The sequence below is a fragment of the Lagopus leucura genome, unplaced genomic scaffold, assembly GCF_019238085.1.
Source record: "Lagopus leucura isolate 7727_CA_CO unplaced genomic scaffold, USGS_WTPT01 Super-Scaffold_100022, whole genome shotgun sequence".
NCBI lineage: Eukaryota > Metazoa > Chordata > Aves > Galliformes > Phasianidae > Lagopus > Lagopus leucura.
In genome coordinates this window covers 6310859-6455037 of record NW_024962275.1, presented here as the reverse complement: position 1 = coordinate 6455037, position 144179 = coordinate 6310859, and the positions used below count along the sequence as shown (strand labels likewise).

At 44.6% G+C, this 144179-nt stretch overlaps 1 protein-coding gene and 1 long non-coding RNA gene across 2 annotated transcripts; one reads left to right on the top strand and one right to left on the bottom strand.

The window, feature by feature from the left end:
* Positions 1 to 82063: 82063 nt before the first annotated feature.
* BRINP1 (BMP/retinoic acid inducible neural specific 1) lies at positions 82064 to 134992 on the bottom strand. Its single transcript, XM_042879046.1, has 7 exons — positions 134747 to 134992; positions 105109 to 105299; positions 99979 to 100148; positions 98700 to 98805; positions 92640 to 92876; positions 87813 to 88035; positions 82064 to 83239 (listed from the first exon to the last, which is right to left on the bottom strand). Exons 1-7 carry the CDS (start codon positions 134962 to 134964, stop codon positions 82099 to 82101), a joined length of 2286 nt encoding a protein of 761 aa, XP_042734980.1. The 5' UTR covers positions 134965 to 134992; the 3' UTR covers positions 82064 to 82098.
* On the top strand, positions 114826 to 120987 carry LOC122184233. The gene is made up of 3 exons (XR_006180509.1): positions 114826 to 114865; positions 117654 to 117759; positions 120955 to 120987. It is a non-coding gene; the product is annotated as an uncharacterized LOC122184233 (long non-coding RNA).
* Positions 134993 to 144179: the final 9187 nt, after the last annotated feature.

Genomic DNA, 144179 nt, shown 5'->3' with positions numbered 1-144179 from the left:
GAGGTAATACAAGCCAAAAAAAAAAAAGCCACTTGCTAGCCCTCCTCAGGCATCAGCGCGTACTTTTCTATCTTGTATCACTATCCTCAAGGTTCTTAATTGCTTCCAGCCTCAGCCCCCAGCTGGAGCCTATCTGGGAGGTGGCAGGAGGGGACTGGGTAGGAGAAGACTGCAAAGAAGTCATGCATGGGTCTTGCAGGGAGTTGGGTCTGTGTGATTTTAGGGGCTAAAGATGTGAAAAGTGTGTTGCCTATTAAACATGGCAGTATTTACAAATATGAATGTAATGTCAGTGTAGCAGTGCTAGTTCAGATTTTGATACCTAGCATGGCAGTGAAGCTTTAAAATGGAGCACAGACTAAGAAGAGGTGGGATATGGAGGCTTCTCTTCCTTCTCTCTTTCTTTTCCTATCCTGAGGCTCCCTACTAAGTGATGACTTTGTGTAATTAAAATGAACAAAGTAAATGGCAGCAATCCATCTTCACAATCACAGCATTTTCTCCTTCCCTTTGTTGAAGTGCTTTGTTCATCTCAAATTGGTTAGGGAAAAAAAAAAAAAAAAAAAAGAGTAAAAAAAATAAATAATAAAAAACACAGAAATAGAAGTTGAATGGGTGCCTGCAGGGGCTGTATTTTTAGCAGCTCATCAGTTTGCAGAGAAGCTCAGAGGTTGCAAATTCTAATTGCCAACCTGGAACCTGGAAAGCGGGACAACTGAAAGATGTGTTTTGGGGAGAGTGGGGTTCAAAGCAGGGAAGGAAGGGATCGTTGGCACCTTTGCTGCTTATGAACTGCTGCGCAGAGGGGCTGTACTGCTGCTGCTGGTGGCACCAGGGCCTGGTGCAGGACCTTCAGAGCTTAGACTGTCCCACCACCATCTAACACCGATGTGGTTCCCACATTCCCTTCCACAGCCCCAAATGTATTTCTCGTGTTTTGCAGCTCTGGGGCTCGAGATGGGTGTCCTAGAGCTGCTGACAGCTCAGCCGATGGCTTGTGGGCTGCTGGGGCCCATGGGGTTGCAGTACAGGAGAAGGCTGCCGTGCATTTTGCTGGGTTCTGGCAGGTTTTTGGCTTGCTTTCCTGATAGACTATTTTCATCCCTCCTGTCCTACTTCCTTCCACACAGGCCTCGTTTTCCCCCCAGGGACTGTAACTAAACACTCCTGTCTATAATCCCAATTGGTTCATCAGTTCTTTGGAGCCTTTCCAGGCATACAGAAAGAGCTGGCCACGTGGGTAGGCCATCTGATGCTATGTACAGAAAAAGCTATGTGCAGGCTGGGCCATGCTATGGGTGCAGTTCTTGGTGTCTGAACTCTGCTGGCAGCCTTGTTACAGGCGGATAAATAGCACCACAAAATCCATCTTCCTCTGCGTGAAAGGACCAATCCTAACTCAAGGCAAGGGATGTCTGGCAGAAAAGGCAATGCAAGTAACCGCTAATTTGCTGAGGTAATGGGTGATAGGGATAGAAGTAGGACAGATAAATAAATTAAAAATAATAATTAAACAAACAAACAAAAAAGGGCAAAAACATATGTAAGCAATGCTGTAAGGACAGGACTTGAGGGTGAAATGGAGAGAAATGTGGCCATGGCTGATTGCAAATCATATCTGATTTGCAGAGCGAGCTCTGAGTGGAGCTGGTAAGGTCACCCTTCCATATGTATGAACTTGCAAATATCCCCACTGCCTCACTACCCATAGCTGTGTATTCCAGAGCTGACTTCCCCAAACCTACAAAAGGAAGGGCTGGAGGCATCCCCACAGCCCAGCAGTGGGTGTGAGGGAGATGTTCTTGGCCCGGGAGAAGGCAGTGCTGCACCCACTGCTTGCATCCCTTTTTCCCTGTTAAAGCTGGCTGGGCAAGCACAATCCTATACAAGCCTTTGGGATGCTACTGCTGGCAGATTAGTCATGCTGCCACATCCGGCTGCCTGCAGGGCTGTCACTTCCTTCTTCTTCAAGGAAGAGCCAGTGGGCTGAGGAGGCTCCGGTCCCATCTGCCATCACAACCCATAGCAGGGAAAGAGCAGCAGCTAGCAGGGAGGTGCTGGGAGGGGGAGCAGTGGGTTCACGTGGTAATTAGGATGGCTGCATCATCACTTATGCAAATAAAGGAAAGGAGGAGGCCGCCTGCAGCAGGCTGTCTGAATGGAGGAGAGAAGGGAAAGATGAAGCTGTTCTTCACTGAGAGAAAGAAACCTGGCACGTGCAAAGGAAAAGTGATCATTTAGGATACATTTGTTATGTCCAGAAAATGCATGAATGCCCTTCAGGAAAAATGATTCCTGCATAGCGTGGCTATCATCCCATTACACACCACGCAAACCCAGACAAGGATGAAAGCAAATTGACAGGTTGTTCCTCAGCCTCAGGTCTGCCACTCTGTCCCTGTGCAACTCCAGCACTGCAGCACACTCGAGCCCATCCCTCAACTTCCCCATGTGCCTAGAGGGCCTCAAACCCAACAGTGAGGCAGGTGGGAGCAGTACAGAGCCTGCTATGTGCAACAGAACATCCTAGGGTCTGCCAGCCTGAAACGCATGGCAATTCTTCTTCCTCCCACTCTGCTGATCCTTGGGGAACGTTGCTCCGTTGCTCTTAGTGGGAAAAGGGTTGAACAACATTGTTATTGTATAACATCAGCTCCTGTCTGACACCGCCACAGATGTGTTTGTGCTCAGCTTTCCTCTCAGTCAGCTTGGCCAGACATCTGTCTGCCTGGTGCAGAGTTTCTGATGGAAGCTGCTCTGCAGCCAGCTGTGGCTGCCTCTCCCCTGTTCTGCTGGGTTGCCATGTGGGATTGCAGCAGGCACCTTCATATTGCAGATGTACAATTCTTGGCCTCTGTGCCTGGCAGCTAGAACTGATCAGACCTTGAAGCCAGGGACTTGAGAGCAGTAGAAGAGTTCTGGTCCACAAACTGTTCTCTCAGGTAACCAGTGTAACCAGTGCTAGGACAAGAGATGATATCCTCAAGTTGTGCCAGTGGAGGTTCAGGTTGGATATGGGGAAATACTTATTCTCAGAAAGTGTGGTAATGCATTGGCACAGGCTGCCCAGGTAGTGGTGGGGTAACATCCATGGAAGTATTCAAGAAGCGTGGAGATGTGGCACTGAGGGACACAGCCAGAGGGTATGGTGAGATGAAGTGGGGTTGGAGTTGATGATCTTAGTGGTCTTATCCAACTTTAATGATTCTGTGGTTCTGTGGTTCTGTGATTGCTGACATCTTCAGGCCATCCCGAAAGTTCCTTTCCTGACCACCTTAGTAATAGGCTCACACAGACCTTTCTGCTGTAGGTGGGAATTCTGCTAGCCCTGGCTCATTGTTGAAGGAGCAGCCTAATCAAAAAGACATTGTGCTGTTTGCAGGCTTGACAGGTTTTAATGCAGGGCAAAGACAAACAAACGAGCGAGATGAAGGCACAGGGAAATCAGTGCTGCCGACTAACTAACAGGAGATCTTGTCACAACTCGTACATCGCCAGCAATTCCTCATCCTCTGCAGAGCTCTGCCTGCTGAATGAGAGGCCTTCCTTTGGCCCAAGTCAATTAAGCCATGCCCAATCACAGAATTCATTTACTTATTATTCAGTTTGTCTCACACCCCATAACACGGGTAGATGCAGCTACAATCTCGTGTCCCTTTTCTTTCTCTCGCTGTCAAAGAAGGGGCAGCTCTTCCCTTGCTGCTTCCAAAAGTGTAACCTGGACACGAGGGCAGGGAAACTGGGTAACTTTCATATTCTACCAAATGGCTGAACCAAGAAGCCTGGTGCTGGTGCACCTTGGGCTACTTACTCTCATATGGCTATTGGCCATAAAATCAAATTTATGCAAGGCACAGCCTCTCTTGGTGAGATTGCACTGACTTGGTTGCACTGGGTCTGTGTCAGCCAGGGGCTGTTTGGGCTTATCCTAGCTACAGGCAAACTAAAGCTGGTAGTTGTGTGCTTGTGGGAAGTCACGTCTGAGCAGAAAAACGTTCCTTTGGAAACGGGCTCTTAAACATCTCAGCTTAATGTTCCTCCTTTTGTCTCTAGTGTGGTAAAACAAAGGCATATTAAGGCTGGAGAGATTCTGTTGACATCAGAAACTTTTCCTACAAGTGTAGAATGCTCAGGAGGGCTGTGGATGTGACAAATGAGTGTTTGCATGCTGCGTTGTGCCTGCATTCCCCATCAGAGCAGAGGAGGAGCTGGGGATGGCAGACAGGTCCCAGCAGAGCACTCTGAACCACATCTGGGGATGGGAGGCTGGTGGCTGCCTTCACTTCGCAACATGGGAAGGCCTGTTATCCAAAAACACTGTGGAAAAGGTGCATTTATGTAAACATTAAAAAGTGAAGTCTGTGGAGTCCAGGGCCATCCATCTTTTAAATCTTGCTTTTATAGCATTATTATGTGAGACAGTCTCATAAAAAGCTCTCTGTAGATGTTATTACATTGCATTGTGGCTTTGGAGAGTGAACTGAAGAAGCTGTGAGTTTGTGCAACAGCACATGTTAGCATGAGTTATAGCATGTCAGGGGCCCCGTGTTAATGATCAGAGAACCTATTCAGCTCCTTTAAGGTTAATCAACTCGGCATTTGTGTCAGGTGTAATGTCTAATTAAAATGATGGAAGGGGTGTGAATACCTCCTGGCAGAGGAGGGAAATGGCACAAAGAGGCAGCGTCAGTGCCATATTGGTTTGGAAAATCAATAAGAAGAGCTCATTTTATCCCAGTGTATCTCTGCATTTGCCATTCAAGTGGCTCATTTGAAAAGGTGCCAACTGGCTGCCTGGGAGCCTGGAAACTGCATCGTTTGAAAACACTTAAAGATGATGCTGGTGGAGAAAGGAGAGGGCATTGCTGAAGGCCACCTCTTGGGAGGGGAGCCAGCGTGCAAGGATCCTGCAAGGTGAGGACTGGCTGGGCCATGGGAAGCTTGGTGGGGAGAAGTGATGTTGGAGAAGGGAAGGGTGGGGAAAGAGAGAGCAGCATGGAAAGGGAAGGGATGGAAACCCAAAGGCTAGAAAACTAAAGTTGCCTGGGCTCCATAAAGCAGGCTTGCTGAAGAGGAGGCACACAGAATACCAATGTGAAAGCGCAGAGGGAAAAAATCATCTTGGGCACTTCTGAACTCTCACAGCCTCCTGCTAGTGAGTATAGGTGCTGGTAGAATGGAATAAATAACCTGGTCTGGGTTGAAAACAGAAAAAAAATGGATAAGCTCAAATTGGAGTGCTAGTTTTAATTGCTAAATGTTTTTGATGATGAAAGAATGCTTTCAGGCAAATTGAAACATTATGAAGAAAGGCTGGGATTTTGTTTTTCTATATTTTTTTAAGTAAAAACTTGGGAATAAGAGAAAATATCATATATATTGTCTTCAGTTTTGCTTCTCTTAGGAGAATAATTATATAAGATACAGTAAAACTAGTTTAATTTTCCTGAAGAAATATTTCCTAATAAGTTGTACCTAGTTTTCACGACAACTCTTCCTTTACTGGTTGTGCAGCCAGCTGGACAGACATCCATCCAAGTAGCTGCACAAAATGTATTAAAGCTGTGGATAAATCAATAATTTTCCATCTATGCAGTTACACTTCTCTGCAAATATAAACATTTGCTCATTATCACCACATACAGTTTCATCTCCACTGAATTTTTAATGAGCGGGAATGATAATTTATTCACAAGCTTTTTTTTTTTTTTTTTATATAAGAAAAATGATGTCTTTCCTTAATGATTTTACCCCTCCTGGTTTAGTTAGCTTGTGGCTTTCCCCCAGCCTATATCTTCAGAGCAGCATGCAAGAGTTCAGATACTCCGTGCCTACATTTAAACACCTTTAAACCACCTTATTTGTGAAGCGCAGTCAACATCAGGGATGCAGTGAAGAAAGACAGGGTCCTCAAGGTAGCAGTTTAGGTCTTACAAGGTCTGAGCTGTCCTCTTGACAGCCTGCTGGCTCCATTTTGATGGGCAGGTGCAATATTGTGCTCTTAGTTTTGTTGGTTGACAGAGGTGAGAGAAATGCAGCTTTGGGATGGAGGTTTAAGAAGCAGCACTCAAGCAACCTGGTAGCACAGTGTTCACCTTGCCTTTGAGTCCTGAGAGCTCAACTTTTCTCCTTCTCTCCCCTGCCCTAAACAAATGTCTTGTGACATTACTTGGATGATTTATTTTCATATGCAATAAATTCATGCCAATACCCATTTTCTGCAGACCAGAGAAGGACAAGGGAGGGTTGTAGCAGTACATCTGCTGGGCGTCTATCTTGGCAGTATGGTCAATAATTAGCCTCTGGAGTGACAGTAGGATGCATTTGAGCCATCAGGCATTAACAACACTTCAGTTTCATCAGAGACGTGGGTCCAGAGTCTGAGAGTGCTCCTTCTTTCGCAGAGGATTGGATTTGCTGGTCTCACGCTGTTCTGCACTTATTTGTGTGTCCCCAGTACTCAGGCCAATTTGCATTAGTGTCTGGGGGGTGCTGCCAATTAGCTCCTTCTCACATAGTACAAAATATGTCATACCTACATCCTGGTGCAAAGTAGCAATCAGTTCAGTAGGACGTTGTCCCCAGGTGGCTCGGTGCAAAAATGTAGAGATAACAAAAAATTAAATGACATTTGTAGCTCTGAAATCTCAGATTGGGAAGGAAACGTTCTGGGATTATCCTGACTTACGACCTTTAAGTGCTGTACGCAATGACAGAATCACTCCCTGAAAGCTCTTTAAGCAGAAATTAATTTATGCCTGACAGTGATTAAAGGAGAAAGTGAGTGGAGATGGAAATTAGCAAATCTATCTCTATTGCTGAGATCCCATTATGATTATAAGAAGAGGGAAAAATCAGCATTATGGGTGTCAGCTGCAATCTGGTGCATTCATTTAGCAGCCCGTCCTACCTGGGAATTGTCCTTGGATGGATGGATATATCTGTCACACTGGCTTGGCCAGAGATGAATCAATCGTCTAGGTGCTGGAATAGAGATGGAAGCCATTCAGCATGGCATTAGCTCTCATTTTGAGTCTAATAGAAGAACTTGAGGCCAGGCCCATCAAATAAAGTCAAATGGGAAAACTGATCTTGTAAACTTCTTGCAAAGAGGTTTTTTTGGAAGTGACGTGGTCACAGAAATGGAGCTGCGTTGTTGTGGCCAGGTAAGAGGATGCCTATGGGACAATCTCATTTCTGAGATATGGATCAGACCTTGAAGATAGAGCCAGCTCTTTGTTCGGCCACCACGGTAAAATATTTTTCTTGATGTTTCGAGAACAGATTATAGCAGTTAGGATGATAAGTGAATTTGCTGACAAAGAAAAATTGGGCAAAGTTTCAAACGCTTGAAACTTGCAACCCAGTTTGTAGTGCATGTATCTCATCAAAGAAATCTCTAGTCCACTGGAAAAGAAAGTGCTGTTGACCTCGAAGATACGAAAATCTCCACTTCTGTAGAGACCCAAATGTGATCTTGTTCTTTTTTTCTGGGGATAAATGAAATCATCCTGTTGGAAAAAGCTTTTGTTATTCCCTCTGAAAAATACAAGAAGATGCATTGTAAGGAAAGTATTTATAAATATATAGCTTTCACCAGTAGGCATGATTATTGCATGCATCGAGTGCAACTGAGGAGTGAAGAGATTTGATTCTTAGGAGCAAATACCTGAAATGCACCACTGGTGCTAAGGGAGATTCACATGCTTTGATACCAAAACTAACCTGCTAATTTTGAACAATGAACAAATTTCCAAATCTACTGGCAAAAACACACAGCGGTATAAGATGGAAGATTTTGCATTTAGCTGAAGGCTTGTTTGCCTTCAGCAAAACAAACAAACAAGAAAGAATGAGGGAGTGTCCGTTTCTTTTTCTGCTGTTCTTCCACAGCTCACCATCTATTTTAACAACTTTTTTTTTCCCATGCAAAGTTATTGCTTGGGTTGTGAAAGACCTGGAAAGTGCAGTGAAGCCATGAGAGAGTCCACCAGACTCCCTGCTCAGCATCTGCATGCCACTAGCTTGTGGTCACTCATGTGTTGTTGAGGACTTTGATTCCCAGTTGTGAACCAGAGTTTAATTAGAAAAGAACTAATTAACAATACAGTAAAGGTCTCAGACCTCTTCAGCAGCTTCCTACACTTGTAAATATTTCTTCCATCTCCAGAAGGAACCATAAAATGTAAATTTGCTAAAGCAGTGTAATATACTTCAGTGGATAATACTCCAAACATTTGAAGGCCAATTCCTCATTCAGGCACAGGTGCCAAGATGCCTGATTAAAACACTTTCTTCCATCCCCTCTCAAGATCCATGGTTTGGAAAGATGCCTCAGCACATCTCCAGCAGAGATTTATCCTCCTACTCTATTCAAGGAAACAAAGTGACTTCAGCTTCCTTGTTTAAAGAAATAAAATCAGACACAAACCCAACCTGGCAGGATAAAAATATCTGTATGTATAAAGAGCAAGTTTCTTCTGCTTTAGAGCGGGAATATGAAATTATGCTGTAAATTAAATTACAGAAAGGGAGAATAATATGAACTGAAAAAAGATTAGTTCCAAGGCTGAGTTTCAATCATTGGCTTTCCTGGATTTTGCCGGGCCTGCGAGTCAGACTGAGCTGCCCTCAGACAGACACGGGGCCTGGCTAATTAATCTCTCCCTTCTTCTATAATGAATAGGGCCAACAAAGAGGAGCAGCAAAACAGAGTGAGAGCGAGGGAGAAAGAAATCGGCTGGAAACTGAAGCCAGAGAGGGCAAGGGAGCAGCATCAGCAGGCAGGGTTGTGGGAGGGGTGCTAGGAGACTGCCCAGAGACCCACAAAAAGCTGGGATGTAGGGATGGGGATGCTGGGGGCTCAGTGCTGTGCTAGGTAGGAGTAAAGGGAGAATATTAGGCATCCAGACAAGATGATTAACTCAGAGTTGACAGGGAAGGAGCTGATCAAATTAATTGTCTATGTGGAGGAAGATTAGCCAAATGCATTTAGAGAGGAGGAGACTGGCACTGAGGGTACCACATGGAGCAGTCGGCCTTTGTGCCCCTTATGGCATTTGCTGCTGAGATGGAGGGTGCAGGGGTGCCCGAAGAACCCCTGTGTAGGCATGAAAGCATGAACTGATGGATTCTCTGAAGCACTGTCTCATTTCATTGAAAGGCATGTTTGATTCCATTGTACTTGAATCTCCCTGCAGACTATAGGGACTCCTATGAACACTGCTGGGAGAGGAATTTGGAGGTCTAATAGAAATACCTGATTTTCAAGGAAGCCAGATACTTCAGCTGGGCTTTTAGCACCTTGTATGCTTCAGAAACCAGGACAACCTCTGTCCTGGTGGGGCTGCCAGAGTGGAAAGAGGAAGCAATAAGCAGATGACATTTGGCTGCATTCACTGGGGCACGTCCAGCCCCAAGCAGGCTGGCATCCAGCATCAAGGTCAGCTCTCAGGCCACTCACAGGCATTCTCTGAAGGTATCAATGGGTAGAGCCAGGCAAGGACTGAGGCTGTGAAAAGCTGAGGCTCTACCTAGGCTTTTTGCTGTTCCAAAGAAAAAGTATTTCAGTAGGGTTTGGGTCTTGGGTTGTCCTGTGTGGAGCCAGAAGGTGGACTCAATGATCCCTTTGGGTCCTTCCAACTTGAAACTGTGATTCCATTTTACAGCTCAGCTTGGAAACCAGTCTTGGTTCCTTCCATCCCCGTGCTAGTAAACAATCCTTCCCATCACCTTGATCAGAAGTAGAAGAAAAGTTTCCCCTTATCTACTCCTGAGCCTTTACCCCTCATTCTTTCTTCCAGTCCTCAGTTCAGGCTGATGCCTGCCCAAAAGCTGAAGCATCTACCAGGTTCCCTCGGCACTTCCTGGCTGGAGGAAGTCATAGGATGGGCAGGGAGGAACCCAAAGGGTTCCCACAGTGTGACAGCAGCTTCGTCCCCAGGGATGTGTCAGGGAAAGGGGCTGACACTGTAGCTACATCCAGAAGAGCAAAATGAAGGAAATAAATAAAGGAGGCACAGCGCGTCCTACAAACAAGAACATGTGTCTGCATTTATTAACATTTCCAACACGGATTTAATTCTCAGCAAAGTGCTCCTTCCTACACGAAGCCCAGACGTGTTGCAGGAAACCTCTCGTTAAGTTCCATACAAGCCATCTTTTTAGCACATCCTCCAGGGGAATCTTCAAACAGATTCTATAATTTCACTGATAAATGGCTCTTTTGCAAAACACTATTTACATTCCAGCGTCAGAGAGGCTGGCGACTTCTCTTCCCCCACCCTTTCAGCATCTCCTCCCTGTGCCTTTGGGGAGGGCTCTCGCCCACTCTGAGGAGGAAATAAAGCATCCGTAGGCTCCGTAGCAAGGAGGAATGCAGCTGTAGGAGTACAGCAGTGATGTCTTAACTGGGATCTCTCTGGATGCTTCTGGAAAGAGGGAATCATTGGTCCTGGAGACAAATCTGGGCATTAGGATGCAGAGGATGTGTTTGTTTTTTCCCTTGGCATTGCCATGGCTTTTCTGGGTGGCCTCAGGCAAGCCACTTAATCTCTTTGGGGTCCTGTTTCCATCTGTACATGGGATGAAAACTTTATTTCATTTGTTTGTCCTGCCTATTTTGATTACAGATCCCTAGGGACAAGGATTGTCTCTCATTAAAGAAAGCAGCCTGTACGTGGGGATCCCAGCTTTGGTATGGCCTCTAGGCATGCAGAACAGCAAAACAACATCTGACAGCCAGTCTAGACAGTAAAATAATGTGCCAGAGAAGCCCAGTTTGTTCGCTGTTTCCCTGTTTCTTTATTGCTACACTGGAGCTTTTTGTTTTTACTGGTCACTTGCCTTCTCTACTAAGCAACATTTAGGAGGGTCGAAGCTCAGGATTATTATTGTCTTTAGCCACCTGCCTGGAAAAAGGAATAAAAATGGATCCTGACAGTTCTTCCTGCTCTTTCACTTCCCAGCAATAGTTTCAAGGCTGTGAGGGGCAGCCCAGACCCCCTGGTTGCACTGAGCTGTAGCTGAGCCCTCAACAAAAACAGGGCAGGAACGTGTAGACCTCTGTAAGCTAGTTCTTGTGAAGTGCCTCCAAGTTTGTTTGCCAACATTAATTAATTCTTTTTGTGCTTCTGTGACAGCAATGTGCATGATTTACAGGTAGATTCATTCTGCAGCCACCCTTGCTGCTGGCCTGGGTTACTTGCTCACAGCACTACCTCCCTTCTGCTCCTAGGACACACACACCTCAGAAATTCACAATAACCACCACAATTCCTCTTAATTTCGATTTGAAATTTGCATTTAGAGCCACGACTTGAAATGAGTTCCCCTTACCAGCTAATGCTCTGGAAGGGAATCGGTGCTCCGGTAGAAATCTGCTGCATGCGCCTTTTCCACAAGGAAACATAGAATCATAGAGTGGCTTGGGTTGGGAAGGACTCCAAGAATTATTGAGTTCCAACCCCATCGCCACTTGCAGGGCCACCAACCTCCAAATCTGGCACCAGAACAGGCTGCCCAGGGCTCCATCCCACCTGGCCTTGAACACCTTCAGGGATGGGGCATCCGCAGCCTCTCTGGGCAGCCGTTCCAGCACCTCACCATTCTCTCTTCCTTCTGACATCCAATCTAAACCTTCCCTCCTTGAGCTTAAAAGGAAGGAAGGCCAAGTGTCAGCTGATCTCAGTCAGATTTCAGCACCAATTTTTAACAGTTGAACCAACCTAAGATCATCTTAACTATTTCATAGTAGCAGCTCCTCTCTTTTGGATTATTACTGTTTTTAAACCATGTGGGGACAGCACATCTTCTCCATGCTAAAAGGCTGCACTTACGGCAGGAGAAAGCCCTGGACTCCTGAGGATGGCATCACATCCCCAGCAGAAAGTTGGTTTATTTTTAAAACTGGTTCCTAAGGAAACCAAGTTTCCGCACTCATGTTCTCTGTCTCTTCGTTTGTCACTCTTCCTCAACTTTTATACAAATTAGGCAGTTTTACATGGTAGGAAAGGAAAGTTAATGAAATTCCAGCCCAACTTGTCAAGCTGGCAGTGGGAAGAGCCTGAAACCTACACAGCTGCTGACTGATGGGCATTCAGCAGCCACCAGCTCTGCCCAGCTGCCATTAACTGATGCTCCATCAGTGCTGAGAAACAGGGGACTTGGGGGCTGTTTGGGGCCAGTAGTAGGGAATACAGTGTGGATCACAAAAGCATTTGCAATCCTAACCAAGATTTGTGCTCAGATGCAATAGCTTCTGCGTTTTTCCCAAGCACTAGCAGCTCTGCATGTGGGTGAAATCTTTCTCATGTGAAGATCCTATTACACCAAGGTTTCACAGCGTGTGTTGTCCTGAGAAAGTTTCCAGCCAATGGTCTTTGTGAGGGTAGCAAATCACTCCTAGCTGGAGAGAAACAAACTCAAAAAGGGGAATTCAAACCTTTTCTTTCAAAACAAGCACTTTCAGCTCAGTGCCATGTCATGAAATACGGTGGAAATATTTAACTTTAGTTCCAGTGCAAAGAAACACCAGGTGTTTGGTGCCCTGAAAGGAGCTGTGAAATTGCATTCTTGTTCTTTGGATGTCTTTGCTGAGCAGAACGGAGGGAGGAGAGTCAGCAGGACCTGGGTCTGGTGCCAGGGAGAGATGGGAGCTGATGGAAGAAAGATGGGGCTGTGCAGCTACATTGATTGCTATGTTTGTGTTGTGGGTGTGCTATAGGCACGCTATAGGTGTGAACTGGTGTGCTATGGGCAAGCTGTGGGTGTACTGTGGGTATTGCTTGGGCAGCTCCGGAACAGAGAAGTCTCACTTGAGTGTGGAATCAGACCTTGCTCTGGTTGGATTGGCCCTCCACCCTTGCAGCCAGCTCAAGAAACCTTCTGTTTCCTTTCTATTAGTCTCAGGTTGTTGCTTCCTTGGGAGGAACAGTGGAAGGATATGTTAGCCGTGAGTAAGTGTGGGACAGCTGTGCTTTTTCCCTTTCAGGTCAACTGCTTGTCCCCAGAGGGAAAAGAAGCAGGGGGTCATCCTGGCAGGAGCAGGAGCTGATCATTATCTGTTAATGGGGAAGTCAATTAAAAGGCTGCCGTTGCAGAACGTTTTCTGATGAGTTTAATTATCCAATAATTGTATTATCTCATTCAGTGGTGTGACATGGCACAAGATGCACGAAATGATGTGGGTGCCCTGAGCCTTCACCTTGCTGCCCACAGCCTCTGCTGGGCCTGGGGTCAGCCCCAGAGGTCTGAGATAGCATGGGGAGCCCCTGGCATTGAAGGGACGAGCACTGAACAGTGGCTGTTCCTCCCCAGATTCCTTCCTCACAAAACTCTCTGCTTCTTTCCAAAGTCATCAGCATTTATGTGAGCCATAAAGCTGTCTGAACCCTGCCCTTGCTATGAATGTTTTATTCAGTGTCCTTAGGGTCATTCCTCTGTATCAATAGGGACAGGAGCGAGAGACGATTCAAGATCTGCTCTGTTCCCCACTTTGTGTATCCAGTAGAAAAACGATGCCCTTCAGAGCTTCTCTCCTGCCAGTGCTCATACACTGCCATGTCGTTAGCTTGCCCAGCTCCAGCTCCTGCCTGGCCCCAGCAATGCCAAGCTCTCCTCGTGCTAGTGGAGCAGGCAGATCTCTTCCAAGCTTGATAAAAACAGCTTCAGCCATCAGGCCTGCTGCAGATACGATTTACACTTTAACCAAAATTGTGACCAAGGAAGAAATCAGCTTCACCATCTCCTTTCTAGTCGAAGTCCAACAATTGCAGCATCTTCCTGATACACAGAAGTCTGGGTTTGTTTTTTTCTTTTTCCTGTGGGAAGCCAAATTAGTCTTCTTCCCTTCCCAGCATTATCATCCTGCTAAGGAATAACAGCAAGGAGAAGGTTTTCTTGCTTGTTCAGGAAGAGAAAGGTGATGAGTTCACAAGCCTGGCTGGCCAAAAGGTCTCATGGCACTGATTTCACTCAGAGCCATGTACAGCAACAGTATGGCAATAAAAGAAGAGGGACACAGGTTGTTTGCCTGTTGTGACCAGAGCACCAGTGGATCCATTCCTGGTGGTTGTACATGAAGCCTGCACAGTTCATGTAGCATTTCAGGCTGTATGCCTCGCAAAGTCCCTTTGTCACTGCCCAGCCATTAAACCGTGAACAAAGCACGGCTGAAATCTGCCCACAGCAGCAATAATAACAGTCCTAGCAATAACGGCAGTGCCACCACTTTGATCTCCTGTGGCGAAGTTTTGTGGATAATTTCAAAACCTTCAATAAGTATTAAGAAGTTCTTAAGATGCACAGTAGGAAACTGGTGGGGAGGATTGCGCTGCTGCAGGAGAGGCAACAGAAAGAGGCTGAAAGAGAGCAGGGTGCAAGGCAGGAGCTGGGGTGCAGGAGCTGGGGTGCAGGAGCTCTGATTTCCTAGGGATTTGTCCTTTCCCTTGTCATATCTCCAGTCTCTGCTGGCACCTGTGGATTCCCAAGGAATCTTGCTATGCAGATAAGGGGGCTGGTGTTTGGCAGGTCTTCATGGAGAGATTTCGGGAGCTGAGCAGTATCTGGGTGCGGGCCTGAAGCAGCTGAAGCAGCCTGGCCACTGTGCCATGCTATGCCGTATGATGCCATGCCATGCCATGCCATGCTGTGTACCATGTCATGCTACACTGCACCACCTCTCCCCAGCCCACTCCTTCCCAGCCAGCAGTTGCCTTCCAGTGGCCGCCTCAACCCTAACTTTGTATCTGTTAAACTTCAGGTAATTGCTTTTAGATGGGTGTAATTAAGAAGCCATTAGTGTAAAGTTTCATTTCAGTTTATGCTTTGGTCTCCATTTGAGCAGAGAAATATGAAATTAAGGTATTAGCTCCTTTCAGAGAGATGAGTCATGAGCTAATAACTTTCAAGAGCTGTTTCTCAGCTGTAATGATTCTGCTTTTCTCTTTCCAAATCTTCTTCTTCTCCTCCTAAATTCTTGCTTCTGGAGAATTCATTTTAAAAAGATAAAAGGTGGAGGGAGGCTTAGTCAGAGATTGCTAGCAAGCCAGCAGTGGGAGGGATGCCAGCATTCTTCCGTGGAATTTCCACACTGCAGCCAGGGATGTGCATGGTGACAGCATGTGGACAGTGTGTGATGTGGGGGGCACATGGGGGGCATGGAACATGCAGTGCATGGGGCTTTTGGAAAGGAAGGAAGGAAGCAATAGTGGCCAAAGTGTCTTGGGAGAGACCAGGGAAGGTGTCTGAGCTTTCAAAAGCAGAATATAGAAATAGAGAAGAGGGATGTGGGTTTGTCCAGAAAACTGAAGGTCTCTGGGTGTGAGGTCTCCAAGGAGGAGACCAAGCCCTGGCGTGCAGCTGCTCCAAGGAGCGCAGTGTGACTCTAGGGCTGCAAGCTGGTCACTCATGATAGGATGAACACTGACCCAAGCCACGGCTGAGCTATGGAAAGTTCTTCCCATTGCCAGCCTGAGCTGGCAGCCAGTTGCCCTCCTTACCTCTCCTTCCTGCACCCTAAGCCCTTTCAGAGCCTCCCTCTCTTTGCTTTCTGCTTGCTGCCTGTCTCATCCTTGCTCTCCCTCAGAGCACCAGCCGGGCACGTCCATCCAGCTGTGCAGCACTGCCCAGACAGATGTGCCCCACCAAACAGCAGACAGATGTGCCCCAGCAAGCACCGAGAGCTTGCAGCCACAGTGTTTGCACAGCCACGTCAGTGGCTGCCAGAATTGCATCTGCAGCTAATCACAGCTTAATTAAACTGCTCAGACACTGAGAGAAGGGTGCTGCATACAAGGAAGGGAGTAAAAGGCAAGGTGTCCTCAGTTTGAGACTGTGAAATGCTACTGATCATCAATAATGCATTGCAGTAATGTTCCTGTATGAATTGGAAATGCCAGGCAATCAAAGGCCATATGTATTTAGCTTAGATCCACGTGATGCCCATGTATTTTTAATAGTGTAGCATCTTTTGAAGTGTGTTTATGAAGCACAGTGTTTCTTTCTGTAGCTGGGGAGGAAAGAAGCTGTCAGAAGAGCTTGTCCTCCCCTCCTGGTCTGAGAGAGCACCCCTGTGGGTTGTGGGCAGCTAAGCACCAGGCAGGGACATTCCTTCTCACAATAGTGTAGGCTTGGGATAAGCAGATGTCAAATCTAGAGGTGAGCGGGAAACAACTCACCTGATTTCTTAATCTATTCTTTATATAGGACAAGAGGTAATGGGGTCTAGTTGTGCTGAGGGAGGTTCAGGTGCATATTAGGAAACATTTCTTCTCCATAAGAGTGATCAGACATCAGCACAGGCTGCTCAGAGAACGATGGAGTCACCATCCCTGGGAGCGTTCAAGAAATGGGTAAAGGTGGCACTGAGGGACGTGGTCAGTGGGCATGGTGGGTTGGGTTGGGTTGGGTTGGTGGTTGGACTTGGTGATCTTAGCAATCTTTTCAACCTTAACGATTCTATGATCAGATAATCACAGAATGTAATGTATATGATGTCTTGTAGCTGGCAGGGAGATGGGAGGCTGGGGAGCAGAACGGAAGGCTGGAAGCATTCATCTCCAGGTGAGCATTGGGCTGACAAATGAGTTTACCCACACTGAGACTGAGAAGGGGAGGGAGAAAAGGGAAAAAAGAAAAAGCGAGTCACGTGCTTGGTTAGTGGGGCTCTTAAAGCATTAGGACAGCTAACCAGGGAAGTGGTGGGCTGCTGGAGCTTTTAAATCAAGCCTAGAGGCATTTTTAAAAAGATGTATTCTCGTTCAACTGGGAATTTTTGCAGTATTGCCAGCTCATGTCTTTAAAATGAAGAACTAAATGCGATAAGTTTCTGTGAGAGTTGCAAAGTTTGGGGTGAAACTGAAATCCACACAATCCCTGCAGGTGGCTTTTTACTGTGCTTGCTTTACGCTGGCAGTGTTGCATTGTTGCAGACATTGCTGGAGAAAAGCCCACCTTTTGCTAAGTTAACAAAAGCATTTGGTTATTCTGGGAAATCTCAGTGTTCCTGAGAGCATTCCTGCCTGGCTCTAAGGTGCAGAACTGGTATGGATATCAGGGTTTTGGTGCTTCCAGCAGAAAGTTGTGACTTGCCAAAGGGAGAGAAGCTCCTGAAGGCTGCAAATCTCAAATTCCAGCAAGGTCAGAGCACATGGGGACCCAGGACAGCAGCCAGGTGTCCTGCTTCCTCCTCCTCCTCCTCCTCTCCCCTCTCGTCTGAATTGCAAGCTGCTGGCACTGCAGGGAAATTAGCAAGCAGCCTATAAATTTTACATGAGTTCCTGAGACCAGAGAGAAATTAATTTGATGTTGTCTTTTGATAAAGATGTAGCCCCCTTTCTCTGCCTTCAAATTGTTGTCTTCCCACCCCCCTGCTTCACAAACACGTTTTCTTGAAGGTTGCCGTTTGGTTCTTGTGATAATAGAAGTGCATAAATAAATGAATAACTCAGTTCAAATAACCCCCAGCTTGTAAGTAGGAACAGATAGAACACCACCCACGGAAGAACAACAAAATAATAATAATCAAATCGAGTCGAATCGCAGGCCGATTGCCTCTGGTTTGGATTAATGAGGTTTTTTTGTGCGTGAGCATCAGTCACTCGCATGCCAGTGCCCAAAGGACCGGGTTTTCTACGCAGCGTGGAGGGTTTGCAGCCCGAGCTGCAAAAGCAGAAAGCTTGAGGCTGTCACCAGGTGTTCTGTGCACAGAAACGCTACCTGAGGCTTCGGTTCTTTACCAGGAGGCAGTAGGTGGCATTTCAATCTGCGCTGACGTTTTGGAGAATGGGAGGCAGGGTGTGCAGAGGTTGGAAATGGAGACGCGGTGTGAAGCGGCGGCAGCGCTCCGGTGGCAGCTTGTGCAGGAGTTTGTCCCCAAGCTTCCCCCAGTGCCTTTGATCACTTTGTTAATGGTGTCTCAGCTCTTTCATGTCCTGTGCAAACAATGGTTAGAGCCGTGTATTTTTCCAGGAGCTACCAGTGTTTAGAGTTAAAATGTTTCTTTTAAAATTTGGGAGGAAAAAAAAAGCTTAGGAAAAAAAAAAAAAGTGTTACAGGTCAAAGCCCACTTCAAATCGAATAATTTAGGGTTTGAAAATATGTTTGAAAGGAGAATGAAAGGAAAAGCAACAATTTAAAGAGAACTCCAAGCCTGTGTTTTATCTGGAGCGCTGCATTTGCTTAAGAAATGAAGTTCTCTTCTCAGTTATTTAACCTCTTCACCTAGTTTTCCCTTAAGCAGATTTTTAAAATTAAAACATTGCTGTGAAACAAAGAAAAGTTTAGCAGAAAAAAACTTTAAATAAAGCTTTTAACAAAGTTCTGAGACACCTAAAGACTTTCAAAATCCCTTCCACTCCCCTTTGTCTGGTCCAAAATTTCTCATCAAGTTTGACCCCGATTCACAATGAGCCAAAACAAAACGTTTCCATTGAAGTTTCCATCACTTTGTAAAGTGTGCCCAGCCCATGCCAAGGCTTCCTATGGCAGTGACTCGGCAGTCTTCTGCCTCTGCTCTTTTAGCACATGTACTTTACACCAACAGGTTTTCCTTTGTTTATCCTTCTTTCTGCATATGACATATTCCCATATTTTGCCAGATGGAGGATGTCATTTCTCTCCTCATCTGCCTCCTTTATTTTTTCCCATGTTCCTAATCACCTCCTTAGCACCAGAACCAATTCCTTAGATCCCACTTGAGGAAGATGGATGTTGGATGTGGTGATGGACTTTGCTGTCTCATGGTTTCCTCTTAACTTACCTGATGGAGTGGAAGAGGTCCCCAGTCCACAAGTTGAGAATCTCCAGATATTATTCTCTTTATGTATCATTCTTCTAGAGATAGCTACGTAACCGCTGCAAATTAGGTTTCATATATATTTTTGGGAGAATAGTTTAGAGGCCACTTTGGAAGGCAAGAAGAGATAAGAGCGCATAATAGAAACGTGTGACATCTGCCTCTCTCTGGGAGACTTTGCTTTGATTTTTCTTGAATTGTTTTTTGTCTGAATTTTTAATGTAAAGAGTTAGGCAGCTTGTCACTCCCCATGTATGGAAAACATAATGCTCTTTGATGTTCTCAGTTGCTATGTCATGTTTATGTGCTCTGACAGTCTTTGAACTGTGGCTCACTGCAGACAATGGGAAGGGAGCCGCAGAGGTGTGGAAGGGACTTGGAAAGAGCCCCATTTTCTGCTCTGGAAACAGCAGCATTTCCCCACCATCCACACTGGTGGCCTGAGCCTTCAAAGCAAGAGAAGTTTTGACTGAAAAAGCTGCATGAGTAGGCCAAGGGTTGCAGTATCTCTCTGGGCTATGTCAACACTTGATCATTTTATCAAGCATTAGAGATTTTCTGAAACTTCCAGCAATTTGACAGGAAGAAAACTTCTGAAGCTTTGTTGAATTATTATTAGTGTTTTTTAAAATAAAATTCAACAAAAATAAAAATCCGCATTTCACCCAAGTGCTGATCACAATGACAGGAGCTGCTAGTAAAATAAATACATCCTTTCTGTAAGTTCTTCATAGCTATCCAAGAACATAAAGATGACAGGCGGCTGTTGTGAGGAAATCGGGAAGGAACACGCCGGGATCTGTTCCAGCTGAATACTAAAATACTGAATAAACACCTGAGGTCCCTGGTGATGCTGCCCAGAAGAGGCCCTCCTTCCTTCTGATCAGCACTATGAAAATCAGAGCCGTGTTCTGTAGATCACTTAGCACGGCTTAGTGCGTTACTTAATGGGCTTCAGGGCACAATGCAAAGTGTGTTAGTGCACATGGGTCTTTCATTAAAAACTACAGCTAGATCTTTATCTAGTCGTTCTTTCGAAGTTTGTTTTAAAAACTGCCCAGATTCAGCTGCAAAGCGGATGGATCCAAGCACCCACAAAGCTGTTATTACAGGGCCAGCAGCAGGTAGAGGAGTCGCAGTACTGGCACTGTCACACTGGATGCTGGAAACAGTGAGAAGCAAAAGCTTGCTATGTTGTGTGCATGGGGATGCTGGCACAAAGCACATGTGAAATTTGTCTTTTTTTTTCCTCCTCCTAGCATGTTTTTGCCATTCTGTGAATGCACAGAGGCTCTGCCCATTGGTGAGCAGCTCTCAGAGCATCCTGTGGGACTGGGAGTGAAGGGGAGATGTATTTGGTTCTGATTCTGGCATGGCCAACAATGCTGCCTTTCCTCCTATCCCTGAGGCCACCTGCCTTACACAGCACGCGAGAGAATGTTCCCACTCCTCCCCTAAAGACAACTTGGAGACCTGCAGGGGGACCAAGCACTCAATTCCCTTTTCTTCTCCTCCTTCCAAGCATGAAACCTAGCAGACCCCTTCAGTAAAGGCTCCCTGTCACAGGAAAGGGCTCTTTTGTATGCAAGTTGCAGAGTCTATTTTTCAAGATAACCTTTATTTCATGTACCTAGTGTTAGCTTTGCTGAAAGAGAGAAAAGCTGAGATAACTCCTTCACCTGTGGAACATTATTACGCTTACTGGAAAGAAAAAAGAAGAATGAATCGTTCTGGTGCATGATAATGGAGGTGGGACAAATCAGGCAGAAGCAGGTGCCAAATGGCACCTCTCTCTGTTTCTCCCCACCTGGCTGTCTTTGCAACCTCACTCTCTTTTCTCTGTCTTCTCATCTCCAACATGGGCTGACTATTCTCTCTCTCTCTTCTCTCATTACCTATAAATTCTCCATTTTTCTTATGCACAATATATCCTCCTCTGGGGCTCGTCAGCAAAAGCCCTGACCGACGGATCTATTATTTGCATTGTGTGTTGAGGTGGTGGCTGGGGTCCTGCCCTGCTGTGCTCGGTGCTGTACAACCAAAGCACAGAGTATTGCCTTCTGCTGCAAAGAGTTTCCAGCCTAAAAATTTTGTGGCTCGCGTTTGGCTGCAAATTGGTCTGCGGGAACATCTTGCCCCTGGGAAAAGGCTGTTCTTTGGGTAATAGGTAAAATGTGAGTGCTTCATCGGAGTACTCTAATTCCAATGACATTTCAAAGGCAAAATATTGAATCAATTTGAAATCAAAATGGATTTAAAATTTTTTATTATTTTGGCTGCTTTCTGCTCCATTTCCCACTTGTTTTCAGTTCTATATTAGAATCTTAATTTTATTCTGTTGCATATCTATATGTGATCCAGTACTGCAGAACGAAACAGAGCCTCAGTAATATAAAAATGAAGAATTTCAGTAGGTGGTGGCATAACTTCTGAGGAGACATACTTCAAAAGCATATTTTCTGACTTGGTCCTGTCTGAGACATAAACAAATGCTTAGTTGCTAAATTTCTCTGGAGACAGAATGCCTGTTTTCTCATCAAATTTAATGATGAGCCTTAAGAAATCTTGAGTTTGATCAGAAGGAACAAGGCACATTCAAACGCATCTTCTGAATTGGATACTGATATTGCAGTGTGACAGTGATGTATGGGAGAGGATCCCCTGTCCCTCTGTGCTCCATCCTCTCTGTGAACACGTGAGGGATGCCTTCTCCTTTTCCCAGGTTAACGCCTCATTGGAGAAATTATTTCAGTAGAGGAAAGATACTGCTTGCTGCAATTGCAACAGGCAGCAAACCCAACTGGACACCAGCTGTCTCATGTACCCCTGCCACAGTATATCTCCTCGCAAAGCTATCAGCCCAGGGATGCAGGAGGTGGCATGGACCACTGACTACATCTTGAAGGGAGGGAGGACATTCCAACCAGGATTAGGACTTTAAATGAAAACCAGAAATAAAATTAATGACCTGGGAAGAGCATCTTAGCGGTTACTTATCCCATCATCACAGAGCACAACCGCTGAGGGCTGTGGGTTTATGCTCTAATCAGGGCAATGTGTTTGCAGAGCTGGCAATTTCACATCGACTGGATCCTACTGGCAGGGGAGAAGTTCTGCAGCACATGCCTGGGTGAGCTCTGTGCACATGGAATAGCTCCCAAAGTTGCTACGCAGAGTCCATGCTGCACCATAAATTACAGGGTAGTTATTTCTTAGTTATTTAGCAGTTACAGTGTAATTAGTTCCACTTAATGTCAACTTTTGTCAATACGTCTTCCATTAGCCAGAAAATTATAGCTGGGTTTTAAAGCAATGGCGATACATGAGCTGGGAGTCAGAGAGGGGAGGAGGAGAGGTGCTGTGGGGAGGGGATGGGGCTGCTGGGTCAGCACTGCGTGGCCCCTTCGCATCTGCACTCCTGCAGCTCACACATCCTCGCATCCCCATGTGCACAAAGCGCACGTCTTTTCTCCTAGATCAATACTGCAGCCCAGACTGCAGAGAGGAATCAAACAGGTCCCTGGAGAAGTTTGCTTTGGCTGCTCAGAAGCAAACAAACAAGCAAGCAAGCAAGCAAATAAAACCCAATATCTGCCTTTAAATAGCATATGCTGCCTGTATTTTATGGAAGAGCTAATTAAGAAGTATGCTTTAGGTTTTGGGGATCCAAGCTTTTGTTCAAAGAGGGCTTCGTTTCCAGTTTGTGGCTGCTTTATTCTTGGTCATCACAGGAAGTCCCTCTGTTCCCACCCCCAGAAATTTTGAATAAAAAAAGATTCCTGACTGCTTTTTTCTTTTCCTTATGAAACTGTAGCCATCATAAAGGGATGGATATTTCTGGATGTCAGTCCGTACTCCAAAAAGCCCAGGGTACCAAGCTTTAAAAGCTCCAAGGTATAGTCTCCCATGTTGCAGTGCTCTGCGCAGTGAAGGATGAGGCAGGTTGCCCTTAAGGGTGCTATCCTTCCTTCTGAAACACCTTCCACTTTAGGGCATCAGAATTTGGGAGCAGTTTTAGTATAGAAGAGTCCCTTACCTGTTTCAAACTTCAAAACGACATGGAAGCCGACTGCACAATCTGATTATTGACTGAAGTGATAATGATGGAACGATTAGGAAATAGCAAAACAAATTCTGTTAAGATTACTTTGTAATGAAGCAGATCCATATAATTCTCCCTTTGTTTGTGGCACTAAACCAGGTCTCCTGTTATATGCCTAGAAGTAGAAAAGAGTCAGCATGTATTGTTTTTTTTTCTCTAATGACTTTCATAATTCCAGCCTCCAATAGTCCCCTCCATGTAATTTTCCTCTATGAGTGCGCTGTGTTGATTTCACACAGGGCCTGCATATGCTAAGTTTGGTCCTTGAAGAAGAATTAAGTATTCAGTTCAGGGAAAAAAAAAGTCAGACAGAAGGTAATGTTGGTATTAATGCATCCTCCAAACATATAATGAAGTTCCTTCGGTTGCCTTGCACCCCTCTGTGTCCACCAGGAGGCCAGGGACAATGGGGCTCCTCCTGCTATTATAAAATAAACAATAATAACAACAACAGCAATAAACATTTGCGCCACAGAATTTTTCCTGACAAATATGAATTTCAAAATTAATGTGCACAGCTATACAGCGGTGATTGCAACTTCCTACAAATACGGATAATAAGACCAGGGGCATATGACTCAACTGGCTCATTGCAAATGAAGCCCTGAGACCAACTACAAACTCTCAGAGACTTTATGCATACATAGACCAAAATCTCCAACTACGCTTGAGTAATGAAGTACTGTAAGAAAAAATAACGATCTGAAGAATTCCGTAAGCAAAAATAAAAGACAAATACCTCTGATAAATAATGCACTGAAAAATACTCACTCATCTGAGTCCACTTTGCACAGGTTTACATCCATATGGAGTATTTGTTCTCTCTGTGGGCAACCTCATCCCAAACACGTGGAATGAATACGTGCAGAGATTTGTGGCTGTTTCTCTTGAATATTTCAGACCATGGTAGATAATTCTGCCCCACAAAAATTACTTGCTTTAGCAATCCAGGAGAAAAGCAATTAGCTGTGTTAATAATTGGGTTCGTAAAATACTGTATAATCATCAGGAGTGGAACCTGTGGTGTTTTGACCACAGTTATCTGTTGGAAAACTGCACGGAGGTTACCTGAGTCTGCACATGGGGATAAAAATGTCAGGAGTACAGAAACGAAGCAAAGGGACTTTGCTGGGGCTGTAGGAAGGTGACAGGCCCAGAGCTCACCTGTAGAAGTCCTGCACCTCAAAACCACCTGGGTAAGCACATTTATTGCCCAGTGGGGGGATTGTTATGGGATACCACCGTTTCCTGCACAGAAGAACCTGATGCTTTCTCTCAACGCCTGTTATTTTTGCAGAGATGAGGCCTGACTGCCTGCCTGTCAGCGCTGCCCACTCCATCCGAAGCACATACAGACCTTCATTGGGTGAGAGAGGAGGAGAATTCGGGGAGCGAGGGAGCTAAGACAAGAACTCTGACAGGTGTTAACATGGGAAGGAAAAACCAGAAGGAACACCAGTGGCCCCAGGATAATTTCTGCTTCAGGGCAGGAGCTGGAAGGTCTTCAATGACGTCAGGAGAGCTTCTATTGGCATCAAGTATTTGTCATCTCATTTTGCCTCTCCTACACTTGTCCACGTCTACCAACATTGAACCTACGTCCAAGCTTTGCTGTTCCAAATCTGGAAGGTGTTGGCTGAGCAAGGGGAGGATGTACTGAGTCAGGAGCCCCATGCTGCATCCGTAACTTCTGGGGCTCTATGATGGAAATGAAAAACAGCTACCACCCACAAAAGCCATGTGGCAGATGCTGTGGAGTCGCAGCCCAGGCCCATCTGTGAGGCTGGTGGGTGTGGGATGCTCCTGGTCCCTGGAACTGCAGCTTGTCCATGAGGGGTCGGATGTGAATAGAGTGGCAATGAACTGGTTGTTGGTAAGGAGCTCTCTGGCTCCTCGCCGTTATCAGAAACACATTATGCTGTGTCCCCATACAAAACCCAACAAATTCAAGCCCTGCTGTTCTGCCAATCACGTAGTTGAGTTTTGCAAGGTGGCCGAACAAGAAATCTCTGGTAGCTGCAAATCTCTACTGTGGCCATAATTTGAGACTTTGTGAAAAGCAGAAAAGACCTTCCACCTCTGAATATATAAGAAGTTAGAAGAAAGAGAAAGAGAGAAACAGGAGAGAGTGAGATGCAATAGAGATCAGCAAGAATTGGGAGCAGAGACTGTGTGTTCTTAAAGAATCAACTATACGCATAGAAAAGGGAATTACCCAGGGGAGAGAAGTGTGTGTGCGGAGCTGTGAGAAATGTTATGGAAGAAAGATATTAAGGCGAAGCTACTGATATTTGAAATGTTATTTGAAGGGAAGTTTTAATCTGATAGGGCGCAGACAGAGAATTAATGGATTTTCAATGAGTTGCGTATCGCTTTGGGACAGTGTCAGGAACAAAGCGAAGTTCTGCTGCTGGAGGTCAATGCCACGTCCCCGGCACAGAGCATGCCGTCAGAGAAGAAATCAAAAAAGCAATTGAGAAATAAAGTCTGCTAAATTCCTTGGAGATGAGCAAGGGAGTCAAAAACAAAAACAAAGCCCGTAACTCCTATATCAGCTCTCCTTTTAATTACCCAGGAGTTCAGATTGGATAGCTAGAATCCAGAGTGGGGATGTAAGCCAAGGAAAACAGGTAACTGGGAGGCTTCTTACAACTCCTTCAGAGTAAGAATGGGTAACATTCACTATCCATTATCCTCTCAGCTGGGCCAGGCAGAGACCTGCATTTGTGCACCAGTAGGTGTGTGGGAGGCTACAGAGGAACAGGTTGGGCTGACAGCAGGAAGAACATGTTCTGGGGAGAACTTGTCATGATGTGAAGCCCAATTGGAACCAGTGATCTTGAACCTCTGAATCTCCCTTTTGTCGCCAGTGCCCTGCATGGCTTGGTTGTTGCTCTGGAGAGTAGAAGCCGTCATTTAGAAGATGCTGCTATTGAAGAGCAAGTGAGGAGCTGAGGAAAGAAAGAAGAAATGGAGCTAAAAAAGAGAAGGGGAACAATTGTGTTCTTAGAGTGGGTAACTCAGATGGCAGAGCAGGAAGATCCTTGTTTCGATAAACACCACTGTCTTAGGAATGAATTAAATTCCCTGAGCATTCTAGAAATCTTATCAGTTCTATAGCCCTTCTTTTTTTTTTTTTTCCTCTCATCTGTTTTAGTCAATCTTGATTTCTCCTTGTTTCTTCATCTCTATTTCTTACTCTGATCTTTTTATATGATCAGAAGCTGTAGATCTCTTGTGGTGTTTCCCAGAATCCCAGTTAAGGTCTCGTTGGCATCTAGCAGGCAGAAAGTGGTAGGGGTCATGAAGGCAATGAAGCATCAAGTTTAATCCCTCCTATCACTTAAGTTTTTCTGCAAAATGCACAGCATTTGGGTTGGATTTCTGTTTTTAGCCCCAGCATTTCCTTTCTCCAAGGGAAATAGGGCTTAGGTCAAAATCCCCAAGAGAAAATTATCACAGTTTGCTTCATTATGCTGGAGCCAGGCAGATGGACCGAACTGGGAGATTCTATGTAGGTACTTCTGAAAAGAAAAACTGCAGCAAGTCCAAGAATTTCAGAGAAAAAAGTCCACAGAAAAAGAGCTATTTTAGAAAAGCCCCATCAACCATGTATTCAACTGGCATTTGCAGTCAGCTATGAGACACTAATGCAGTCAGGCCTCCTTATTTCTTAATTCTTGTTTCATATATTGATGCCATCAGTAATATTATGCATAACCAATTAACAAGAAAAATGTCTCTCAGCAGCGAGTTGAATTCTTCATTTCATCTGATTCAATACCAAAGTATCCCAAGAATTCTTCTGAGGCTGAATTTCTTTCAGTGTATTATGGAAATACAGCACACCTTTTAATCACAGCAGACATCTCTATTAGGTGGCAGAGTGGAAAATGTCTTCTGTTCAAAGTGATGTGTTCTTACCTGACTGAAACCTGAGATAAAACTCCAGCTGTTATCATGGTTTCAGGAATCAGCAGATAATGTGTGCTTCTAAACCTTGAAACTGAGTCATGCATTATTCTTTGCATTTTGATTTTTTTACTCATTTCCCTGTAACTGAACTTCTCCACCCCCCAATTAACAATAGAAACCAATTACATCTAGAGAAGGATAGCATTATGACTAAAGCAATCTACTGGGACACTCCACTGGGGATTTTCTGTTGGTTTTGTAGAGGGTATTGACAGCCTTTGTGTCTGGGTCTAGGATAGGAAGGCATTATGCGTAGAGACTCAATGAAAGGTCCTGATGGCTTTCAGAGTAGCAAGTCAGTGTCTTGTCCTTAGAAGCTGAAATGTCAAGAGGTGGACTACAACAGCCTCTTGCCATCAATGTGCCCAAAAGAGACTATACCTTTTTCTTTTCTTCAGGATTGCCATTCATACCTCTGAATTAGATGCCTAAAGTGATGGGAAATGGGCAGGGGGCTTTATCCAATGACTCAACCACCAGCGTGCAGAACAGTCACCTAAGATTCCTGTGTCCTTTTACAGCCAGTGAAAAGACTAGCCAATTGGAAGCCAAATATAGCATCATTACTGAAATTAAGATACAGTATGAGCATTAATTATAATGTGTCACTGCTCCGTGGTTCCTCATATCATAGGATCGTAGAATGAGTGGCTTGGGTTGGAAGGGACCTCAAGAATTATCAAGCGGAAAACAATATTCCTGTTTTATTACCGTTTCTAATCAGAGTATACAGCCTTTCAAGGCAGGAATCTCATCTTTCATTTTGCCAACATGTAGCATCTTAACAGATTTGGGCCCAAAAGACACTCTCTCAGTATAAATGACCAATGAGCTCTTATCATATTACAGTAATACAAAGGAAAAGATGAAGCTTACGCTTAGATACAAATCCCAGTACTGCCCAAACAACTGCCTAGATTTAATGATGCAGAGTGTGGAACAGTTATATGTACACCATCCTATCTGCTCCTCTGCTGCCTGTTCCCATTTCAGTATGGAGATTGAATTTAAGTCATGGAGAAAGGTGGAACTGTTCTGCAGTGCAAAGAATGTATAAAGGCCCAAATCAGGTAATAATAGTAACTCCCATTCCGGAAACTTTTCAGAAAAACCCATTTACAAGTAGCTTTTTTTGAGCAATAAATATTTTCTGCTTTTTCTTTTATTTATTTATTTATTTATTTATTTTTAACTACAGTGAAATCTTTAACAAATAATCATTTTACACCGTACAGTTCATCAATAAAAGCAATAACATCAGGTCACGTAACAAATTAAATATGATTTGCAGTTGAAAGTAATCGTGCTTTCAGGCACCAGCTTCTTGTGACATTAAGGGCTCTGGCAAACAGTTTTAATATTTGTGGAACGAACAGAATTATTGACAAGCAGAGAGAGAACTAGACAGCAAGTGAACATCATATTAATTTTTCAGAGGCCGATATTGTTTTTCCTGCTGACATCGCAACAAACTTTCAGAGCTGGCTTTAACTGTGGATGGTTTGGGAGTGGTAGTGGATTTTTTCTTGATCTCTTTTTCTGCCATGTTTGTGTCTATTTGGAAGGGAGAAGGAAGGAGGGAAAAAAAACAGTGATGGCTCTCAGAAAGCAAGGGGAAAGGAAGGATAAGGGGAGGGGAAGAAAGAGAGGAGTAGAGAGAGGAGAGGAGGGAAGGGGAGGGGAGGGAAAGGGAAAAGGAAAGGGAAAGGGAAAGGAAAAGGGAAAGGGAAAGGGAAAGGGAAAGGGAAAGGGAAAGGGAAAGGGAAAGGAAATAGTGTGACTGGCCACTCTAGGCATGTGTTTTGTCTAAGGCAGAGGTAAAAATAGCTCCCTGACATTTTTCTTGTCTCAGATTTGAACTCAAAGCACCACACCCTTTCTCTGTATGTCTCATGCAATTTGTCAACCCAGAAAGATGAAAAAAGGGTGTTAAATAAAATAACCAGAGTGCCTTTCTGATGATGGGATATGGAGAGGTAGAAGAGAAAGTTTCTGTGCTGTAATAGTCAGTGACTGCTCAGATCAGAGGCATCTGATAGAAACTGTCACAGGAGATCCTCACAAAGAGCATCTGTCTAGAGAAGTCTGCATCCCTACCAGAAGAGCTGCCCAGAGCATTTCTGCACGTATTGTGGGCAGGATGGATTTGTGCTTGTCATCAGCATTTCTAAGGCAGTGGGTGAGATACCCAATCTTGCATGAATGTGAACAAACAAATCGTTGCAGGAAGCAACTCAGGAATATTCTGCCTCTTCCATCCCAGGGGGGGTTTCTCTTTACTTTTGAACCTTCTTCACAGTCCCAAAAACATGGGCAAAAGAAAAATGTGTAGCAGGTGAGTGAAAGAGACAGCACTGGGCAGGTCAGGGATACCTTCTTTGGTTCTTTTCTTTCTCTCTGCTCTCTCATAACTGTCCAAGCTCTGCAGGCACTAATTCTGCTGGCAAGGCAGGCAGTGCTGCAGTGAGCTTTGAAGCTTGGCAGCAGTGCTGTTTGGTGGGCCAGAAAACCATTCTTCTACAAGGGAGAATGTTTTGTTGGCCCCATCAAATAACACTCAGGTTGAGTTATTTCTTGAAGTGAGTCTTCATTGGCTGATTTTGGCATATGTCTCCTAATTTTCCTCGATGACAGTGGGTCTCTGTGAAAACCTGGTAAGTGAAGATGGCCCTGGCCATAGCATGCATTCAACCATGAAATGTGTCAGCTGCCTCATTCCAAAATACTCCAGAATGACCCAATTTCTCCAAATAAATGTCAGAGTGCAGAATAGTCAAAAGAGGAGTGGGTAGAGAGAGGAGCTGTTCATCTCAATCAGAATCAGACCCAGCTGCCCCATCTACTCTAACAAATGAAATCAAATCATAAGAGCAAGATTCTCCTTTTCCATGAAAGTTGATGGAAAATTTGGTCGTTGGTTCTCATCTCCTATCCTGGAGAGCTGATAAACTGATGAGTGTTGGCAACATTCAGATTTGGCTGTGTGATGTTCCTTACTGCTGTCCTGGGATATGGTATAAGCAGGACTGGACAGATCTCTGGGCAAAGCAAATCCAGTTGAAAATTAGAGTGGAACGGCCTCAAGGACAATAAATACAAGACCTCTTTTGAGATCTTGCTTACGAGGAAACTCTTCTGTTTCATCCATGTGGAAAAGGATTTGAAAGTGAGAGGTGTTAAAGCATCACAAAGGTATCAACAAATATCTGGAGCTCTGGGACAAAAGTGTGAGAAAGAGTCAAAGCTACACAGAACCACCAGCACAGGAGCACACTTTTCGTAATGAGCTGTTTTACAAAATGTGGAAAATGTTAGAATTTCAAGCATCAGCTGCAAGTCCTAATGGTGTATTAACAACCTAATATACCTTGGAAAATGTTGTTAGAGGCAAGTAGCAGAATAAATACAGGAGAAGCATGAAGTTGCTGTTACCTGAGGCAGAACCTATCTGCAAAGAGCTAGAGGGCTGAAAGAGGGACCCAGGTGAGGATTAATCATAGAATCATTTGAGTTGGAAGAAACCTTTAGAGATCATCTAGTCCAACTCCCCTCCTATGAACACCCACAGCTCTGTCAGGTCCTCATATCTCCAACAGCCTGACCTTGGCTGTCTGCAGGGATGGGGCACGCACCACCTCTCTGAACAACCTGTGCCAGTGCTTCAGTACAATTACTGTAAAAAACATTTTCCATTTACCCAATCTTCATCTCCCCTCTTTTAGTTTGAGACCATTTCCCCTTTTGCTATCACAACAGACCCTGTTAGAGAGTCTCTCCCCTTCTTTCTTACTGCCCCCCTTGATAGGGAAAGGCTGCTCTCAGCTCTCCCTGGAACGTTCTCTACTCCAGGCTGAACAGCCCCAGCTCTCACATCCTACATTGGATGTAGTGACCTTCTGGGGCTATCGTGACAGAACAAAGGCTTCAGAAGAGCTAGGCATTATTTAGAAAGCAGTTGAAAAGCTCAAAATATTAGCTGCGAGGAGAATCTTTACTATCTAGTCTCAAATGTTAATTGAGAGGACGGCAAATACCATCTTTGGATTACTTTGGATGGGCACTATATCCAAGAGGCCCCCATCTCCCTCTTTGCAACGAGTGTCTGTTGGACAAAGTCAAAAGGCTGGATTGTCACAGGTGAAAAGTGGAGAGAAAACTTAGTTGTGTGGTTTTATTTCTTATTGTTATTTTCTGTCACCAGACTTTTTCAAAGATGGTGATGACACTAGCCCTTAAAGCTTCTGTGATTCCTAGCAATACCTCGTCTAAGCATGTCTTTTTTTCCCCATGGGATCCACGTGGTACAGATGAGGACCTATGATGCAGAGGGAAAAGTACAAGCCAGGAAAATATGTGTTTTGCTGTCAGGTTCTGAAGTACATCTGAGAATCCCGCTAACTAGCTAGCTACCCATAAAGAGCTGAAGCCATCTGAGAAGTCAGTGGAAGATCAAGAACAGGAACTGATGGCATTGGGCATCTTCTTAATCTGAGATGCATTTTCTCTAACTGGCGAATGGAAAGGAGCTACAGTTTTCTTTTACAGAGTTTAGAATTAGAAACGGATTTGTTAAAGCTAAACAAAACAAAGCTCAATCCTTTGTGTTAAATCTTGCACAAGAAGTACTTCTGGGTTTCTTCCAGATTTAGATATATTGTTGTTAAAATAAATTAATATTTATTCTTATCTTCACACTTTGCCTTTTCATTTTAACCAAGTTGCTATTTTTGAGTTGAAAGCACACAAAAAAATGCAAATCCCAAATTTCAAAGGCACCTTCCACTTGGAGTTGGATCTATTTTCGTCCCTGTGACTATCTTGTGCAGCTCTAATTGTCATGCCCCACTCAAATCCACTGTGTGCTCCTCTCGCCAGCTTATTTTTGGATTATTGCTCATTGTGATCAGCCTTTTGTGTTCTTTTTGAAATGGACCAAATTCTGACATGAGATCCTGAGTCATGCATAAGGTGGATCTTATTTGTGTCTCAAAGAAATCTTCTTTGTTCCATTCCCATATACCTGGGCCAACACCTGGCAGAGTTTCCCCCATTTCCCAGGCAGACAAGAGAAAAAGAATCGAAAACCCAGCAAAGCATGGAGCAGCTCAAAACAATTCATTTTATTATTATTATAAATTGTCATTGGGAGTGCCAACTTTGTATTGTAGCTTCTGTGCTTATGCTTTTGGTCAAAAAACTACACACTGAAACTGTGTCCTGAAGAAAGAATTCTTTTGAAACCAGGGACTCAGGGGTGAAATATTTAATTTCTGCACAGCAGAAATACAGTCGAACATGAGTGGGGATTCAGTGAACAAAATGACTAGGTGATTGATTTTCTAAAGGTAAATTACATACTTTAAGCACTTTTAGGGAGTGATGGGGAGGGGGACGGGCACTTGATGGGGCAGAAAATCCAAATAATCCCATCTGCTGTAGAACTCAGTGTTTTCTGTATTGCTTCTGCACGTTTTTCCTTCTATTTTTGCTTTTTACCTGCTGCATTATCAATGGACATGAGCACCATTTGATATAATATCAAAAGGAGGAACGCATTTTTGCCAGATAATGCAGAAAAAAAGGTTGCAGACAGAACTTGCATCAGTCTCTGCATTAAATGTTGTGTGCCCTGCCTTTCTTTGAATAGGTCTTGATGAGTGTCTTTTTCCTCCAGACCTCGAGGTGCTGAACACAACGTGCCTGCTGTCAGTGCTGCTGCTTTGAGCTCCAACTCCCTAACAGAAAATTCTCCTGACTTTCATGCATAGATTTGCATAGGCAGGTGAACCAAGCAGGGGTTCCTGCATACCCACGTTTTATCCCACAAGACCAGCTGCCCAGTGAATCCACACGGAAGCATCTCCAGTGCATTTGTGTTTGCTGCCTGTGTTGGCCAACTGCTTCACAAACAGTTGAGCTATTTTAGTCTTGTGGCTGTAATCATTTGGCTCCCTTGGTACTATCCATCACCTGCAGATGAAAATGAAATGATTTTTAAGTCAGGCGACAATAATCCAGCCGTTGTCCAGGAATGTGCATGCATGTGGGAGTGCAGAGCGAAGAATGCCGCTGTAAATAAATCGTTAAGCACCCTAGAAATGTTGTGGTTGACCCTGGAGAGAGGGAGCATGCTTATAAGGGAAGTGGAGAAACACAGCAAAGTGTTCTTCAATTTTTCTACATCTAGAGACTGCATCCCTTTTAAGGATGAAATTTCCATGGCTCAAGGCACACTGATTCTGTCCCAGTTGCATACCCCATGGCATCACACGTGATGAATGTTTGGACTAAAGAGAAGCAATAGGACAGCAGCTCTCAGCCTGGTTGTTCAGGTTGTGCAAGATGAGGTTGTTATTCTAGATATGGGAATTTGTAATCCCAGAGGAAATCCTTAAGCCATGGTAAGGGACTAATTAATGAAGATACGCCCAGTGAGGTCACACCGGCCTGTGCTGCTGGTCCCAGGCACTGAGCATTATCAGAGGTCTGTGGTTGTGTGCTCCTAGGACAGCAGCTGTTGTCTAATGGTGAAAACCTGGAGCATTTCCCTGCTCCCAAAGCTGTCTGCCACCCGTGAAGGTTATTTTTGCCATCTTTCCACAACTCCACTTTTCTGCCGTGAAAGGAAAGAAATGAACAGGCTGTGCAGAAGATGGATGTGAGCACCTTGGGCTAAAGAAAGGGGTCACAAAGATTCAGTGTGCCTCTGCTGGAGCTGTGCTTGTTGTCCATCAGCACACATGGGAGGAGAAGCAGGGACCACAGTGGGATATCTGTTCAGGGGCACGTGGCTGGGGGTCAGTCCCCATATTTCCATCCTGAGAGCAAAGTAATATATGGCTGTCTCACTGACCAGCCTAAGCAGAGCTAACTGTGATTTATACTGAGAAGGAGAGGGGAGAATTGAGCACAACAAGCTGAATCCTAGAATAAAAAAAGGCCACTGGAGAGGGAGTCAGAGTGCATGGAGGAAAAGCTAACGCCATGGCCTCTGTGATTCTGTCTTTGCAGGTCCCTCAGGCAACATAACCATAAACAGCCTCTTCAAAAAAGTGTGAATATTATGCTCCTTTCTGACAGGTTTTTTCCCAATTTCCTTCTGTCTTTACAAGTAGCTGAAGAAAATAAATATTTAATGATCTATTTCAATATTTTAATGTAGGTTTCTTGGTTAAAACACCACAAATCTCTCCACGAAAGGAAGACAATAGAATTACTAAAGTAATGAGCATTGCAGCAAGTGGAAAGCGAGCTGGAAGGGAGAGGGGAAGGGAAAGAAGTAAGGCAAGGCTACAGAGCTCATAGGCATATCTTCATCAGGTAGGAGTCACCACTGCCCAGTGACTGCAGCACTGCCTCATTTCAAGTGCTCCTTCCCAGAGCTTACTGGGGAGCAAAGTCTCAACCAGTTTGCAGTTCCATCATTCACCAATTCTTTGTATATAAGCACAACAGAGCTTTCCTCCTCTTTGACTTCCCAGGGCCAGCTTTCTTTGGATAATATTTGTTCATTTGCACATTAAATCCTTTATGTGGTACTTTCATGAAGGCCATGTTTTCACTCATCTGCATTTGAGGTGGTTTTCTTGCACAGGACAGTGGTGCAGAGCACTCAGTGTAGTATCTTGATGGCACCCCTAGGAATCGTAGTGTCACCGGCTATCCTGAGTTGGAAAGGACCCATAAGGACCACCAAGCCCAACTCCCAGCCCCACACAGCACCACCCAAACTTGAATCCTACAGTTGCCCTTCTGCTCCCTGTAGGGAGCTGCAGGCTGCCGTGATGAGTTGCAGGATGCCATGATGAGCTTCAGGCCTCCCCTCATCCTCCTCACCTCTGGCCAGAACAAACCATGGGGCCTCAGACACTCCTCACACACTTTGCCCTCTAGACCCTTTGCCATCTTCATACCCTTCCTTTGTATGCAATATAATCATGTTATAGGCTCTGTGCAGAAACAAGCTGGGGCTGGAATCTTGGCCTGGTAGCTGCAGCAAATATTTTATCCTCCTTTCTCTGTCCTTACACCATGTGAGCTCAGCGGCAGTCTCTAGCCAACATAATTCTTTGTGAGTTACTTTCGTTAGCAAAACCTTTCACCCTATGAAGATGTTCTACTTAATTAGTAAAAGTTCAATTTTTTTTGTCACCGACAGAGCCCCATGCATCACCATGTCTGGAGAGTCATTAGCAGTAAAATTAATCAGGGAGGATAGCGGATGAATAGAGTCAGAGCCCTTTGTGTTCCTTCCCACATCTCTGCCTCCAACGTGAGAACCTTTTTAAGAAGGGGAATCCTAAAAGCATCTCCAGATATCCAGGAGAACAGTTTCTAGGGTGGCACTGAAATGGGGGATGTTCCTGAGCCTGGAGAGGAGGGGGGGACCTGAAAAACCAGGGGACGGCACAGCAGGAATCTGGCTAACATCACCCACCTCTGTCTGACCCATGGAACACTGCAGCTGGGGAACTCAGCTACATTGCTGGGTGGTTGGGATTTTCCTATCACTCACCTTTGGGCAGCCACTCCTCTTCTTCACTTTTTCACCGGCAAATTTTGTGTAAGTTGCAATGCAAAGGAAATGGGGCCAGGTTTAACACAAGGTTTAACCACATGCCCCAGCTTGAGGACTGTGTTCTACAAGAGGGTGTCTAAGGAAATCCAGGAGTGCAGGAGAAAGCAGAGGACTGAGTATAAAAGCCTGTGCTGCACCAAAGAAACCATGACACAGTGCTCAGCCCCAAGTGTTCCTGGCAGCATGCTCCCCCCTTGGGCATGTAGCTTGCTTCTGCAGAGCCAGAATGCCTTGAGAGCAGCCTGGTGACTGGGATGTAGAGGTGAAAGCCTTTCCTCCCATGCATTGCACTGTGTTTATATATAGCAGTGGGACTGTCAGGGGTTTTTCTGCAGCCCATTGTAGCTCAGTGTTGGATTTTGTCCCAGGTTTGTGCTTACTGCTGCTCAGGAGCAGCAATTTCCCCTAAGTTCACTTATTTCCAAGCGGGTCAGTAGACACCAGAAGACCAGATGACATGCTTGGGTTCACAGCATGGCCCTGCATGGGTTTGCAGGTCAGCTTCGTCCTGGCTGTTCTTTATCCTTACACCAGTTTGCTGCCTGGGTACAGAGTCTCAGTTTTCTGCTGGCAGATGGAGCCCATCTGTGACTACAAGCAGGTGGGGAGCGTTGCAAGAAGTTGTGCTGGGGATGTCAAATGCTTTGCAGGAATTTTTGAGCAGGTACATTAGCTTAAGAGGTTTTTTATAAAAAGAAACCAAATCTTGTGTCATTCCTGTGTCCTCAGCACAGGATACTGCACATATGTCTGTGTCACATTATTTCTTCCTGTTCTAGCACTTCTTAATTTTAGCAGGGAAGTGCTGGTTGCAAGTTGTGATGGAGATCACTCATATCATTGTTTATTGTTGTTGTTGTTGTTATTACTATTCCTGTTATCACAGGAGGCCTTACTGTAGCAAAGGGAAATTGTTACAGATAACGCAAACAAATGCAAGTAAATTATTAGCACCTACAATTTTGCATAGCTGCTTATGGGATATCCTTGAAAGCAAATTCCTTCATCTTGTGGTACTCTTCATTTTAATACAGAATGAGATCAGACAGGGGGAGTAAGCAAATATTTTGCCTGTGTAGAAATACGTCTTCCCACTTGGCAATCTTCCTCTTCGGAACGCATCTGAGAGTAGACATCCTGGGAGGGACTTGCCTGGTCTGCTGTGCTCTCTCCAGCTCTTGCCACTTCTTTGCTGCTGATGCTCCGAACACTGAAGCATTTTGGAGTCTTCTCTGACTAACAAGTGGCTCAAGGCCTCCAGCTCTGTCCTCACACTCCTGTCGAGTGTAGTTAAGTAAGTGTCTTCACAAATGGAAAGTGATTTCTCTGCCACAGCCCCTCTGGGTACGAGTCCCACCCAACCAGAATCACGAACGCCAGGGCCTTGTCCCTAGGAATGAAGCATGTGCATCTCAGTAAACAATTCTGTCCTTGGCATCTGATTGATTTATAAAGCTCATTTTCAGTGTGCTTGTGAAGGGGTAAAGTAGAAAAAATCGGAGCTTCCTGCTTTAAAACGCAGTCTGATCCCTTGCAGTAGAATATCCTTTAGGCACAACATGTCTACAAGGCTGCCATTTTTCTACCTTCTTCCCTGGGCAGAGCGAAGGGGTAAAACAAATGTTAGGATTCATGCAAACCAATATGGATTGTGCATTTTTTCCCCTTTGCCTTTCTTAGGGAAAATAAAAGGGAAAGAGAATTTCTCTTACGCTGAATGGAAAAGTTTTGTTTTCTGCCAAGCATAAAAATTCTTTTCATCGTCAGAAATCTTTAGGCTTTGGACAAATAAGTACAATTTGGATAACAGAAAACACTGTTTTCTTTTGAAAGGATTCTTCATTTCTAAAATGCCAGAGTGGGATATTATCTTTCTTATTTGCTCTTGTTTTCACATTAGCTATTTGAGGGAGTCAAAATAAATTGGTGCACTGAAATTACTTTTTCAGTGAACAAAAAATTGACCAGTAACACTATACTCAGCTGTAGTCATCAAGCTCTGTTCCAGGCTTTTCCTAAGCATCTTTTCCTCTTATTCCTTTTTTTTTATCAGGGACTGAAACCCCACCTTGTAGCCTATGTGGATTTTAGGCCACGGAATGGCTTGACAATGTCCATAGTGTACCAGACCCTGCTGGGTCCCATCTTTAACATACATAACAGGGGAACCATTAGCACTTGAAATGGTAGCACAGATCCTTTCTGCTGATTTAGATGGGAGAATAAAACGATACTGATTCAGGATTATGGCCAGGTGAAGACACCATCACACTATTTGCTTTTTACTTGATGTCCAGTACATCAGAACTGATTTATAAATGGGATTGGCGTAATTTACAGAAGAGATTTTGGGAATAGAATGGTCATGAACTGAATACTGGATTGGGACTTTGAGAAAGAAAAGGAGGGCATAGGTAATCAAAGTGAAAGGAAAGATGTAAGTTGGTTTGAATTCCACTGCAGCCAGAAAAAGAAGACTTCTCTTAAGAGTTGTCTTAGCTAGATTTATGTTGCGTTGCCCTTAATTTTTGTCAGCATAAATATCCAACCTTATGCTGCCAAGCTGAGTCCAGATGAACAGAAAGAAGGCTCAGGTCCTGAGCTTCCCCAGTGCTCTCACAATTTAGCCCCAGGGCTCAGTGTGCGTGTTTCACTGATCTAGAACACAACCCATAGCAGCTCTCTCCCTGGGTACCTGGGAGGATGGGAGCAGTGCATCTGGGCAAGTCACGAATTGTCTTCCCTAAGAGCAAAACTTAGCAATTTGTTTGATATTTACTTGGGGAGATGATGAGAACATTTTGACAGCGTGTATATCTCAGTAGAAAAAGTGAGGTTCATATATAGATATACATAAACCACAGTATTTGCTGTCTCTTCCTTACTCTCATCTTTTTGTTGCCAGTTCTGCTTTCTGGCAGAGGAAACCCACAGTACATTGCTAGGAGCAGACCTTGACAGCCTAAAAAAGCAGTGAAGTGACCACTGGGCTCTTAAAAACCAGCCAGTGCACCAGAGATTCATTTTGGCCCATTTAGCCTTTCCTTTCCCACCTCACCTTCTTTCTGCTGACACTATAAGCGTGTTAGGACAAGGTTTATCTTTTTGGTCATGAATCCACCATGCTCAGAGCAAAGCAGCCTAATATTGCAGACATAAGGGTACTCATGTAATATCAGTAAGGAGAGCAAAGGTGTTTCCTTTGCCCTCCTCCTGTCTGAAGCTGTGACAGGAGTAACAGGTGCTTTTGCAGACCAATTCATGCTGGTGTATTTTAAATGCTTGCCCTAAGAAATAAGCAGGCAAATACAAGAATCTGCTTGGCTAGTTAAGATCCAAGATGGGAAGCAAAATGTGTGCTAGTGAAACTTCCCCAGAAAAGCTAGAATAACTCAGCCAGTTACTCTAAACTCAGTTAAGAAAAGTCAGCAAAGGAAAATGTCTAAAGAAAAAGTCTCCCTTCACTCCATCTTCCAGCCCAGCATCATGCAGATCGAACAGAATGGGAGAGGCTTTTCCCAGTGTTTTCTAGCTTCATTGCAGCACCTGCCCCAGGCACAGGGTACTCAGGCGATTAGGTCCAATTTGTTATCAAGATGCATCAGACTTCCCCGTGGTCTCTTTAGTCTCCTAAATTCCAGGATGAAAAAACCTCTAAGTGCAATACTAGAACTGAAATGGCTCCAAGGCACTCAGGTTAGGATGTATGTGCTTTAAAAGCATCTGTTAAACTCTTTTCAGCAATAAAGCTTACTTCACACACTGTCTGCAATCCCCAGTTTCAGGGCTTTGGTACTTTGGTGTATGAAAAGAAGGAAGCCTGGAACATGCAGAAGGGAAGGTACTGCATACCACTGTGCATACCCTGAAACTTTTTGCATCTGATGGTCTTTCCACTCTTCTCCCTATACACTGATGTCTATGCAATACTCTGGGTCTGTGGCTCTCAAAGCAGCTCCATCCACTGCCTGCCCACAAAATACAGACCAGGCTTCCTGGGAGGATTTGTCGCTGCTGTGTTGATGCAGATGTTTTACCAAAGGCACACAGTGTCCTTTCTTGTCTGATGGACTGTTTGTCCATCCCACCTTTCCTTTTCCAGCTGCCTCTGTCCTCTTTGCAGCATCTGAGGACTTCAGAGCTGGGGAGAGCAGCTGACCACCAGCTCCTCATCTGAGTGCCATGAACAGGTCAGTGGGGCGATGGAATGTTACTGATGGTGTGGAGCACAGTCAGCCCAAAGGGAGATGTAAGGAACCCAAAAAACCTGTATCTTTGAATATTCTGGAGCTGAGCTCTCTTGGAAAGCTTTTCCTTCCACAAGCACTCATCTCATTGGGTATCACTTTCCAAGGCTCTCTGGGGATTTACCCTTCTCTGTTCCAAATATTTTCAATTGTCATGTTGAATTGTTTGTTCCCCCCCAAACAAACAAACCCACTCAAAATGGCTTATCTCATCTCATAATCTTTCTTTACAATTGTCACAATTCTCCCTGTTCTCCCTCATAATGCAAAAACTAAAGCAAACAAATAAATCTCATCTTAATTATACACAAGCGTAGGAACAGCACAAAGGACCCATTAACATAAGCAGCAAAAAGCACTGATCCCAACAAGTTTTCCCATGGTGTGTGATGCGGAGCATCTGCAGGGCTGCCTTGATGTGTCCCCCTCCCTATCCTCCTCTATTCCTTGCATCTCCTGACTGTCCCTACCCTTGGTTGTTCCTTGCATCTCAGTGGGGCCCCAGCTCTCAAGGCCACACTCAGCTCTCACCCTTCCCTCCTGAGCATCCCGTCCTGCAGTGTGCTTGGGATGCAGCGGACATCAGTTGGCTGCTGGGGAGCTGAATGCCAGTGGAGACGCTTCCAGGTGGAGGCTATGAGGGCTAATTCTGGGCTTTTTGATTTGAGACAGGATCTGAATTATTTCCAATTAGGAGATTGCAATGACAGCTACTCTGAACAAGGCCTTTTCTCACAGCTAGGAAACCTGCCTGCACTTTTAGCTGGATCTGGATACCTGCATTTCCACAGTGGGACTCTCAGCAGTGGTTTCTAATAACCTCTTTTTCTTTCACCCCTTGCTAAGCAATTCTTCCTCTCTCTCACACAACACTGCCTCTCACGGGGAATTTGGTGATAGAATCCTCATCTCTCCCCTACCAAAATCTGTTCATTTTCACTTTTCTCTGCGCAGGGTTTCATTTTCCTGCTGTGCTGCCCAGCTTCTCCATCACTCCTGCCTGCCCTGTGATGTATGGGCCTTCTCAGACAGCTTTGGTCTGACCCAGCCAGCCAAAATCAGAGGAAAATCTGGTTTTATATTGCCTGGGGAGAATTCATCACAGAAGGTATCTCATTTAGGGAAATTAAGAATGAAGGAGAGGGAGAACTAGAAATTTATTCTGGTTTAGTTTTAAAAATACATCTATCTACTGCTGTGTTAATGACCTGTGGTTTCTGTCTATTTTTCTTTTCCTGTCTAACCATATCACATATCTCAGAGGCAGATTTCAAGTGAAAGGAACATAGGGCTCACTGCTGGCTTGGAAATGCTGCTGTGGTAGAGGAGTGCATAGGACAAGGAAGAGGAGGCCAGGTCATGCTTTAATACATGGTGCTGTGCACAGACCTCTACTGTACCAGCACAAGGAGGCACACAGCTTAAAGTGTGCTGATGCTAAATCCACTGAAATCAACAAGCATTTTGCCAACCATTTTGGCCCATAGTGTTTTTTGCATGACCAAGGCTCTCATTGTGCTTTCCAAGAGAGAAAATCGTGGCTCAGGAGATTGTTCAGTGGGATGCAGAGTACTGGAATAATGCCATCTTTGGCTAACAGCATTGTGTTTGTATGGAGCACTTAGATACTCCAATAGATAAGTGCCTTGTAAATACAGATAAATAGATTAGATTAGACCTTGACAGTAGTTCATGCAAAAGGCATTTTTATGTGCAAAAATAGTAATATTGTAGAGAAATAGCTATTATTTGGGACCTTGGGCTAGAGCTTCCATAATTGATATTGTTGAAGGAAGGAGGAAGCTAATGGAGAAGAGCTGCTGTGACTGCCCTTTTGTCATTGACTGATTCTTCCAGCAACCAAAGCCACATTACCCAGCTCCCATTTAGGCCTCAATGTGAGTGGCTGCATTTTTCAAGAGAGCACAGCTTGATGGGCACAGAATCCTTCAGAAACTCTCCTTGCCTGTACTGCAGTGGCATAGACAAGGGAAAGAGAATGCTTTGAGAAATTTGCCCTCTCCTTTACATCTTGTCTTCTTGGAAATACAGAATGTTGCACAGCTCAGCAAGAGAACTGCCTCCAGCCAAGGGTCTGCACGGGGACACAGCCACAGTGGGGATGCCCCAGTGCCTGGGAGGCTCCTCCAGGGATGTAGATTTATGTCTTCCCGTGCTACCTAGGTCTGCTGTGCTGCAAATGAAGGAAGCGCTACGCCTTAATTAATCCATGCAAAAATAGAAGGTAGAAAAGCAGAAAATAAACATCTGAGTGATTTTGGAAAGCCCGAAACAAGCAGCAGTTTTGTTTCTCAAACAGATTACAATGAAGTAACAGCACTGGTCCCTCAGCACCACCTGTCCCCATTGCATTAGGTACTAAACCCAAGCGCTTAAAAGCCAGGAGATTAATAATTAAGAGCTTCATACATCTTTTATTGCTTATACAAAACATATAAAGGGTGAAATCCTGACCCACCCGAAGACGACGTCAAAGTTCTCCTTAACTTTAGATTAACTCAGATTTTACCTATTTTTACCCATTATCTGTTTTGACAAATACAATGAAACGTGTGTTGTAAGACACCTCAATAACCTCAACCGTAACCCAAGTGAGACACTTTTCTATCAGTATTTCTAGAATTCTATCAGCATTTCTAGAAATTCTGGAACAGAAAACAGCCTTTTGAAAAATCTGGAGCACACATACAAAATTAATGTTGATTAGCAAATGAACAGCGTTATTTTTTCCTCCCATAAAAATTTGCACGTAATTTGCTTATTACAAAGGCAGCATTAGCCCATAGTAGTGGCACTTGGAATTACTTGAACTGGCTAATCTTATTTTCCACTTATGAATATTCCTTAAAGAAAATGTTTGTACATCCAATTCAATGCAATAAAAATACCACATGAAGATGGAGGAAAGAGAGAGAAAACAATTCGCAGGTCGAGCAAAGGGCTGTTTGGCTGAAACAAAAAGTGCACTTTTTTGTACTCAGCTTAAAAATATATATTTATTATGTGGGCAGTATAGAGTTTCAGGAGTCCTTAATCATTCATTTTCTTGCTTTTAAGTGTGAGGGTTTTGCAAATGATGTGGTAAGTAAGTACATTGTTGTCACTTAGCAACCTTAACTCATTTCTGAAGTGAGTTGTTTGTTTCTATAATAAATGAGACGCTCAGATACCATGGTGATGTGCATGGGAGACCTTGTATGCTTAGACAGAGTGCTATCTTGATAAATATTATATTTGTTGGAAGTATAGGGCCCTCACAGCAGAGGAGTAGCTCTCTCATCCATAGCATGAAAACATCATCACTGGTGTTTGTGCTGCCTCATGAGGAGCACCTGGAAGCTGTCCTGAAGCAAGGCAGACAGAAAAGCTGGAATTTGGGCTTAAAAACATAGATGAAGGTCACCTCTACAATGTGCAAGGTCCAAACTGGCCAAGCATGGCCTTAGTGAGTTTGCAGTCAGCTCCCAGATGCGTTCATCACTGTCACAGGGCACAGCTCTGAGCTTTGCATCCAGCTCTGTGCTCTGAAAGGTCTCTTCCCCTCTTCTACCAGAATGTCCTGCTAGAGCTGTGCTGGGCCTTTCGTTGGCCCTTAGCCCCTCATCACACCAGGCCTGTATCAGGGGAAAGGAGGAGAAAGACAAACTTGCGTGGCGGAGAGAGAACTTACCCAGATCCATCTATCTGGATCACCAGCTCGGGAGTACATTGAAGCACAAGGGCTAACAACAGAAGTAAAAATATGTTTCAGGTAATTCGTTTGCATTCTAAGACTATCTTTACTATGTAAGGCTACAGCAAATCCCTGCACATCCCAAACTGCCCAGAGAGGTTATGATGCCCCATCCCTGGGGGTGTTCAAGGTCAGGTTGGATGGGTCCACGGGCAGCCTGGTCTAGTATCAGACATGGAGGTTGGTGGCCCTGCATGTGGCAGGGGGGCTGGAACTTGATGATCCTTGATGGTCGCTTCCAACTCAAGCCATTCTATGACTCTATGAATGTATGATTCTGTGACATAACCTATCCTACTTGAGTTCACCTGATTTTTCCTGTTTCTCTCTTCCCTTGCTATCTACTCCTTCCTCTTTGTATTTCCTGATCTTACACAAAATATATTTGTGTTGCTGCTAATGCTCCTTGAGTTTAAATTAATCTTTTAAAGAAAGATAAACCACATGAACTTCCTTTTGTTTTTAGAAATCCCATCCATATTCATAATCCACTAATCATGTTTGATAAATCAGAATTCATTGTGAAACATACTAACCCTTCATGTTGCTTCAGTTTTTAATCTTGTAGGAAAAGCAATCATTTGTGCAGTGCATTTGAAGGGGCTGGGCTGGGCTGTCTTCGGTGTCTCATTGAGTCAGCTTCCCTGTTTTACAACACTGCTTGTGCTGCTGAATCTAAGCTATCATCTGAAAACATAATTAAGTCTTCAGTACTTCAGTAGCAAGAGGAATCTTCGCAGTGGGGATCAAACACCCTCTTCTCAGTGATGCTGGCTTGAGAGTAGCAGAGCAGCTCTGGGCTTTCCCCTCATTGTTGTGGTACAACCACATTGAAACCTCAAGGTCGTATTCTTGCAAATCAGCAATGGTAAACATCTCACTTAGAGAAGGCGGAATCTTCACTTGAGCCTGGACCCCCTCTCATCCTTACCATCTGCTTCCCCCACTGCCTACTGCAAGACTGCACCATTTCCCCACTTCTGGGTTCCTTTAGGGCTGGGACAAGAGGCAAGGAGGCCTGGGGCAGGGCATGGATGAAGCACAGAACCTTGCACCTGGACCACCTCCTGGGGTGGTGTGAGGGGGCTGGGACCAGAGCTGCTCTGCTCCACACACAGTCTTGAGGTTCGGACTCCTGTGCTCCCCCAGAGAAATATAGCTGTTATTTGCTGGAACAGATTCTAAGCCTGCCACACTTAATAATTCAGCAGTGAACTTTAGAGCTGAACGCAGGTTGAAAAATAGCTTGCTTTAGTAAGTACAAAATCTCCATTTCTGCTGCCTTTGCTTCTCCCTCTGTCTCCCAGCCCTGGTCCTGCTGTTCCAGCCCTCCCCATTCCTATGCGGTGGAGCAAAAAGGAAAGGTGGGCAGGGAAGGAATTCATTTCCCTGCTGTGGAATGTTTATTGTTTCTTGCTCTCTGCTGTCCAAGGTCTCTGTCATTCTACATGATGTTTTATAACAGAAATGGTTCTTGTTGGCACCGGTGAGTTCATCTGCAGATACGGATTTACATTTCTTCCTCACTGACACAGCTGTAATTGGAGCTCCTGGGGGAGGAAACCCTGACAGTGACCTAAATAAACCCTTCTGGACCCCTTCAAAGCAGCAGGAACCTCAGAGGGTTTGCTGTGATCAGCCATTCCTGCAGTAACCAAGGGCAGCACAGCTGATGGCCCAATGCCTGATTCGACCTATAAGGCTGATGGGATCCTTTAAACGTAGAGAGGTTTTATTAGAAAGAATTAGTCATAGTATCGAGGGACTCTGTCATTCCTTGCTTGTTTAACTGTACTCAGAGTGTTTATCACTTCGTCATTAGCAGCTTACATTCCTGGATCTAGCCCTGTTGACAGCTCTTCGCTCAGGGGGGTTTTATTGCAATGAAGACCTCATTCTGGCTCTGGATCACAGAGTCACAGAGTGGCTTGGTTTGGAAGAGATGTTCAAAATCATCTAATTCCAGCCCTGCATGGCTCCCAAAAACCCCTGTGAGGGTTCTGAGCAGCTTGAGCTGCCCCAGCAGCACAGATCTGCTGCTATGCGATGCTCTCTCTGCAACATCTCTCCAGCTCATGCATTCCCAACATGCAGAGATCTCCCAGTGCTCCCATCCTCATGCCCCAGGTAATCACTGTGCTGGTGGTAAAATCTGCAGTCACAGAACAGGACTTCTGTGTGTTTTCCTCAGCTCACAATCAGCAGATGATTTAATTGCATGAGAAAATGTTCCCTTTAATCTCTTAGAATTAGTCATCTCTTCCTCACTCATCTCTCTATATTTTTGGTTAGAGAGACTGAAAATCTTAATATATCAGTGACATTTATAACACATGTTAATATTATAAAACGTCAGCGCTCTATTTGCAGAAATGAATACTGATGTGATGGGAGTGTTTTATTATGTCAATGACTTTTATTATAAATATGATAAAACTGTGTCATCCTTTTTTTTCTCCCTAAATAAAAAATAAAACCACGTTATCATTTATCTCAAGGTTACTGCTCTGCTACCTTTTTAATATGTTCAATGGTGCTGTTAAAAAAAAATACACCCTGCAATGGATTTTCACATTGTGTGGTCATTTGATGGATGTTATCATTTACCTGCATGTTTATTTAGGATTGGGGTGTGATAATGAGCATAGAAATCAGGCTAACATAGTGGCTTCCTACGGACACAAAGCCAGGAGATGAAACCTAGTTTTAAGTGAGTAATTAATTATTAGCAGGGAGTGAAAGGTGGCTTGGTATGATGTCCACATTGCTCTCTCCAGGGTTGCTGGTTGCTGACAGTACCGTGCTTCAATCCATCCCATCAGCTCTGTGTGAAGATGATGATGACCCCATCCTGCTGGTCCCTTGAAGACCTGACCCTCAGCTTCGTTGCCAGACCCACAGAGATCTAAAGGATCCCAAGCATCCCATTATTTGGGTCATTACACCATCCCGCCAATTAGTCCTCATTACCACAGCTAGTGTTTACTGTTGTGAAGAAGCTCAACTGCTCACAATTGGTAGATGCACTTCCAACCCCAATAATCAGGTGGCAGATTCATAAAAATCAAGATCTCATTGTAAGGATAATGATATTTCATGGAAAAAGATCAGAAATGAATGGGTGTTTGTATGCATTTCTGCTTTGTCTCTTTGGCTGTTTAGATTTCCTTACTAATATTTTTTTTCAAATTGCAGACCTATAATAATCATGTTTGCAAGAAATGAAGTAATATATGTGAAAGAGAAAGGGGGAATTGATTTGATCCATACAAAATATTGTGACTGCAAGGGCTGGAGTTTTTCAGAATCCCAAGAAATACCATGGAAGTCCCTCCCAAGTCAGAAGCAGCTGCCATAACAATTTGCCACATTTTTGGTCCCTGAGTTAACACACAGCTCAGCAAGGGACCTGCTCCCCTGGGGAGGAAGCAAAGGGAGGACAGAGATTGCTATGGTTCACAGTGTGAAAGTCTTGAGGATTTCATTTTTTTTCCCACATTTTTCTCCCCCTCACTTCTGTCTACATGCTTGTGCTTCTGCAAAGGGAAGCCCAGGATTGCAGTCCTTAACAGTAAGACATCTGTTTTGGTTATCGACTTGAAGGAGGTCAGAAATGGGCTGGGATGATGACTGTCACAAAACATCACACAGCAGATAATAAACCCAATGAGTGGGTGTTTTTCCATGGCAAGCATCTCAGGTCTGCAGAGAAACGCCCAGCCTGATTTTGCAAGAGATCATTCTGCTGCTGAGAGCTGGAAGAGCCATTGCACACAGTGGGGGGTCTGTGTGGGGTCACAAAGGGGAGCATGGAGAGGCTGCAGGGAATGAATGGGAGCCAGCAGCTGGAGCTCCTCAGGTGCCATTGAACCACGCGGCAGCACAGGGCAGGGAAGCTCCCTCGGCTGCTGCTCAAGTGCAAAATAGCTGCAAGCTGCCTGTGCTTGAGTGCTCGATAATTTGGTGCTTTGGGACAAGAGAAATAACTTGCTGCTGGTGTCCAGTGTGGAGATTTCCCCAGGGTGAAAAGCAGTGCCATCCCTGGGGCTGCATCCTATCCATGCCATGCCATCCCCACCCCCATCCCAGGCAACAGCAGGACTGCCAAAAGGCTGCTGGGGGCCATCAGGCTGTCACAGCAGCGTGTTTATGGTGGTTCCCCAGGGACTCCAGTCTGAAGTAGCAGAATCGTGCAGCCAGAGGAGGCTTCTGCCTCCCAGAAGTGAGCTACAACAGCACTTTAGCTGGAGACGGAACAGCTCTTTAAAAAGAAAATGCCGCGACTCCTCTTTTAAATGTTCCACTGGGCTCTCAAGGAGCTTTGCAGCCATCCATAAGGCTCTGGGCGCTGAAGGAGGCATAAATGAGCCCTGCTAAGTCACAGCAGTGCCCAGCTGGTCTTGTACCAGCAGCAGGAGAGGGCAAGGTGTTCTGTTGTTGCAAGTAGGACACGGTAATCAGCTCCTTTTGCAGTTTTCTTTGCTGTGTCTTTACTTTCTTCACTGTTTTCTTTACTTTCTTTCTCTGTTCTCCATCCTTAAGGGCAAAAGGGGACACCTCCCTCCCTGGGATACCAGTGGCTATGGGGGAACTTGTGATAAGGAAATCATGGCAGTGATTTACCCCTTGAGGAAATTCTCTATTGGAGAAATATAAATCAGAGTTTAATCAGGAGATTTCCTAATAAACTCTACAGGAAAGCCTGATCTCCTCCCATTTACACTTCTCTCAAACAAGCTGCTCCTGATTGTATTTTGCACCAATGAATTGTTCTCTCTGTGGACTTTTATAGGGGTCTTATTTGTGGTATTCAATGTATTTCGAATGAGCAAGGTCAATAGAAACATCCTTCTGTTTAGCATCTTGTTGCACACAGGGGTTTAAAGATCCGCAGGAAATAAGCATGGAAAGAAATCTGTATAGGTGGATTTTTAAGCTCTCAGAGTCTGCTGTCACTTGGGCTGCTGAGATGTTGTTCCAGATCTGCTGCAGATCCACAGCCATTCCCACCCCCCGATGAAAAAATGGTGTTGATGGAAATGAGGGAGGAAGGAATAGAATCTATATTTTTATTTATCTGCATGAATTGATAATTATAGATATCCATAGCTAGCTGCCTACCCACCTATCAGTGTGCTTTGCTGTCTTCCCAGGGACTTACAGCCATTGGGTGAGTGCCAGTTGTGCCCTGACCTTGGCTGGGTTTTTCTTGCATTTCTCCTGCAAGTGAGTTTTTATAGCTTCCATCTCCTCTAATCTCATGCTTCAGGAGCTGAGCACTGGAAGAAAGCTTGTGTGATGGAAGAAACTCCCTTCTGTGTGTGCTAGGACTGCAGAACACAGCCTGGATGGTGCTCAGGAGAGCAGAGCTGGTCACCCAGGGGATGCTTTAGTGAGCTCCAGAGGGAAAAGCCAGTGTGATGGTGCATGTAATGTCAGCACAGCAGTGGGCCCTGAGGCAGAAGTGTCTATGCTGGTATTTCTGTGGTGTATAGACAAGTCTGAGATTGAATGGCTAAAAGGGGAAAGCTAGGGTTAGGGGTGTGGGCTAAAAGTGAAGGTGAGATGTCAATGGAGTCCAAGAGTTGGACTCACTGATATTTATGGGTCCCTTCCAACTTGAGTTATTCTATGATTCTGTGATAATGGAGAAAAAACTGTTGCAATGAAGAAAAGAGTGTCAGGGGATTAAATGAGCAATTGGAGCTTCTGAGGGGCATGGAAGTAAAGGCAAAAGTGCCAATTTTGATTGACAAAATTGACAGGTAGGGAATATCTGGGGACTGAGAGGAGTGGCACTGAGGATTGCAAAGTAAGGAATGCTGCACAGAGAGGCTGAAGAGAGGCAGCAGCATCAGCCTGAGCAGAAGGTGGATGTAGGAGCAGAGCACTGGGATGTGGAATTGATTCATAGAGGAGGAGAGGCTGGGAGAGGTGGACAACCAGAGGCAAACACTGGCAAGGAGAATTCGCATGTGGAGGAGCAGCACCATGGGCACTGACTTGGTGATCTCTTCCTTTGAGCTTTTCAGTTTGCTCTGATTTTACCTCCATCTATTCCTTCCTCATCTACATTTCTGCGTTTCTTAAGAATGACTCATATAAAGAAAAAACAAAACAAAACAAAACAAAAGCAACAGATGCCTATTTCTGATCTGAAATGAATGTGCAAGCTGGATTTTCTGTTTGGGCTGGAAAATGCCTTTCTGAGCTCAGATGGCATGTAATTTGCTTATTCTTTCTCAGGACTCTTGCCTGTTTCTCTCTCCTCCTGTTTTTCATGATTGCTCCTAAGTGGAAGGCAAAGCCAATAATGACCAGGTTGGAGATGAACTTTCAAACCCACAACATTGGAGCAGGTTCAGAAGGAAACAAATGGAGGCAGCTCAGGTATAATTTAGGAAATGGCTGGAGACAGATGGGCGTTTGGAGCTGAAACAAGAATAGGAGAATTACAAACTTTGGGGTAGCAGGAGGTTGCAAAGAAGCTGGCTGTGCTGTCTGGGTGCCTTCAGCAGCCCAGTTGGGAGCTGGAGCACAGGTGGAACCCCTCCTGCTGCTCCCAGAGACATGACCTCAGCACTGTGGTGGCAGGAGGTGGCAATTAGTGGTGACAGCTTGATGAGCAGACCTCTGTGCCATGGTGATGAGGCTTAGCTCCTGAACAGCTCCAAATGAGCCTTTTAGAGACTATTAAACCAGCTGTGCAGTGTTTGCTGTTTCACAGGACCAGGAATGGCAAGCTCTGTGCCAGTTTTCAGTGCGAGGATGCGCATGTGGGCATGTATGTGTGTGTGCCAGGACTGGAAGAACTGCATGAACTAAAGCATTAGGATATTAAATGGAGACTGCTAAGGAGCTGAGAGGGCAGTGGAGGGCTGGGGCTGTCTTCTAACATCTGTCACACCACTGGAGGTGCTCAGCTTGTTTCATCTCAGGGCAATTCAGAAGAAAGGCAAGCATACATACCGTTACAATTTCCAGATGGATGCTGAAGAACATAGACAATAAATAAGATGCTGGTGACTTCTATCCCCTTGTATATACATATGTAGTGATTTGAGCCTGCCCTCATGTCCAGTGCTTTCACTCACATTGGAGAATTTACCTGATGAAGTATAGCTAAAGGACATCGACCTTCAACACTAAAGCAGATCACTCAGAGATGGAAAATAAAAATATCTTATTTCACCTGGATAAATTTTACTCAAGAAAGAATATATCTGGAGAAATCAAAGGCATGGAGTCAGTGTTTGACTCCTGGGGGCACTTCACCAGCCTGTAGTCTCTGCTATCCCATCCATCTATCTGCACCCCGGGGTGAGTTTGGGGAGCCACCCATCACTCAGCCAAGCTAAGCAAATCCAGACTGTCCCTGCTGGAAAAGGCTCATTCCTCTGTCTTGTCCTTGCCTCGCCTCTCCTGCCTGCTGGCACCAATATCTGCAGAGCAGCCAGGCCTCCAGCATCTCTTTCTTTTCGGGTTTGCACAGCCTTTTCCCTGGAATCCAGGGGACTTGTTTGTATTAACGTAATTGGCAAACACTTTGTTCAAATATTAGCAGTGGCAGCAAAACCACTGTGTGGGAGTAGTCAGGGGAAAGTGGTCCCTTCCCTCACAACAGTTAAAACTCGATGCTGCTGCCAGGCCCGCTGGGTGCTGAACATGGTCCAGAAAAGCCGTCTAGCTCTGGAGCTGGCTGAGCCACTCCAATCTTAGGCATTATTAATTTGACTGGGGATGAAATGACACAGAAAGCCACTTGAAGCATAGGGGGGTTCTGTAGGGCTGGAGGAAGGTTTGGTTCGGCAGCTTCAAAACCACAGGAAAATGTCCTGTCGGCTTTGCCACTCCGCTGTTGTTCTGAAAGATAGGAAGAAGGAGGTTTTCCACATGCTTGTTGAACAAGACTTCATGGGAAATGTTTGTAAGGGCAAAATTCCACAACACCTCTGAAATCAATGACATTTTGTCCAGGTACAAAGTGGATCAGTATTTTTATAATGATGACCTTCGCTGATATACTCTTTGTCTTAAAAAAAAAAAAAAAAAAAGGAAAGAAAATTGATCATAAAGCTGAGTTTACGCTTAAACTTATGGAGACATGAATAATTCAGTTCCTATATGACAATAAAAAGGATGGGAGGAAGGTCTTTTAAACTCTTTATTGATGAATTTAATGTAGTGGGACAATACTGAATCACTGACGTGATGGAGGGGCTGGGGCTGCCAGGTCTGATTTGGGCCTGGCCTATGGCTGACAGAAGTGAGAATTTCAGTCATTAAATATTCATCCCCCTGCTGAGACTGAGGAAAAGTGCCAATAGGATTGTGGAGATCTCCAACTTATTCTCCTGGTGTAAAATAGAGTGCCCAGGAGGATGCTGAGGAGAGCATCTGCAATACAAAGGATTAATAGGATGGAACTTGCATATCATTGCTCCCTATTCAAAATCCCGTGAATCCTTCACCCTCCTATCCAGTGTTATCAGCTTTGTTTGGTTTTTCAGGTAAATCTTCATTTCTTGGAAACATGAACTAACGGAGAGTCACATTTTTGTGTAAGAAAACATGCCATGTTTTCCTTCTGCAGATGCAGCTGGAAAAAAAAAAAATACCTCAGCATAGCCTGAAGATGTAAAAGAGAGAAGACACATAAACAAGAATTCAAAATGTATTTATAAAAACCTCATGCATTTTTTCAGCTACTCTCACACTGTTTGAACACGTAAAGCTGGGCACACTCAGGCTGCAGTCTGTATTTCCTATGATAGCTCTGCTGGAGCTGAGACGAGCTACATCAGCACACAATTTGGCCCATAATTTTCCCTCAAGATCGGCAATTTAAAAAATAATCTCTGAAGGCAATGGGTGTTTGAGCATCGTTAGCTCAGCTCACACTGCTGCTCTCCTGTGGTGCTCCATCCTGACCCAGGGCATGTGCTGCTTGCAGCCCTGACAGTATCACGGCCTGGAGCTGGGGGCCCCACTGGAGCACCCTGACTGTGTTTCCACTCAGCCCTGTCCTCTCATCTTCCCAAATTGCCACGAAGCATAAAAACCATTTGATGTTAATTCTATTTCAACAGCAACGCCTCATCCTCCCTTCTGCTGGAGGGAAACTGAGGCACAGAAGGGAAATGTATTTTGGCAAATGCACGGTAGTGGAAATGCTAATTCAGTGTCTTAGCAGGATTGAGCACCTGGTGGGAAGGCAGGGCCAGCCCAGGGGAGCTCAGGTGTATGCAATGCACCTGAGTGACTGGAAGGGCTGGAGTCAGGATCCACCCCTTCCCAGAGTACATTTAAGGGTTGGCAGTGGAGGTGAAGGCATTTTGCTGAAGGTACCTGTGTACCTGAGGTTTTTTGAAGGTGAATGGTTTCTTTCCTTTGTTTCTGCATCCACAACTGTTGTGCTTGAACAAATCCTTGTCTACTGGGGCCTTGCTGCTTTGCCGTTGTTGCTGTGCTTTCCATTCTCTTACAGAAAGTAAAAAGGGATGTCCAATAGCACTAGAGGTTTGAACCTCGAATGGTATATTGTAGTCAAGTAATTTTTCCTTAACACCAATGTTGTGCTTCCACCAAAAGTCTGTCCTTAAGTGAGAAGAGAGCAAACTCTCAGTTTTCTCAGGAAGCTGTTTCTTTTTAAGTAGAAGAACCCTGGAGCTTTTGGCATATTACTGCAAACGTTTTAAAACTGCTGATATTAATGGGGAGCTATGAGAAAACAAAAATCGTTAAAGGAAGCTTTTCTCTTTTAACATGCATAAACTCAGAGATTGATGTACTGGTATTTCTTCTATGGCACCATTTTGTTAATGAAATATTTGTTTGTTTACCTTTGCATATACCCAAGGACAGCTTCACAGCAGGGTTTCTGTTATTCCCCAGCAAGTAGAAAGTTTGTGGTTTTAAGGAAGTGCTTCTATTTAACATTTATAGCAGAATACAGATGTGATTCATAGGCAGAATTTTGCTCCAGTATGATATTTCAATGTATCAATAGGATTGATAGGATAGAAAGTTAAATATAAACTCAATTTTGTTGCAAAGTAGTTGAAGGATAGTGTGAAAATGCTAGAAATTTTAAGTTAAAATCCTCCGGATATGTCAATTTGTTTCAAGATAACGCTATTTTGGGGCATTACTCTCTCCCATGGGCTTCAGAGTCTTGTTCAAAAGAAAATTTGAAGTAATTTCTGCCACATTGATATTTTACAGCTGTTTTTTTTTTGTTTGTTTGTTTGGTTTGGTTTTTTTTTGTAGAAACCAAATATTTCCTTGTGAATGCTTTGATGATAAATTTCTAACCATCTCCCACAGTTCAATGAGTTGGATGTAATTCCTTGAATGGGCAAAGTTCCGTGGAAAGCCATGTCCCCATTGACACTTGGGAGGGCTTCTGAAGAGCAGTGGATTAACTTTCCTGAATGGAAATTAATTAGCCAGCCAAATTTGGCACCCATCACAGCCACATCTGTCTTGTCTGAATGTCACAGAGGTGTCTGTCTGTCTTACTGCTGAGTGCACAGCCAAGGAGGCAAAGCTAGGGAGAGGCATTTGGCAGCCCTTACCATGGCTTGGTGGTTGCCACCAGCCCTTTTAATCACATCTTTGCCCAAGGGCAATCTGTTCTCATTTTCTAATGCTTTTTTTTAAATGACTGGTACTTCCTTGCTTGTGTCCATATGTTGCATATGGTATCTGCAGTTCCCACAGGTGGCTGATAGTGGTATAAGTCTCACTTGGGCTGTTCCCCACTTGTGTTCTGGCTGATGAAGTAGGTAGTAGAGGTAGTAGCAACTCTTGTAGGTGGTATCCTGGAGGGGTGCAGGGAGGTGGGATGTGAGGAGCATCAGTTCCTGCCGTGTTTGGTCCATTTGGCCTGAAAATGGCATTGGCCTTCCCTTCCCCATCCTCAGACAACTAGTGAGAGCAGTGACACACATCACCAGCAGCTTGCCACTTACCTCTCGGTCTGTAAATACTGATCTGCTTGGGACAAACATAGGAACAGGAGATCTTCAGATGCAGCTGCAGAGATTGGACTGTTAGAGATGTTTCCAACAAATTCCTCCTAATATCCCTACAACCTCTCTTCTTTGCTTCCAGCCAACCGTGAAATAGCTGATTCAGCCACAAGGAACTGAACACATCTTACTTCCTCTTCTTTTTTTCCTTCCTGTAGTTGTATTTCATATGGAGTTTTGATGAGCTTTAGGTATATCTGTGCATTTATGATCCAAAGGTTATAAAAAACAATGGGATACCAATGGTACTACCAATAGGATAATACGTGGTGAGAAGGTATGAAGGAGAAAAGGAAGCAAGAGATAAAGAAAAGGGAATAATAAGAAAAGAAGGATGGAACTGAAAGGGAAATTAAAGGAAGGAAATGTAAAATCAAAAGGAAAGGAAAAGATCAAAGGAAAAAGGGCAGATGGAAGAGAGAAAAAAGAGAAGATGAATGGGTGGGATGGAGGAAGGCAAAAGAAGGGAAAAGCTGAGTAAGGAATGATGAAAGAACTCTAGTGATGGGTTTTGCAGGTGCATCTCAGCAGGTTGCCTCTGATCGGCTCTCTCAGGGACACAGCATGTTACCTGGACTAATTTATAAAGGAAATGAAAAGGAAATGGACTTGTTATAATGAACGCCATTAATTCACCTCTTCAGACTTCACTGTTTGAACAGAGAGTATCAGACTACTCAATTGTCATTTGTCTATTCCATGCTTCACTGTTGCCTGTTGGAAGTGACTGGTGAGCACATACGCCCCCGAATGGCTGCACAGCCACTAATTAGCATATATATTGTTTGTCCTGGTACAAATTTATAGCAAACAGCAATATTTTACACTCCAGTAAAGTTAATAAATGAGGCTTTAGGCTATAAAAATTTCATGTTCTTTTGTGCAAAGGTCAATTATAAATAGTTAAGCACATATTCATCCAAAACTCTGGGCTCCAGCACAGGAAGAATAAAATATATATTGGTCAATCCACGTGCCAGCTGGATCAATGCCTCTTGTGTAGCTGCTGAGACACCTCTCTCCAAATGGCCATTCAGCTGTAGAATGCTTTTGGCCATGAGATGAAGGAGGTCCTGCTGTAGCTTAGAGAAGGAAGCTGCTCTGCAGTGCTGGAGGTGTGCTAGGATCACACCGAGCCAGGCTAGGGGAGAATTTAGTGATCAAAGTTATCTTCTGTGAGAAGAAGTTCTGGTGTTAGGAAGTCAGATGCTTACACTTAGCAGCGCCTCTGATGATACAAAAAAACAGGATGAAGCTCAAACTAAGGGATGCAAAAGCCCACCAGACAGAAGGAAACCTGGGTTTAAAATTCTTTTATTTGCATTATGGAAACACAGAGCCACATTGAGCTCAACCTTATAAATATTCAGAAGAGAAGTGGCCTGTATCTTAAAGGGCATCATCTGCATATGAGTGATGAAAAGAGAGGTTCTGTGGTTATGTGAGTTGTTACTAATATTATTCCTTTATATTACAGTTTCAAAATTAAGCCTGCATATGTGAACATAGATTAAGACAGACGTGTCTCCTCAGGACTGAGAACTTCTAAGGCAAGGAATCAGTGATGTGTGGATATGTCTTATTCCATTACAGGTGGAGAGGAAACACATGGCCATTTCCTGCAACAGTCTTCTTGAGCTTGGAGGTATTAAATCACAAATTTTCTTGAGGGATCATGCCAAAACTGGTCTGTGACAGTGCGACAAGGAAATTCAATCAGAGGACACCTGAGATTAGAAAAAAGCGAGGGTAGAATGCAAGAGTTTGGCTGCTGGAGAGAGACATTGAAAAGCAGCATCTGAAGACTTGACACTGCAGGAGGTTAGGAATGAAGAGGGCTGTAGCCCAGATCACAGAGGAAGCAGTGTTAAACAAACTGTCATCTAGCATTTGTCATCAGTGTTAACCTGGTAACCAGGCAACTGAGAGAGATGTAAGAAGCTCACTGCATCATCCAGAGTGAAGGGATGCATTTGGCGGTGATGAGAGAGCTTAAGAGCTCTGTGATTCATGGGATCAGCAACTCATCACCAGGGCTTGTTGGACTGGCAACTCAGGACACACACACACAGAGACTTCAGAGGATATGAATGGTGAAGTAGGAAAAGATGGAAATGAAGAGGAGAAGTCAGCACAAATGGGAGCAGTAACAAAGATCTGAAACTTCAATTATTGCTATAACTCTCTCTGAGCAACTCCTGCAGTTGTACCAAATGCAGTATTTGCTTTGGTTTAATGCCTTCCCCTCAAGGGCTGTGCGTCCCATGTATTTCCATGAAGATTTATTTTCATCTACAGGGCATGTTCCTGCCAAGATATCACTCCTCCTCCACCCAGAGACCACATCAGGCACCATCAGCTTTAATGGGGGAAGGAGAGCCACAGGACAGCAGTGAACTTCCAAACAGGGGCAGCTGGGGATGGAGGAATAAAGCTGCTGAGGACAGTTGACAGCAAGAGGCTTGCTTGTTTCTATAAAGAAGGCACCTCCTGGTTGAACTGGTTTCCTTCAGGGAATGGTTTGAAAGCCTTGTACAAGAAAGGTGAAGTTTGCCAGGGAACAGAAAACCATGTAGAGAAGAGATGAAATCAGGAATACTTGATATGTGGAGAGACATAAAGGGGGAGATGCACACACCCTGTGAATTCATTCCCCTGCATTTTTTCTGGTAAATATTACGGGAGCTCTGCTGCAGCAGGCAATCCAGTGGAGAGTGGTAACAAGATTGGAAAGGTAAAGCAGCCACTCAAGGTCAGCAGAAGCCTTTGACTGCCAGCACCAGGATGGCTCAGCAAAGGTCACCACAAATGGACAGAGATGTCTTTTTTGCAAAAGGCTGTTTAGCATGTGAAACAGGTGGGCCTGAGTCGTCAGGAGAGATCCAAGGATGCACCTGGCACCCAGTGAGACAAGGAATGCTGATGTCTGCATTTGGTCAGAAGGAGACAAAGCTCAGCAAAGACAGTGCAGCTGTGACTGTCCTGTTGGCTTTGCTTCATTTACAGCGCCTGTTCATTACACCAGGTTTGCTTTGGGAACAGCCCTGCTTCTGTCCTGCTTCTGCATATGCTGGTTTGGCTGTGTTTTCCTCCAGACCTCAGTCCCAGGATTGAGAGGAACCTATTAACTGACTTCTTGCCTCAGAGGGGACCTAAGTCAGGTCCTAGGAGCTGGTTGCTGGTCCTGATCTTTCCACTATTTTCATCTTCATGTATCCAGTGGCCAGTTCTCATTCTCCTTCTTGTTGTGTAACACCTTTACTTTAAATCGAGCTTTGAAACAACTTCACTTTGTCTCAATTCATACAGGAAAGGAGGAAAAAGTCATTTCAGATATAGCTGCTAGAAACCTACATCCTCCATACTGCATATAGTTCAGGATTTGCCTTTCAAAGTTTTGGAATTACTAGTGCCAGAGGGAAAACAATTCAGAAGTTTGAGACACAGACCTTTGGTTACTCCCTCTAACTCAAGAGAGGTTCAATTTGTTAGACAGCAGTGTGCTAGTTACAGGCTCACTCAGAAAATGTCTACACAGCTGTTTTCAGACTCCTGGGATTTTAAAACATTTAAATAAAGTTTGCTGAAGGCTTTGAGTACAGCCTGGATTTTGCTGTATGAGAGCAAATGCTGCATTTCCCCACCTGAGAACAGAATGCAGTCTGGAGGTGCTGTGCTTGAGCAAAACTGGCAAACACTGTAACAGTACATCTTCACCTGGAAGTTAGCAGAAGTCCTGTCAGCCTGCAATCCAAGCAAAATGAGTGGAAATCTGATTGAAGAAACCCAGGGTAAATGGGTGTGGTTACATCTTGTTCTGGATGAGGGTGAATACTGATGGGGAAGAAAACCATGGGAGCATCCTTTAGTGAGACAAAGCCACGTGAGTGGTTTCTGATGTTAAAGGATGTGTCTTTAGACATGCTGCTGGTGCTGGGGATGAAACCCCTCTCCTGCTCGCAATGCTGAGCACTAGGTACAGAGGGGCAGCAAGCCTGGCACCCTGCCCCTATGCCCCCACCAGTTCATACCCGGCTCTGCTGCTGCCTTTCCCCCTCAGAATTGGGACTGTAGGCTCACAGAGGGCCTGGAAGGAGCCTGAGGTGTAAGAGAGGGATGTCCTGTGGCCTGCAGCAACTCCCATAGCTCTGACATGATGTCTGACCGGTTGGTAGATGTAGGTTGGCTGTCCACTCTCTCACCTGGCTATATTAATCCCTCAGGAGTTCAAAATCTCATATAGATTCACAAATTTGGAAGCTCAGTCTGGTCTCATCAAAGCTTTCAATGTTATTATCTCTGCTACTCAGAGGCAGATTCCAAACACCCTCAGGAATTCACCTTTAATAAACAGTGGTGGGGTGAGGGGGTGGGGAGCCCCTGTTATTATGTTTTCCCCTTGTTCCGTGCAGCTCTCATTTAAATACCAGAACCACAGGGGGCTGCTGGTGGTGATGGGGATCTTACTACAGTTCATTTCTCCTCCAAATTAAAATCAGCGCATTGAGTTCACCTTGCTGCGCTCACTTAAGTCCTTTTGCTGGAGCAGAGGATGGGCAGAGGTCCTCAGCAGTGACAAATATGGGAGGTGGGCACTGCTTGAGGAGATGAAGGATGAAATGTGCTAGTCCTAAGGCAGCTGGCAATAGGTACAGCCAACACAGCTCAGATGGAACACTGGTCAAACCCCTTCTGTAGTGGCAGCAGGCTGATGCAAGCTGGGTGTGCTCCTCTGCTGGGCTCCCACCATACTGTATGAGCAGCAGCAATGGTGTCCAAGTGTCTGCCCAGCCACATGGATGACAGCAGCAGCTGAAGGCAGTTTGCTTGTTGCAGCAGGATCCGGCCTCTCCAGGCAATGAGAGGAGATCGTGGGAGGAAGCCAGGCAGCAAAGCCCTGATCTGAGTCATCTGAGTGACTTGCAAAATTCATTTGACTAAGATTTGACTAAGCAGCTGAAGGGGCTTGGATGGCTGTTTTGTGGCTGTGGTTTCTTTCTTTCTTTTTTTTTCTTCTCTTTTTTCTTTTTCCTCCCAGCTCTGTAACGAACATTCGCCATGTTTCACTAGCCCAGCTTTTCAAACTGCACGTGCACCAATGCACACACACACAGATTGATGTTTTCCCCATCTTCACCCTTTCTCCTTCCACTCTCAATACATGAGTACATTTATCTTGCCTGTGTCCTTGAGCACACTAATGATCTGTGCTTATTCCCAAGTTCTTGTCACTGGCAGTGGCTGAGGAGCACAGCCCCAGTCTCTTCAGTAGTGGGGCTCTTCGCTTCTGTTCAGAAATCTGAATTACAGATGCTTCCCTTTGAAATCTCCTTTCACCTGTGAGTAGAGTCATGGGCTCCAGGGTTTGTTTTATATTTTACTATCTTATTCACATCCTATCTTTTTTGTCTTCAAAAGGTGCTTCTCACAATGCAGGGGGAGGATCTGTATCTTAGTGTAAGATGGAAGAAAGTGAATGTGGAACAATAGTTGACAAAATAAGCCTATAAGGGAAAATCTTCCTGCAGTTCTGTGTTTTATTGCAAGTTATTATGTACACCCCCTGCTCTGACATTATTTTATAATCTGATACACTGCCACTCAGTAGAAAACTGATGGACACCTCAGGTAGGTTCTCCACAAGGTCTAAGCAGTTGGTGACCCTGATGACTTGTATAGCTGCCCTTGTCTCCTGCCTGTATCTATACACTGCAGCACCTATTTACTTGGCCATGAGCAGGAGATCCCAGCTGAGAGGGAATTCAAGTGTGCGAAGCTATTTCTTGTCATCTCTACACAACCTCTTACATCAATTTAATTTCATGTTTTTATTGATCCATTTCGCGCTTCTGAAGTCAATTTTCAAAGCCAGTTAGGGGCAGGTGTGCTTCTGTGTTTTTGCTAAATGTCCATGCCCCATGGTGCTCCCAGAGAACACAACTGAGCAGCATCATCTTAGGTGCAGGGCTTCAGCTCCCAGCATCAGCTGCTGCACATCTCATCCCCAGAACCAAGAGAGGCAGGGAGGAAGAGGAAGGATTGGGACAGATCCAAGATAAAGGAAGAAAATAAGAGAGTAGCAAGAAAATGTGATCTGTCTTGATGAATCAGGATGAAAGGAAAAAAAAAAAGTAAGGTTGAAGAACAGGAGAGTAAGGATGGAGATAACATAAAGAGGGAGTGACGGAGATGGAAGTGCAAACATTTGTGGAAAGAAGTGAGAGCTGAGAAGAGAGCTGAAAACCACCTGAAGCATGGCAAACAGCAAATCCTTCCTGCTTTGCTTGGAATTGCTGGCTCCCCCTACCTCCTCCAAGCTCCCTGCTATCAGAAGCCTCCTTGGATTTCCAGTTTAACTCCTCCAGGGAGTATGTGCCTGGATGGCAGGACCATAAGCTTGCTAAATGAAACTCTTAATCACTGTCATTTTAGTCCTAAGAAAAAAGCAGGCAAAACAGTGGTATGCTTTTTGCAGACAAATGGAAGTCCAGAAGTGAACTCTTCCTTCATCTGATCACATCCCTCCTGAGAAATCTTGCTTGTCGAGATGTTAAGACTTTTTCATATTCAGCAAAGTGAAAATATTAGGAAAATGTTAGTCAAAAATATTTTAGTCTGTACGCAGAGTAAAAAATACTGGACGTTCCAGGATTTGAAACCTCCTTGGCTAAATATGTGACCCGTGGTATGCCCAAAATGACCCATGCCCAGGACACAGCTTGACAGGCAGAGCTGTCACCCACTGTCAATAAGGACTAGGACAAAGAGGGCTTCTGCCTGTCACCAGAGCTGGGTGTAGGTTAAGACCAGACTCCAGTTTCCATTTCAGTACTGATGCAGCCACACTCATGCTGGCATCAGTCAGGTGCCCCTATTATGGTCATCCAATTTACATGGTCAAAATAATGTTTGATGTATAAAGAAAATTGTGTGTGTCATCAGCAGACCTCACCCAATGTGAAGTATCATAGATGAACTTTAATGGTTATCACCTGATTTATTCTGCATGTGATAATGCCATAACACACTCAGGGTCCAGAGGGCAGAAGTAACCCATCTTGCTGCTCACTGTGAAGTTCTCAGCATTTAATGATCTTCAAGCTTGGCCCAGTGATCCTATGCTCTCCCAAGTGAACTATCTGCAGTTTTATTGTTATTCATCTGAGGTTTTGGACACACCATTTATAAAGATGTTTTCTTCTTGCTGCTAATTGTCCTGGGGTATTGCACTATGCAGAAAAAAAACCTTTCCTGGGAGAAAATGATCTTTGAAGAAACATCCAAAGTGAAATGGTGGAAAGCTCAGCAGCCACAGTGACGTTACTGGCATGCCGTGCCTAAAGAGAAGGTGAAAGAAAGCTGATGCCCACCTTTCATCCATGCAGGGGGCCTCCAAAGGTTTTCCCAGATTTGTGAAATAAAAGAAATGCAAAGAAGTGCCTTCATCCTGTGCTTCCCCCCCAAGCTGGTTTAAAATTGTGCATTCAGAAAGCAAGCCGAAATGTGTTCTGTTTAATAAATTCTCTTTGAAAGCTGGAAAGAGTTTGCAGCCAGCAGAGGAGGGAAGCTCCAGAACAGCCTTCCAGCAGGAGGAGTGGGTGGCAAGCAGCAGCCTGACTGGTTTTATGATGAAGCTAGATCAGTTTATGAGTGGGATTGTGTGGTGCCATTGCCTGAGATAGCAAGGGACTGGATGTAACGACCAAAATCTCTTCCCGTCATGTGTTCTTCAACTGCAGTGAAGTCACAGAATGGAATAGGCATGGTTCCTATTTTTCTGTTTTAGATACTTCAGCTCACGTCAGCTGAGAATCTGCCTGAAGCCAGGGCCAGCAACCTTTAATCCTTGCAATGTGTGATAGCCCTGCCCACACCTGGCTCCCTGGTAATACCAACGATGTCTTTATTCTGCAATGCCTTTTTCTATTGCAGAGATGTTAGCAACGGCCCATGTGGTGGTCACGTCCAAATATCTATTTTTCCCTTTGTCTGGGCAATAAAAGATGCCTTGAAAGAGCAAGGATGGTGGTGAGAGTGTCAGGTGGGGTCATGAGGCACAGGCTTTCCACAAAAGGGAGTCGAATAACAATGAGCAAATACCTCAAAATGCTTTCCAAAAATAACAGCCTAATTAATACAGCTGTTGTTTGTTCTGCTTTTGCACCTCCTTTTCCCACGCTCGGGAATGACTGCTGGGGAATACGACAGGGAACTCAACTTTGTTTCTAAGCTTCAGCCCTAACAACTGGCTTTGATAGGGAAATGTGTATGAGATCAGGGGGATGGACACACGGCATGTGAACTCTGGGCTGTGTCAGAGCCACTGCAATATGAGCACGGGATACAAAGTACTGACAATGCACTGCCTATTATGTATACATATCTGACAGAGGGACAGTGTGCCCCCAGTCAAAGTGCTAGATGGGCTGCAAACAGAACAGAAAAGACAACCTGCAGAAGCTTACAATTCAAGTAAGTTAAGACACAGAAAAATAATTCTAGGGGAAAAAGAAAAAAAAAAATTGGCAAATAAATCCAAAGGATTAATGATCTCAGTTGTAGGAGGATAATTCACAGAAAGGCAAAATGAGTCTAATAAATTAGAAAGAAGCAAAATTAGCCTAATAAACCTTTGGCTAGAAGTTAATCACTGCATTGCACAGGTACAATGTAACTTCCCTCTGGGTGATCCTGAGCATGGAGAGCGGCTCAGTGTGAGTGCACACATGCAGACGTGTCAGAGTTGGGGGGAAAGTGGGAATTAAGGGTCTGTTTCACTCCTTCACTTTTGCAACACATTGCTCATCAGCTAACAGATGTCTCACTGTGTGCCCAGCCCATTCCTGCTAGAAGACAGATATTGGGTTTGTACATCTCGCTATCAAGCCTGGTATGATTTCTGGCTTAGCAGGGCTTATGTCTCAGTTTCTGTGGACAGACAAAGTGGCATTTGTTCTGCTGCTGTTCCTCTAGAGGTCTTTGGAGATCCCCTGTGCATGCACTGCTGGTCTACATGGGCAGTGCTGGACCCAACCCTATGCACCTGAGGATATCAGAAGTAGGATCTCATTTATATCACCCCATAAATTAGATCTGTCCAAGCTGAACAGGAAAGCAAGCCCAGGTGCACATTTTATAGCTCAATTGTTGCGATGCGCAGCAGCTCAAGGGTACAAAAGGTCATGGTTTCTCTTATTGCTGTACATCCCTAAGGAGCTCCTTTACGTCTGACATGGGAATGGCACCAAAGTGTCCCTCCATCTGTCCCTGTGAAGGTACAGGTTAGGGTAGGGAACAAGCAAGTCAGCAGCAGGGCTCTGCAGCAGCAAAGCAGAGCGCTGGAGAAGGGAATGATGTCCCCAGAAGGCATTCTGCTCTTGCCAGCACTCATGGTAGCATGTTGTCTGTGCATCCCTGCTGCACAGAGGGAAGACTTGAAGCGCTGTCTAAACCTCCTCTTTTCCTAAACCTCAGCAGCTGCCCAAGGACACGAGTTCACTTAATTGCTGTATCAGTACATTCAGAGATACTCGCTATCTCACTATCAGCCCTAGTGAAACATGTATTATCCATTTGTCCTTGAGAGCAGCCATCCTCTTGCAAAGTGATTAAAGTAGTCTCGTGCTGGATGAACCATGCACTTTTTTTTCTTTCTGCCTTCTCCGAAAGATATCATCCTCCTCCACCTTCATCCCAGTCACGACAGAGCTTCCTCTTTGCAGTTTGTTGTGTTTGCACTCGCTTGTTTTCCTTCAGACAGTCTTTGAGACGTTGCATCCAGTGACCTCTGGCAAAGGAGTGGGAACAGCACACACTTTTATCCTGGCACTGGGGAGTAGCAGTGACAGATTGGTTAACTATTCTGCCTGTTACCAGGGGCTGAGAGTAGGGACAAGAGGTTTTATTACCCCAAAGTTACTTATGCATCTGAAAAGCACTTTGTAATCTCTTCTCTCTGGTGTTATTTAAAATATATATTTGGGTTTATTACTGTCTAGGAATGCAGAAAGTTTTGCCCAAATGGATGGAATGTTCTGGTGGGAAATAAACTTGCTATCATGACATGCTGGGATTTATATATTTTTTTAACAGCTAAATATACATGTTCCGTTGTGTATGGATGTATTCAGCTATGCCAGAAACGGGAACAGCAGACACATGCACAACCACACTTCCCAGCACGAAAATATCGAGCCATCCACCAGTGAAAAGAGATTGGGAGGTGTGGTGTTCACAGCCACCAGCACTTCTCACAGCCTTTGGGAGCGTTTTGGAAAGAAAGTACTTTATCCACTTGGATAAAGTCTTGGAGTGCCAAGACTGGAGTCTTGCAAGAGTGGAAGTAGCCCAGTAGGTGGAGGACTCTGGGTGATACTGGAAAGCACAAAGAGCAAATAGTGACAACTTTGGCTTCTGGACTGATTGTTTTGTTAACACCCCTCCTGTCCCACCACGGCACATCCACTTTTGTGGGGATGCCTGGCAGAATGGCATAGGAACAACACCAGGAGTGTTTAATGTGCGCAGAACCCAACACTGACTTCCTTGGCAAAGCCTTTGAGGTCTCCTGAGGAAAAGTACTCTTAGCAGCCAGGTGTTGCTTCCCATTGATTGAAAAAATCTAAGGAATAGTTATAACACTTGAGGATTTTTCTGTAAGTCTGCATAACTATTCCTAAAGGAACACCTTTATACTCAACCATCCATCTTCCATTCTCACTGTGCTAGCTGCTGTTGTTGTGAGGACGATCCATGCACAATTATGTCCCTCTTAGTTTGGTGCACTGTCAGACAACGTTTTCCCTGTTTCCATGTTGCTGCCACGTCCCGACCTCAAAGAAGCGATCTCAGTGTGTCCTCTTCATAAAACTACAGTTGTGTTCCCTCCTCTGCTTTCTTTTATTTTTTTTTATGGCTGATGTTATCTTCTATTATTTTAATTACATGCTTTAAGGATGCCTGCTGCACAGATCATTGATGGAGTTTGATGTTTGTTAATATCACGTTGCGTTATGGAAATCTGGTACATTAAGACCTTGGTGTCTTTCCAAATTATTCTGAAGATATAAAAAACTTAATAAGCAACCCACTTTAACTAATGCAGACTAATAGGTTGAGAAGAGAGGAGGTGAGCCTGAGAGCTTGATTGTTTGTGGGACTGTAAGTAAAATGATTCAAAGAGCCCTTGATTGAAATTTGTTCTTTAAGGTCACAATTTGGCATCAGAATTAGGGGTAGGACTGGTGGGGATAGTAGAAACCAGTTTGTGGTCAAATCAAGTCAACCTTCGTGCTTGCATTTAATTTTTCCCCAACCAGCAATTTGTCATTAAAAGCCAACACTTAGCTAAATCAGGTGCAGATGGTTGTTTTTATCAAATGAATGATGTTTTATCACTTTAAAAGCTTTTGTTTTTAGTCAAGTGAAGGAAGTGGGCAGCACTCCCTTGTTTTTGAAAGAAGAAGAGCATATGCTTTTTAATTTGAAATGTAGCACTAATAGCATTATCCACAGGGGATAGGCTGTGCTATTGTGGGTTGTGGATAATGCATTTATGCTCAAATATCCTTTATTCCCTTCTGAGTGAAAGAATTTAACAGCATATTGTATTACCGTGCCATAGAGAGTATAGTTTACTCTTAGAATGAATTTTTTGACAGTCTTAACTCTGTTTTTGTTTCTGTTTTGTTAATTATGAGGGAATTTCTTGATGAATTTGCAATGTTCTTTTAACACCGCACAGAAAAATGCATTCAACCTACCATGAACGATGAAAAAATACTGTAGAGGGGAGATCTGGAGATAATGCAGTCAAGAGCCAGAGACAGTTTCAAAAATAGCTTTTCTGACACATCCCTTTTTTGCATTTCTCGGTCTCTGCTCTCTTCTCAACACAAGTTGGTGCTCATGCTCACAATGGTGCCAAGCTGAGGATGCTGCGAAACGCAGAGAAGAAAGCTTGAGATGAGGAAACTCGGTCCATTAGTGACTTTCTGTAGCAAACTCATTTTCCCCGGGGCTGTAAGACAAATGGTTTAATAACCCAGAATGCTGTGCTCTTTGCTTCTGCAAAGTCGACTCTCTGCATTCAGCTATATACCCACAGGTATCTCCAACAACCTTCTGGGAAAATGCTGAACAAACGGAGATCGCGACTTGGAAGCCCGGGGCTGGCCTTGCATTGTTTGCTTTTTATTGTAAGGCTTATCTCACTGTGTCATATGGCTAAAAACTGGAGCCTTGCCTTCAAGATAGCAATGGGAAGGCAAGAAAGCTTGTGAGCATTTGTCTTCAGGTCAGTTTTATAAATGAATATACTGATGCAGACCTCAACAGAATGCAAGGGAGAAACTCTGAGCATGAAAAAGCAAGTACAAGTCCTGACTTCTTTTCTGTCACGTGGCTTTCTGGAAATGGAAAATGTGAACACTGCTCTCACGCGCTGTCATCAGAGAATTGGCTGTGCTCCAGGAATATTGTCAAGTGATGGACTGGTGCTTCCAGGCTGACACAGCAGGGATGGGCACAGCCAGCCCAGCTGCAGGCACATCTGGGAAATGCTGCTGAGTGCTGATCTCAGTTCCCATCTGCTCACAAGATCTTGGGATGTAGTGTCAGAGACACCAAGCCAAACTTGCTGGAGATGCTGGAATAGAGTTAGCTTACTCAGGATGGAAAGAAGGCATCACCGCCCATGTGCATGGTGTCCAGGTGGAATGGTGGAGAAGAGCAGGGAATGGGTTTTTGAAGACACTCTTGGCTCTGAGGGCTCTGAGGGCTCTATGCCCTACAGCACTGTAACAGAAATGCTAAGTCAGAGCCTGAAGCAGTGACTGAGCACCTGGTGGGAAGGCAGGGCCAACCAGGGGAGCTCAGCTGCATGCAGTGCACCTGAGTGACTGGAGGGGCTGGAGCCAGGATCCATCCCTTCCCAGACCTCATTTAAGGGTTGGCAGGGGAGGCAAGATTTTCTTGCTGGAGATCCTTGCCTACCTGTGGCCTTCCAAAGGTAAGAAATTTTTTTCCTTTGTTTTTGTGTCCATGGCTGCTGTGTTTGCACTTGTTCTCATTTGCTGCAGCCTAGGAGTTTGCCACCCTGCTCTTATTGCTGTACTTTCTATTATGTTATAACATTACAAGCAGGAAACAGAAAGTAGGGCTGCTGTCTCTTAGGAGAGTTCAGCTGAAAATGAAGCCTGAATGTGGGCTGACCTGCTGCTGGGTAGCAAGACCTTCACCTGCCTCAAGCATCCTACAAATGGAACAACAGTGGTGTGGTATCCATCCTAGTGCTGTTCTAGAAAGCATGCTAATATCTGTGTCTTCTTCAGGAAAGATCACTTGTACCTAGTTTTAGCCATTTAAAAGTTGAGGTGTTTAAGCTGGTGAGCCAGGTTTCATCTACAGGCTGTGGAGAGAAAGGGTGAGTCACCTCTACCAATGTGTCTAAAGTGGGTGGCATGATTCATCCTTCGAAAGCAACAGCCTCTCTTTCTATGGCTTAAATGAGTAGCTTCAGCTAAAAACCTAACTTTCTGGCAGAAAAAAAAAACCAGTTTCACTATTACCCAAATTTGCCCTGAGCTACTTTCAAAATTCAGAGCTACATATGTAAGAAAGTTTACCTCTTGGCCCTTTCAAAGGACTGTTCTGTTCTTCCTCCTGGGATCGGCAGATCTTTGTCCTTCAAAATGGTGCTGAGATGGTTTTCTCAAGTTTCATAGAGTCAGAGAAACTAAAGCCTATTGGGAGGATAAGTAGAAGTCACTTAGCCCATCCCCAAACCCCAGGCAGAAAGCTGCAGCTAAGTTTTGTTATCCTTAGTGCTTCGTCCTTTCAACAATATCTTCCAGAAGTCAGTGAGAAAATTCCAGTTGTCTTCAATGGGCTTTCATCCGAGCCTGCAGAGAGAGCAATAGAGAAAATTCAGTTGCAGAGACAAATCAACAGAGGGGAAAGGTAATAGCACAAGAGAACTAAGGGATGTAAACATGAGAGGGGGAGAGGGAAACCAGGAGAGCTGCTTTAAAGGCCTAGCAATGGAGGAACACAGAGGCAAGGCTCACTGGAGAGGAGATGTGGGCAGGGCGAGAGGGACAAGCTTGTACCCTTGAAAGAAGCCTCTCTCCAGTGCTGCAGTGTCACATCCATTTGAAAATGCCTAACTGCTCTTCAGTTTAATCATAGCTGCACTTTTGGGTATAAGATGAATAATTAAGCCTGGGAGTAGAATACAGCAAGTGTTAATAGAGCTAAAGGTACTGCAAAGCCCTTATAAAAAGCTGTGCTTGCAGTGCCGAGTGGCTGCTGTTCTCTGCGTCCCCAATCACAAAGTGAGGAGCATGAAAGTACTAAATTAAATGAAGTGCATCTGTATCTATTCTGCTTGATGTTTTTCCCTTCTGTGTTTTGTACTATTGCATGCTAAATAATACCCTGTCTTCCACAAAGGTTGAATGGTCTAATTCTACATCTTCCTCCCAAATCAAACAAGGTCAGACAACCTGCACATTGTAGAATTATAGATTTGGAAGGGACTCTTAAAGGCTGTCTTGTCCAACTCATGCAGTGAGCAGGGACACCCAGAGCTCCACCAGGCTGTCCAGAGCTGGATCCTTCATGCCTGCCCACAGGTACATTCTCTTACATTTTCATTTTAGACATTAACTTACATATGAGGGCTTAAAGAGATAAATGAGTATGAAGTGGTGGTGCTAGGGACTCATTTTTTTTCAGTGCCTTCAAGGTTGCTTCTATTGCTGTCCCAATTCAATCCATAAGCGGTGGTAATCAAGCAGTGTCTGAAAAGACACTGTCCCAGCTACATTGGCAGCACCTGGCTCTTGCAGAGGACAGTGTGCAAGGAGCTGGGTTCAATCCTGTGAGGAAGGATGAGATGGAGTGCCATGTTAAATAGCAAACACAAAGATCCTCTCGTAGGTCCTCGTTTTCCATATGCACCCAGTTAAACTAATGTGAACTAATCAAATTAGGATGGGAAGGAAGAGAAGTGGTTATTTTTAAGTACTTGAGAGATGCTTGGGAATGGGAGGTCACTCAGGTGAAGAGAGAGGTCAATAAATAGAAAGAAGGAAATTATTTTTACCCATAGCAGATAAGGTATTTTTAGAGCAATCACCTGAAAGATCCCTGAACTACGCAGAATGATGAGCACTGCTCACACAGCAGCAGTAATGGGAGCTACAACTGGCACGGATCCATGGTCCCCAGCTTATTTCAAGTGAGATTTCAGTGTAATGATATTTTTTTTTCCCTTTTTGCCCCTCTCCTGTGCTTTCTGCCATCGCTGGGGTTACCTCAATGATCTGACTCTCGTATGGGCATTTGTGGAATTTTTCCATTCTTGCTATGTGGATATTTCTTCTCTTCTTTGGCCTGTGTTTCATCCATTTATCTTGACTGCTCTGCTCTCACTTGTGTGAAATGGAAGAGACAAAAAGCTGAACCTCCACAGGCAGGTGGGAAAAGGGCTCCCTCCTGCAGGACTTGTGTGTGTTGGTGGTGGGAGGGAGAGATGTCACTGGGTTTTATTTTCACTTTTGGCCTTTTTGCACACTACCCCACGTGGTTTCACCAATTTTCAACATCACACTTTGTCAGCAAGAAGACAGGACCAGCGCCTTCATTTCTTGTAGTCAAATTTAGGGGAAGGCAAATGTCTTTAGATGAGGATAAACTTAGAACTTGCCTCCCACAAACATTCCTCAGGGATGTCATAGACAGGACCATGGGATGCACCAGCCTGAGTATGCAAAGAACAATATTTGATCTCCAGCCTTCTTAGAAGGGGCCAAATCCTTCAAGTGAGGAAGGTGTCTCAGTGTATCCCTCAACCTGAATTGGTATTTTTTTCCTCCCAGACGCCGGGCTTTTGAGTAATTCAGTACATTGATGTATTTCTGCTGTTTGGGGGAAGCAGCTGCTTGAGAGGCATTTTCCTATCTTGCATTATCTGCAACCTTGAGCTGGATGTCTTGCTGCATCCTCCCTGGCCACTCCATTGAAGATGGTGCTGCTTTGCCTTTGTGGTTTTCCCAAGTGAGGGCAGTGAAAGGGCATTTTTTCTTTCAAGGATCAGAGCAAAACACGGAAGATGCCAAATGATAAATATTTGACTTTTGAAGATGAAAAAAGGAAGAGCAGCATCAAGGGAATCAATCTCTTGGGATGTCCTGTGGTCTGAATGTACATTTTGTATCGCTGAGATAGGAGCTGGGGATGCAGAGTGTAAAAATGTGAGTTTTACAAGGAAAAAGAATCATCCAGGAGACCTCTGGGAAATCACAGGATGTGTGTACACCTTATGGTTTGTATAAAATTAAATGTTTTTTTCCTCTCAGAGATATTGATCCTTGTTCTTTTATTATCATGATTATGTTTTTTTTTCCACTTGCTTCGTTTTCCATATCCCTGTCTTTCAGATCCCTTGTTTGAGTTGGTCCTATTTATCTGAACCAGGTTGGTAATCCTCATTTCTTTTCTCTTTTGCTCTCAATAATTATAGGTCTCCTAGGAAAGCTGGCCTTTAGTAGAAATTTTGTTGAGGTTTTGAAAGATTTTATTAGAAAAGATTTGGATCCTGCACAATTATCAGTTCTGAAAGGTGCTTTGCCCACCTCCTCCAGTGGAAGTGCTATTGATCATCTCACAAAAGGATGGCATGCACTTACAGAGAGAAAAGTTGAGGTCTGGTTGTCTTTTCAACATCAATGATAAAACTGCATCTAATGTTCACCTCATTCACCTTAGCTCCACTGGTCTGCACTAATTAAGGTGGAGCAAGCCGTGCCAGTTAATAAAGAACACTGTAATTCAGCTTGTGCTAGTCCATGATTGCAACAAGAGGAAAAACCCAATAAATGATTGCAAAGATGGGCTTTGATTAATAGAGATAGCTGGGGCTTTTGTTCCCTGATTGTATGGCATAGACTGCAAAACCCTGCCACTATCAATGGCTTAGATGTAACACTCGAAATATCATCTCTCCCTTTAAAGCTGGGCTCTATCTTGTAAAATCCTGCTGTAAAATATTGCAGACGATTGTCATAATTCTTTTTTTTTTTTCCTCCAAAAGCACTGTTCTGCTTGGCCGGATGAGCTGCTGTTCTGCTCCAAGGCCTTGCACCCAGGGAAGTCGCATCCCATGAGAGAGATGACTTTTTGGAGCATCACCTCATTTCCTGTAAGCTAAACACCAGAGGAGTTTACAGAATATTTTGCTCATAGGTCTATTGTAGATGCCCAAAGGTGTATTAACTTTGGTTCCTTCTATCCAGGATAGCTCTTAATCACTATCAGAACAGACTTTACATACATCACAACCACAAATCCTGCTACATGTTCCCATCTCCTCTGTGCTGTGCCACCTATGGACCACAATCCTGGGAAATCATAGGAAGTATGTACACCTTATGGTTTGTATAAAACTAAACAATTTTTTTTCTCTTGCATACATTGATCCTTGATCTTTCACTTTTTTTTTTTTTTGTTTGCTATCTCTGACACCAGGTGCTGTGTGATGCCTTCAGCCTCAGCTATGGGGAATGTGATGCACACCAGTGCTGGCAGACTGGCTGGAAGACTGAGGTGTGGGACAAACACTTGGTGCAAACCCATGAGCTTCACACAGCCCAGCCTGATCTGAACCAGCACGTGTGGTGAGACACTGGAACAGGTTGCCCTGTGAGGTTGTGGATGCTCCCTACCTGGGAGCACTCAGGGCTAGGCTGGATGGGGCTGTGAGCAACCTGGTCTATGAAAGGTGTCCCTGCCTATAACAGGGGGATTGGAACTAGATGAGCGTAAATGTCCCTTCCAACCCAAACCACTCTATGATTATAGCTGTGTAGACAGGAGACAGAGCAATCATGGATCAATCCTTCCTCCCAGCAGCTCCCAGGCTCTCTCAGGAGCACTAAGAGTGGTCTGCGTGTACTCAGCAAGGCCAACTTTTCACACCCCATTAGCCCAGATGTGATGAACCTCACTTTCCACAGCCAATTCTGCTGATGGAGCTGACCAAGATTTTCTTATTCCCAGCTGAACAGTCTTCTCTTAAAGAAAAGCAAATTCAGCAAAATATATTTTTTGTTGACATTTTTTTTACAGGAAATTATTGAAACACTTCCATTTTAGCATTTGGCCAATTCTGTCTCATCTGGCATGAAGTAATCAAAATCCAGCAGAGAAGCCCTCACTGGAATTACCTCTTTCAATCATTTAAGTTCCCCTTCAAGAAGGCTGTCCTGAGATTCCCAAGCTGAAATAGAATGGGATGGGATGTTGCCTCTTACCCTACACTTTGACAGTGCTTTTCATTTAGCTTCGGGGCTTTCCTCCACAGCACACAAATATTGCTCCAGAAAGCTGCATTTCTAAGGAGGAAGGTTGTCTTGTACCAACTGAATCATAGACAGGATGGTTTGACTCAAGGCATGTAGGAATTAACAGTTGCCACAGCAGAGCTCCTCATGCAGCCAAGGCAATGCAGAGAGGAGTTGACGAAAGGAGACCTGTCTGGTTTTATAGTGACAGATTTCTTTGCATAATGCATTTTGGGTGAAGTTTCGGGTTTATTTTGTACTTATCTGATGTCAGAAGAGTACATATTAAGTCTTCAAGGAAAAAAAAAAAGGTTTTCTTGTAATCAGCTTATTGCAGCCTTCCATGTATAATAACACAGTTATATGGCAGTAAACCTGGAATCCTACTGGAGTTTGTTGTAAAGTGACAGATTCAGGTCAAAGCTGTTAATGAGCAGCCAGGCTGATGTGTTATGCATAATGAAGAAGAAAATGACATTATTGTTTTACAGGTGAGCTCGGAAAGTTAGGATATGCCAGGTCCATTAGAGCAACTGTGTATCTTGAAGTTTAATACCTTGCCTCTGGCCAGTACTTGATAGTTCAGAAAAACTTGGGCTATTTTATTGCTGATGACTAAAGGCACGCTGTAGATATGTGGTTTTTGGCTACTTGGCTTCCTCCTCCCTGGCAACAAGCCCTAGATGTCCCAGATGACTCTTCTGTAGGTGCAGACTTTGAAGGGTGCTGATATGGGGTGGGTGTGACCACTCAGACCCATATTTTCTTTTTTGCTCTGCCACAATGAGACCCAATGCAGCTGTTTCAATGTCTGTTCTGTCTTTCTTATCTGAAATGAATGCTTTTTGGGGAATGTGTTTCTCATGCCCCTCTTGTCTAGTTGGCTTTTTGTTCCCTAATGTTTCTTTGTACTTATTTTCATTAACTGGAGCCTATAATGAATGCACAAGTAATACTGGCCTGAAAAAAACAAACAAACAACAGAACATTGCTCATCCCATGAGGAATATCAAAGTAGTAAAAAAGCACTTTGGAAATGGGAAGAGATGCAAAAAGACAAAAGCAATCATTTCTGCTTCAGCATTTCCTGGGAAGAAAGGGCAGCAAGCAAATACCCTAACAAACGGATGACAGGCAGGTCCTCCTCCGTGAGAGTGACCCTTGAAAAATGATTGGGAACTTCAGCTGTTGTCGCATGCGTTCTCTTCTTAATTGGTGCTCTCCTGAGATGCTTCTTGAAACGAGGTCTCCTTTCTGCTAAGTCTCTAAAATGCCATCCGCTCTGGTGTCTTGGTGCATGACTGAGGTCCCCCAGTGCCACATCTGAGATATTCTCATTAAGAAGTAATGCAATTTGTGTCCATTTGGATACTTGCTGTGCTTTTCATCGACTGTTCTGGGTGTGGTGTAAGAGTTCATATCTGTCTAATGCCCACTGCCTGGGATGACTGAACCCAACCCAGGCACTGAAATTAATTCAGTAATTCAGGCTAGAAAGTTGCTTTGGGATCTCAGCACTCTGAGGCCTTTTTGTCCCTGAGAAGTGGGACTCCCATAGAACTCAACACCCACTACCAGTTATTGACATCTAGGGATCTGAGCCAGAAAAATATGTTGTCATGACCTTAACTCATGGTTTTGAATGGTCCTTTTGGCTTTCACATATATGCGTGCTCAGTATTGCAACCCTCAGTGCTCAGCACTATGCAGGACTGAGCCCCTCACTAATCCTTCTGAACCCAAGTCTATTGACTTTCAAAGCAAACCGCAAGGGCTTCTTATCTACATTTCCTGAGCAAGCTGCTTGCTTAGGCTGAGCCTTTTGCATTAGTCTTCACCAGAGTTGATTTTGAGCAGCGAACATGATTAGATTTTCATATCAAGAGAGACTGAAAGTATGGAGATGGTTGCCAAATATCCAGGAGTAAGTCAGGAGCGAACTCCCTTCTTTCTGTAGTTTGTGAAAGCACAGCAAGATCAGAATTAGTGCCTAATCCCAACCCAGACAATATCCAGGTTTTGTTTTCTCACTCTGGAATGAAACTTAACAGAACCCCGAGTCTGAGTGTCTTAAGAAGCATGAAAACCAGATCTCAGTTGTTAGCTGCATGACATTTGTATAATCTGATCCTGTCATCACATTGCAGAACAAGATTCAGCCCTAAATTACACCACAACCCAACTCAGACAAGCTGCATGTTGTCAAGAAGCCTGTCCCAGAAAACAGGCTGAAATAAGGATTGTTTTGCCTCTAGAATATTTCTGTTGCTGGCTTCTCTTTGCACCAAAATCAGGCAAAGGCAGTGCTTTCAGGCTTGACCTGAGCGTTTGGGGTGTTTTAAGATTAACACTAAATCCATGCCATGGTAGCACATTGTTGTGTATCTTTGTCGAGGTCACTATGAGTGCCTGTGAGAGTGGGGGCAGCAAAGCTGTCAGGGAAAATAAAAGCATATCTAGAATAGCACCTCCTGTCCTGATGTCTCTCCTGTTGATATAATGGTCTGATGGCTGACACTAAAAAATGATGAAATATTTCTATACACATGAATATACACATGCTTTTTTGTGTTTCCTGCTTCATGATATCAGGTCTCTTGACTTCCTTGAATTTAGCAGCAGCTCTTTGCTCTGCTCCTGACAGAATCTTTGAGCTCTCATGACTTCAGATCCCCTTGGCACACCCTGTCCTAAGAGACTGAGCACTCTGCAAAGCCATCAAAGCTGAACTCCTTTTTCCCGTTTAGACAAGTCTATGTTCTAGATGAGATGAATGACAGGTATTCAAAAGCAGGTGTGGCTCAGATAACTGAAAAGTGACGTTTACTTTCAGCTCCTATTTCCATCAGAAATACTGAATTTAAAATTATCTTTTTTTTTTTTTTTTTAGGCTACTTTTAGAATTTCAGCCAAAATAATTCAGTTGGCCATTTTCTACTGCAGGCTGTGGTGCCGGCAACTCCCAACACAGCTCACAGCAATGTATCACTGGCAAAATCTTTCTAACATAAGGTGTCTTGGTGATTTTCCTTTTTCATTTTGTTTCTTTGTTCAGCTAAATTTGTTTGCGTTTTTCCATGGCATTAAAATACTATTTTGAGCTGTACTTACATGGTGTGTTTTACATACGGAGATAATGGACTGGTATTGTTCATTATTGAGCCAAAACTGTGAAGAGGGAAGGGTCAGTGACAGGATTGGTTTGGGGAGTACGACAGTCCTCCTTGTGCAGTGAGGTCAGTAATCCAATTTCTTTTGCCCTACTGTTTCTCCTCAGGGTCATCTAACCAGATCCTTCTCCTCCGCAGGCTCTGCTGCAGTGATAATTTTTTTCTAGCAATAATATCTTTCGGAGTTCTCTAGGGGAGGGACCCATGGCCTGTTTTTTCTAGGTCTCTCCACGAGGTCAGATTTCTTTCCTGCCTGTGTTGTGAGGAAAGAAAGCACTGGAGGGCAATGGGAACCACCCAGTAGTTGCACTGCTCTGCTGCACACCACTAACAGTGAGGGCACAGAGTGGTGTGGCTGGATCCGTGAGCTTCGTGGAGATGCATCTAATGGCACGGAGTTGTTCCTGGTGGTCAGGATTGCTATTGGCAGTTTTGAACGTGAGGTTTGTTTTGTGCATCCTGAGAGCGCAGATTGCACTGAGTTGTTTTTTTCTTGTTACAAAAAAGGAAAATCATCTTGGCTTGAAGAGTGGACTTGTATCAAGCACCCATCTCATGCCAGGAAAAGTCACAAGTTGGAAATTCAAGATGGGGAGCTGAAATTTCTAACAAGTTCTCTTATAGAGCTTTTAGTCCTCGCTGTTTTTCAGGTTTATTTGATTTATAGAAAATTAATAATTCTGCTGACAATTCTGATGACACTCAGAGAAGTTAGTTTGTGCTTAGAAAAAAAGAAAGATTACTGGAAGAAGGTGCAGAGAAGATGGGAGGGACTTAGTTGATATGTGGTTTTGAGAAAGGATCTTGAACAAGGACCATGACTTGCCTGGGTCCAGCAGCTCCATTTCAAACCACTCAGGCTGGAAGGAATGTGGAAATGTCTTGTTTGTGACCTCCTTATGCCCTGTCTTATCTCCCTCATGCCTCTCCCCAGACACCTAACTGCTATCGCCTCCTGTGTCTCTGCTTTCAGACAAGAACCTGCAGCACCTGAGCCTTGTGATGCTTTCCCTTCAGCAAGGTTCATCGAGGAAAATGCTTTAGCTGGAGACAGGAGAGCACAGTCTGGGTTGCCGCTCAGCACTGACAGCTGAGCAGTCGGACTGGGGATCTTGCAGTGTGCTCTGGTGCAGGAGATGCCATCTGCCAAACGGCCTCCCGAGTGGTGTTTTAGCAAGTGGGCTAAAAAGAACATCCTGTGCACGGCAGCTGAAGTCCGTCACAGCTGTCACGGGAACTTGCATGCACAGCCTGGGCTGGAGGTGGATCTGGCTCTGCGGGGAGGCTGGGCATGTGGCCAAGAAACCTCCCTTCTTTGCCTATGTTTCCTTTAGGGGAAGGGAAATGCTGGCTTAGCACTGCCAGAAATTGCTCAGAGAAGCAGGATAGCACTGAAAAGCATTGGCATTCTTGGGTGCAGCTCACCCAGGCAGACACTGACACCTCTAACTGAGCTTGTCAGAGCCTCGTGGCCAGCCCTACCTTTTTTGAGGTCACAGTCATGAGTACCATTGTCCCCCAAAGCAGCACATGTTCTTGTCTGCAACAGCAAACAGGCTTTCTGAGAAGACAAAAATAAGAGCGGGAACAACATCCCTCCTTTGTTTATCCCTATCATCACCTCCACCTTAGTTCTTGTGCACCTATCTCAGATGCTTGCAGGATATGCCTGCTCCAGGACATGGCTGTTGGAGCTACACAGGGGAGCCTGGGGGTCAGTAGGGCCATGCCCTTAGCTTCTGAGGAGGGCAAAGCTGCCATGGTCCAGACTCTTCCTGATGATTTCATGTGAGAGCTAATTAATGGCCTCCCCACGTCTCCATAGCAACTCCATGCTGTGCTCTTCGCCCTGATCCAAATGGGCATTCTGTACACTTCTGAAGCCGTAGCATCAGCATATTAATAAGATTTGCTGACGTCCTTTGCTTTCTGCCACATTGGCTGAGAACTCTAAATTTGAATAACTTTTAAAAAGCACTTTTCTTAATCAGCTCCTCGTCCATTCTCTCATGTGACTTGAAGCAACGGATCCCAATCAAGTCTTCTGGATCTCGGGGCTAAAAGTAGGTGGAGTCTGCTCTACCTGCTGGTCTTTGCCATTCTCAGCCTTTAGGATATCCGCTGTCTGGCTTTTCTTTCTGTCTTTCTCTGTGTTTTTGTTTGTTTTTTTTTTTTTTTTTGGAAGCTCCAGCTTCCACAGAGTCCCTAACTGCAGCAGGTGACAAACATCTGCCACGAGTCAGTAGGACCACCCCAGTACTATCTGGGATGGAGCAACTCAGGGATTGCTCCTTATCTTCCGCTTGTATGGGAGAAGGGAGTTAAGCTCCATTCTCATCACCAGTCAGATGATGATTACCCACATCTAAAAGTCTGAGGATCCCTTTCTAATGCTGTACCAACATTTACCAGCCGTGCTGCTTAGTGATCCTAATGTAACAGGTGAAAATACTCTCTCAGTGCAATCCTCCTCTATTAATTACCCTCCAATCTTACATTGTCTTGTAAAATCTTTTTCTGGCTGGATGGAGGACTTGGACATGACTACCTCAAAAGACCATTAATACCACTGCAGCCCTGGTGTGCCCTCTCTGGTATCTCTTATCCCAGCCAGAAATATAGGAGATGACTGCATTGCTTGCAGATCAAATACCCAAAAACAAATTTGTGTAATTCTGGTTCTGCACCTGGTAGTCACAGGTCCTTCTTACCAGGTAAGGTTTGATGGGACTGAGCAGTGAAAGCAGACTGTGTGCTCTGAGGTGCTACGAACATTTCACATTTGAAAGGTAGGGCATGCAAATTTTCTCACTATGTAACCTGGACCCAGACATCTGTTTCTGTCATCAAAAGGAGAGGACAGTGTGGTCCAAGGCACAGTTGATCACATTATTTGGTTTTGCTTTTCCTTTTTGTCTCTGACACACATTTTGAGCTCAAAACATTGTCTCATTGCACAGTAGCTACATTTTCCTCTACCCTGAAGGACAAGAGAATTGATCCATGACATCTCATCTTCATTCCACCTCCAAATGTCATCCAGCCTTGCTGCAACAGCTTTACTGCACAGAAGCTCTACATCAGTGTTGTGATGTGCCATTATGCTTTGATGGCATGTCACCAGATCAGGAACTCATGAGGAACTTCCTATGCTGACGGTCTATCTGTGCTAAATTTCCTTCATATTCCTAGTCTGATTTTCAACACTCCAGCTTCATTATCCCAGCCACGGTGGAAATGCTTGTCTATGTCAGGTAACCCATCTCCAACCCCTCTGCTGCCTACCATGGCTTTGGTCATGTCTGGACAGCAGTGACTTAAAGTTCTGTTGGTTCCCAATGTCTTGTTTAAAGTTTCTGGTGTTGCTCTCCTTGCCAAAGCACAGTATGATCGGGGTTGATCATGCCCAGGCATCATTAGAAATACATGAGAGCAATCAATTTGATCTCTAACAGTCCCACGAACACCAGGCAAGATTTAGCTCATGTGTTGTTAGCTACCCACGAGATCTGAGATTTGATTGCAACTTCTCCGGCTGCTAGTCACTAGAGCTGGATACTTATCTCATAGGAAAGCAATTTATCAAATTAATTTCACTTTCACATTCACTATTCCCAGCCACGAACAGATCCCATCATTGAATGCAGACTGCATCTCTGGCTATAGGTTGCTCATAAGCAGTAGTCAGTATTTTTAGAGTAATAACTATAGTTCTTTTTCAGTGTCAGCTCCTCAGGTCATACATGTAAATTAAAGAGTATATTTGTATTCCCTGCTTGGATGGATGAAACTGCCAGGAACATTATTTTCACTCATAATTACTAATTTGACATTCATTTCCCATGAATACTCTTCACTATTTGCTTAAAACTATCTTCCATGCATACCATTGCCAATGAATTTTCCCTCATTGGAAAACTGACATGGAAATGTCACAGCTATAAAGAAACGTTATGTGCTGGGGAAAACACAAAGCCACAGGTTACTACCAGCTGAAATGGATGCATGTCCCTAGAAATGTGTTTGTTGAATTCACTCAGATCTTCCTCAGGCTCATGCAGATCCCCCATTTGGTGGACACACAAGGACTGATGTGTTCGTTTATGACTAGGATTCTGTTTTTTGTTTTCTCACTAACTAGACAGTTTCTTGTATGCCCTCAATCATTAGTTCCGCAGGAGAGTTCAGTGAATGTTTATTTTCCTTAAGGTATCCAACTCCTTCTCAGCTTTGATTTGCATCAACCAAAATCTCTCAAATTGAACAAAACCTGAAGCCAGACTTAATTGCCTAAGTCCCTGGAGTCGTATGAGTAACACCACAATGCATTTAGCTCTTTCCAGAAGAACTGATGTTATTCTAAGATTCCACAAATAAGATCAAAACCTGCACAATTTGGAACGTGGCTGAACCACCATGTTAAGTCGTGAGCCAGATCTGAATCTTGGGTGTTGGGCCAAGGCCTCCTGCTCAGCCCTGCTCTTCCACAGGATGCTCCTCCAGCTCTACAAGTCTGAAGGATGAGAGTTTTGTTTATTCCTTCTGAAAGGGCAGAACTCTCACTAGCAGTTTTGACAAAGAATTTTAACTAAGAATAGTGAAATTAAGAGAAATAACCCACTACTCTCCTCCCATTGTGTTCAGGTTTTATCACCAGCTCAGCTGATCCTACATTCATTCACTCTACCCTGTATTTAAAAAAAATATATCCAAACACACATGAACACACACTGCAAAACTTTACACAGCTTTTGGTTATTTCAGGTTTTTTGTCTGTCTGATAACTCAACCCTTTTAAATCTGTCTTTATCTTTGTAAACTGAGAGCAGATTTTTGTGAGTTCTGGAGATACTGTAATAAAATTTTTCTCATCTGCTTTCTGTTTGGTTTCGTATGTTTCTTTGTTTGTTTGTTTGGTGGACAAAGAATGTGAATGAAGGATATTCTTCATAGGTACAGAATCATAAGAAAATATAAGGGATTTTTCCTTCCCCAAAGAACTAAAATCACCCATGTACCCCTCAGCATCTCCAGATTTCCTTGGAAATACGTTTTCTTTACCTATGCTTTGGGTTTTTTTGCGGTGATGGCGGTTTCCCAGTGTTATCAGACATACCAGAACATAGGCTAAAAACCAAACTCAGATTTGCCATTAACTCCAGGTTTTCCAGTGTGAAATATAGTTTTGCCTTTCTCAATTTTATGGTATTCATACACCTTAAAGAGCAGTGACTCGGGAAGTTTTACAGAGGTTGAGCTCTGGCTTCACTGAAGGCAACAGCAGCCTGCTGGCAGGCATGGAGTGAAACGAAAGGAGACCTGACCCATCCTTCTCTTCAGCAAGAGCTGACACTACCTCTGGTGAGAAGTCTTCCAAAGTGAAAATGCCAAAGTGATGCCACCTCAGATCTGCATCCACCCTTCCACCTGCTGTGTCTTCTCCCCGATGAGGCCCTTGCTTTAATCTCAAAGGACTGCCATCACCTTCCGTCCTTCAGCAAAGCTCAGCATGGGCTGGGTGAATAACTCAACATAAAGCTGGCATAAATCTCAACAGGAGAAATATCTTTTATCTTTAACCATTTACTCCCACTAGGAATAATGGCAGTTCTTTTACATTTACATATAACTCTTTTTTGTTTGTTTGCTTTGAATTTTTTTTGTCTCTTTGTCTTGGCACCTGCATAGCAGAAATCTTTACAGTTCATTACAGAAATTTGCCCCTCTCTCTGCTCCTCCCTTTATTTATTTACCCTGCTGCCCCTGAGGACTAGCAAGCAACACCTCCAAGGTCAAGAGAGAGTAAGGTGTTACTCTTTTATGACGGATTATAGAAATAACAAACATGCCTGACAGTTTTATACAGCTGCTAGAACGGGTTTAGTTTTCAACAAATGAAGAATTTCCTCTTTTTTTTTCTCTTTTGTATATTAATTACATTTTACAAATTTTGTTTTTCCCCCTTCTTTGCCTTTTTCCCCCTTTTCTTTCTTTCTTTTTTTACTTGTTTTTTTTTTTCCCTTTTTTTTTTTTTTTTCCTCTTTTATTTTTTTACAGCAAAAGGATCAGTCACCAACGTGTCCCACTGAAAAGTCCGGGTTAGCAGAGTTTGGCTGTCATCTGGTCCGACTGTTTGAGGATCTCGGTGTTGTACAGGTCTAGAGCGTGGTTCACACGGATGATTTCACTGTTGGTGAGCTTCAGGCGGTGCTTGAGCATACAAGAGAACAGATCCAGCTGGGGCTTCCCCGGGGCCACAGGAGGTGCCAGTCTATTGATTCGGTCCCGAATATCCAGCAGCAAGAGCATGACGGAGGAGGAAGAATAGAACTGCCCACCTTGCGTGTACGACTGGTTGACCTGCTGCACGGCGCTGCGCAGAAGGTCAGCGTTGAAGCGCAGGCTGTAGCCGTACACCTGCACGTCCGAGATCTTGATGTAGAACTGGCGCTTGCTGGGGTCAGAAAGGTCCACGGGCCCTTGGCCCGTCTCGTTTCGCAGCAGGGAGGGCAGCCGTGTCCGGCTGCGTAGGTAGATGTGGACAGTCTCGAAAAAGGTTTTCCACCGGTTTCCCAGTAGCAGGGTCCAGTTGTAGCACTGGCTGTTTTGGAGGCGGATTTTCTCCCAGCGTGGGTAGCCGTACTCCCCAAAGGGCATGTTCCAGCCCTCGGAGTGACTCCCGCTGAACGGATTGACATAGACAAAGAACATAGGGTCCAGGCTGCTGTTGCGCATCTGGCAGATGCGCATGGAGATCCCAATCACCATGTGGATGAAGTCCATCCTGTTCTTGTTGCTCTTCAAGGTGAGGGACATGCGTTTGCGCCACCTGGGGTCAAAGAAGGTGTCCAGGCGGATCTCGTTGCTGATGAAGGTGGTATGCACGTACAAGCGAGAGTCCATTTTCTGCAGCAGGTACTTCAGTTCTAGGTCCTGGAAGTCCAAGTCCGTCTCGAAGCTGATGAATTGCTCACTCCGCTCTGAGTCTACGTTCTGAGGCTCGCAACGGCCCCGATAAAGCTTATAGCCCTTGTTGCACGAGCCACAGAGAGAGATATTGGCAAGGCTGCACATGGCACAGCTGTTGTTGCCCCCAATGATGCAAGGGATGGGACGCTGACACAAGCTGGTGCCACCGTGGCAAACACAGCTCCGCTGGCTTTCCAAAAAAGTGCCCCAAAACCCATTCTCATTGCAGTAGAGTAGGGACTGGACCCGGGTAAGCCATTCCTGTATTGTCCTGCAGGTAGGAAGAAGAGAGAATTAGCATCATAGAGCCTCACAGAATCTTTGGTGTTGGCATCTTTCTATGGTCATAGTGCTTTTAGGGATATAACTGGAGCAGAGCTTTCAGGGCATTGATATCCTACTACAACATTTGGGAACTATTCCAAGTTACTTCTAGGCTAAATCTTACATCTGGTGTTTATTCCTCCCACAGAGAACAAAAGCCCTCTAAGAAATAGCCATAAGTTAGCACTGATCATCTAAGGGCTCTCTCTTCATGCTGCTCTAAGAGCTGAGACTGGCTCAGCCTTCTGACAATGCTCCCATCAGCGTAGTGCTGAGAAAGTTCAACCATGGGAACAGAGCTGATAAAGCACTGCCAGAGGCTGAAGTGTTATCAGGTATTGCAGCATAACTCCTAGACTGGCGGGAGGCAGCCGCCCATCTCCATATCACAGGCAATTCCCTCCACTCCCCAAAAACAGATTCTGTAATGGGATGACACAAAGCCAATAGTAACCTCTGCTCGTGGTGCAGAGTGCAAAACCCAGCAGAAGAGTATGCAAGTCAGGGTGCACAGAGACCAAGCTGCTTGAATGGATTCTCCTTTAAAAAATCTGCTGCTAATTCATGTCCTCTTACAGCTTCTCATCCAGCCACACTTACCCATTCCCAGGTCCCACCACTCCCATCACTGCTCCATGAGCACCCTCATCTCTGCATCCCACAGCCCTGCATTGGCTCCTAATGAATGACACCATAACCCACGTTTGCTTTTCATATGACCGCCCTGCAAAGCTGCCTCGCTGCCCCTTCTCCCCCCTCTCTGGGAAATCTCAGCACAGCAGCTCCTTTCTCTGCAGCCTCCAGCAGAACGCCTCGTTCAGCCTCGTCCAGCTCCCTCCTCCCCCATCCCGCCTTCCCCTCAGCTAATGAATACTTCATTGTCTCTTCTGGGCAAAAAGTTCTTGGTAGCACTGCAGTGAGAGGACTGGCTAATGACAAATTAGGATTCAGTCCCTGTAGAACAGAAGGAGTGATTATGGACAGAGGCTCTCAGAGCTGGATTAGTGAAATTCATGGCACCTGCATCGCCTGACCTCCGAATAATCATTAAGCTGTAGGCTGTATCAAAGAAGGCATTAAATGATACAGCAGCAAAGAACAGCAAGATGATTAGGGGGAGGGAGTGAGAGGAGGGATGAGAGTGTAAAACAGAGGACAGCACTGGAAGGAAAGAAATAATCGAGGAGCAGAACTAGAAAGGGAAAAGGAGAGGAAAATGTGCAGGTAACAGGAAAAATAGGTAAGAAATGCAGAAGGCTTAGGGATGCTGAAAGGAGCAATAACTGAAAGACAGAGAAACTGCAGGAAAGAAAAGAAGCACAAAGAAAACTGAGAAAAACACAGTGAAGGGGAAAAAAATGAAGTGAATCATCACAAAAACTCAGAAACCTTGAGTACGGGAAGGGGCAATTTTCACATTCCTCCTGTGGTACAGGGCTGTCAGGGTTGCCTGCCTATGTTCAGAGCTAGCAGGAGCTCTCCTGCCAGTGGAAAAGCCTGGTCCCTAGAAAAAGGGCCCAGGACATTGCCTGGCTTCTAGGACGGTTCTGCTTGGAGCACTGCAAGTTTGAAGCTTTATGGTACAGATTTCATATGTTGATAATGACAGAGTTCTTGAGATGTGAGCTGTGCAGAAGGGATGCTATAAAAATTGGAGTAAGATGACCCCATCCTATCCAGCTGGTGTGTTCTGTCCTAGGGAAGAATAAAAAGGAAAAAAAGAGAGAAAAAAAAAAGAGCTCTCCTTCCTTCCTTATCTTTTACCAACTGTTGGTGGAGCAAAACAACAAAGGAGTTTTGGCTGATATTTTGCAATTGAAACTAGTAATTTTCCTGTTCCTCAGATCAACTTAGTGGAAGAAAGATGGAAGGAGATCTGCAGGAATTGTTCTGTGTGCACATCTTAGCGCTCAGCAAAGACACAAGTAGGACACAAGCGAAGAAAAGAACTACCCACCATCTGCTGATGGCAGCAATAAAGGATGTAATTAAATGAAAATGCAGAATCCAGGGCAGAGCTGGGCACGGACTACAAGCATGACAATGGGAAGCATGATAGAGAGAGAGAGAGGAAAAGCAGTAAAATTACCCCATTTTATCCTCCAGCTTGGTCAGGGTAAGCATATACACAGAATCAGTCAGAGCCCTTGGGCTGACAGGAGGCAACTCCTTGAAATACTGCCCTTGATGGCTCAGCTCATGTGAATGTAACCAAGACAAGACAGAAGGCAGCTGAAAAGAGCCACTGTTTGAGAGCTGAGAGTCAGCAGCAGAGTTGCCATTGACTTTTATTTTTATTATTTTCCCTTTCATTAAGCTGTCATCAATTTCTCTTTCTCTCCCTTAATAAGATTGCAAGAGTTATTTTGCTTAATGTTTGCTACCTCTGCTAATTTAAATATGAAGCACTAGAGTATTTGAAATCAATAAAAAACAAAACAGTCTACAAAGGTAACTGGAAGCAATTTCACATTCAACTTTAATATCCGATGCTCCAAACTTAAATGAAAATAATGACATCCAGGCAGAACTGCAAGCACTAAGTTGCAATGGTTCCTTGCAGTTGCGCACAGGAGTCATGCAGCCTGGCAATGCTGGGGACTAGGAGCCAGGTGGTTGTGTTTCACCATTTAAAACCTATTGCACAAGAACAACAAAACCAAACCACCATCCAGCAGAACAGATTCTTCTTTCTTTTTCCTTCTTCTTTTTTTTGTTTTCTCAATTGCAAAAACAAAGGTAAGAATTTAAGAAGTTCTCCTTTACAAGCTCAGCTTTCACTGTTCGCAGCAGCACTAGCTGCTGTGCAGATACCTTTGGGCTTTCTGTACACAGCAGTGAAACAGACATTGCTGTTTTCATTCTCAGCAGCTGGGAGGAGTATTTTAACTAATGACAATATGGCTGGAGCCCAGAACATGTATCAACCCCCTCCTTTGGTGTTATTTATGTTTTACATCCAGAATTTTAAAATAAAATATGACTGTAGGTGCCCATTCAATATTGAAGCTTTAACAACTGGGGAGTGGTTTCTTTTTTAAACCAACAAACTTGGCATCAAAGAGGTGCTTTAAGTAAAATATAAGCAAATATAGATATTTATATTTCTTTTTTTAGCTGTTACAAAAGGTTATGGAAAAGTTATCCTAATTGCAAAAATCCCTAATCTTCCTTTCTGTTGGAAACACCACCTCTTCCTTTCCCTGAGGGCAATGGACAGCAGTCCTATTTCTTTTTTTATGTTGCTTTTGAATATATAATGTGTATAAAAGAAGGAGAGAGGCTTGCTCTTAATAGAACCTTTCCATCCTTTCAAAGCCACGGGCATGCTCAATAAGCGTCTGTTGTTCTGTACGGTAACAATTAGGAAATTAGAGTATTTCCAAGCTGTGTGAAAAGAGCAATGACATGCATACCTCTTCCACCACAGAGCTGTCTACCGAGCCCCTCCCCTGCCTAGCTACAAATGCAGAATGACAAATAAGAAAAGAAATGATAATATGCCTGGTGGTGTTGACTTAAACAAATCAAGCACATCAGTCAGTTAAAAAAACCCAGCTGCCATCATCCATTTTGTCCTCCTTTCCCCAGATTCTATAATACAAGTTGGAGGCTCCCTTTCTGCCTGGCTGACTTTTTAAAATAGAAGAGAAATGCTAAAGACATATTTAGCTGAATGCTTGGAGCAGCGTGGATCTTTGCTCACTGCTGTTGTGGCACAACTCAAAATAAAGCCTGGACTTGCTTGTGACTCCTCCACCCATCGGCTGGTTTGTAGCAATGGGGCGAATTGACAGGAATGGGCCAACTCCAGGAAGTTCTCCAAAGTCTTCTTTTCATAAACACTTAATAGATATTTCTCCTCATCCTGGGTAACACCATCTAGTCTTTGTCCAGTGACATGAAAATTTTGGATAATTAAAGAGACCTGAAACCTTAGAAGAGTTTCCTCAGCTGCACCACAGTGGAAGGAAAACTTAGCATGCATAGCAGCCAGTGGGCAGGATGATAATAGGACACAAAAATCAGCTCATTTTCTCTTGAGTTTGAATATATATGCAATAAAGGAGCTAAAACCCAGTTCTACAAATGTTAACCTGGCCTGACTACTTCCAGAGATGCGTGGAAGAAAAGGGCACTTGGATTCTTTTTTTTTTTCCCCAAGATTTTCAGTGTTATTTCATTCCAGAAAATGTGGAAATAAACAGCAAGCAATATCTAATAAAAATGTACAGATACAATTCTGCAGAAGCGTTGAGAAGCAAACAAGCTTAGCCATAGGGCAGTGCTGAGAAGAGCCAGCGGGAGGTGACTATTGGACATCAATAGTTATTGTTGGCGTAATGGAAAATCTGCCCTCTGCACGTGTAACAACATCACAGGGCTTTTGGTCAGCACCCGTTTCAAAGTTTTCCACCAAACCTTTGTACCAGCACACCCGCAATCAATTCACTTTGGCTGCAGGTCCCCAAGCCCAGCCCTACCCCACCGCTCCCATCCCCACGAAGGCTGAAGGTTACCTTTCTCTAGGCAGCTGGTGGTTGGGGTTGTGCCGACATCGGACACTGAGGCCGAAGAGTTTGCGGGCAGTGCGCTGGATCTTCTGGCGCTGGGCTTCCAAGGAGCTCTGCAGCAGTTTGTAGCGGTTCTGCAGGTCCCAGTCGTTCCCCCAGTGCTGGTGGATGCTTGCAATGGTCAGGAAGTGGTTGCTAGGTAGCCTTTTCATGAAGGATTTGAACTCATCTGGAACGCACAGGGAAGTTGAGAAATAGAACTAGAGGACTATCATGAAGTTGCAAGGAGTTTCATGTGCAGGATGGAGAAGCAGCAATGATGTATGGGGTGCTAAGTGCTCTGCTAAGGGGAGCTGATGGCTGTTAACCCACTGGGATGCTATTGTGCCCCAGGAAACCCACCACTTCCATTGCTGCTATGGTATGGGAAGTGAAATCCACAAAATAATACAGTTAATGTGCACAAGGTGAAGAAAGACAAGACCACGTTCCCTGCAGCATGGGGGTATAGTCTGGGGACTGTGAAAAAAAGCAGGGAGCTGTAATCACCCTCAGCTAGAGTGCTCATTTCAGTTGTTTTTCAGATGCTCCTAAAATGCCATTTGTTGCTGGAAGTCAAATCACTTTGGCTGTATCATTAGGAAAAAAGGGGGAAGAAAGCTTCGGAAAATCCCCAATGGAATGGTTTGAATTGTTCTAAAATGTCCCGCTCTCTCTCTTTTTTTTTTTTTTTTTTTAAAGACACTTCTTTTTCTTCATTTCAAGTTAAATGAGTCACTCTATGCAACAATGTGAACAAAACAAAATATTTTGCAGGGCTAAAGTCAGAAAAAAAATGCACCAGTTTTAGCCAAAGGAAAAAATCTAACCAATCTAAAAATATGCTCTTAAATGTTATTTTGTGATCGTTTTATTTCTGTTTGATTTTGCTTGATAATAATAATAATAAAAAAACTTTATGTTAGATCTGGGTGTTGTTTTGTTTTTTTTCTCCCATCACAGAACAGAAAATCTGATCCTTTTTGTTTTTATGACCATTCCTGTTTATGATCCTTTTTTTCCAAACCAAGTAGGATAGTTTGCTTAGACTCTGATTGCCAGGCTGGGACATCCTCATGTGGATGAGACAGATGGTTCCAACATCCTCAGTAGAAAATAGCCCATTTTTTGATACTAGAAAACTGTTTGGCACACTGGGACCTTGAGAAACTTGAGGAGTGGGCCAACACAAACCTCGTAAAGTGCAATAAAGAAAAGCAGAAAGCTCTGCGCCAGGGCAGAACAGCCCCAACATCAGCACAAGCTTGAAAACAGCCAACAGCAGCTGGAATGGTCCCAGCTTTGTGGTGAGCACTGTGCTGAAGGTGGGTCAACAACATGTTCCCTCTGCCCTTGTAGCAAACTGCATACGGGGCTAAATCCAGTAGATAAGGGGAAGTAAATATTCCCTATTTCTTAGAACTGCTGAGGCTGCACATCCAGTTTTAGGGACATCCAATTAAAACTGGGTGTTGAGAAACTGGGGAGGACACAGCTGAGAGCTACAGAGGTGGTCAGGGGCCTCAGCACAGGTCCTGCCAGGTCAGGTGCAGGGATCTGCACTTCTTTAATCTGGTGAAGCAGAAGGCAAGGGGCAATCTAATGACACTTCTCAGAAGACAGTTACAAACATGAAGGAGAGAAAGTCTTCTTATTAGAGGTAGATGACATAACAAGGACACAATCTGCAGCTTGAGAAGTTCAAGCGACTTGTTGGAAAACTTCACTTAAAGGTAATGCAATGCTGGAATGGGCTGCCCAGAAATGACGAAGAATCTCCTGTTTTAGACCAGTGGACAAAACCACAGCTGAACTGATTATTGCCGGTGATGGTCACTGCTTCTAGCCACAAGTTGGATCAAACCCCCACCCCAACCCACAATGCATTCAGTGAAAAGACACAGCCCTCCTTTCCAGTAATGTTATCAATGCTATCTTTCTTCCTTTCATCATTATTTAAAAAATTTTATCTTCATCTCACTTTCAGAAGGAAAAGAGAAGGAAAAAAAAAAGCAAAAAAAGAAAGCTTGAAAAGGCAGACATCTAAAAAGAAGAAATAATCCATAGTGTTACATAGAATTATCAAAGCAGATAATTTAGAGCCTATTGTACAAAGCTCATATATGTGAATTCATAAGACTATATATATTTGCATAACAGTTTTCCTATTATTTAACAATCTGCAATTCATTCTTAACTGCTTAACAAAGAATATCTCTGCATTAGTTGGTGGGATCATTATATAGATGGTAAATGGATGATCATGTCTTACTTGTCACACAGTGAAACTGAGCACCTAATAAAAATAATTATCACCATTGTGCTATCATGATCCACGGGATATCTGCTTGTCTTCTTCCCCAAAAGATAACTGGGAGATGCTTTTTTAATCATCCCTCAGCTTTTCACTCCATCAGTAATGCTGCTTTCAGTGCCCTTCTCCTCCCCAAAAATGATTCTCTCCCGTGCAGTGGTCCTCTGAAACTATCATCATGTATAATTGCTTCTGTTGACCATGCTGATTACTTCTCATACCTTTCAGCAGTAAAAGCCTTGCATTTGCTTCCCGCCCCTTATAAATCAATTTCCTCAAAAGCCTGTTTGTGCAGAAGACCAAGCTTTTTTCCCTCCGATGATGAATGTGCTACATTTTTCATAGAGACGGGCAAGGGAGAAATTTCAGTGCAGTGTGCACATTTTGATACTGCAGTGCAACGTTGGGGGAAAAACAAATGAGCACAGAAATCTGGCAAACTAACAGCTGAACGGTGTTGTAAAAAGGGGGAAAAAACAAAGAAAAAGAAAAGACTATCCAGAAAGTAATTCTTCATTATTTATTTATATTATAGCCATCTCCAGAGGCCCCCCAGCCAAGCTTGTGCTAAGCCTTGTACTTTTCTGTATAAGAATAGTTCATTCTTAACCCAGAAGATGCCAATTCACCGATCAGGTTGTTTTCCTTTTCTCGCTGCTGTATTTCTTGTGGCAGAGGATATTGCTGACGATAGGGCTGGGACTACATCTCCCAGAATGCCCCACCTTCCTGCTGAGTCACCGCACCGCTGGCCATGACTCATCACTGCAGGCAGTGCAGGTCTGCAGTCCCACCTCTGGAGGAGCTGCTCTCCCAAATCACACCATCCATTTATTTCTCCCTGCATGATTTTTGCTTTTATTTTCTATTTTTTTTTTTTTTTTTTAATATTTGAATTGATGTAGGAATCCAACACAGATCAGAAACAGAATATAGATCTTTTAGGCTATCAGCATCTTCCTGCACAAATGTTATTTGCTTTCATGTGCCTTTCACCCCACTTTATTGAGAAAGCCTTCAGATGTCATTAGAGATTTTTCTTCTGCTGTTCATTATAAAGAAAATCCTCCAGTTATTGGGAATTTTTATTAAAACAAAGAAGCCAAACACTAATACTGTAGTCTTTTGTGACAGCAACTTTCATCTCAAAGAATGAGTTCATGCATGATGCAACAAAATGATGAACGAGATGCAGCAGCTTTAAACATAGAGATAATCACTCCATCTAGTCCTGAAAAGTCTCCAGTACTGGGTGGAATATGGCCACAGCGCAGCAGAGAATTGCACTGCAATGTGTCACTTTAACATGGCAAATGAAAAACATCCTTTCCTGTTGAAATCTCAAGGCATGGGAGACTGAATATAATTATCTACTGCAGTCTTTGCTTAGATCAATTGCAACAAGTGCCCAGTGCAATAGTAAAACAGTCACTGGGGGACTGTAATTCTTTGCTCTCCATAGGGCAAACCGTCAGTGTGTCTGGGTTAGAACCCCTGGAAAAGGATTTGATGAGTGGTGGCCAATGTATGGCTCTTGAGCAGTTTGTGTGGAATTCCCATACCAGAGGTAGCAACAAGTAACATGGGTTTTGTACAGTACTGAGCAAGCAGAGCTCAGTCTCTGCTTTACCCTGCTGTTCCCACTCCATCCATAAATCTGCAGAAATAACCTGAAAACCACTGAGCCCTTCAGCTAGTAGGCTGCTTCTGGAACTGCCCCGGACTGTGGATCCCCATAGTATGTGCCCTGCAGCAGCCATCTATCAGCCTTGGGCCACTGGCTGCTGCTCTGACTGTTCTCCCAAGCACAAGGCTGTTTTGTCTCGTGTTGCATGAGAAATGTAGCAGGCTTCATTATGGGTTTTGCCAGCATCACAGAATCAAAGAACACCTTGGGTTGGAAGGGATCTTAAAGATGGTCCAGTTCCAACCTCCTCAGCATCAATGCACTGACACTGACAGCACTGGGAGAAAGCAGAGGAGGAAGAGAAATGCTCACACCAACAGACATCAGTGCTGTAGGAAAGAGAAGTCATTTTCCCTTCTCTTTGTCTCAAATGAGGTGTCATCTGGCCTGTGCTCTCCCCGTGAATTGCCTTTCACCAAAGCAGAATAAATCATTCATGCAAATCTGAAAAGCAATTTCTGCATCATTCATATTGTGGAAGTTTCTCTGTAGGGCTATTAAAGAGAGGTTCTGAGCTGGTTTGGATTGAAAAATCAGATTTTTAATTTAAAAAAACCAAAAATCTTCCATGGAAAATATCTCTTACACATATTATTATGTGCAGTGTATGTGGTCTTACATGTACACACATAGAGTAAAAACAAGAATCCCTCACTATCAAGATCATACTTTGGGGCTCGAGATCATCTATTTTTTATACAAACCGTAACACTATACTGGAGAAGAAAATGATTCTCAACTAGTATAGTTTGTTTGAAAGAAATCAATTGGAGAACGTGTTTTGCTTGGTTACCTGAATTCTCCAGATCTTTATAGGCTTCTGTCCAGGTCTTGGCCATGTTGGCTAGAGTGTACTCCATGATCTGGATGTCGGTGATGGGGCAGTTGCACTGTGGGAACTCCTCTGCACATTGGCAGCCACACTGGCTGTTCCTACAGATGTACTCGCCCTCCCCATTGCACATGATGTAGCTCAAGGCAGACTGGACAAACTTCTCTTGTAGGTACTGGGGGAAGATGATCTGGAGACCTGGAAATGAAGCATGAATGCAGGGGGGTGGGGGGGGAAAGAGAAAAAAAAGGTCATTTCAGGCATCTGCTCTGCTTTCAAAACCTGTTTCATTAACAGCATGGGGAAGTGATACTGAGGAATTAAAAACTGTTGGGAGATTTCTCTCAGCGCTGTCATGGGTAAGGAAGATGGTTAGAAAATATACGCCTTGGGTGCAAGCAGTAGATGAGCTGAGATCAATTCCCCTCTTCCTCCCAGTCCTGGGTCCCACTATGTTGTGAAGCAGCAGAGAGCAAAGCATCCCTTACCCCATGTATTGGTTGTTGTGCTTTGCAGCCAAGCACTAGCTCAGAAGTGATGAGCATCATGCTGTTCTGGGAGAGACTAAATAGGTTTGGTACCACAGAAACAAAAACTATGCACCAAAAAAAAAGAAAAAGGAAAAAAAAAAAAAAAAAAAAAAAAAAGAAGAGAAGAGAAAGGAAAACAGAAGAATGGAAAATAATACGGGGAGGGATTTCTAAAAGGGCCTTGCAGAGTTAAGTGCCCAGCTCCCACAGCATAAATACAGGAGCCGGGTACCTGACTCTTTCCAGCTCACTCCCTGCTAGGAGGGCTACTTGCCAAATCCTATAAAAGTGCAAATGGATTTAGTGCCAGGGATTTCAGTGGTGCTCGGAAGGTTTACATTAGCTGAGAGATCAATCCCCAGCTCTCTTTCTCTGCAGCGAGTGTTTGTGCATCCATCCATCTGTGCAGGCACACGTGTGGGCGGATGCCTGCTTGGGTACCCGAGGACGTGATGGCAGTTTCCCTGCGTGCCCTGTGTACAACACATACGCCTTTGCAGCCTCTCCTCCTCCAGCCGCCATCTCTGGGCTCCCTGCAGACAGCCCTGGGGCTTTTGAGGACTCACAGCTGTTTCTCTGCGCCGGGGCTGTCAGCATCACTCAGGGTGCGTGAGGCAGGGCGGAGGCCCGCGGGCTCATCCCTTGTAAATGGCCCAGGGATGGCAGAGTGGCAGAGAGGAGTTTATGGCTCGAACAGCAGCGCTGAACTCCAGCGCAACGAAGGCGCGCGGGTCAATTACCCATCTGTTTGTGTTTCTGCAGCGCTGAATTACCGTATCCGTTGCTGACAGCTCATTGGAGTGGAATGAAAATAAGGCAATAATTCAGAGGGTGAGAGCGTGCAGGAAGGGCAGGAAGGGCCACGCTGCCGTCCAGGAGTTCAGGCTCACCTCTGTGCTGGGTCTTGTTCACCTCAGGCCCCTGAGCACCACACAGCCCACTGCCCTCTGGTTCCACACAGACGCCTCAGCCTTGGCAGGGTCCCCCAGGCCCAGCAGCATCAGGGGGCAAGGGGAACCACGGGGACATCCCTTCTCCCCCTGCTGCTCACCATGCCCGGTGGCAGCCCTGTCTGACCCGATTTGCAGCTGGGCTCAGAGCGGTGGCAGCTGCCAGGCGGGATGAGCATGGGGCACAGCTCAGCTTGTGACATGAGGCAGGGCTTCGGGCTGGACCTTAGGAGGGGAGGGAACATGCACGAGGCTGGGCAGATTACAGCATCTCTGTAAACATCATAGAGCTAGTCTGGGGAGGATCAGGGCAACAGCAGCATTTTGAGGTTTCTTTGCTCTTTCCTGAGATGTATCTGAATTAAAAACGTAGCTTTCCTCCTCTTGACTGCAAGAAGGGCTGACGTTCAGACTCTTTTAGGGATTTATCTGAAGCAGCCACCACAGAAGGATGATCTCTTTTCAAACCATCACACTGACATTAGGGATGGTTCGTTCTGCCAGGCTCCAACACCGAGGAATGGAAAGAAAGCACTGAGCTGCTGGAGAACTGAGACCTACAGAAGAAGGTTGGAGAGCCCGAAGGCTGCTGCACTCCCTGAGCTCTCACGCTCACCGAAGATGGGGCCAGGCTCCTCGCTGTGCACTGACCCTGTTTATGCATGGTCCAAGTCCTGTGAATAAATCTTTCCACTTTCTGCTTCACGGAGGAGCAACCTGCCCTGGCCTCAACCTTTGAATATGAAGCCCAAAAGCCCACAGGCTCTTCAGCTCACTGTGTTTTCTGTTTGAATTTTAAGTCAGCTAACAGCACCAACATGCTGTCTGGTTCCAGCTACGAATGGCACAGGCTTTGCAGACTTTTTCTGGAGTGGAAAGGTGTGAAAACAAGCCAGTAAAGATGCAGGGAAACCACTTTCCATTGGAAAAGACATATGCAGTGTGTCCCAGCACGTGCAGAAACATGAATAACTTGTAATCTTCAAAATAAAACTCATGGTCACATCCCACACTGCAAGTATTTGATTTTTGTTTGTGAAATCTGTAGTCTCTGAAAAATGTTTCCAAGATAACCTTCTTTTATAAGAAATAATTTCATATTCCCACAGCAGTGTAAATGACCCTTTGCTTAAGTGAGAGTCAGACTCAGCAAAGCACCTGTATAAATACTTCAGTGGGGCAAGGAGTTCTGCTGAAATCTGTGTAGATAATTGTAGCACTTAAGAAGAAGCACATAATTACGTGTTTAGGCCTGGAACACGTGTAACACACAAATCCAACCACCCACTGAATCATGCATGTACCTACTCCAAACTCAGCACTCAAGGAAATGCACGACAGAAATTACATGTTATTCAGAGATCTTCAAGACAAAAGTTTCCTTGCAGAAAAACCCTCTGCCAGCCCCAGCCCTAACAAAACAACTCACGGTGCTGTATCATTCCCTAGGTATTATCTTTGACTCCTACAAACATGCAAATAAGTTGCTATTTATTCCCTCATTGTCATCTACTGATTAATCCTGTCTCAGCAGCCAAGCAGGGAGTTGGCCTTAAAGACTGGGATCATGAACCAATATCATGAGGTGAACACCTCAGTGCAAGCCAGGTGCACAAGGAATTGGCTCTTTCCTTCATGGCAGCCTTGGGAGCTGACAGTGCAGGAAGAAGGCACGTCTGCTGGTGACTACTGATAGGGAAAATGTCTTGGTTTTGAAGATACCATTGGTCAGAAGGGGGAATTCTGAAGTGTAAAGTTCCTCTTTAAAAATAAAGAGGAGCACAGATTTGGTATAGGTTTGGCTTTGAAGACTGCAGGCAGAATATGAAGTGTCTGACAAGGGAACATGTCCTTAATTCACCTAGAAAATCTATTAGAGAGAGATGTTTGGCTTTGGACTGCATACAAAAGGCTTCCTGCATTAAAAGAGGTAAATTTCCCCTGCTCTAAATTAGAGCTATTTGAAACATTTTCCATAGAAGAGTTCTCTGTTGAAAATGCAGTTTCACTGAAGCATTTTGTGAGAACATGTTGACTCAAAAAGCACTTTTGACAGGGAAAGGTCTAAGTGTGTTTTTCATACTTCCTTCATTTTGTTTCACTGAAAAGCTGAAATGTTTTCGTTGTCATTACAGCTCTGCCCATCTTGGTGAAGACTTTAATATTAATTGTGACGTGAATTTTAATATTCCATTACCATATTTGATGTAACAAACTACCCAGTGTGCAATATCTCCTGATTTATGTTGCAATGTTTAAAACAGCACAGGGATTTTATCTTGTTGAAACAGTGCCATGTTGCAATATAGACAGAGATGGTCAGACCGCCCAAGAAGCCGCCTCTGGAATTTTAATTCTGCACTTTTCTGACTGTTGCTTTTTTGCACTCTGATTTTCCAGTTTCAGCCCATCAGTGTTTGGCAGGAAGCAGAAATTCCCGTTTTCCCACTCATTGCTGTAGAGGTCCATGTTACCACAGGTGTTGGGCCTCGCACTATGTGTGCTGTCCAGTCCTTCCCTACACCTCCAGGCTGGCTGACCTCCCCAAACCCTGCACAAACAGGTCTGGAGGTAGCAGTGGGCCCAGCCACCGAGCCCAAATTGCACATCTTTGAACACACGACTCTTACATATGGCTGCAACGAGGGACAGAGATGTTCCCTGTCATGAAGATGCTGCTCTTTTATTGAGCCAACCTCAGAGCCAGAGCAAAGGTAGTGACATGGATTTCTGTCAGCAGCTCTTGCTTGGCCGCTAATCAGATCGGAGGAGACTCGGTCATGATCCCTTACCCACAGTCCTGTGACTAATTCCTAATGAGGCCTCTCAGAGCAGAGGAAGGATCCTGGGTAATTACCCCAAGAGCCGCTCTCCAGATTAGAAAGAAAACATTCAGGTGTAGCTTTAAAGATCGCTCTGTCCTATTAAGAACAGCTTTCACCTTCCCTCCTTCCATCACTGTCTCCCTTGGGATTGGATCTGACCCCTGGTTTTGCTGTGATTTGGTTTGCTTGTTCCATGAAACCCAATTCTTGTTGACCATGAGCTCCTGCTGCCACATCCCTCTGTCTGCTGCCTTGTCCTCCTTACCTGCCCTCTCTCTTCTAAAATTCCCCATTTCTTCCCTCTCCTTCTCCCTTCCAGCTATCTTGCTTTTTCTCTTTCTTTTAGGATCAGACAGCAACAGATATCTGCTGATTTACTTACTTACCCACTGTCTGCCCATGAACCAAGCTGTCAGTCTATTTAGCTCTTTACTTACTTAGCTGATGTGTCATTCTTCGGTTTTCATTACCAACAATCATCACCACAGTATACAAAAAGCCTCAAATTGCTTATTGTTAATTAGGTTAAGTATCAAAATTCAGTGATTTCAAGAATTGCAAGAAAAGTGAAAGCAACCTGCCTATTATTTTTAAGGGCAAATAATAACAACAATAATAATATGACTCAGTAAATTAAACCCAGTTTCTTTGAAACCAAGATTAAAATAGCACTTGCCAAATTACACTTAAAGCTGATGTAATGTAGCCCATTCATCTGAAAAATTAGAGTTTGTGCAAGTACAAAGATTCCAGAAATAAAAACATCTGGGCAAATGAGCAATTAAATCCCACATTTCCTTAGTTTATAAAAAAATGGAAATAAACTTGGGAAATTATGCACCCATTGAATTTTCTCCTTCTACCAAAGTTGACTTCTTGATAACCAGCATGTTTTATTTTATTTATTAATTTATTAATTCAGTTGTGACTTCTGACTGTAGACTTCTGAGCTAGCTCCCCAGCTGGGACTGAAGCCACGGCTTCCAGCCTTCAAATAAAACATCTGTGATTTTTCCCCAAGATTATGTTCTTTAGAAAGTCCCAAAAATTGATCTGCACTGCTTTTCTGCAAATAATCAGTTTGGGAGGGTGTGTGGGAACTGCTGAATCACAGCCTGAACCTCTGATTGATCACCTGAGGCGAGCAATGCGTCAGCCATGGGAGCACAGGTGAAGGCAATTCTCCTGTGCTGCTGGAAGGGGTGAAGCCTGGCTGCACCTCTCCTGGACCTATTTAAGAGCTGCCAGTGGGGAAGGATCTCTTTCTGGATATCCCTCCTTTGGAGTTTTACAGTGAGCCCAGGACACAGGTAAGTCATTCTATCTGTTCTCTTTTGGTGTAATAACCTGCTTAGCCAAACTCTCTGGTATATTTCACAATTGTAACATCTGTACATTTATTGATTATACAGAGGGACAAAGTGAGATGTGGGCAGTATGTCCCAACAATATTAATGGAAAAAGGTGACATTTATTTGTATTGCTGTATGCATAATCCACAGAAATCTGTCAAAATTTAGTATAGGAGGGACACCCAGTTTCTTTGCTCAGGCCCAATCTGCAGCTTCTTCTACCTTTAGCTTAGCCCTAATCCTGTATGGAACTTGAACTGCAGAAGGCGATCACAGCAAACAGGGAAAATAAAAGGTCAGCCTGTTCTCATTGCATCCCCACTCCGTGCCCTGATTGCCCCTCTCCCTTCTTCCTGTGTCCTACCTTGCAGGTGGAGTTTGCTTTCAGTGCTTTGCAGAAGGACAGAACTCACAGAGTCCAGATTGTCGTAGCTGTTACAGCCCAGGGGGCCAGTCCGAGTTTCTGTTACCTGCAGAGGATGTAGAAAAGAGAGAACAGAGTGTTGCCTTTGGTTCCAGCACCACGTCTTCTCCAGGCAGGTTCAGACTTTGTGATACATTGACCCATTGCCACCAGCTGATGCAATCCAAAATCCATCTTATGTGATTGAGAAAATATGTTCCTCACTGGACAGACGTGGCTAATGCTTGAGGCACCCATGAGCTGGAAAGAACAGAGTGACTTGTGCCTGCTTTCTTTATGGAACAGCATGTTATCCTGGGCTTGGAAGGAGGAGGATCTCCAGTGGAGAACACCAGAAGCCAGTAGAGAAATTATTCCCTGGCATCTCTTAATGGACAACAAGATGCAAGATGGATTGCCAGCCTGCAATGTCACCTAGTGCTCCCACAGCATATGCGCACACCATCCTCGTTCTAAGGATAGAAAGGAGGCACAGATGACCTGCAGTGCTGCTTCTGTGGCTGTTGCTGTTGGTTTCCAGCCATTGAGGAGAGCTGCCCTTCCTGAATTCACATAGGGTGATTATCTGCTGTCACTGTTTCAATATCTCAATCCGATTTCCCATCCAGGAGGGAACAGACTCAGCCATGAGACACCACAGAACAATAATAAGAGCTGAAACCTTTCAGAAATGGCTAACAATGACAACTCCATCCACATTCACCTTCCCTGGAGTGAACTCCGCAACAATAAAATCCCTCCCCGCTATAGGATGATTGCTTTCAGAGAAGGCAGCCTTTGTCTGCAGAGCCATTTTCCCTATTTTGTATGCTCTGAGCAGCTCTCCCTCCTTCCTGCTCCAACCCCCAAGCTGTCTCTCAGTCCATTTCATTCCAGATGCCTCAGTAATGCCACACCTTTTCTTGCAGTGAGTTCATCAGAGAGATGTTTATCAGTCCTCTAGCCACCAGGGGAAAATATTCTTGGGTTGCATGGGTGTCCACTCCACAGACCTGCCTTTCCTTTCCCATCTTCATTGCTAATCTGGGTTATCTCTTCCCTCTCTTCCTTCCAGGAGTCACTGCCATGCATAGTGGAAATCTCATAGCCTATGTAACCATCACACTGAATTCCCACCTCTTTCCAGACATTACTTGTCTCAGGAGTTCACGTTCAGAATTTCTGCTTCCTGCCAAACCCCTGCATTAGTGGTTTGGGAATATGTAGCTGGACACAGTACCTTGATTGCTCCCGTAGAGATCTGGATCTCATGGAGTCTCCTCATGGTGCCATCACGGTCTACAAAGTAGGAGGAAGCGAGCTGGTGCAAAGCTTCCACGCTCTGAGTAGCGTTTCCTGACTTCCTGTCGAGCCGACTTTTGTCCATGTACATGGTTAGGGCCTCTTCTCCTGCAGTGAGAAGAAAAAGAGCTTCCAGTGGGGCCAGGAGGCTGCCAGGTAGGGCAGACAAGATATTCCAGGTCCTGGTGTAGAATATCCTTATAGGTCCCTTCCAACTTGGGATGTTCTATGATCTATGATATTCTGTTTTACACCTCTAGGAAGAATATCTTAACACATAAAACACTTATTAGATGGATCCACCTTTCCTCATTAGTATTAAGGAGCTAGAATCTCCTTCTCTATTCAACCAATGCATCCACTATACTCATAGATCAGCTCTGCTTAGTTCAGTAGGTGATGCTTTGAATGTCTATCAGTCAGCAGAGCTTCAGCACAACTGCTGGAAAGGATTCAGACCACTCGGCCAATGTGAGGAACGCTTTTCTCTGTAGGATTGCATCTAGAATGATGCACACCTGGCAGGAGCAGAGGCTATTTTATGCAATTCTCTACACTGGTTTCTAGTAGAAATAAACGATTTAAGTTGCATATAGGTGGGTACAGAAGACAAACTAATACTGCATGTACCTGTTTAGCTTCCAGTGGCCAAGAAAATGGGTAAGGACAGAGAGGGAGTGAAGGGGAGCAATCAGAGGGAAGATCAAATGAGAAAGTTAAGCTAAGCCAAGTCTCCTTTCTGCTTTGCCTCCTGTCCTGTTGTCTCTTTTGGTGAATTTAAGTAGAGATAGAGATAACGTGGGGTAAGGGATAGCAGGTGACTTTGAGTCAGTAAGCGCAGGCAGTTTGGTAGCGAGGCAGTTAGATCTGATAGCACCAGGCATCCTGAATGTTAGCAGAAACATGAATCTAAAAGAAACATGAAAAGGACACAAAGCCGAGAAGTTATATTTACTTCAAAGTTCAATTTGTGCTTCATGAGCTAAATGAAAATCCATCAGAAGCATAGAATACCATCCTTGTCTCCTCGATGTGTGAAGCTCTGATTTTAATAAATGAAAAGAATAGATGCTGAAGGTAGGAATGTGCATTTCTACATAGCTCTCTTATGGAGGTTTGATAAATGAGCCACTGATGAATTCATTGCCCCTGGAAATGATGGCCTGGTCAAAAGAAAAAAAACCACATTGCTACTTCTTAGGCCAAGAAATATTTTGCTCTCCAGAAGTTCTGCAGGTTTTTCTTAGTCTACAAGTGCTTACTTTCCTTAAAAGCGGTGACTAGCTGAAATAGTTTGATTTGCCCCAAAAAATTTGTTTTAATTACATAAAAAAAATAAAAAACCAAAATAACAAAAACCACAAAACCTTGTAATCCCTCTCCTTTCCCTGGACATGTTCCAGACCTCATCTGGAAACCAAATGTCTGAATTAAAAAAGATTCTGGCTGGAAATCAAACTTTTTTATTGGATTTTTTTTTTTTTTTTTTCCTAGCAACTGATACATCAAGGATTGAGATTTTGGCTTTGAGGTGAAATGTGGCAATTTCTGATGGAACGAAGATACTTGCCATCAAAATAATGGATTGGTTGCAATTGGCTTCATGAGAACGAAGTGGAGAAGTTTGGCATGTAACGCTCACTCTTTCATACTCTTACATGTTATCTTCTGACCACACTTGTGGCAGAAACAGCACCATCATTATTGACTCCCAAGAAAATATCTTCCCTGGAAAATGACCAGGCTCTGATTTCCCTTCTCACTTTAAACATCATCACGCATTGAGCAACGCGTGGAGCCCTTGGCAGGGATCAAGGCTCTGTCGCATCCATGCAAACAGCAGAAAGTTCCTGTCCTGGAGGACTTAAATCCAAGTATCCAATGAAACACAACAGGTGCATATAGCAAACACTCAGGAAAGCACACAGCGATGAGGTGACAGTGATTAGTGTGAGAAGCAGCAGTCACAGAGTGCCAGGTGCCTCCTTGCTGTCAGCGCATTTCCAGGTCTCATTGTCAAGGCGGATTTTCACAGGGGGGTTGAAGGAAGGTCAGGCTTTGTGAATTTTCATCAGGCAGCTTGTTTGCCACTGGAAGGACAGCCTCATGGGAGAGGTTTGGGGGAGCAAAGTGGTGTGCTTTGGGGCAGAAGTATTTCTCAGCTATTTAGCTGTGTGGAGATGCTGCAGACATTAATAGGGCTTCACCTCCACTGCACATGGCTGCAAATGGAAAGGGAAGACCTGGAGTGATGCTCCTCAGCTGCAGCTCTCTGAGGAACCTGCGGGATTCAGGCAGCACCAACACTGGGGTTTCACCAGGAAGTGGAAAAAGCAGCTGTTTGTGGAGAAAAAACTCTGATTCCTCCTTCTGATAGCTGAAGCACAACACTCAGGAGCTAAGATATATTAGCTAGAGAAACGCTGCGACTGGAGATGCATTGGACAGAGAGCAAACTGGCTTGAACTACTCAGGCACTGACACCAATTTCAGAGTCAGAATCAGCCTTGGACCCCCCAGACAGCATGGAGTAGGCAACGAGCCACTGCAACAGCTCCTAGACATCAGAAAGGAGAACCCAATGCTTTGAGATGCTGCAGATGAAAGGTTTTACTGCAGAAGTAATCTCTTTTGCTCCCTGAGTTGTCTGAGTTCCTCCATTGGGAGGAAGAAAGAAGGTGAGGAAAGTAAAGCCCTTGAGATTTGATGCTTTTCCTGAAGGACAAATTCAGTCCCTAGGAGGGAAAGGTGCTGAGCAGAGATAACACAGCTGGAAACCTATTCTTTGCACATGTGTGCAGACCAGGAAAAGCGCAGCATCCCCATGGAGAGTGCACGTGAACAAGCAACCCTTAGATCAAGAGAGGTTAATAGACTTTTGCTGCATTATTAAGTCTTAATTTCTCGTTTATTAAGTGGATGCTATGTTCAAAGTTGTCTTTCCTTCAGGGCTTTCCCTGCAAATTGGCTCTCAGCTCTGTGTGCTCCATCCTGGAGCATGGATGCCCTCGAAACGACCCTTCACCAGTTCCTTTGTCAGAACTAAACTAGAGTACAGCTGGATTTTAGACTCTACAAGGATCTGGATGCTCCATGAAAGGCATGGAGCCTGTTCCTTCTGTGGCCAGGTGTGAAACTCTCTGTGTTTGCCCTGGGCTGGCCTGATCCATCACCCAGCCTCCTGGGGTCAGTGCAACAGATAGCACTGAAAAGCAACAAAATTTCTTTTGCATTTGTCATTCATTTGCAACATAAGACATCAGGCCATGTTGCAAACCCCTGCAATCCAAAGCAGGAGTCCTGGAACTTATTTATTTTAGGACATCTCCCGGAGGTTTTAGGAGGGTCAGTGCATGTCTGGTTTTATGCCCCAGAGGTCTTGTTTATCCCACAGACTGTGCTAAGAGTGTGCCCTCCCTGCATAATGTGTGCTCAGCCTCATCTGTATCTTCTGTAGGGTTGCCACTGCCAACATAAATTCTTTTTTTCCCCCAATGTTGCTCACTGTGCTCTGGGCTGATAGAGCAGTTTGCTCTCCTCTCCAATACCAGTTCTCGTTGCAAGTCTCTGCATATTTAAAATTGTTGTGTTGTAAAATCAGGAGAAGAAACAAGCCACTGTGAATAATTCACAACCTCACCCAGGCAAAATTAAAAATATATTTCAACATCAAAGGTCTTTCTTATTTCAGATTTCCAGGGATGTGAACAGGGAGACAAGAAAAAAAAGGCATGTCAATGGAAAGGAAAGTGAGCCCCAGTAGAAAACTCTCAACACCTTTCTAGTTTCCTACTTGGCTGCTTTGGGCTCAATAAAACACAGTCCTAAAAATTATTTCCTCAATGAAGAGGTTTTTATCCTTACAGCAAGTTCTTCAGGGCCTGATGCAGGCACCGCTCATGCACTTCAGTGCATGGAGACCTTCTCCCTCACATTTCTTGCTGATGGAGCAGCCAGTTTGAGCGGCTGGGCAGAAGGAGCAGCCTGAGGTTCTTTGAAGGATGCACGCTGCACAAGAGGTCATTTGCCTTCAGTGGAACTGTGCCAATTTACTTACCACCTCATTTGTGCATGAATCACATGCACACATCTAATCTCATCTACATCTCATCTGAGCATCTGCAGAATGCTTTGGGAATAGGCAGACGGCCAAAAATTCCTCAAAGTTCACTACAAACTTCACAGTGTGGCAAGGGTGGAGGTCAAGAGCAACAGCAACAAACTCTACTGAAATTAAAACCATTTACCAGTGCAGCAACCTTATGGATACATGTTCTCAGAGGAAAGGAATTTAAATGCATGCCCTAAAACAGTAAAGAATGATAAAAATGGTATAATGAAAAAAGAAATCATCATGAATTTTTAAGAGGAGATGCTGATTTTCACCCCTCATATTCTCAGTACTCAAAATGTTAATGCAGCAGCAACAGCAGTGCACTCACATGGTTAGTGGCCATACAGTTCTCTGCCTTCTGTCACCACTAGACAAATTCTGCCTGCACATGCAAACCTCTCTGCAGTCCTTGTCCACTTTACATTTTAGTCGTGATTTTCCAGCAGTCGAGTCCACGTTGCTGCTTTCCCTTCTGCATTCAGCCCAGACCTCCCTGGCCGCCTCTTCCTCTGCTGCATCCACTCCCCGCCCAACTCCTTCTCCTGGAGCTCATTACAATTCCTCCAGTTCCAGCTAGAAGGCATGTCTTCCCTCTGCATTTTGTTTCATACTGCAAAAATAGGAATCAGCCCACTCTATTGCCAAATTAAGGACAGGGGCAGAGGAGCGGCAGACAGACTCCTGCTAAATGAAGCATGTTTATCTTGCTGCACACCAGCACGCACTCTGTTGTCAGAGGAGCGCAGGTGCACACGTATCACAGATGCTGAACGTACACGCCTTGCTCTGTGAATTCATTTGCAAAGGTTTTGGGGGATTTTTAATCCTAATGATGAGACAGTCTTGGGCTGGGGGTCTCCACGTGGCATGGCCAATGGCCTATGGGTGTTGCCCAGAGCCTTTCCAACCCATACCGACACCGCTGCAAGAGAAGAGCCCGGACTGTCCACCTACCTCCCAGGGTGGCAGAGATGAGGATGTGGGTGCCGTACTTTTTGATGATGGTATCGATGAACTGCTGCGTGGTGGGTCTCCGGCCCAGGAGGCGGATGCTCCTCTGGAACTCAGGCATCAGGGGCAGTGGGTTGTGGAGCAGGTCCCTTCGCTCAATGGCTGTGTTCCTCACCTTCCAACGGGCAAACTCCCTACGTGACAAGACAGGAACACAAGAGGAGTGAGGCGCTGAGTCCGGAGGGGCAAGCAGAACCCCTGAGGGCAGGGAAGGAGGATGGTGAAGGAGATGATGATCCCACTGGACAGCCCCGCATGGATACACACACAGGGCTACAGGGCTAGACAGAAAGGGAGGGGAGGAGAAGACAAATGAGACATTACTGCAGGGCAACAACACACTTCGGGGATTGAGGTCTGGGCTGGTGAAGAGATGGCCTTGGAATCTCCAGAGGTGTCCTGCAGCGTGCTGCATTTCCCTACAAAGAGAGCAGGCTGGCCCTTACACCCCCACATACTTTGGGGTATTACATCTCTCCCTAAAGCAGCAAATTCTGGTCTCTGTCACCAAATCATAGAATCACAGAATGGCTTAGCTTAAAAATCATCCAGTTCCAACCTCTGTTGAGAGTTAATTGGCCCCCACCAGCTCAGACTGCGTAGGGCTCCATCCATGGACATGGGATGGGGCACCCACTGCTCTGGGCAGCAGTGCCAGCACCTCACTGCCTCTGAGTGAAAAAGAACAGGTCAGTTCGATATACTTGAGACCAACCATTTCTACATCCTCCTGTCCTCACATTCACAACCCATCCTGGTATTTAGAGCTACTGCTCTTACAAAACAGATGGAAGGAAATGCATTGTCTTCATCTGAAGGAAATGCATTGTCTCCAAACATCTTTCAGTAACAGGAAGTACAGCAAAAGAACAGCTCGAAAAACAGCATATTTACTAAACCATCTAAAAGGATCAATTCAAATGTAAGCAGGAGGACTGGATGAAAATGAAAGTTTTGTTCATTTTTCTGTTTTTTTTTTTTTTAAGTAGGAATTGATTTTCAAATCCCATCTTTTAAACCGATAGCAAATGGTAAAAAAAAATAAAGTTAAATGTTTGCAGGAGCATCTCTTCATTGCAAGTATCCACTTTGAAATAACACAAAGGCAAGTGTCTTGAGAAAACCTTACACACCTGTGAACTAAAAACCAGGCCTCTGAAATACATCACCAGCTGAGCACCTGCAAGATGAGAAACCTGATAATGCCCTTTGAAAAATATTGAGCAAGGCCTTCTTAAAAAGGAAAGAATATTATTTATAACCACTCTCCTACAATGCACCTGCGCTATCTTAACCCATCTCCCAGATAATCAAGTCACAGACTTCTCTGTCCCTTTTCATTCAATTATTCCTGTAAATGGGATTTAAGACAAAGATGCATTTAAATAATAGGAATGACAATACCTGGCACTGGCACGGCACTTTCTATCATTGTTTGTCAACCAGCACCTGCAGTCCCACTCTGCTGGAGGAGAACCTGACACGCAGGCAGATCTGGAGGTACCATCAGCGAGCTGCAAAGCCAGCACAGCTTTCTGCTCAGAGGTTGACTCTACACCCAGCCAATTTTATGTGTATTAGGTTCTTTCACTTAACGCAATTATGCATGTATTTATTTTGATTGCATACCATCACAACACCCCAGGCTGCCTAACAGCAGTTGCATTCATTAAAATAGCAAAGTGGTGGCTTTTTACTTCAAAATGTCTCCTTCCATCTGAGCTAATGCCCCCTCTGTAGCTCCTAGGCTTTCACAAGCCAAGTAAATAGCCCAAAGCAGAACACCCCTCTGATAACATTCTAGAACTCAGTAATGTCAAAACTTGAAATCTGCAGAAGTGCAGGTTTTTCCCAGAAAAATATCTGCCAAAAGGCCAAAAAAAGAGGGGGAAAAAAGGAAGGGAAAGGGGCAGGGACAGAGCAAACCTGTACCTAACATCATGAGTGGAGAAAACACAGAATATTGGCTCAAAAACTGTCTATAGAAACAAGTACGTTAGCCATGAAGTTATTGCATGGAGCATCGCATTCTTCTACTTTATAAAAAGCTCCAGTACTTGGTTTCTGTGGAAGAGACACATCTGGGGGTCCCACAATTGCTTTCAGTGATAAGTAGAACCTTAAAAGTAAAGAGAGCTTCTGTCTGACACTGCAGGGTGAGGGTGCTCTCATCATTCATGATCCCAAACCTGGCTCTAGAAAGAAACCCCCTCTGCACGAAGTAGGAACGGTCCCTTCAGGACAGAGCAATTCTCACTGATGGAGCAGTTACATTGCATGGGAAGATGCAGATCTGGATGCTAAAAGACAGGCAAAGCTTTATAATAAATAGAAATTCCCATGTTCCTACCATAAAGACTGTAAGTGTAGGAAAAATGCCATCTGTGCTTCCTCTCCAAAGAGACCATTTTTAGACCCTGTAAAATCAAATGTACTTTTGCTCTCAGATTGCTGCTTCCTGGAAGTGCTATCAGTAAAGTCAGGAGATACTTAAACCCTCCATGGCTAGGATGTTTTCAGAAAGGGAAGTGAGAATACTTCATGTAGCCACAAAAAAATGACAGAAATTTTGCTTTTCACACTCTCAAAATATCTATTTCAAAGCAAAAAAAACAATGCAGCTGAAGCATACAGCTGTTCAAGTAGGGACTTACTGATATATCAACACCCAAACCCAAGGATAGCCCCTAAGAAGCCCAAGGAAAGTGGATGGAGATGGACTGGGCAAACAGCTACAGTTAAGTTCGTGTAATAGAATGCAGTAGGCAGTACAGATGGAAGAAGACAGGAGAAGAAAAAGACAATTTGGTAAGCAATGTTTTCAGGGGAAAAGAAGAGTTCTTGTGTTGTTTTTTCTTTTTTTTAATATCAGACCCCACGTAATCTCTTGACAGCAGTGGCAGGAGGCAGAAGGGGGAGAAATCGCTGCCATATCAACAACCCTGCCTGCTACCAAGGGACAATTCCAGCCCCCGTTCAAAGAGCAGAGAAGTCCTGAGCAGCACCCACATCCACACTGCAGCATCATACTGAAGGGGAGGTTTTCTACCTCGTTCTTTCACATGCAGACCCTTTCCAGCACTCCCTGCTCTCAGGGCATACCATGGAGGTGAAAGCCCAGTTCTGTTATCCTCTCCTGTTGCCTAGATGTGTGGCTTTCATAGCTGATGAGAAAAGCTGAGCAAATATGTTATGATGAATAATTTATGCAACTCAACTAACTTAGATGTTTATCTTCAGCACATGGAATATCTAACAGCCAGCTGCAATTCCCTCTAATTTATGCATTATTTGGATTTACTTAGTGACATTCTTTAAGCTGCATTTTTTAGGCTACAGCATAGTATTTGTATTTTCTCCTTGTGTATTGTTGCTTGGTTGGGACTGGTCAGTCAAATGATGCAGTATTGTCTAGCTTCCCCATTAGTAACCACAAATACCTTTCCACGTTTTAAACTTGGCTTTCTCAGTACCAGAATATTTTATATACAAAGCAATACTCTGAATACTAGCAATCTTCCATATAAACCATAGAACTCCATGCTGTAGGATGCACTTGAGGACAAGATTATGGTACAATTTTGGAAAACAGACTTGACATTAATGAATATGGCCGGTGAGATGAGTGAGAATTATTGAAGTGACTGAAAAAAAAGGTTTACAGGGAGCGATTTACTTCCAGCCTTGGGGGATAATCCAACCAGTGACTCCTGAAATCTGTGAAGAAACACCTCCAAGAACAGGTTTTCTATTAACTTTCAATGTCAGACTTAATTGCATTTTCTACAGAAGCAGCTGCTGTTGGCCAAAGCAGAATCCATGCTACCTGGCCAGGCAAACAAGCTCTCGTCTGATTATCATCACAGAATCCTTGAGTCTCTGAATCCTTGGAGGACTCATCAAGGCCTCAGCTTTATGGATGCTGTGTGCAGAGAGGCACTGAAATTCTTCCTTCCAGAAATCCTTCTCAGATGCCATTTCACTGATCATTGCTTCTCAGCAGCATCAGTGCCACTGCCCGGAAAGCGCAGGTGAGGTTCCATGGGTCTCGAGGCATTTTATGAAAGAGAAAAATCGTTCTGTTGTTTGCTAGCTTTCCAAGTGAAGAAGTTGCAAAGAGTTGGCCAGTATTGTGATGGTACCTCCTGATGATGGTTGGGATTAATACAGTCTTGTGACCCTCGGGGGAAATCCCTGGCCAGGACCTGAACTTCTGCCAGTGGGAAAGCTTTTATAGGCTTCAGAAAGGAGATAAACCTCTTAACAAGGAGGAGAAAGGATCTGTATCCCTGATGTAGAGACGGGATAAGGAGGAACTATGAGCTAACGTCTGAGTAGTGGAGGAGAGGCACTTGTTTATGTTCTAACGTCTCGCCAGTGTAGACAGCCCTTGCTAATGGGGAGAGTACGCAGGAAAATGCCTACCAGGTCAGTGGAGAGCAGTCTGCTCCCTTAATATCTGGTGAAAGCACTGAAGAGTCTACTCTTAATGGCTGGAAGGGGTAGTGTCTCACTGCTAGTACCTAAAGGAGGGGAGAGGAAAGCAAGGGATGAAGTACATGCAGTAGCCTCAGGGAGGAAGATGTGCATATTTCAGCCCTTCCCCTTTGTCAAGTAAGGGGATGCATTTGATTTGTATATGGCTGTATCTGGGAAAATACTTTCCTCCCCCCCCTCCCCCCCTTCCTACAGTCTGTGTTAATGAGCTAGCCATCAAGGCCATGCATGTCAGACAGACAGAGTCACTGGAGAGGCCCTGGCGCTCATTAGCACTATGACCCCTCCAGGGAAACACACACAAAAAAGGGGGGAAAATGCTGAAGAGACAAGTCAAAAGCCTAGAATGGGAACAACACCCAGACCCCCACTGCAGCAGCAGAGAGGATAGTAGAATCCAAGGGCAGGAACAGGGAGAGAAGGCTGAAAAGAGAGGCCGTCGGAGCAAATTAAATTCCCCGTCTTCAAACAGCCAAGGCAACCAAAGGACGTAAGTGAAGAAATAAGTTCAGTACAGACCTCAGGGATCGTTGCTTGAAACCAAAAAGAAATTAAATGCATTAAACAATGAACGAGACAGAGTCTGTTCAAAAAAAAAAAAAAAAAAAAAAAAACAGAATAGAGGAAACTGAACAAAGTCCGTAACTATCACAATATCATCCCAATGCCTTCTGTTCCTGTGATGCTGCATATGTCAGTGGGAATTGGGCAGAGAAAGGGCACCATCTCCCTCCTGCTCAGTGGTTCTTTATCTGTGTTGTAGAACATAGCTCAAAAGCTCCAATGGTCATAGAATCACAGAATCATATAATCATGAAGGTTGGAAAGACTTATCAAGCTCAACCACCAGCCCATTCTCTCCATACCCACTAATAAAATAGTTATTTTGTGTGCAATCTACCCACTTCTTGAACACCACCACTTCCTGGGCATCCTGTTCCAATACCTCAAGCCTTTTCTTTGATGATATTTTTCCTAATTTCCAACCTGAACCTTTGCTGGCATAACTTAAAACCATTACCTCTCACCTCTCTGGTGAGCAGACAGAGCCTTTCCAAATGAGGCAGCACTCTCTTCAGTAATAGCAAGTAGTAAACATTGCTTAATGCCCTCCACCTGCCCTGCTACACATACATTGATGTCAGTAGGATGCCAGGTAAGAGATAGAGAGCTCCCAGAGCCTTCTTGTCCTCCTGGGTTTTGGTGTATGCACATCTCCCTAGGCTCATGTTTACCCCTTGCTATCACCCAAGTACCTCACAATCATTCAGGCTGACGTTTTGGGGCAACCCTATGTTGCAGAGAAGTGTTATTAGCTGTTTGCAGCCAGAACACAGGCAGTATTCAGACTTTGTCCAGGTAAAACAGAAGCTTTTTGATAGCATCAGGAACTGAGCCCAGTGTCCTCTAAAAATCCTCCTGGATGCTCCTACAACAGAGCTGGGATTTCTGTTTGTTTGCTCTGTTTGTTTTTCCTTTTCTCAATCTAATTGTCCCAGCCAGGGGCTGCACAAAGTACCAGTTATCTCCAGTCCCCAGGGCGATTGCTCGTCCAGGCTGCTGTGAGCCCGACTGCAAACAATGCCATGGAGGCAGGGCAGAGCAGGACTGCAGCACTGTAATGCTTATCTTTTACCACCAGATCTGGCTTAATGCAAGCCTGTGCTGGCTATCTGTGGTCATGGTGGGCATGGTGATGTTTTATTTCCAGTCTATGCCCTCAAAACGCCAGACAGCCCCAGGCTGAGCATTGCAATATTCCTTCAGCAGTTCCCTCTGCAGTCTGGCCCCTTCTCTATCTAGGCCAGCATGAAGAAGTCATCCTTCAAAGCTGAGCTTTTCAAAGGCCCTACAAGAATTAGTTTCCTGTGAGGGCTTGGCACTCATCCCCCCTAATCTGTTTAAGAAAACTCTAGTCCATAGATTCAAACCAGTTCCAAATTAGACAGAGGATGAAGACTTGCCATAAAAGAAAGAGGGGAAAAAAAAATCTAAGGAAGTATGAAAAAGGAATAATTTAAGCTGAAAATCTTGTGCATAACATTGTGCATAATAACCAGGCCAGCAGACAGGCTGCCATATGACAGCCAGCAGGTGAATAAGATAAAGAAATTTGATATTGATCTATTGATTAATGCCGTGCTGTCCATGCCAGTTTTATTTCTTTAGGAGTGTACAACTGCACAGGACTGAACCCAAGGCAAAGTCCATCAGTGCCGGGCTGACTCCAGATACCCATCTAGAAGAAATAGAGTGCTTTGAATGACTGACACCTTCATGTTCCTCAGGACAGTGCAAGAACCTTCTGCTGTTTTTCCTTGGTCTATACTTTGGCCATATGATCTGGGCTGAGGTGTCTGAGACCTCAGTATCTCCCTCTGTTCTAGGCAATCACTTCAGCCTGCTCCAAACAGAGTTTTGTCTTTTGTCTCTCTGTTATTTTTCTAAAATTAAAAAAAAAAATAAAATTCTTCAGGGGCTGAAAATATTGCTTTTCTTTTCTTTTCTTTTCTTTTTTGTTAGAAGGAGAGAGAGATGAATAATAAGTCCAGAATGACATGAAGTTTGCAAGAAACAATAAGAAAGAAAATTACTTCAAAGTTAGGTGGATTTCGTGTGACCTTGAAAGTATCTGGGTAAACAGATTGTTCCAGCAGTGAATTAAAATCCAATCAGACAAACATGACTCTGAGCCTTGTGTTCCCTGTCAGGATGTGACTATACCTGGATCTCTCAGGAGACAGCAAGTAATTGTTGGGTGCTGGAAAGATCGATTTATTTAAAAGAAGGTGAAACAGGAATAAATGTATTACTAGAGACTCAAAGCAGAGTGATTCAGCATAGGTGAGTATGAGTTTAAAGACGGGTCATTCATTTTGCTCATTAAGTTGGCTCAGTATTAAATTTCAGCATATCCAAGATGTGGCCGTGATTCCAGTTTCAATATCCAAACAGCTACCATGGCAGACAAGCATAAGCAAGGACAGTAGTACTATCCCATCCACTGAATGAGGTCACTCCCAAGTTAGATATTTCTGCACTCTCAGCTAGCATATAGCAACTTCCAAACTGCTTCAGCACAGAGTAAACTCACCAGTCACTCTCGTCTGTTATCTATTGATCCATTCTCATATTCCACATGAGTCAGCTGGTCCAATTCCCTTCCATCACACCCATCAGGTTACAGTGCAACTGCCTGTGGGACATTTGTTCCACTCAACTTTCACCATAATGCACTTTGTGCAGAATTCATTGCAAGCAGCACAAACCTCAGGCATTAGAGATGCCCTTTCCAACACCAGCCTACTTAAGCTTCCTCCACCCTGGAGACTTGCTTGTAAGTAGTTCCCATTACTGTTAACACCATTTCAGCTGTTTTCAGCATTGTGCTGACGGCACTTCTTTTGAGCCACTACAATTTACATAGCAGTTGATACTGGCTGCTAGAAGCTGGAGTGACATCTCTATGAGAGCTTCCAGCGTTGTTAGCACCGCTGCAGCTTAACAAACATTAGCAACAATAGGAAGAGGTCTGTTCTGTTGCTGTTCTCTTCCTAAAAGCCTGCCTGAACCAGACGTGGTTTGTTAAGCTACCGAAGAAGCTGTTCTAATGGGCTGCCAGGTCCTGTGCTCCAAGCACTGAAACAGACAATACAGAGACACCCATTCCTTCACTGTGAATTACGATAACAATCACAGGAGATGAAGCCAGAGCTACTCTCCATTAAAATATCTGTGGTCGCCTAGAGAAGCTTGTCTACCAACCAGGCACACTGAATTCTGCTGTTAAGACTACGATGACTCTGAGTTTGTTTTTTTCACAGTGTGTTCTCCTGGGTTTATGTTTCTGTCCTAAGACCCAGAAATCAAGAGAAAGCAGATGCTGCGAAGTCAAGGAGCTGCCACAAACACACTGTTTTGACCAGCAGTGTGAAGCAACAGATGGAAACATCTGAGTCACCAGTGGAGTTCTGAATGGTCTTGAGGAAACTTGGGATAATTAATGCAAAATTAGCTTCTCTTTCTTCCAATTCTCTTCTTCTTCCTGTATGTTCCTTTCCTCAGCATATTATAAAGGGCTGAAAGAAAGGTAAAGCATAGGATGGTGAGAGACCTCACTAAGTTTGAACATGGGAGAAAAATGAAAATTAGTCAGCCTGGTAAGAAACAACAATAATAATGAGATAACTTCATGTTGAAGTGTTTGTTTGGGCTCCAGTAGGACAGAGGTTTAAAATCCACAGGAAACCCTCCTTCTATGGCTAAATAGTACTTGAAAACATTTAACTCCACTATTTCTTAAAGCAAGTTTCAAATGGAAGAAAGGCAGACATTCTCATTTATAGAGCAGACAGAAAATCCCCCCGGGAAGGACTGCTCTGTGCCGTGCCCTGGTGAGCTCTCCCTGTCCCACGTATCCTCTCACCAGGCCAGGTCTGCCCCGCCACAAAACTCACCATTGCTCACCAGTATTCTGATGAGCACAGCGGTATGAATCAAAGACTGCAACAAGAACACAGTTTGGAACAAGTTGTTTCATTAAATTGCACTTGCTTCATTTCCTGAAGATACCGATGTTTGGACTTCTGGTGATATTTTCCCCTAATTTTAGCTACAGAAAGCTGATAACCTCAGCTTGCAACACCACAGCCCCAAGCTTCGCTCTCTACTTATCGTGATTCACAGTAAACTCAGATGAAAAAAAAGCGTGATAAATGTGTTCTTGAACTTTAATTTCTCATGTTACAGGCACGGGTACCTGACTACTGCACTACTGGCAACCGAAGCACGGCATTTGTCAATACTGGGAAAGCAAGCACCAGAAATTTAGCCTTGATTGCCCTTTTTCTCAAAAAGCACAGAATTTTCTCCAACGCAGCGTGAAACCATGTTTCAGAATTTGAACTGTTGTTAGAAAATGGAGCCATCACCCCCCTCCGGTCAGTGGTGCTACGCTTTTGGCAAAGCTTCAAATTCGCCGTGCCAGGAGGAGAAAAAAAAAATGTGTTGTTTAAACACAGAACCCCTCCTCCCTCCTACACCCAGCTGTGCCCCCCAGCATGTCCCAGCAGAGCCATCTGGGCACTGTGACCGTGCCTGAGGACTTAGCCAGAGCAGCGATGGCAAAGCTGTCCCCTCGCCCACCCCTCAACCCTGAGTCATTCTCAGCTGATGGAGGAGATGCTGCAGTGGGTGCTGCTGGGTGAGTTGGATGGCTAACGCCAGCCTGTTGGCAACACCATCTGTTTGCATCAGGGACCTCGTACTGCAGGCTGGGTGAGGGTTTAGTCCAGGTTAAATGAAGGGAAGGGGCTCTACCCTGGGGAATGGCCTTCAGGTGGAAGACAGTGCTCCTGGGGTTTCCTCTGGGGGCTCTGCTTGGGCTGGGTGTAGGTGCACAGCAAATTGTCACCTGCAGAGATGCTGTAGGGTGGGGAGAATGGTCACGTGTGCCCCTAAAAGCACACCCAGACCCAGCACCTGGTCACCAGCCTTAGCAGAACACAGAAGATGGGAGGGCTCAGCAGCTGGCTTCCTTCAGCAACCCCCTGTGCAGAAAGCACTCACAAAGATGTGGGGAATGAGAACAGAAGGGAGCAAAATCTGTTCTGCCATCATAGAACAACACCACCTTCTGCTCCCACACCAATCTTTGCTACTTTATTCCTATGATGTTGTAAAAGTTGGTTGGGATTTCAGGGTAAATGGTAGCTCCTGCTCACAGTTCCTCGGGACACTCATGACTAATTCTCCATCCCAAGCTTCATGGCTCAACATCTGCTTGCTTTCCGAGCTGTGCTTTTACATCCAGACTCATTGCCAAGGCTTCCAGTTTCAACAGTGACATCCAGAAAGCCAGGATATATACAGTGGCTATTTGCAGAGACTGCCTCCTCTCACAGAGTTCACAGGACTCACAGAATGCAGACGGTAACTGGGCCTGAAGTTACCAGTAAAGGCTGAGAAATTAGGCTGCAGAGAATGACTGCAGCAAAATTCAAGCCATCCATAATCAGAGACATTTGTGTTTTGTTCAAGACTTTAAAAAAAAAAGTCCCTAAAAGCCTGTGACATTTCAGAATTACAGAAAAATTAAAGAAATTTTCTCTAGGAAAAAGGTGACCCATTTCCTCAGACTACATCCCTCTTTAGCAAAAAAATAAAAAAAACACCCAGAAACCTGAACACAAGCAGTGAGAAAGCCTTGAACATTCCCCAGTCACTCCAAAATCTCATTTCAACCAAAATCAGTTTTGATGTATTTAATTTTCATTTCTAGTCATGCCATTTCAATCTCAGACATGTTTTGATGGAGGAAATAAAAAGGCTACAATAAAATAAAAATTCACAAACTCGTGAAGAAAGGCAATCTTTTTGCATGCTGCAAAGTGGCCTGCAATAAAAAGACAACCGTGCCTTTCGTGCAACGTTTCATAAAGGAGAAGCTTTATTTTTGTCATGTCCTATCCAGGGAACAGGGTTGAGTGAAATACCTTTGTTTTCTGGGATCTGTTTGTGATGCTCAGACAAATTTGGTTATTCAGGCATGTGCTTAGCAATTTCCCAATCTCGTCATGTTTCCTTTAACTGTTACCTGTGACTGATGTATGGATCTCAAAGCCCTTTTAAACAAATGTGTCAATGCAGACAGCAGAACCAAGGCAGCAAGAGACGAGCAACTCTTCCAAGGAAGAGATGCACCATGAAGCACAGCCATGAACAAAATTAACCCAGGTCTGGGGCCAGACTAAAGCATTTCAGCAGAAAGAACTGAAGTAGCAACCTGCATACCCAGCCTCATATTGGTGATGGAGAACAGAAGGGCAGGAGGCAAATGTCTTCAGAAAACACCACTGCAGGTGGGACAGGAACAGGTTGCCCAGAGGGGTGGTGGTGCCCCATCCCTGCAGACAGCCCAACTCGGGCTGTTGGGGCTCTGAGCACTGATGGAGCTGTGGGTGTCCCTGTGCATTGCAGGAAGTGAGACTCTATGGCCTTTAATGACTCCTTCCAAGTCAAACAAATTTGTGATTCCCAAATCCTGGAGAGGACACTGGGGCCATGTGCAAGCAGTGGAGAAGTATGTGCTACAGCCAACAGGGAGCTGGTGGATTTGTTTGTAGTAAAAGTGAGAGGGATCAAATGCACACCTATGACATTTATCTTCTAGATGGTAATAAGACTCCAGTGCTGTAAAATCAATCTAATGAAATGCAAACCACTTCCTTTGGGAAAGTGATGCTGATTGCCAACTCTGTTGTCTCCCAGTCAGTAAAGAAGAGCATGCAGGTTGGTCTGAGAGAGGAGGCTGCAGACCTGCATGGCCTCCAGCTCACCCACGTTGCTTCATGCTGTCTGAATTCCTGCCTCTTTATGACTATACCAGAACCATATGATCCAGGAGGCTGGTTTAGTGTAAAAAAGGAGCCCCAGACTGTTTCCTCAGCCAACTGAACCTTTGGTACATCCAAAATAGCTGGGAGGGTTTGTTCTACCAACTCTGTAGGTAGAAAAACTACAGGGATGGGAGAGAGTTCAGCGTAAGGGCAGTAATCCAAATTGCTAACTGCCCTGCAATGCGTGCAGAGCTGCTTGTGTGCCTGCCTGCAGGAATCACTTAATTCTGCTGCAGAGCAACATACACATGCATGCTAAAGTCCACATTTCACATTCAGGTCCTGGGGAACCTAAGAGAAAAACTCCTGGACCTCAGTGCAGGAAGCATCCAGCCCGAAATGCAAAAGCAATCTCAAGGTCCAGCAGGGCTCTGCTCTGCTGCATCAGAATCTGGGGCTTGGGAAAGGCCCTGAATACGGCTCTGCCTTTTTTAAGGCAGACTCAGCATTCAGTGTACGTAAGGAGGAAAGAGAAGTCCGCTGTGTGGGGAGTTGTTTTAGTTTTTCAAGGTTACTAGGGAGTGAAATTGAGAGTGAAGGGGTTGTTCTTCAGTAAGGGCTCTTATGCCTCAGATTTTCATTTTGGCTTGGCAGGTCTTTGCTTTGTGCCTTTGTCATGGCTCAGGAATCCTTTGCTGAGGCTGGGTGGGAGCTTCTGCGAGGTCAGCTCTTCCCCTCTCACCCGCACCACTCTTTCATGGTAAGCTTTTTTTGGTTGAGTTGAAGTCAGGATGTCTCCAAGGCAAGGCACTGGAAACCCAGTCTGGGGGTGATCAGAAGCTGAAAAGACCTCCCCTCATGGCTAAAAAAAGTAAAAGCATCAGCTTGCAGCCTGCATGTCAGCTAAAGCCATAGCTATGGCTGAATAAGGGTTTATGTGCTATTGCACCTCTGAGCCTCTGCTCACAAATAATGAAGCGGACCCCAGGATTCTGAGGCATATGCATATGTATATATTTACCTACTGAACAAAACAGCAATCTCTGCAATGCTTTTTATTTGCCTGCTGTGTTTTGAGATTTAAAGACTCATCTTTTCTGGCTTTTCTTTGCAATCCTAAAAGACAGCCTATTCTTAATTTTTAAATGGGAGCTGTGAGTTATACAATTACGTGACTCAATCCTGGAAGTGCTCAAAGAAGAGGGAGGAAAAAACTAATATGAATCCCCTCCCAAGTCTTATAAAGATTGGAAAAAATAAAATCTGTGAGATCTAGAAGGGAACTGGGACCCTAGTCTCCTGCTCTCAGAAGGATATCAATCCCAGATATCTGTACAGACTGGGTAAAGAACTCTTTGAGAGCAGTCCTGAGGAGAAGGCCTTTGGGGTCCTAAAAAAGAGGAGACAAAAAGCTGCACATGAGCCAGCAATGTGTGCTTGAAGCACAGAAGACAAACAGTATCCTGCTTTGCATCAACAGAGAGGTGGCAGTGGGCAGGGAGGGGATTGTCCCTTTCTGTGCTGCCCTTGTGAGGCCCCACCTGGAGTGCTGAGCCAGGTCTGGGTCCCCCAGCACAAGGTAGACGTAGAGCTGTTGCAGAGGGCACAGAGGAGGGCCACGAGGATGCTCAGGAGCTGCAGCACCTCTGCTGTGGAGAGAGCTGAGGGCTGGGGGTATTCAGCCTGGAGAAGAGAAGGGAGGGAAACCTCATTGTGGCCTTCCAGTACTTAAAGGAGCTTTTAAACAGGATTGACTTTTTACATGGGCAAAGAGCGATAGGACAAGGGAGAATGGCTCTACACTTGGTCACTCTGAAAGTAATGCCTCCTATTTATTCCCATAAAAAACACAACAGCTACAAAGAGCTAACATGATCTGATAGAGCAAAGTCTCTGCTACAAAATGCTGTCTTTCTACATAGTCACCACCATTAGCTGTGCATTTTCGCCATTGATAAACAAGAGCCTGCATGCCATACTTATCAAAATCTGCACTAGTGGAGGTGACCACTGTGCACCTCTATGAACGCATCACCCACAGCCTCTCTGTGCTGGTATCTACTGTTTGGTCTCCATCAGTGTTCAGCAAATATCAATGAATGTCAATGGGTGCCATTTTTTTGCACGGAGGAATTGAGTGGCACCCCTTTGCTCCATCCATACTTCCATGTCAGAGACCATTCTGTCACACAACCCCTCTGCTGCCATCCGTCACACAGCAACAAAATGGAACACTGGTGGGAAGATTCAGCCTCTGTTGCCATCCCATCAACATTCATGATTACCTACCAAGCCCCAGCTGCTTGCTACTCTGCTTGCTGCTTCCCAGCTAAAATCGGCAGTCTCCACAATGAGGTGCCTCCATCCAGCCCCTGTTCTGGGATGGATGCACCCATTGGCTCCCAGTGGGAGCTGCTCTGGGCACCCACTCCCCACACTTTCCCACCACCCTGCCCCACTGTCCCCATGCCAGGGAGGCCAGAGGAGGGCTGGATGTAGAGCCTCAATCTTCCTGAGCACTGAACCGTTGCAGGCCACTCGCTCATCAGCAGCACCGAGTTTCTCTGACTGATTGTTTTCTGATTCTGTTTGGCATTTTATCCCAGCTGCATAGAAAACTTATTATGAAATCACGTTGGTGTTACTTAGATGGTACGTGTGAGTCACTGCAGCAGGAGGGCACTGAGGTGGCATGGCTGAGCTGACGGCCAGGCCCAGGGTTTGTGGAGATGCAAACAGGAGCCCCTCAGCCAGCCCCAGGTTGTCCTGGGGGCTGTTGCACTTCTGACTAGCTCCCCGCACCACAAATTACTGTTCTAAATGCAGATTAGTTTTACACTAGGTGACTGCAGGAGTCCCTGCTGCCATTAAAAATCTGTTATTCTTTCCCTTGCACAGCCCCAGGCTAGAGCTTGCCATCCAGTCACACCTGAATCAAGACCAACAGCCTGTGGTAGAGCTAGAGAGGATTATTATTCAGGTTTTTGGATATTGCTTAGGTTCAGGGAGCAGCCAGCAGCTTGGAGATGCACTGTGCAAAGAGATGGTGTGTACTGACCTGTAGGATTGGGGCTGGGATTCTGCCTGGCAGAGAACAAGGTGGGAGGCTGGGGCTCACAGGATCATTTTTGTTCTAGAAGACTCAAGTTAAACCTCTTCTTATCAAGCTTTTTTACTCTCTCTGCTGCTATTTATGATTTATTTTCCATAACCATTCTATTTAATGCTGCAGCATGGTTGGGGAGATGGTTTCTGTGGCAGCTGTAGAAAGCAATGGCATCATATCATTTACTGTGGAGCTGACAAGAAATGGAAAGCTCACACTAGTTACATAGATTCTTACTTTGTTGCCCAAAAGTCAGGAGCACAGTGTGAAATGGCCATGATTCTGTGGAGAAACTGGCAAGGAGATGCTATGGGGACTTCCAGCTAAAGCAAGCTCCCCGGGGAACTGGTCATACCAATGAGCTCGCCAGAATTTGAGAAGCATCTGGACAAAGCTGTCAGACTTACGGTTTGAAAATTGGGTAGTCCTATGTGGAGCCAGGAGTTGGACTCAATCATAGAACCATAGATCACCAAGGTTGGAAAAGACCTATGAGATCATCCAGTCCAACTGTCCACCTATCACCATTTCTCACTAAACCATGTCCCTCAACACAACATCTAAATGTTCCTGGAACACCTCCAGGGTCAGTGACTCCACTACTTCCCTGGGCAGCCCTTCCTGTCTCCCTGGTCAGACATTCCAGTGTCTGACCACTCTTTCGCAGAAGTAGTATTTCCTAATGCCCAACCAGAATCTCCCCTGGAGCAACTTGAGGCCATTCCCTCTAGTCCTACAGCTCATTAGGCCTCAGGGGTCCCTTCCAACAAGGGTATTCTACCATTCTAAGATACTCTTGCTGAGAACTGCTCTCCTTGCACTGATTTGAGCATCACTTTTCTACAAAAGGACCACATGTCCCCTCCTGGAGGAGCACCTGGGATGTTGCATTGCCATGGCACAGACCGGGATGATGGTCTCCATCCAGGGTGCAGCATGCCTTGAGAGCTCATGGCCCCACCACCTCACCTCTGCTGGGAACACCGAGCTCTGCAGGAGTCAGACAACTCCCAGCAAAGCACGATGAGTCTGCGAGGCTTCTTCCTACACTGGGATTTTTTATCATGCGCACGCCACGCTGCAGCTGGTTCTGGGAAGGTCTCTGCCCACACACTAAATAAATTCTGGTGCGGTGCGCTGCTTCTCTATGGAAACCGTACCCTGCATTTCTCTCTATAGGATTTTTCTCATTTCAGGCTCCATAATAAATTAACGAGAAGATGTTTTCTTTACACCAACCATAGGAGAGACTCTTTTCTGTACTCGATTAATCTTTAGTGATCTATATTAAATATTTATCTGAAGAAACGAGGCCTGTATTGCTGCAACATTTTCTATTATGAGACTTTATCATATCAAAAGATATTTTCCTGGCGCTGACTCCTTCGCATGTACCCAGACAGAATTTCCAATGGAAGGGCACTCTTTGTTTCTTTCTCTCCCAGTGACCTTTTCCCTCCATAACAAGCTGCTGATATGTTAGAATTTACTGGGTTATAAACATTTTTTATCGAGCAGGAGGAAGCTGGGTGATTTGGCACCAGCTTTCCTAATAAAACCCAAGGGAGAGGCTGCGATGTTTGACACCAATAAAGGCATGGAAGAAGAAGCTGCCTTCTGGGATGCTGGTCACGAATGCCAGCGGGAGGCAGTGACTGTTGGTCACACAACTCTGCTCTGCTGAGGCTCTGCTGGAAGGAGGCCAGCTCGCTGGCACGGGCGAGGAGCTGGGAGGAACCTGGTAAAGGGCTCCTCTGTTCCTTCCCAGCAGTACAAAAATCACATGAGAAGGGGCAGTGGGGGACAGGGATTCCTCAACACTCTTTTCCTGCAACTGGGAGGTGAAGAGACACTGAAGAGTTGAGATGTGGAAGAAGGAATGGGGACTTTCATGTTGGGGTCAGGCACTGGTCCTACAGGAGTGTAGAGAACTCAGATCAAGGTTCGATCTTGAATCAGTGGCTGAATTTTTCCTGCCCAAGATAGACTTGGCAAAGGTATAGATAAGCAGAACTATAGGAAACCCAGCCACAGGACTCTGCTTGTGGGGCCAGGAGCTGAACAGCAATGCAGCAAAAACCAGGTTCGCCAGGAGCTCACAGCCTAATACATCTCCACCTCCCAAGGGAGCCGTGATTTAAACTGGTCAATAACTAACCCATTCCTCCAAAGCTTGAATAAATCATCTGCTGACTAGATATAAACACATTATAAATGCTTCGCTCTGATAATATATGAGTGAGCTGTTATTTTGACAAATAGCTGGTGAATAATATATTTGATGAACTGCATAATATTTTACTAATGATTAATTTATTCATTTGAAACAAACAAACAAAACTCAGTCTTATCCTCAGCTATTAAAAACAACCCTAAGTAAGGGCTGCAAACAGCTTTGAGATCCCTGGATGGCCTGTATTTTCTACTATTCCCTTTATAATTGTGTATTTCTAGTGATTTATTACCAGGCATAACAAATCCATGTCTTATGCTATGGACAGTCTCATTTAAGGTAGCGATCCTGCTCAAAAGTTCCTGATTTTATAATGCCCACTAAAACCTGAAGGAATGTGGCACTTAGATAGTTAAGCACCATTAAAAAAAGGTACTCAAATGCCTTTTTAAAGTGGGGACCAAACTTCTCTGAGGCATCATCTGCTTCTTCTGCATGGAGACAGAAGCGCTGTGCTTGGGGCTCAGTAGGGGCTCAGTGGGGGCTCAGTATATACTCAGTAGGGCTGGTTACTCCAAGATGATGGTCTGCAAGGTTTACTGAGTATTGCCCTGGATGTAGTTCTCCCTCACTCTTAATCCCATTCAGAAATATAATTTCTGTGAGTTCACAGAGAAGATAAAGGACCAAAGAGCAAGAGCGCTTCCTCAGAGCCGCTCTGCAGAGGCGGGCTGATTGATTACAGATTGGATGCTGCTCCAACTTCTCTTCCTAAATGAAAAATTGAGAGCTTTTAAAAATTGAATAAAATATGCCATGCTAAGAAGGATTTCCTGTGGCACGAGCACAATAGGAGGTAGTCGTGGGTTGCTCAATATTTCTGAGCGCATTGGCTAATCCGTTACTCCTCAGTCCCTTTGCACTGTCCCCATGGCACCTGATGGTAACTCATCTGTAATTGGGATGGACTTCAGCTTTGTGTCCCCAGACAAAGCCTAAATCGCTCATGTTCAGGAGAGATCTGACTGCAGTTGTGGCTGGAGCCATCCAGGAGATTACACTTTCTCGCTGCTACTTTCATGGCTGCAGGATCTGGCATCGCTCCATTCTGGAAGGATCTGGAACAGCTTGTGATGTTTTCACCAGACAGAATTTTGTCAAAATGGCTCATTTCTTAGATCTCTCTTTTGCTGTAGTCACTAGTGACCCGAGAGGTTGCGACTTCACAAATGCACTGAAGCCAATTCATCAGCCTCAAACACTTTGTGCCAACAAAACAAAACATGTTGACAAAACCTCACTTTGAGGAAAATATTTCCTTCCCCGAGGCAATATTACTACACCTAAAACACAAAGGCTTTGTCATCCTGCCATTTGCCTTCCCTCCTCCTTCTAGAAGCACAGTCTCTCTTTTACTTTCAGCATGCAATCCCTGCCACTGTGAGAAATAATCCCACCCCAGTGGTACAAACACTTGCAAGACTTTGACAGATTGCTGAGCAGCTTCCATAGCAGACAGCAGGCAGCAGCTGCGCTTACAGCATCTTTACCTTTGATGCTGACCCACAGTCGTGCAGGAGACAGCCACCAATGGAGCTGATATGCTTAAGTGGGGAGATGAAGCACTATGTTTTTTCTAAAGGCATGGTGAAAATATCTCAGTCCCCAGGAGTGAAAACAATACACTTGCTTTTATGCCTCTTCTGCAGAAGAAAAATCAGTCCAAATACAGTTGGCAATTATCTTGTAAGCTTATTATATATAGTAGCATTCAGCCTCTTCCACGCTCTTTATTCCTCCTTTGTTGTATGCTAGAAGGGCTAGTAGGACTTATTCTGTCCCCTACTACTGAGCCATTTCACAGAAGAATATCTTCAGATTTCCTTTAATCCACCACAGCCACACAAGATGCTCATCACCCCAACATCCGAGTGTACCTCAAACACTACAGCTCCCATCTGTGAGGCTCTGGGCACATCTACAAGCACGGTGTGTTTGCTCCCTCCCTACCTCTCCAGTGGGCATGACCCAGAAACTGAATGTGCTCAGTCTGGGTAAACACAGCTGGGAAATGTGAGCCCGCTGCTCAGTGGTGACAGTGGCAGTCCCCCTTCATCTCATCACAGGAGTAGCCCTGTCTTGATGCATGTGTGTGCAAATATTCCAGGAATAAAGTGCCCCAGGGTGATGCATGTGCTTGAAGGAAACATTAGAGCAGGTTGTTGCAACACCCTTTTAATTAAGCTCATCTGAGATTATCACACAATTAGCATTGCTAGCATCCACATGTGTCTGTTCAGCGTGCCATCCTGTAGTAGGACAGAAGGCTCCAGAATGTATTTCTCTTTGTGTTTGCAATGCTTTGCTCCATGACTTGTTTTCCCTGCTAACGCAGCCTGACAAGATTTACAATTATGAATCGCCCCACAAAACTACCTTCAAACTCAAATTTAATAACCTAAGTATTATGAAGATCAATATTATGGCTATTCTCATTCATACGATTAGCACTAATATCATTCTGGGAAATATTTATGCTGCCGTAGCGACTAGAGAGCTGGATTAAGAGCAGGTCCCCAGCATCCATACAGAAGACAAGGCACTGTTCTCTCCGGCTGTGTCCTCAAGTGCAATACTCAATCTTGGAGTCTCCACGGGTTCAGATATTTTATGTAAGTTAGCTAACAAGATAACAAACCAGCCTTACAATCCCTACAGCCATATTGCTAACTGTTTGAAAATCATGAGTCAGCCTCCAAAAAAGAATTAAGGGATTGGTTTTAAAATTCATGAGACTTTTAAAATCTGATAAACTTCAGGTTTGCTTTTTCTTTCTTTCTTTTTTTTTGCCTTCTGCTTTCTGAGTATGTAGGAGTCATATTATCAAGTTTCCCTCTGCAATTATGAGGGCTGTAAACTTACTTTAAAAATTGAGTTGAGACTCTTACATAATCACAGGACTCTGAAAGTGTGGGATTTGAAGAGACACTAAATAGTCTTCAGATACAGCTTCACCATGTGATGCAGCAACACTCGGCTGCTGGAGTACGGCACAGATTTCAAATACCCAATTCTTCCCTGAAACAGTCGGGAGTCTTTTTGGGCAGGAGAGGGAAAGTCGGAGATTTTTGCAGGGTGAGAAAAACAGGAAGGGATGTCAAGTGCAAGGAGAAAAACCTCGTCTCATATGGACTGATCTTTAACTAGAGATGAAGGTAGCAGCCTTCTTGCCTTATTATCTTCTTGTCTTCTTATTCTCTTAGTCATGCAGCACACAGTTTGCCCTGTGTACCAAGCTCTCTTATTAGTGTTAGCCAGGCTGCGCAGCTGCACTCCCTGGGGAGAGCCCCAGACGTTTGGAAGGGAGTAAAAAGTAATGTTCTTGCTGTTTTTTTGCTCAAGAGCTGGAAGCTAACACTGAAATATTTACTGCTGCATATGCCATAGGCGGGTTTTCCTTTGCTGAAAGGAATAGAATCAGTGTAGAAGAAAGGAGAGCAAGGTTGGGCAGGGGCACGTGCACAGTGGAAACAACTTCTGGGATACAGTGACATATAGTGCTGGGATTTACCCTGTCCTTCTTCCACCTTGGCTAGCTGTGGGGTGGCAGGGTCTATCTGTGGATATGTGCCTGTGTTCTCACTTATGCTGAATCCTCTGAGTGCCCCACAGTGCTCTGCTATTGAAATCAGTGCTCAGACTCATCCTTGTGCTCCGAGCAACCTGCCAGAGGCTACTAGTCCATGCATCCCTTGCTGGCAGTTTCTAAAGGAGCATTTTTATGGCAGAAATTACAAGATCTCTAGTTATATCAGCACAGGGGTCAGTGTCAGGAAGCTAGCCAGATCTATCAGTAAGTCAGAGAGGCCCAAACTATGAGCTACAGTTGAGTAGCTCTTCTGCTGCTTTTTGTGTAACTTATCCATGGAAACAACAGACTGTTGCAGTACCAAGCACATCAGAGCTTCTGGACTTTGGGGACAGCAGGTGTGCTCTTCTCCTTCACCCAACAGAGCCAGCAGAAGCACAGGGCAGCCAGCAGCCTGGTGCAATTCTGCCATCAACCAGCTTTTGTAGGAACCCTCATTTCTGGAAGCAAATGCTTTCATGGCCAGCAGAAGCACAAGCAGGCTGACCTGGATGGGAATCAGATGTAATAATTTTCCCTCCCAGCTGCTCTCCCTCTGCTGAGAGCCGGCTGCACATTGAAGCAGATGTTGCTCGCACTTGGGTCATGTTTCCAAGCTTTCCTTTGCAGTCGTAAGGGCTAGAGACTCTTCCCTCCCTCCCCACGCTCATTTCTTAATTAAAGCTTAAATTCTGATGTCGTCACATGACTGCGGGAGCAGGGCCCCAGGCAGGCTGTTAGTGCTCTGTGCAGTCAGCAGGGCTGTGATTTAGATGCACAGCAGATACTTGGGAGAATCCCATCCCTTTGCTGCCCTCAGCTTGGATCCTTCTGGAGCCAGAGCTGAGGGCTGACCTCTCAGGGCAGGTGGGAGGCTTTCCTTGTGCAGAATACAGGATTGTCAGGGTGGAACTTGGAGAGCACCATGGGTGTGAAATGCAGCCTGGCTGTCCAAGATGTGGAGCTGCCAGGCTTAGCATTGGCTCACCGCATCTCTACGGCACACAGTGGGCATGGGGCAGGAAGGCATCACCTAAACCCCATTCCCTATGAATCTAAACCCTGCCTCCACCCCACTACCCAGGAGAGGAGTAGGGGTCACCTGCCCTGGGCTCTCTGGGCCAGATCAGGCTGCACTCAGAGCAGCCACATCATGGACTTGGTTGGATGCTGCTGGGAGAGGAGGGCCTTGCACAAATGGCTGGCCTGAGCCCTCCTTTGTCCCTGCACCAGGCAAAGCTGATTCTTGGATTTGTTTTTGGAGGTGTCCTTGGGTTCTGTAGCTGCATTTAGTTGTTTAACACAGGAAGCCAGCCTGCGTGGCTCTGCCTGCCCCAGTGGGACATGTCTTGTTCCATTTACAGAGGCTGGTGGGTGGCAATCAGCAAAAAAGAAAGGAAAAAGGGAAAAGAAACCATACTTTGTGGAACCCATGGGAAACATTAGAGGGATCCAGAAATAGAAAAACCCCTATAATAGGTACAGTCATGCCATCTCCCAGTGCTACTGGTGCCAGAACAAAATTATCCCATGCATCTAACAGGATTTTTTCTTTTTGCTATTTTTTTAATGTAACATCTCCTCCGCTGAAATAAGCATCTGCCTGATGTAAAAGCAGAATTAATAATCTGATCAAAAAAAGAAAGAAAAAAAAAAAAAAGAAGAAGAAAAAGAAGAAGAAGAAAAAAAGAAAAAAAGAAAAGGAGCAAAGGTTTCTCCTTGGCTTGTTAGCCTTCAAAATGTGTTCCCAAGCCACTGGACTGTCATCTGTGAGATGAGCATGTAGAGTGAGTGCTGAGGCAGCAAGCTGGAGCAGCCTTGGGGGCCATCTGGGGGGAGCCCTCCTGCCATCACCTCCAAGCAGAAGGGAGAACCCTGCACAAGGTCCCCAAGGGGCAGGACGCACCCTGCCAGCCCAGCAGGGCACAGATCTATTTGGAAGCCTCAATGACTCAAACTGTTTGTCCATGCTGACTCTGTGGTTGGTTGGGAGGATGGCTACAGTGTTTGACTCTGGGTTCCTAAGGGAAGTTTTGGTGCTTGTGTTTGCCACTCTGTAGAACTATGATAAAACTCAGCTGATTCAATGAAGAGTTTCCTGCAGTCAGCAAGCAGGGCAGCCAGTTAGTGCTGTGCCCTGCTTGTTGTGCAGCTCCTGTGCATGCTTTCCTGCAGAACTCCTCCGTCCTCACTACCAGCACCCTATCAGGACGCAGACTCATCAACTAACAGTGCTCCTACACCATTTCCCACAGCTGTGAGCTGTCAAGCTGAGATGAGGGTCTACCCTTCCACAAAGCTTGCTGGGATGTTCTCTGCCCAGATCTTAGCAGCTCTGATCATACCAAAGGTTGGTGCAATTTATCCTTCCATTTGCCCTGTGTTCTGAAGAATATCAAAGGTGCAAAAAAGATGCATCCTTCTGTTGACTCCTACAGCTGCCAAGGATGCTTGCGAGCCCTCGCCATCTGAATCTGCCCGCAGCCAGCACAGCTGCTCCTGCAGCCCTGCTTCCAGGGCTCAGCACCACACAGCTCAGCCCAAGCCATCCCCTGCCACCCTCCTCCTGCCTCTCTCCTTCTTATGCAAATCTATGAAAAGCTTTCAGTACTGCAAGGAGGCACATTATGCAGGGAACGCCAGCGACAACGCGTGTCCCTGAATGGCATGAAGGATGAAGGCTGTGGTTAAAAGGAGATGCTGTGAGATGGGATGGGCAGGTTTACCCCCAGCTCTGAAGGGCTCACATCTGCCAAGCTGCTGCGTTAGAGCCGGTGAGACAGGAATGTAAATCGTGGCTCTCTTGTGAAGTTGCATCAACTTGTAGTAATGTCATTTTCAGATTAACATTTACACTGAAGAGAACACTGGAAGGCTTCATTGTTTACATGCACTATGGAAATAGATTTAAATTTTTTGGTTTACACACATTTATTTACAAGGCATTCGCTGATTACAAACCAATGTACATCACTCGTTTACATGCATAATGTAAATTATGGAGATTTTGTATTTTTTGCCATGCAGCACCGTACAGATTCCCATTGCTCATTCCACACAGAGGCAAGAGCCTCCTTTCATCTCAGCTCCCTCTGTCCTTCAATTGCTGCACTGCTTCTCCTAAAAAAAAAACACCTTGCCTCTGACTGGAAAACATAAAAGTTGATGTCCCCTTTAAACAGATAGCATAAAAAACTAATAGGAAAACCTTGTCAGCAGAACTTCAGCATGACTAAAAAAGCCAAAGCAAAGATTAAAAAGCCTAACGGTGCCTATCAATTTGTACCAGCACAGAGCATCACCTTAATGCTGTTTGAGAAGAACCTTCACGGTGCTTTTTGTGATGCTGCAGGCATCCAGACAACTGGAACGGGACTGAAAGCTTGCCAGGTTATGTGTGGGAGAGAGGAACTGTGACTGCAACTGTGTTGGATGCTTCGTCTCAGTCCATAGCACTTGGGTCTCAGCATCCAGCTGAGTTTTGAGCAAATGTGAGCCTTCCCATAGCAAAGCTGTCATTCTACAGCTGTGCGTTGGCTGTGCCTCCCTTGGCGAGCTGTGCCTGGGGGAAAAATGCATATATATATATACACATATATATATGTATGTAGGTATGTGTGTGTGTTTCTTTACTTTAGGATGCCAAAAGCTGAATGCAAGGGAAGGCAATGCTGGACCCTGGGAAATTGTTGGACTCAAGGTCTCACAGAGAACAATAAATATAGCCAGACTGTCTTGGTTTCTTTTTCCTCATTGTTAGTTTCAAGGACTGAAGGACCACTTGCAAATTCAACACAATTTAAATAAGAACCCTGACAAGCAAAGAGCTCAACAAAACGCACTCTGAATCAAGGTGTTTCCCTTTTGACATTTCTTAAGTGGCAGTAGTTGGCTTTGTGCTGGGAGGTGAGCTGTTATGCTTTAAGAAATGGGAAAAAAGAAATACTGTTTTTCACTGGATTAAAAGATAAATAAAGCAAACAGCAAAGCTTAAACATACCACTGAGCCTAAAATGAAATGTTTTGATTTTTTCATTTTACTGGAAATCTGAACAAACATCGGTTTCAGATCAGCCCATTTTTAATGTTATTTTTCTTCTATACAACCAGTGAACCACAAAATCAATTATTTGTACATCTCTAGTGACCAGCAGATTAAATTCAATCCAATAGAGAAACAGCACACGGAGTCAATGAGGAGTGGAGAGATGGAAGAAAAAAAATGGACTGAAACAAAATGGACTGAAACAATGGTGCAGGCAGCTGTAATAGGGCTTCTCTGCCCACACTTAGGATGCCATTTCACAACTACTTCAGCACAACTCTAATCCATGCTGTTGCTGAAAACAGCAGTTTCACCAGTCCCTTTCTGCCTCTGTCCCCGTAGCCCCATCCCTTTAATAGCCCCTGGGAACACAATGAATGAGACTGGAAAAGTGATCTGGCTGAAAACGAACTTTGTTTGTTTGTTAGTTTTCCTGAAGGCTTAGTTTTCTGCCAGATCAGTCCCTCAGCTGTGGAAATCATAGCTTTGCATGCAACTTGCCCAGAAGGTCTGGCCAGGGAAGCCAAAATTCCTGTGCTAGGAACTACTGAAAGCAGTCATTAAAAACTCATATGCACCTAGTCAGCCTGAACATAGGATTCTCCCGTCACCTAGGAATAAGGACAGGCCACACACATCCAGCCAAACGAGCAGGATGTGCAGCAGCCCATCCCTGTGCTGCTGTGTGGGGCTGGGGGCAGTGGCAGTGCTGGCCGTGCTACAGCAGATTCCTCAGCAACAAAAATGAGTGTCTTTTCCTGGAAGTCAACAGATTCATTTATTCATTTCACAGAGAACCAGGCTCAACCGCAGAAAAGCATCTGCATTTCTAAGTCAATTGTAGCCTGTGCTATGTGCACAGTAAAGATCCTCACTTCATGGTAATTCTCTTCCTCTTTGTCAAGGGAATTAGAGAGCATGTAGCTGCTCAGATGTGTGGGTTTTCTAGGACTAAATAAAAATCTCTAGCATGGCCAGAGCTGCACTCAGTACTGCAAATCCCTTTATGAGCACCCAGTTTAGTGCCCACTCTGAATTAGAGAATCGGGGAAATCACAGAGACATCACTGAGATGGGACCCTTGGGGTCTCCAGTCCAATCTCTTGCTTACAGCAAAGCTCATCTTGCCCCTTTCCTGTGGTAACAGGAGTGCTTTCTGATCCAAGCAGTGCCCTAGCCACAAATTCAAGCCAAGCTGAGCTTCATCTACTTTCCAGCCCTTGTGTAGTATCTAGCACCCAAGGCTCTCATGACTAGGAACAACAACAAGGATGGTGATAATGAATATTCAGACATCCCACAAACCACTCTGAGCATCTGCCACCCTATCTGCATTAGCATCAGAGTGCACAGATAATGATCAAAGCAGCATTTTCCTGCCAGAGGCCCCCCTAAACCAGCCTTATTAGTGTGAATCGATGCTGATTAATGTGCCTCCTTAATGCAATTGTATCTACCCCTACTGTCCATAATTCAATATAAAACACCTCCCTCCTATACTTGTCTTCCTCTTGATAAATCATGCAAGGTGCAAACCTTGACTGAGTGCACCAGTAAAATCAGTGGTCCAACTTCTGCTAAAAGGAGTCCTAAAATCTGCCAAAATGCAAAACACAGGAGAGAATGAGTCATTGGAGACTGTAACAGGGAGCTGCTTTGGGGCTAGATGGTAGATCTGGATCCAGATCTATGAAAAAATGAAAAAATAAACTGTTGCACAGCAATTCTGCTCATGCAGTGTTAGCCTTGCTAACCCAAACGGGCTCTTCCTCACTGTTGACAGACACGTGGACATCACCCGCTATGGAAGGAGGAGTGCTGCAGTTTTTAGTCTGATGTTGCACCTGTAGAAGTCGGAAAATGCTGCCCATTGCCTTACACTGCTGTGCAGCATCGACAGTGGCTTCCTCTCTCTGGGTTTTCAGTGTAAATGACACAGTTCTAATACACTGTGGCCATGCTCCTGCACAGCAAGACACTGGGGAAATCACCATTAAACAAGTGACAGTGTTTCAATTAGTGATAGGCAAGGTCCTCTTGTCTGATTTCACATCTACTCCAAAACCTTGGCCACCACGACTGGTTTAAGATCTGCTGCTGATGACCGTTGGAGAAGATCGGGGGTCAGGTGAACCCTCACTGAACAACAATTGCCAGATGGAGCTGTTGGATTGAGGAAAAAAACAGCCAAAGAAACAAACAAAAAGTCTGGGAGAAAAGGAGCACTGAAAGAGAAGACAATGTAGGAAAATTCCTGTGCTCCAAATCAGCTGCTATCCTAGAGAAAGGAGTGCTACGCTTAACACAGAAGATGTGCCTCCCTTGGGCTAGTCTAGTGCAAAGAGCAATTGAGAGACATCATTTGGGAGCAAAAAGGCCTCTATGTTGGAATTAAACAGTTGACAAAATCCCAACAGCTTCACAGATTCCTGAAGTCAATTTAAGGAGCCTGCAAAATGAGATTTTTCCCCTGTGGCTCTCAGTATGATGACATGTTCTGGAGCGTGTGTGCTCAGAGTCCAGCTGTGAATCACTGCAAGTAGCTCCACTCATTCACCAGAGCTAGCCTGATTCTGATACTGCTTTAAAAATGCACGGGCCACCTTTCCAAGTGATCAGTCCTGCAAGCAGAGCTAGATATGAAAAACAAACAGCCCTCTAAAGCTCTACCTAATGCCTCCACTGCTTGGCTGGAGGCAGCAAAGACTCCCATTCCTGCAGTGGGTCCAAAAGCCACTCCCAGATCATGCTAGCAAAGCACACACCTCCCAGTCATTATATATGGCCAAGAAATGCATCTCCAGATTTTCTCCCTCTTTTGAAGAGGTACAACATCATGTCCTCCCTGTGCAAAAGTTTCTCTGATAAGTACTTTGGCAGTATCCAAGCAGAAATGGAGAAATGCAGTCCCTATTCCACTTGCCATGTATGAAGTTCACCCTGAACTGAAATAGACCTTCAAGCCTTTTGCAGTCTCCTACAAACGAAAGGGGAATTTTCTCCTCACTAGCCAGAAATCACAGGTTTCACATTAAATTTGAGCAAAATTTTCTCTCCTTTATGAAGACGGAGACAACAAAGTGGCGGCACAGGCTGCCTGCTCGGGGTGTGAATTCTCCTTCACAGGAAACCTTTCATGAGAGATTGCCAAAAACCTTTGTCAGATGCAACACAGGTATGGCTGAGTCTGCCTTGGGGGAGAGGCATGGATTAAATGACCTCTCAAGGTCCTTCCAGCCCCGTTTCTCCGTGATTCTCAGAGACAGGATCCTAGGCTTGATGGATCTCTGCCCTGACCTACACTGACAGTTCCTGGATGCGTCTGAACACAGACATTGCAAGCATTTCCCTCCTGCTACAGCTCCTGCAGACTGCTGCATGGCACTGAGGGCTGAAAAGCTCTTTAGCAAAGGGCAAAGCCACTTCCAGAGGCACTGCATGGGGCAGGGGTGCGCAGCCTCGATCAGGGTGCAAGCTGTCAGCCAGGGGAGAGGGGGAGCTGAGGTTACGCATAGCCAGCAAAGCCTCTGTGAAAAAAACATGTATTCCCTGATTCCCTGCTCCTCTGTGCAAGCAAAACCTGTGAGGTGTCCTTAAAGGAAGCGTGGCAAGATAATTTCTGCTTTTTGGAGCTGACATCCCCCAGGCTGTTTTGAATGAAGACAACAAGCCAGGACAATATTTTCCAACCATGCTAACCTGCCCTTGCTCTGTGGGCTGCTGCAAGGGGAGGGGATGCTGCACTCGCTGGAGGCCATGGGACAGGCAGAACTCATTTTTCTTCTCCACACATAGATGATGTCTCGCATGTTGCTATTACTCCACAGATGCTTTTGGCTTTCTGCCCACGGGAGGACGCTACCGCATGCACTCGGTTTTCTGCTCCTCTTGACCCCAGCAGTCTGTGTGTGCATCTGTGTGCATGCTACCAGTAGGCTACTCACCAACACTTTCCCACCTACTAGTTTGCGTCGATATGTTTGCAAGTGTCTTTCTGAAACACAACAGGACTATATAATTATGTAAATGTGCACATGTCTATGAGAGTTTTGCAGTCTCTCTGGGTTTTAGCCCAAATCTCATGATACTTGCTGGCTTATTCCCCTTCCTTCCAAAGTGCCTGCTGCTGCAATAGGAGGCTCACATGAGCACTCCAGCTTTTCATATTCAAATAGCAAAAAAGATAAGTATATTTCTAAATATCACAGCTGCCAAGAAGCACTTGAAACAGGCAACAACAAAGGCTTCAAAACCTAGAAGGCGAAGGGAAATCCAAATTCTGCTTATTTGCTGTAGTTTTTTAATTGAATGACTTTCAAACCAAGCTCACGGTTCTGGGGACAAGTCCAACCCATGCACAGGAACCATCTGCAGAGGGCTGCAGTAGGCAGCACACAGCTTAGGCACATGCACTGTGCATCTTTATGTGTGTTCTCGCCCACATGAACCTTATGCTGTTGGCAGTGCACATGCATGAATTTGGTACAGAAACTTGGTCTGCTGGTTGGGACACTGACTTGAGAAACGAGCTTGTGAGCCTGTGAATGGATCTGCCCCACAGATGAAGTGCAGGAGTTGAAGTTCTCAAACAACATGACAGCAATACAGACAAGTCTCTGAAGCAACCTGCATTGCCACCAGAGGACTGTGGGGAACCTAAGAAGCATTTCTGGGTGGAATGGGTACAGTGATGCATCCCTCCATTGACAACAAGCCTTGATCCCAAGAGAACTGGCTGTGTGCCCACCACCTAACAACTCCTCAAAGTCACAGGTGCTGTAGGAAACCAACATACCTGTATATTTTATATCTGGTTGTAAATCCTTGACGATGTCTTTCCACAAAGGATAAGTAGCTCCGCGAGTGGTGGAAAGGCCCCCTGTCTGAAATAAGCCAATCAAACTCCTTGGAGACATGTTGGTTGGTGGCAGCTGGGTCCTGGTGGGAGGGCTGTACTAGTATATGGTCCCATATAAACAGGAGGTAGAGGAACTCAACAAGCCTCCAGTTCATGCTTTTCTGTCTGCCTTTTTCCTCTCATTCTTGCTCCATTCTGTGGAGTCCTGTTGAAAAAGAGAGGGAAGAGGAGGAAGGAAAGAGAGAGAGAAATGGAGGGGAGGGAGAAGGGAGAGAAAGATAGAGTTTAAAAATGGGAATTGCTTTGATCCTTTGACAATCATCTCTCGGGGTGAAAACAGACATGAAAAATCACTTTTTAAAAGCCTTCAGTCTGCCTGTGTGTTACTGCTTGAAGTATTTGGCAGCATTTTATTCATGTATTTAAGTGGTGCCTTTAACCTCCTGAGCGCATACCACCTTTGAAATAACTAGGTCCTGACCTGAGACATCCTCACCCCAGCTTTTCCATCATCTCCCTCGTGCAATGCTCTGCAATGCCGTGGAGATGAGCGAGGGCTGGGCGCAGAAGGTGGCTGCACCCCGGGCTACAATTACCCGGTTATTGTCCCTTTAATGCTGTGCCAGAGAAACGTGTCTTCTGCTTTCATGTCTCTCTGACGATCTGTAATCCATACTCCGCGCAACCTGAGCAATCTATAAAGACCCAGCTCTTACTTTAAAGTGTTGCCAAAAAAGAAATAAAATAATTACCCAGGTTTCAGCGACAAGCACATGCAGACGCAGACGCGCGCGCACACACACACACACACACACACATGCACACACAACTATAGAATCCAGCCAAATTTTGAAAGCCAAAAAAATCACCCCAACCTGCTTTGCTGCCTGGGTGCCAGGGAGGTGTGTGTTTGGAGGCAGGGGATAGGGGCTGCTGCTATTTGGGCTCCTGTAGGACCTTGAGGCTCTTCCTAAGATCAAGGCTCTGTGGGGAGATGTGCTGAACATGCATATTCAACATATTTTACTAGGGAGCTGAAGGGGATGCTCCCCAGCACCTGGTGCGGGGCACGCCATCCCCCTCCTGTATGAATCGTGGCTGCAGGCAGCCCAGCTCCTCTCCCCAGTGTGTTCAACGTCTTAATAGACAAGACATATGATGAGTGGGAAGGGAAACAGAGGGGTGAAACACCTCACCAAAGGTTACGCAGCAAGCTATGGATACAGCTGGAAGAAAGCCCTTGATTCCTCAATTCCATTTCCAGCATTTCAGCCGTTAGATCATCCACCTCCGCAGTAATGCTGCTGGCACCATGCCCCTCTCAAAACAGAGCCATGTGCTCCATTGGTGCAAGGGAGCAGCTTGGTTTGTCAGCATCCATGCCTGGCAGCAGCCCCTCCCCTGCGGCTTGCTACATGCAAGGGAATGCAGTACAGCAGCAGCCCCACACGCAGGTTGTGCCCCCAGCTCGCTGGGGCAGAACATTCACGTGGCAGGGTGTTGGTGAGGCTGCTCTGCTCCTCTCTGCACATAGGTCATGTTCCTCCTGCTGCCCTCCCCTTGTCTATCTGCTCCATCCTTGCTGAGCTCCATCCTTGCAGAGATGTGGCAGCATGGTGGGGATGCCCAGGCAGGCAGAGTGGTCTCAAAGCTGTGTGCCCCTCTCTGGCCATACCAACCTAGCCAAAGGTTGTCCTCAGGACAGCGGATAGACACCCACTTTTGCAGAATATAGCGCAGAGAACCAGGACAGATACACATTTGCAGCACTGCATGTAGACATGAGAGCTTCAGCACTGCAGGCACCATTGTATAGACCAGAGGGCACCAGCTCTGCAGCCAATGTGGTCATCATCTCCTTTGCTCCAGGAGCTTTCACTGAGACCAAAGCAATGCTGCCGCCCATGGCAGCGAGCACATGTCTCTGCACAGACATATTGAACCTGGGAGTGTAATGGGGAGCACGAGACTGGAGTATGCGTGCACCGAGCATGTGGGAGTCTGCACGTGTGCACAGCATGTGCTCACAGAGCTGCAGAGAGCTCAACAGCATTTGACAAAAAGGAGTTGTGTAAGCCTGGTTAAAAACGACAATCAGCTGTTGCGCTGCATGAAGAAATGAAAAAAATTGACTATGGGAAAGTCGACAAATGTTTGCTTTTTTTCTGTCGGGCACACATAAACTTCTTTCCACTTGCTGATAGAATATTACTGTTATTAATAATAATGGCACCTGTAGCTCGTAACCAAAGAGGCTGTTCCCCTTCTGGAGACGTTTTTAATATTAGCCCTCACCACTGCCTCTCATTTCTGCCATAAACCCGACACATCTCAGTGCTTTAGCCCATCACTTCTCAGAAAGGAGTGGTTCTACTTCGCCTTACAAAACTGGGCTTGCAGAGTTTCTAGCCCCACATTGAGGAGAACACAGTGTACTTTCAGTGAGATATGGTACATATCTGCTTCCACTCACGTGTGGCATGAACCTGAAGTGGCTATTTGGACATGCTCTCACCTACATCCCATGCACTTCCAAATTCCTGTTCAGGGGAATGTTTCTCTCATTTCTCTGTCCCGCTGCTCTTTGCACACCCATAGCACCCTGCCATCCCAGTAAGCAGCTGCAAGCTCAGCGTATTTGCCATTATACGGGTGTGTAGATTTGCTGCTGATAACAATCTTTACACATCGTCCAAACTCCCTTGCTTGTCTGTTCATTAAACTCTTCTGTAACTACTTCCTCCATCAGCCAGCCTGGATCAGTTTTCCTTTAAACATTTCACTTCCTATTGAATTTCTATTGCAGAGAGGCAGGGAGCTCTCACACACCAAAGCGGAGTGACAGCCTACCTCCAGTTCCCAGCACAGTACAGGCACAAACTGAAACAGGAGAAGAATCAAATGAAGTGGGTTTCAGAGAAATCCCACTGTGTCCTCGCATCCACAAGCAGCATACACTGGGGAAATTTCAGCTTACAAGAGAGAAGCAATATTCATTAATTCTCCCCACACACCTCTTCATCATCCTCCCTTCTTTTCTTTTTAGGTTGGATGAGCGGCGTTGTGATGCCTTAACCAAGACTTCTAGACATGACAAGCACTTGCCTTGAGATGCCAAGAAATGGTCTCCTTGCTGTCTGGAAGCTGGCTGGAGGTATCAGTGTTGAGAGCAGGCAGTGGTGCCCGAGGCAGTGAGGATGGTAGAGCACAACTGGGTTTAGACGACTACCACAAAACCAACTTTAATTTTTTAGTAGTATCTTTTTCCCCCCTGTAGCTGCTGTAGAGATGTTGTTTCACATTAAATATTAATACACACCATGGGGCTGGTCCCTGTGGAAGCTCTAAAGCTTACTGAAGTGGGATTATTCTGCGTCTGAGGCAATAATGTGAGGTCTATTCAATCTAACTCCTAACAAGTTTGAATCAGAAATTAATTTGTTATGTGGTGTTATGAGGCTCCACAGATACAAGATATGTTCTGAGGATTGTGCAAGGCAGCAAGGCATGTGGGGGAAGAAGAGGAAGGAGGAATGTCTCCAAGTACGTAGCCTTTGGTAGGAGACCTGAGAGTAACTGAAAGCTGAATCTGGCACAGACACTATCTCTGTATTAAAGGATGGTCTTGCTGGAAGTGGATTTTGATCCAGGAATCTGGAATCATTCTGTTCAACTCTGCCCAATACATCCTCCATTATTTTGGGCAATGCCCTTAAATGCTTTCTTTTGCCTCACTTTCCAACTATCAGTTTGGACACATGGTATTATTTGTTTGACAGATTTGCAGTCTTGTTGGAGAGGCCATCATCTGAGTATAGCACTTAGCAAAATGCTGTCCTGTTGCACACGTGGGGCATTAGGTGTTCATCTTCTAAAAGCAAGGAGAAGCAACCACCCCTTGGTGTCAGCAAGCTTTGCAAAGCAGCAGTTAGAAAAATCCAAGCCAATAAAGCTCATTCCCACTCTGGAGCATCATACAGTAATGCAGTGATCTGGGTTCTTTTGGTTTCATCTCAATGAACTAAACGATGAGATTATCACATCTGTTAATAAACATGATCAGTGGGTGAGCCAGGACACAGGCTAAAGTTCACAGTAAATAAGTGCTGGATACAAAATATGAGAGGTACTGATTCCAAGTCATTTTATGGTCAGTTTCCAGCACTGTCCATCATGAAAGCATATCTGTCAGTGCCAGTGTTACAAAGCCTCTTAATTAGGCAGATAAAGATGGCCTTATTATAACTCGAATTCAGCCTGGAACATTAAATGTTCCTTGTCTTATAAGTATTCAGGATTCTTGCAGGAAAAATAGGCAGGTGCTTTCTTTAAAGTGCAAGTTGTATTTGAATGTACACTTAATTTCATTGTGATTGATATCGGTGTGTTAATTATATTCTATTTTGGGCAATACCTTTGCTGTCACAAGGCAGTGCCTTTTATCCAAGGAGTTCAAATTGAATTAGAGACATTAATTAAAGCTCTCAGCACTCTAGTAAGGCAGGCAAGTGCTGTTACTCCCATTGTTTCTTGAAATGAGAAGAAAGGAATAAAGCTGAGTGTCTACTTAGCCACTTAAAAGGTAATTTTTCTTCAGTGAGATAGCTCAGAATGATAGATTTTGCACAAAATGATTCTGCAAGATCTTTTTCTTATCAGGAAGCCTGTGTAGAGTGCAGGAACTGACTGTTCATTGCTTGTTCTAAACACTCCTCTTCCTCTGCCTCCTGGGATTTTCTACCTTTCTTCTAACCTCTGTACCTTGCACTTATCCCTTCTATTAGAATCAAACTGATCTTGCACATATCTCTTCTGTTTTCTCATGCTCATCACTGTATAAACTATTTCCATCAGAAATGCAGACTCAGGAAATTACTGAACACAATATTTGCAGCAAAGAAATAAGTTCCCTATCTCTTTAAGCTTCATGCACCAATAATTCATTCTTGTGTTCCACATTTCGTTCTTGGCAGGTTGAGAGAGGTTTCTGCCTGCTGCCATTTACCAGAGGGAAGAGGCTAACAATTGCTATTTGTATCTGAAACACTTCTGTTCTGCAGCAACTTCACATGCTGCTTTAGGATGCTGATAAATTAGTAAAAGACTGAGGTGTCAAGGGAGAGATGAAACAGCTTATGTTAGTTTAGAGCTCGACCCTGCGAAGTGAGGAACATCTGACCTCATTTCAGCAAACAGCTTAAGTGTACACTTAATTTTAAGTATGGGAGATCTTCTAGGTTTTATTCAGCAATTCCTGCTTTAAGGCAACTTGCACACTCTCCTGCCAGACAGACACCTACTGCCCTTCATCTTTAGGGTTTAGCTCCTGGTAGGTCACTGGTTGCAAACGGAGCAATGTATGCCCTGCATGTAACTCAGAGATAAAAGTGCTGGATGGTGGTTATTGCCCACGAGGCAGCATTAGCAGTCCCTGGAAACACTGGCCAGCAATCCAACCAAGCTGAGGACATCTCTCATGTGTCCGTGCCATGGGAAAACAGGGAACATGGACAGAAAGGGATGAGAAGCCAATCTGTCAAGGTCTGTTAAGTCATACAAAGTTCTGAAGATAAGTCTGAGCCATGGGAACACAGAATTTGGCCATTTCTGTCTTTGAAGAATTACAGCTCAAACTGCAATGGCTGATACCCAGCTGCAGTCAGCAGTGGAGCTGCAAGTCAGTGGTTGCTCTGAGTTTCTGATCAGTGCCTAAATTTTCACTTATTCTTTACCCGTTTCAGTTGGAAATATGTTTGAGCAGTTAGACCTGGGGCACATTCATCAGCTGGGAAATTTAGGGGTGAGGGATGGCAAGAAGGAGTGATGAGAAATTCTTCTCCAATAATAACAGCAGGGTTGAAAAACACACTTCTGTTTTGCCAAATTGTTCATGCTGAAAAAACATAACGATTAGACAGCGTCAGTGTTGGTTTTCAGAGCACCAAGAGGACACACTTCCAAATTTCTGTTTGAAACTACTAGGAATAGTTTTTCCCCTTTTGATTTGTCCTTCCAGACTCTTAAGAGAGAACAGTTAGAAAAAAATACTTCTTTTGACCCCTAATGACTTAGAGAAAGAAAGGTCTTCTTCTTTTCATTTTGTCAACACTTTGCTTACAACTTGTCAGAATAGTCAGTGAACCACAAGATCACCCTATATATCCTTCTTTATTAACGCAGTACAACCAGCAGTCTAAAGGAAGCAAAGCTTTTGTGCAAAGCCACTAATTGCTCCCTGCCTAGAATGAGCTGAGAATCACACTGGTAACAACTAGGTACCTTATTTCAGCTCATTTGTCCCTGCACTTCAGCTAATTCAAAGCTGTTGTTCTGTTGTTCAGCTAACAACTACCATTGTTATTATGATGAGGTTCAGAGGCAGCTTGAAACCGAAGAGTGCTATGGGTGCAACCTCTCCCAGGTCACACCATCAGGTGATGCTGGACACCATCTCCTGCACGAGCACACTGATACGGAAGGAAGAATCCCATTTTGAAGACAGTCATGCCGAATCTGAGACTGGAACAACATCATGATAGGGTGCTGTACAACCAGCAAGGCGGTCCATGCCCCAAAAAGCTTACAATCTAATTAGAAGACCAAGGACACCAGATGGCCAGGGACAGATGGGGAAACGCAAGGGAACAGTGAGATAATACCGCTCAGCGTGCTGCGGAGCAGTGGTGTCAGCACACCAGCAGCCCTACTGTTGGCAAGGTTTTGATAGCTATTGTCATAAATGAGAGTTATAAATAGGGAGGCTGGATAATGAGCTAGCTTTGTAGATGTTTGTGAGGAACTCCTCTCATTTGTGAAGTGGCAGAGATAGAATGAGTATAGATGATAATAATAATGATAAATCGCACTTTTCTGAGCTGCTTATTAGGAAAAAATATGGTGGGTGGTGAGCAGTGATTTCTATTAAACACTGCCCCGAACTTGAAATTATTTCTACTATTATTAAATTATTGTCCAAGCTAGTCCACTTCCCCATAATTTCATTCTAAGCTACACAAAAATGCAGCTCTGCTTTCTGTCTCCCTCAGTATTTATACACCTTATATCAAAGTCCAGCAATCTCATAAGTGTTAATAGGTTTTTATCCTTGCAGTAGCTTGAGATTGGGAAATGCTGTTTCTCCCATTCTGCAGAATGGGAATTGAGACACGGGGCAGATTAATGACTTGCCCCAGATCATTTCATAAGTGCTGCAAGAATTCAACCCAAATCTTTTAAGTCTCAGCTCTACATCTCCTTGCAGTACCCTTCCTACGCACCTTCATGCTACTGTTCCAGAATTAGCTAAGACTTTCCACAGAGCTGCTTATAATTTTTTTGGATTGCTCATTTTTATGTCAAAAAAAATGCCAATTCATCAGAGGCAAAACACTTTGTAGAAATTTGTTGATTTAAGGGAAAAAAAAAAGCATTTTGATAAAGTCAGCTTTTCTTTGGAACAGACTATGTTGAGTTTTCTATTTGGAAAGGATTGGTTCAAGATTGTGTTTTGTTTCTCATTTCATGTTGAATAATACGTATCCAAAATCAAAATGAAGTGTTTTCTTAAACAGCATGTTGTGACTGAACAAAAATAAATTCTGTAATTATGCACAAAGGAAATGTCCAAATTCAAAAAATATTTCTGTTGCATTTTGGAATAAAAATTTGCAGAAACACCTGAAGACACTACAAAATAAAATGAACAAAAATGTCACCCTTCCCTATCATTAAAACTGAGAAAGACAGCGATCTGAAAACTGAGTTTCAAGAGGCCTGGATCAGACTCCATAAACCCTGATTCTTGTCTTCATGCCTACTGCTGTCTGTGTGCCGGTCTTTCCTCTCTAATATATTCATTGCAACAATTTGGACCTGTAAGCAGAGAGCCTGAAGGAAAAAAAAATCAATGCCAAAACTGCCTTGAAGAGTAAAAAAATAAAATGTTCAATCCAAAAGGTCAACTGTTATCCCACACCTGACATTCTTTGCGATATTTCTGTTGTTCTGAAGTTCATTCCTGGGCAGGCACCGTGCCACCACAGCCACATTGAGTGATCCCATGGAAATGCAAGCAAACAGTGCCTATTTCGGCATGCTAGGAAGCTGAGGTTTCTTAATGATCCTTGCAACTTATGTATCTTCTTGGTGATTCTTTTTTTTTTTTACCTCTCAGTCAGTTCCTGACTTGGGTCCTTTGCATCTCTCAGCCCAGGCTGGGGGAACACTAGATGTTAAAATCCTTAAGCCATGGCTTCTCCTTGTACAGCTCCTGCTGCTGGGGTAATGACAGCCCTGCCTGCCAGGATGAAAAGGCCCATTTAGCTCAGTGCTTCCTATGGGCATCAGGTTCTGCCACTGCTCCTATTGAATGATGCCAATTGAACCAGGGGCAGCTGAAAATGGGAGGATAAAAGGAAAAGCTGTTGGCTGCAAATTCTGGCCAGAGGCAGATTCATTTCTGTTATCACATTGAGTCAATGAAGAATTTGGCGTGGCCATAAAATCTGCATAAATTTAACCACACCAGTTCTGCAGCCAACATTGGAGACCCTCATGTAGGAGTCTTGCCAGGGTGAGACCTGGCTGGACAGGGCTGGCATAGCTTGGACTTTGAGGGGGAACAGAGCTGTATCTGGAACCAGGGTTAAGATAAATGGCTGCTGACATGGGCTTGAAACCTCAGCAGTTACATGATGGGTACTATTCAGTGAGAGGTGTGCCACATGATTCACTACTGACATAAGGCTCTAGGAAGGATACTTTAGTCCATAGGACACTGCTCTGAGGATGGTTCAGCTTCAAGTTCAGCTCCTGTTGCCCTGCTTCCCCTTATAGGGGAACAAGAGTTTAAATTCAGACTATAGCTGTGAGCTAAAATATGTAATAACCCCAAATTTTTAGCAGCTTCTGAAATAGAAAAAGAAGCCTTTGAATGCAGATCTCCTGCAGCAGGTGTGCATCCATGCAGTACTCAGCAGTTGCAGGTTCTACTGGAAGGTCTATTGAAGTCAATGAGCCTTAGGTTGACTCTCATTGCAAAAAGATAATCAAATATCATATTAACTCTTAAATTGGAACAGCATATTAAATTAGAAGCACAAATTAACCTGAAACTGCTTTTATATAATGAGAAGATTTAAAATCTGTGCATCACGAGGGTGGGAGAATTCCTAGCCAACACTCTTTTTACCAGTTCTGAATCCCAGAGCCAATCTACCTGCAGTGCTGCATTGCATTTCAACCTACTCCATAAGCCCCCGTTCTGGGATTTCACTGAGAAGGAAGGATGAATGGATAATAAAGCCATTTCATACTTCCTAGTATTAGTCTAGGAAGCACAGAAGGGTTGTTAGTATCTAGACCTTAACCA

Excerpts from the sequence above, each read along its gene's own strand:
- BRINP1 (XM_042879046.1), bottom strand. The coding sequence starts at position 134,964 with ATGAACTGGAGGCTTGTTGAGTTCCTCTACCTCCTGTTTATATGGGAC. Across the intron at positions 92,877-98,699 it reads AAGCAAACTCCACCTGCAAG|GTCTCCAGATCATCTTCCCC; the intron begins GTAGGACACAGG and ends CTTCATTTCCAG. Across the intron at positions 88,036-92,639 it reads TAAAGATCTGGAGAATTCAG|ATGAGTTCAAATCCTTCATG; the intron begins GTAACCAAGCAA and ends TGTGCGTTCCAG.